Source organism: Catharus ustulatus, chromosome 1 (genome assembly GCF_009819885.2).
Source record: "Catharus ustulatus isolate bCatUst1 chromosome 1, bCatUst1.pri.v2, whole genome shotgun sequence".
In the NCBI taxonomy this organism is placed as follows: Eukaryota; Metazoa; Chordata; class Aves; order Passeriformes; family Turdidae; genus Catharus; species Catharus ustulatus.
Window position 1 is genome coordinate 82,831,884 of NC_046221.1, and position 136,529 is coordinate 82,968,412.

At 41.1% G+C, this 136,529-nt stretch overlaps 2 protein-coding genes across 5 annotated transcripts; both read left to right on the forward strand.

Annotated features, from left to right (window-relative positions):
* Nucleotides 1-10,513: 10,513 nt before the first annotated feature.
* LOC116997134 (reticulophagy regulator 1-like) lies at nt 10,514-85,203 on the forward strand. 3 transcript variants are annotated; one of them, XM_033061409.1, is made up of 9 exons: nt 10,514-10,743; nt 31,439-31,545; nt 33,268-33,298; nt 70,756-70,882; nt 72,649-72,733; nt 73,953-74,090; nt 76,766-76,830; nt 77,989-78,115; nt 81,025-85,203. In XM_033061409.1, the coding sequence occupies exons 1-9, from the start codon at nt 10,514-10,516 to the stop codon at nt 81,534-81,536; spliced, it is 1,422 nt and encodes a 473-aa protein (XP_032917300.1). In that variant the 3' UTR covers nt 81,537-85,203. The 3 variants fall into 3 exon arrangements, with proteins under 3 accessions (XP_032917300.1, XP_032917309.1, XP_032917318.1); XM_033061418.2 differs by lacking the exons at nt 10,514-10,743; nt 31,439-31,545; nt 33,268-33,298 and adding an exon at nt 35,224-35,351; XM_033061427.2 differs by lacking the exons at nt 10,514-10,743; nt 31,439-31,545; nt 33,268-33,298 and adding an exon at nt 60,933-61,108.
* A 514-nt stretch (nt 85,204-85,717) lies between these two features.
* On the forward strand, nt 85,718-93,951 carry ZNF622 (zinc finger protein 622). Of its 2 annotated transcripts, XM_033062428.2 has the most exons (8): nt 85,718-85,804; nt 86,048-86,255; nt 87,863-88,471; nt 89,914-90,183; nt 90,883-91,045; nt 91,850-91,962; nt 92,811-92,954; nt 93,611-93,951. In XM_033062428.2, the coding sequence occupies exons 3-8, from the start codon at nt 87,865-87,867 to the stop codon at nt 93,736-93,738; spliced, it is 1,425 nt and encodes a 474-aa protein (XP_032918319.1). In that variant the 5' UTR covers nt 85,718-85,804; nt 86,048-86,255; nt 87,863-87,864; the 3' UTR covers nt 93,739-93,951. The 2 variants fall into 2 exon arrangements, with proteins under 2 accessions (XP_032918319.1, XP_032918329.1); XM_033062438.2 differs by lacking the exon at nt 86,048-86,255 and having other exon boundaries at nt 85,780-85,804.
* Nucleotides 93,952-136,529: the final 42,578 nt, after the last annotated feature.

A 136,529-nucleotide genomic window follows, 5' to 3' on the forward strand; every position in this document is an offset into this window, starting at 1 on the left:
TACAAAAGGGTACCAACCACATATGACAGCACTGTCTGAATAAAAGTAATTCTTTGTGGAGCCCAGCCCTATAACGTCACTGCATTTCATTCCACAAGCTCCCGTAACTTCAGAACAGACACAAGGCCTTTGGTGAAATACAAAATCTCCCTGTGCCACAACAGCCGTAGGAAGCCAGCAGAAGAGGGCAGCAGTGATCCAACGAAGTGAACTATACCCTGAGTGGTTCCACTGAAGTATGAATTTACCTGGTCTTTATCAAGAAATTGGGGTTGGAGAAGGAACAGGGAGGGAGTCATCATTCTTGCTCTCCACCTGTCACTAACAACTGTCTCAGGTCGCTCAAAGAATCACCAGCTAAAAGGTACCAGCCAAAACAGGTTTACTGTTAAAGTGAAAGTGTGACAAAATTTGTTTAAAGGTTTGCCCTACTGCTTACTAGATGGTTAAAGTACACAGAGAAAAATTGGACTAAAATCTAAAATCAGTCAATCTAAAATCTAAAACTTTCATGGAGGCTCGTGATGGAAAAAGGGTAAGAATGGGAAAGGATAAGGATAAAAAGAATGAAGGAGACCCAGCTGTAGAGTCACAAGATTCAGAGTGGACCCCTTTGCCAAACTTAGTCCTAGAAGTGACCAGTGGTTTAGTCCTAAAGGTTTAAACCGCACTTAAACTTTACAGCACTTAATTGATAGCCTAATTCAAACAATTTAACAAAAGAGTCTAGGGAATTCACTCCAAGCACAACAGTAGCTCAAAGGCCTAACTTAATAATCCAACATATTGAAGGATCTAAGAGACCAATATTCATATTATTTACCAATATTCATAGTAAATTTTCTATGGCATATTCACACTTGCATGCACACAGACTTAAAGGAGTACGTACCTGGGAAAAATTCCCCTTTAGTTCAGGTGAAGTTAGATGCCTTTGCATCTTTTCAAGGGGCAAAAGGTTGAACCTCAAGCAGTGAGGGGTCTGTCAGTGGCTCCAAGTACAGCAAATTTGAGAGTTCACTGGCCCTGAGAGGCCCCTCTCAGAAGGAGGCTGCTAATTGTAGCCCATTGTGGACCTGGAGAGTTCACAGAGTCTCACTTAGGACTGATGTTTATAGGGTTGCAAGAGACCTGGCTTAAGTTATAGTAGTTTTCCATCCTGGCAGCAATTCAGGTCAGTAATTTCTTTGAAAGTTTGAAAACAAAAACATTGTTCCACTTGGGTTATTCAGGCAAGAAAAATAATTTTCTGAGGTGCTTGTTAAAAAGCAGGGCTCATCAGACAGCTGAAGTTCCTGGGAACAGTATTTCTGATGAGCTCAAGAGGAGTTTAGCCCAGGTGTTCTTTCCTTTTTCTTGCATAAAAGTTCTTGCATAAAAAATTTTCCTTTGCTCCCTGACACCCACACACACATCTCCTTGGGCAGACTGGAATCACACTCCTGATATTTACCAGCTGACCAACAATAAGGGGGATAGAAACAGAGACAGGGCCAGACTTGCCAGAGGTTTAGGAAAGGGGAGAATTATAGTAACCAGTCTAGTAGCAAAAGGAGGCTTAAGAGGGGATACTTACAAGAGTAAGTAAGTACAAGAGTAAGTAAGAAGGTACTTACAAGCAGACAAAACCACAAGCACTAGACAGGACTGTGGGGTATCCCCTCTGCACCCCCACTGGGATATTAAATACTCTGTTAAATGCCTGTACACAAACATGCAGTAGGGGAAACAAGAAGGAGGAGCGAGAGCTCTGTGTGCAGTCAAATGCTTTGACCTCACTGCAGTTACAGAGATAAGGTGGGATAGCTCCCACCATGGAATGTTGCCACGAAGGGCTACACACTGCTTAGGAGAGACAGACCAGGAAGGCACGGTGGTGGAATTGCCCCCTCTGTGAGGCAACACTTGGAACTCTGTCTCAGGGTGGATGATGAGTGAGTCAGGAGCTTATGGGTCAGGATAAAAGGGGAGACAAGTGAGGCTGACACTCTGGGTGTTTGCTCTGGGCTGCCTGATTAGGAGGATGAACTGGGTTAGGCTTTCTACAGGCAGCAGCCTCAAAGTCACAGGTCCTTGTTCATGTCGGGACTTCAACCACCCTGACATCCACTGGAAAGTTACAGCCAAGCGCAAACAGGCCAGGGAGTCCTGGAAAACTCTGATGACAACTTTCTGCCACAGGTAGTGGAGGATCCCACAAGGAATGGTGTACTGCTCAATTCATAAAACAAACAGGAAAGGAAAGCCTTGCTGGAGATGTGAAGGTTGGGTGCAGCCTTGGCTGTAGTGGCCATAAGATTATGGGGTTCAGTAACAGGTGAGGAGGAAGCGGGGCAGCAAGTAAGATTACAACCATGGACTTCAGAAGAGCTAACTTTAGCCACTTGAGGGATCTTCTTAGAAGAACCCCATAGGAACAGGCCTAGCAGGGAAGAGGGGTCCAAGAGAGCTGGTCTCTCAAGGATCTCTCCTCACAGATCACTTCCTCCAGGCTCAAGAACAATGCATCCTGGTAAGCAAGAAATCAGGCAAAGGGAGCAACACACCTGTTGGATGAAAAAAAAACCTGCTATCATTACTTATGCATACATGGGAAATGTACACTAAATGGAAGCAGGGTCAGGTCACTTGGAATATAGGGAGGTTGTCAGAGTAAGCAGAAATGAGGCAAGGAAAGTCAAGGCCCATCTGGAATTAAATCTGGCCAAGGATGTCAAGGAAAAGAAAGGCTTTTTCAAATATATCAATAGAAAAGGAAACCAATGGATAATGTGGGATTGTTACTAAATGGAGGGGGGTCCCTTGCTGAATGCCTTCTTTGTATTGGTCTTCACTGACAAGACCAGCCCTCAGGGATCTCTGATCCTGGAGACAAGGGCAAATGAACATCAGGAGGAAGACCTGCCCTCAGTCAAGGAGGATGTGGTCAGAGAACACCTAGGCAAACTCGGCATCCGCAAGTTCATGAGCCTTGATGAGATGCATCCATGAATCCTGAGAGAGCAGGTGGACATCATACCAAGGCTGCTAACCTTTGAAAGGTTAAGGAGATCAGGAAAGGTGCCTGAGGGCTGAAACAAAGCAAATATCACCCCAGTCTTTAAAAAGGGCAAGAAAGAGGACTCAGGGAACTACTAGCCAGTCAGTCTTACTTGAATCCACAGAAAGGTGATGGCATGCCTAATTCTGAAGTCATAAAACAAACCTGGGAGAAGTGGCCAATACCCCAGAACACCCTGCAGCCCTTCAGAAGAACCTTGACAGACTGTAGAGATGAACAAAAAACTGTCTGAAACTCAACAAGGGCAAATACAGTGCCATGCCCTGGAGAATAACCACCTTATGCACCAGGACAGGCTGGAGCCTGACCTCTTGGGAAGCAGCTCTGTGGAGAAGGACCTGAGAGCCCTGAGGGACAACAAACTGTCCATGAGCCAGCAGTGCATCTTTATGGCCAAGGCCAATGGTATCCTGGGGTGCATTAGAAATAGCATTGCCAGCAGGTCAAGAAAGGTGATCCTGCATTTCTGCTCAGCCCTGATGACGCACATCTGGAGTGCTGTGTCCAGCTCTGGGCTCCTCAGTACGAGAGATGGAGTCCCTGCAGCAGGTCCAGAAGAGGGTGAAAAAGATGATTCAGGACTGGAGCATCTCTGTCAAGAGGAAAGGCTGAGGGAACTGGGCCTCTTCAGCCTTGAGAAGAGAACTGAGGTGCAGTCTTACCACTGTTGATAAGCATCTGAAGGGAGAGTGTCACGAGGATGGAGTCAGGCTCTTCTAAATGCCAAGCAGTAGGGCAAGGGGCAGAAACTGATGCACAGGAAGCTCCTCCTGAACACAAGGAAAGACTTCTTTACTGTGCAGGTACCTGAGAACTGGGGCAGATTGTTCAGAGAGATTGTAGAGTCTCTCTTACAGGAGATATTTAAAAATTGTCTGGACACAGTCCTGTGCCATGTGCCCTAGGGAACATGGATGACCCTGCTTGAGCAGGGAGGTTGGACCAGATGACCCACTGTGGCTCCTTCCAACCTGACCCATTCTGTGGCTCTGTGAAACATCCTCTCATTTAAATGTGTTAGAATTAAAAAACAGTGGGTTCTGATGAAATTCCATCTTTAAGTCCAGTTTTCTCAGTCATAAGGGGAAGGCTCTTGCATGCCCTCTGCACAGTTCCATATAAAGAAAACTAGTCTGCATTCTGAAAGACATCTCCCTTTTTTCTTACACCCTGCCTTCTGAGAGAATATTTCCCTATCCATGATGCAACATTCAGATGTCTAGGTACAGTGCCAGTGTCCAGTTTTCTCCACCTAGGCATTTCTCTCACTAAGAACTTCTCCATTTACTAAACCTAACATTGCACCTAATGTTTTTACTTAGATCACTGTTTCTACAAATAAAGCCAAAATGTCCAAACTTGCTGCTTCACAGCAATTTTGATTCTTCCTCAACAATGACATTTCCTGCATGAGCTTGCCTGTTTCATAAAATCTAAACAAGTACTAGATTCAAAAAGATTGCTGGCCTGCTCTCACGCAAAGTTGACTAAAGAGTGGAGCTAAACCTATAAAGTTATTATCGACTCCTCACCACATATTATCAAACAGGTAATGCCACCTAAGAGATTACAGTAATTAGCTCCAAAATTAGATCCATGAAAATCAATTATTCTTACTGATCTTTTACATGGCATGATTACACAGATAAGAAGATCAGCATAGTTTGGTGATAAACACCTATAAAATGTTGCATAAATATTTTATGAGATTGCTGTGCAATACTATTTGTGGGCTAAAAACACATGTTTTAAGTAGCTTAACTGGCTTTGACCATAGCTGTTGACCCATACATTTTCTTCTGTAAACTTCCTTGTCCCAAGTCCTAAGCAGTTGCATCAGTAATACTATTCCTTCTAAAAATTTAAGACATATAAATGATTAGAATTGCTAAAATAAGTGTATATAACTGCTACAGTAGCTCAATTTTATAAAACCTTGATTCACAAAAAAACAACACTGTATTTGAGCATAGACTATTTACTACTGTCCTCACATCCTTTTACCAAACAAAAAGGAATATCTGATGTGGGAGATATTAGAGCTCCCTGATCATGAGTTCTATTACAGAAATATAAAATTGAAGCTTTATTCTTGCGTACATTGACTCATTGTTGAGTTCTACTCTTAGAGCTTTGAGTTCACAGGCATTAAGAAGCAAAACTGCTAGCAGCGAGGGAAAAAAAAGTCCCAAACACTAGCATTTTTTAATAAGAAGCAGCATCAACACTCATTTATTTTTGTCACTTGTGTTAAATTTTTCCTCTTATGCCCCCTGGTATTACACACCTTGTATTGGGCTTGCATGGCAAGGTTCTGGTAGCAGCAAAGGGAAGGAGGGGAACTACAGGGGTGACTTCTGTGAAGAGCTGCCAGAAGCTTTCCCTATGTCTGCAGAGGCAATACCTGCCAGCTCCAACAGAGATCTGCTGCTGGCCAAGGCCAAGCACATCAGTGATGGCGATAGCACCTCTGGGATAATATATGTAAGAAGGGGGAAAATCTGCTGTGCAACAGCAGGTAGGAGACAGGAATGAGAACGTGGGAGAAACAACACTGCTGACACCAAGGTCAGTGCAGAAGGAAGGGAGGAGGTGCTCCAGTCACTGCAGCAGAGATTCCTCTGCAGCCCATGGTGCAGCCCATGGTAGGGTAGCTAACCCTCTGCAGCCCACGAAGGTCCATTGGGGAGCAGAGTTCCACCTGCAGCCAACTGAGGACCCCACACTGGAGCAGGTGGATACCCAAATGAGGCTGTGACCTTGTGGGAAACCCACACTGGCCCAGCTTTAGTGGCAGGACTTGTGACCCCACAGGGGACCTGCACCAGAGCTGCACTGGTGTGGATAAATAACTGGCTAGAAGATAAGGAACACACAGTAAGAGCAAACAATCCATTCCAAACAAAGGAAGGAGATCATTCCTGAAGTTCAGGTGAGGCTCTGAGATCTTCAACCTATTGAACGGTGAACTGGAGAATGATGAAGAGCAAGCTTGGAGTTTAGTGATGACATCAAGTTATTCAGGAAAGTAAGGATAAGGGCAGACTAAAAAAACCTGCATGACATTACAAAACTGAATAGTTGCCAATGAAATGTAAAATAAATTCCAAGTAGTTAAAGTAGGTGGGTGAGGTGAGAGGAGGGAAGCCCAATACCAGAATGAGCTGTATGGCAGGCTCTCAAGACAACATTAGCACTTAGGGACAAAATGGTGACATTTCATTAGTTACAGAAAAAGAAAGAAAAAAAGGAAAGCAGTCCTCAGAAATTATTACAAAAGCAAACCACAGTGTAGTGTTATGAAACTATTCAAATCTATGATCTGTTCCTACTTCAAACAAATGCAGAGATGGCGTGACTAGAACCATACGAGAAAGTTACTTCTTATTGAGAAATCTTATTTCAGTTACAGAACAGAAAAAAATACAGGAAAAGCAAAGATGGATGTTCAAAGTCATACCTTATTAAGAGTGACTAAGACACAAGTATGCTGCAATAGTAAGAGTGCCTAAGAGACAATTCCTCAGCCTCAAAGCAGAGACAAGTAAGAAAGTGCCATGGGTATGACTGGGCAAAGAGTCAATAATCCTGCACTGATTATAGGTCACTAGTAGGACAAGGGAAGTGATTCTTCCCCTCCTCTACCATTTGTGAAATAACATATAGTATAATTTGTTCAGTTGGGGACAACCCAAGAGAAGACAGATGCTGACTTACTGGAAGGAGTCCAGAGGGCCCCTGGAAGGTCAGTGGCACACAGCTGATGACAGAGAAGGAAAGGCTCGGAGAGTTGGGTTCACTGGAGGACAGAGGTTAAAAGAGCTCATCTTACAGAGTACCTGATGTGTGGTTATAGAAAGGATGGAGACAGAGCCCTTCCCTACAAGGTGCAGAACCAAATTAGAGGAAATGGGTAAAATAAGAAATTTAGAATAGATAATAAGAAAATATTCTTCACAATGAATGTGGCCAGATGTTCAAACAGGTTGTCCAGAATGCATTGCAGAATTTCTAGCTCTCAAAGATGATCAGAGCTAATCTGGGTATGACACAGAGCAACATGTCACAGCCAAGTAACAGAGATGCTGAGTGTGTGTGTGGGGAGAAAGGTCAGACCAAATGTCTTACAGGTGTTCCTTCCAAACTAACCTAGTCTGTGATCCTGTGATGAAATGAAGCTAACGGAAAACAAGCTTAAACAAAAAAAGGAGGGAAGTTAATTCCATTTTGAGTTGGAAACCTCAACTGAATTCAATACTTATTCAATGATGACATCAGCATTTTCAAACATGTTTCAGAAGCATTAGAATGTTTTTATATTTGTGCACTTCTTTGAAACAACCACTTACAAAGCTTTCTCCTTGGTTTTCATCCACCATTTACACCATAATTCCAGACCCACAGTCCCTAATCTAATTCTGTGTGTTACAGCTCACAAGTCCTAGTTTTTCCCATCCCAAACTCAAACTGCACACAAACCTTCTAAACCCTGGCAAAACATCAAAGTACAGGAAGATCAAAGCCAGACAACCTATTTACTACTATTTTTTTTCTGAAAAAGTCATCAAAGCTTTCAATAGCTGGGAATGAAGCATCCATTTCTTCTCTCACACTAATGTTTATACCAGAGTGTTTTCAGTAAAATCATTCTTATAAACTAAGCCCAAGAAAAAACAGCAGTGAAAAAAAGGAGAACTGGTATCCATCAGTCATTCTTTTTTTTCCATTAGCTAAATTACAAAACCTATTCTGGAAGAGCTTTTCAATAATTTCTGTTCATATCCTTCATGGTATATGTCAGGAAAGGAGAGGCCAATAATCTAGAATGGATGCAAGTTTAATTAAAATCCAAAAGAGTTGCCTTATTTGTAGTCTACCCTTCCCACTGAAATCTCACCTCACATCATCGTCCCCCCCCTGCCCCTAGATTCCATCTCTTTTCTGATGAGAGAGGGGAATTTTTGAACACCAGTGATTGAAGGGAGTGTCACAGAGAGTAAAAATTTGGAGCAGGGGGAACATACAATCATCCTCATGTTTAAAAAAAGAAGTGAAATATTGGTAAGGAAGGATTACCTCAAACCTGCCATGGTTATAATCCTTAGGGCACTGGGATTATATTGCCATTATCCGACAGTTGGTTAAACCCAAATTTTAACATTTTAACCCCAGTGTGCTTTCCGAGTCTAATTATCCCATGGTCACTTTAAAAGTGCATGACTCCTTCCCAGGCTTACTTATTAACTGTTTGGAGTTGGCTAGATTTGGATGCTGGATAGAACCGCCCACATTACTGAAATAACTGAATGCTAGCAAGGGAAAGTAAATTGCCGCTGGCTGAGCTGGGGATGGCTTTTGCGAGTTATGGGCAGTGTTCACTAGAGCAGCAGCTTGGCATCCTGCAATGATCTGAAAAAAGGGTGAGTATAGGAAAAACTCTCTCATTTGTCCCCATCTCTCTACCTCATTTTCCTTGCAAAAAGTCTGTTTTCACTCCTGTGGACTGTTAAGATTTCCTGTTAGGATCACCTCTTCTCCCTCTCTCAAAACAACTTCTACTCAGCCTAGGAAAAATGAGATGCCCGAGTGACAGCGGGACGAGTGCTCAGTAGCTGTGTGCTGCTTTCCAGCACACTGAGAACACACTGTTTTGACCAATCTTTTTAGGACGAATTTTTATTCATCAGCACAAAACTGAAGGAAGAGAACAAAGTATTTCTCAAGCCTTGCTGCAACTACTTCCCTTTCTTTTCCATGTGTGTTTCAGGTTATTAGAGGAGCCTGTCTCTTTCCTTTTGCTCTCTCAGACTTTCAGAGACAACACTTAATCACATTTTAGCTGGGCTTATTATTCAGGTAGGTCTGCCCGGCTCTGGTTTCTTAGACATGAGAGCATAGAAGTATAACTAATTAGCATAAAATTAAAATGTTCTTTAGAAAAATATTTATTGGCTACATAGAATAACATTCTGTATGTACCCTCTCAGGTGCTAGAGAGAGCACCTTCCCAAGGTTATTTGGTGAAAACACACAGACTTGCAACTCACAATGCTACAATTTAATGCTGTAATTTTATTTTGTCTTCTTTTACCTCAGAGAAAAAAAAAAGACACACTGACCTTCAAATGAGTGTGACTCCTTTTCCCATTAAAAAAACATTCTAACAGGGTAACTCAAGCTTGAAACAGATTTAAATTTCCAATCCAAAATTATTATTCTTGCTCTTGCAGTAAAAATTATTCTATTTTACACACTTTATCCTGTGAAACACCTTCAATGGTTCTGATTTTTGGCCCTTCTTATTCAGCAACAGATGCTCAAGTGACAATTCTCATGATGCATGCTCCCCAGAATTCAGATTCAGCTATTAAGCACACCACCAGCTTGAACATAGAGCCACACTTGCATCTGGAGCCTGGGGCTGGCCAGACTGGTAGTAGCACAGATGACAGGACAGCACAGATTTTAAGTATTTTTCTTGGATATTTAGGAGACAGATGTAAGCCATCAAACTGCCATAGGCTCCTTTGTGGTCTGACAAGCTCCCAGTCATGACAACAGCAACTTACTTCCATTTGGCTTTTTCAAGATTTTGGCGACTGTTATTACAGAATCATGGAATCACAGAGTGTCAAGGAGTTGGAATACACCTTAAAGACCATCTAATCTCACCTCCCCTGCCATGGGCAGGGATACCTCCCACTAGACCAAGCTACTCAAGGCTTTGGATGCTGCCAGATGGGGAATCCACAACATCCCTGGGCAACTGCTTCCATTGTCTAACCACCCTCACAGTAAAGATTTCTTCTTAATGCTTAACCTGAATTTCTCCTCTTTCAATTTGAACCCATTACCCCTTGCGCTATCACTGCAGTTCTGACAGAATCCCTCTCCAGCTTCCCTGTAGGCTCCCTTCAGATACAGGAAAGCTGCAATGAGGTCTGCACACAATCTCCTCTTATCCAAGCCCAGCATCCCCGGTCTCCTCAGCCTGTCTTCGTAGGGGAGGTGCCCCAGTACTCTTATCAACTTGGTGGCCCTCCTCTGGACGTGCTCCAGCTGTGTTTGGCTGTGGTACATGTACGCGAGGAGGAGATGAAGGATGGACGACTCTCACTGGCAACAGCTTCCGGTGAGCTCCACCTTCCCAAATCTAGAAAGCAACGGTGGTGCCCCACTTTCCCGCATCAGGGAACCGGAACGCCCCTGCTGTCTCCCGCAGACCGGGGAAGCTCCCGGCCGCTCCCGGCTCTCCCCCGCCCGCCATGGCGGCCGCCCCGTCCCCGCCCGCCGGGCACCGCCCCCGCCGCACCTGCGCGGAGGCGGGCGCGGGGTAACGCGGGGGCAGCGCCGCGCTCCGCCCCGGGCCCGCCTCCGCCGCCCCGGCCCGGCCCAGCCCAGCCCAGCCCAGCTCTGCCCGGCCGAGCCGCAGCCCGGCGGCCACACCGAGCCATGGCGAGCGCGGCGGTCCCCGCGCAGCCCCGCGAATCGGAGGCCCCGCAGGAGCGAGGCGCGGCGGCGCCCGGGGAGCCGGAGCCGATGGAGGTGTCAGGCGGGGCCGGGGCGGCGGCGGTGCTGGGAGAGACGGGGCTGGCCGTGGGCTGCTGCATCGCGGCGGCGCTGAGCTGGGAGCGGCCTCTCCGCAGCCTGGGCGGCTTCGTCTGCGCCAACCTGCTCTTCTGGTGAGCCAGCCGAGCCGGGGTGGGCGCCGGGGCCGGGGTCGGGACCGCCCCCCGGGAAAGCCCCCGCCCGGTCCGCACCGCCCCGCCCGAGCCGGGCGTCTCCTTCCCCCGCCCCGCGCTGCCCTCAGCGCCCGGGAGGAGCGTTCGCCCCCTGCCCTGCTCTGCCGATCGCCCCTCGCGGGGGACTGGCCCGCGCCCCAGCCCAGGAGGCTCCTGCTTTTCACTTCACCTGCGCATTCACGGCATCCCCTGCCCTCGCCGCCGCTCCGGCCCTGGCCGTGGCCCTCGCTCTGAGAGCATCTGCCTGGCCGGCTTCTTTCGCCGTCGGTGTCTGCCCCAGCCCGCACGCACACACGGTCTGCCCCCATAGCTCGCAGCAGGATGCGTGATGGTGATGATGAGGAGCAGGCTAGATGGAAGCTGAGCAGGGCGGCTGCAGGACGCCCCGCCGAGAACTCGCATTTGTCACAGCCGAGATGATCCGCGGGCCCGCATTTCTGTGCAGAATTTTGAAACCTGCTGAAATCAGGTCCCGAGCCCCTCGGTAGTGCTGTGCTGATGCCCTGGTCCACTGCTTTAGAGTTCAGTTTGGGTGTATGTGCTTTTCCACATTGGTGGCCTACTTAGTGGAGTCTTTGTGAAGTGGGCACAACCAGAATGCTACTGCAGTGCACCAGTTCTCTTTTTGGACTAGCTTTTTGTAGTTGGAGACACTTTAGTAGAATAAACCCCGGAGATTAACACAGGGATGTGTTTATTGTTGTGTTTGTTATGTCTCTTCTGTTAATTTCTGTAGGAATAAAGTTGTCTTTCTGTGTGAAACTTCTTTAGGGCTTTCTCGTGATCTTAGGTTTTGCCAATGCCTATATGTTTTTGTGATTTCTGATCTAAAATGATGTTTTATGCCTGCTTGATCATGTAGAGTGATGGATAAATTAGTGCACTGTCTAATAATACTGCAGAGGCCCTTATGACTGAATAGTGTTTCCTCTCCTGTGGGTAGAGCTGCCTCCTTTCCTCTTAAGTGAGCAAGAGGTAAACAAGCAGTGCTGTGGATAATAGCAAACTCTTCTTGGTTCTCTGTAACCCTAAGAGTGTGATGTTTAAACATGCAATCCAAGTCAGAGAGAGAAAACTTCCTGGAGCTTTGTGCTGTGCAAGAAAATCTCTGCCAATATTTTCAAAATAATTTTATCCTTTTTTATCCCAGGAGCAGAGTGTGTGTGACATCTAATTTGGGTTGACTTTTATTATCTGTCTTGCTCTTAGGTATCCATGGTAAATCCTTTCATTGGGAAAGTTACATGGTTTTGCTCTCATTTTCTGCATTCTTCAGAGGTCACCTGTTCTTTCAGCCATTTGGAGGAGTCATAATGCTTTATATTTCTTTGCAACGTGGCTCTGATAAAGTTTTCAGCATCTAGCAGAATACATTTCCATGTCTCAAGGGATAGTAGCTGCTGGGCAACCCACTGGCTATTATTTTGTGAGATTTGATCAAAAGCAAGGTATAATTCAATGCCTGGTAGTCTTAGTGGCAAATTGTTATGTGACCAATATTTGAAGTTATTTTATCAAAATTTATAGCTCACTCTACTTTGTTGCTTTCAAGATGAGTTGGAACAGCAAAGGTCAGGACACAGATTGCTCAATTTAATTTGGTGGTCAATTGCTCAATTTAATTTGGTGGTATTTTACCTCAGAAGGAAGCTCACTATCTCAGTGACAGGGAATTTTGAGAAGTGTAAATGGGCTAAGAGATGTGCAGAAGTAGGAATGATAACCAGTAGACTTCTATGGTTTGGGAGCACCAGGAAAGATCTCGTTAACAAACCTATGAAATCTGACGCTTTGAAAATTAAACAGTCATTTAAAACTAAGGTCACATTTCCCTGCTTTGGTATTGGGATACCAAATCCCAATGGTATGGTGAGTGTTTGCAGTACAGTGTGTTTGCTGCTTCTCCTTTTCTTGTTTGACATCCAGCTGGTCAGCCTGGTTTGTGATGACTCAGACAGTCACTACTGCTTCAGGACTGGGAGCAAGTGTCCACCCCTGCTGCCTGGGAAGTCTCTCCTGGCAGGGCTTTGTGCTGGCTGGAGCCTGTAGGTAGAAGGAACATTTCCTAGCTGTTGTTTCATGTGCCTCTTCTTTCTTTGTTGTGTGCCTATAAGTATCCCTGCCCCATAGGAAGACTCCCATTGTATGTGGTCTCTAATCAGGATATCTCGGAGTTGAGAAGTCTGTATTGCTGGATGGGAGACTTCTCCCACTATAGCAGCAACAGCGCTGGTGGAAGAGGGAGAAAGGGGAGGTGAGGTTTAATTTTACAGTATTTTTAATTTTGGATAAGCAACACCAGGTCCTGCCATCAATTTAATTTTTTGGGACTGTTTTTCTCGTGGTCAGTTTAGTTCTTGTATGTATACCCATGAAAATACTTTGTGTGTAAACTGTTGCAGTGGGAGCTTCTGAGAGTGAACTGTTTCTATGGTGTCACAGGATTTATTTTTTTAATATTCCATTGTAGCCTCTTTTATGTTAAAAATCTCTTAGCCATTGTACTGTATATAAGTGCATTTTTGGCGGTTGCTACTCAAATATTGTACTTGTAAGTACAAGAAATTTACTAACTTAATTTCATTCTGATTTCCTTTATTTTTTTTTTTTTATATTCCTGACAAATAATTTTGGACCTTTAACAAGAGAGTAATAAAAGTAGACAAATCTGGCTGCTGAAAAAGCATTTTTTAGTTACCACATCCATTATTTTTTCACCATGAAGAACTTTAAGCTTCTTGCCCCAAATGAACCTGACTGAAAATTCTTAAAATGAACAAGGGAGATATATATATATTTATAATTTTTCACCTGACTCTCTGAAATATGATTTAGGTTCTTGTGCTGTATGTACTTTGAAGACTAAAGTCAAAATAACACAGGAAAAGAAGGTTGGGTTTTTTCCCCTGTTTTACAGCCTTTGTACTGAAATGTGAGTGATTGGCCTGAGAATAGAGAAACTATGCTGGTGCCAGAAGTTCACTCCAGGTGTTCTAAGTGTTAGGCTGTTCACTGATAACTTTCAGTCTTTGGTTTAATCTTAGCCAAATATTAACATTCATTCCTAGATTTTTTAATTAGCATTCTATCCTAATTATTATTATCTCTGTGTGTGGAATAGAGGGTATAGTGTCAGCTTTTTGTTCTCCCAATCTGTAATTTAAAATTTCTACAAGGTCAGAGGGACAGCTTTATTTTCAGTAATTCTGTACTGTTCCATGTGTTTTGTAGTTTGCAGATATCTATTTCAAATATGTCTTCTATCTGCAGATAAATGTTTCAAACCTGAGTACATTCACGTCTGCAAGGTCATCCCTATATGCATCAGTTGCATCTGTTCACCAATTGCCCGATTTCCTAATTTCCCTAGGATTTTTTTCTGAAGAGAGGTAGCAGAAAGACTGACATGTAATAGATCTTTTCTCTTCCTGTCTCTTTCTGGAATGAATTTACTGCATTACCCTGTTTGCTATTCTCTTCACCAGCCCAAACCCACATTTTTCTTTGAGGATTTTAATATACCTTCTGACTCCAGAAGGTATATTTGCATGTTAGTGCAGGTCTGTTCTTAACAATGTTACATTATGTTATTGTACTGGCTCAACAAAGTAACTGACCAACTCTGTAAAATATCAGTCCTTGATTTAGACAGGTGTGCAGGCCTAATTTGCTCTTAAAAATAGTCTTTTGTCACCATCAATACCCATATTTTTTGTTTGCTTGATCGGTCTCAGACTGAGTGAATATTTCCATTGTCTGATAGAAACAATCAAGAGAGAAAACAATTGCTTTTATGTGAATTGTCTGTGTGCATTGCATCAGGTAAAGATTGTGTATTTTCCAGACAGAAAATCTAATTGCTCTTTGAATGTTAGTAACAAAACACACATTCAGAGTTCAGAACCTTGGTGTGTTTTATTTTTAAGTATCCAGTTTGTTTTAGGAGTTGTTACTGAAGTGTTTGTTTTGTTTTAAAGTATCCAGTTCAGTTTAAGATTTGTTCTTGAAGTGTCTCTTACTTGAAATCTCTGCTTGGCAATGACGAAGTATACCATGAAGAGATTTCAAAGTCCTTTTCATTCATTATTTTATTTTTTTCAATGTAAGAAAGCAATACTAAGCTAAGCATTTCTTTCATGTATTTGCACACAAGTTGTAAATTCTACCACTACTATACCTTGATGGACAGCTTGCCTATAAAGCAAGATTTCTGCCCATTTAGAGAGCAGTATGCATGCACAATGTATGCTTGCATTTTTATTCTTTGTTACAAGACGTACAGCAGCCGTGTTTTATATATTTGTGGACTGTACATTTTTGTTCATTATTGGCACTGACTTGGCTATCACTGGAAATATAGTCCAGGGGAACTACTCAGACAGGACATTCATGGTGATAAAATGTCAAATTAAGTGAGAATTGGAATAAAAGAAATCTTTGAAATCAAAACATAAAGAAAAATACATGAAAGTTAAATGAGCTGAAGTAAGGCAGGGTGTTGATATTCTGAGGCCAGTTTGTAGTATGTTGGTCTTCGGATCACTTAATTAAATTTGTAACATCTTCCAAGTCAGGAGAACACATAGGGATTTTTCCTTATAGCACCACATGGTTTTGAATGTGGGAAATTTTGGTCTTTGGCTTTTGTTACAGGAAATCTTAGAGCTACATTCATAGTTGTTTTAGGATTACTTCCCTGAAATCCAAAGTATCAGGAGAGCACACAAGTGAATACTCCTGCCTTAAATTCTAATAAGAGTTTATGTCTCTGATCACTCAAGTAGGAGTGGTAGAGAAGGTTAAGTATTGACATTAGTCTTTTGTTTGTAGTGATAACACATTCATTATCAAAAAAGAGAAGAAAATTCTGGCATGGATAGCTTTAAAATTCACTGTGCATTCTCGTGAATGGGTTTCTTATACGGTTGCTAGTTTGTTTCTTCTAGTCTGATAGTTCTAACTTAATTTGCTGATTTTTGCTAAGACTTTGTAACCTATAGGTATTGAGATTTATTTTATCACACCTAGCTATAGTGTAGCAAATTGCTGATATTTCTTAAAGCTTTAAAAAATGTTTGTGGTTTGTTGTTTTTTGCTTCCTAGAAGGTAGTATTCCAAAAATACTCTTCCTCAAGTAAAGCTAAAATTCCAACCTCAGCACGAGTTGTCATATAGTTTTAAGGTCTACTTGTTTTTACTCAGGAAGTTTTAGGTTTATGTTCACTTTTCCAATACAAATGATGAAAACTTTTGAAGGCTTTGGAGGTAGAAAAGTGGAACAGAAAATTAAATTAATTTGATTTTGTTAGCAAAAATAATTAAAAGCCATTAACAGCTTTTTAGTGACAGTTTGCATACTTTTGGCTGAGAGATTAGTTTACAGGAATGAAAATTGACATTGTTTAAGAGCCAGATGGTGTTACATAAAAACCTGGACAGTTGACAGCATTTTTCAACCAATAAGATGAAATCAGGATCAGCCAGAAAAGAAATCAAGTGGGGTAATTGCAGAAAAGCAAGCATTACTAAACAATTTAGGTTCAAATCTAGGAGAGAAACTTGAAGGAAGATGGAAATCCAGAACAAAGGAGAATAGAAATGAATTGCAGCATGGCTTGTGTTTATTCTGTCTTGATGAAACATACATATGCTGTGGCTAAAGCAGTTGTTTGAAGAGAGAAATTATAGTTTCTTTGTGTATTGCTTAAAAATAATGGAACCTTTCAAATAGTAAGTAGAATTTTGAGAACAATGGACGTTTTAGAGGGATATGCTATGCTCCATGGTAGATGTTACAGGACTAATGAGAGTATTAAAGAAAAGGAGATTTAGGGCAGCACGGTAGAGGTGCTACTGCTCAAACTGCTGCTACTGTATCAGAAAATGGGATTAAGATTTCTTCTGTACTTTGCCTGAGCATAGGTTAATTAAGGTCATCTGGGCATTTGTCTGTAAAAACAAAGCAAGCAAGGTTATTTGATGTTATGTGTTTAAATCAAAATAGTTTTAACTTCCATGGAAATATCATCCCCTGTTTTCACTGACGTACCAGTAGAATTTGATATCACAGTAGACTCAGAAGGTATGTAGTTTAGGTCATTTAAACTTTCTTCCTCTCAATTGTTTTTTATGTGCCTGTCTGAATGCAACAGGTTACAGTAAATCTGATCCAAAAGCACAAATATTGAAACATGATTCTAACTGCTGCATTCCTCAAGAGGTTTCCGTGTAAACAGCATGCGATAATTTTGCAATGTGAAATTATTAACTTAATTCTATTTCCCAGAACCACCGATATACTTCCAAATGTACCTGTTTATAAGCACATTTCTTTTTGGTGATTAAATGCAAAGCATTGGAACTATTTTTATAGTGTTTTTTTCTTAGAGACTTATACTATTTTTGGTTTTATTTAGACTTATTTTTAAGTTTAAGAGCTGGTTTCTTGAGTTGGGGTAGAGAAAATACACTGTTTGACTTCCTATTCTATGTGTTAACTTAAGATAGCATTGTCCAGACATCTTTGCTTTTGCCCTGAAACCTATGCACAGACCTTCCAGAGAAATACCCCTTCTACAGATGGCTGTCAAAGTAACAATAATTTAAATTTCTGGGAGTCTGGTTCTTAGGACAATAGATTTATTTATTATTCAATTCTTTTTTTCCTGCTAAATTCTAGAATGTTTTCAAAAGAAAAACTGATTTGGTCTGTGCTTTCTGGCTGAATAAATATGATCCTAATCTTTTCAATGAAACCTGACAAATAAGCTCTTTGAATAAAAGGTTGATGGCTGAGTTTTTTTGTCTTAACAAAGAAAAGTTTTTAAAAGTGATGCAGGTTTTAGAATAATAAACATACCTTTTCTGCTTGAGGGGTTTTTTTAAATTATTTGTTTATTCTTATGTGCCTAGTGATAGAGTTTTTAGATTTCTGGGTGCTATCCAATGGGACACCCTTTGCTAGCTGGCATATGGGTTACAGATCAGCTGCTTTTCAGTGCTTCATTTCACTCTCTTTGAAATATCTCAAATACCTAAGATTTTGGATGGAACTCTTATTTAAAGAAAGACTTGAAGTGAAAAATGGTGCTTCTTTCTAATTTGTGTCTTTGTGGAAGGTTTTCCTCCACTAAATTAGACATGATCTAAACCATTTTTAATACGCATGTTTTAACAAGCATTCTATAACAGCATTTCACAGGTTTTCAGCTAAACATATATACAGCTTTCTAAGTTCAAGGTACCTAGAGTGCTGGTGTGCATATTTTAAATTTTAATTAACATCAGATGTGGAATAAATGCTTTTGAAATTATTTTATTCAACAAATCATGCTTTTTGGAAGGGTGGGGAGATTTTTTAGACTGAATTTAAGTCTTTGTTGCTTCTAAAATTTTTGACACCAGATGTGCTTTTACATGTTAATTCCTTCTCTTTATCACAGAATCTGTTGTGCCATTTTTTGTGTATTTTTCAGACATCCAGGTTGACAGTTAAATGTAATATAAATATAATAATATTGCACCAAATTCTATTCTATAAAGAGATCCTACCAAAATAAGTATAACTTTTTGTATAACTAAAGTGTAACTGCATAACTTACTCTGCCTTAAGTGAAAATCTACACTTTTTGTGTAGGAATTGGGAAGGGATTTTAGCACTATAGTTCTTGAGCAGTTATCTAAATACTTTGACTCAGATCCTGTATCTTGGTTTCAGCTGGGATGGAATTCTCTTTCTTCCAGGTACAGTGTTGCAGTGCTGTATTTTGGATTCAGTATGAGAACAAAATTGATAACAAACTGGTGTTTCAGTTGTTGCTGAGCAGTATTTACCCTAAGTCAAGGACTTTCCAGTTTTCCAGGCTCTGCCAGTGAACAGGTGTACAAGAAGCCAGGAAGGAGCAGAGCCAGGACAACTGACCCAAGCTGGCCAAAGGGATATTCCAAACCACAATGTGTCATGCCCAGTACACAAGCAGAGAGGAGCCAGCCAGGAGCTGCCCATCACTGATCAGGTTGGGCTGAGCACTGGTCAGCAGATGAACAGTGGTATTGGCATTCACTGGTTTTCCTTGGCTTTTATTCCTCTCTTTTTTTGTTGTATCACATTTCATTTATTATTGTTGTTACTCTTATTAACTTTATTTCAATTATTAAAATATTCTTAAGCCCCAGCTTTTACTTCTTTCCATTCTCCTTCCCATCTCACCAGGGCAGGAGAAAAGTGAGAAATAATAATTGCCAGCTAGTGTTATATCACAACACCAAGATATACTGAAGGAACAATAGGAAAGATACTGGATTATTGAGTTCTGATTTCCAGTGTTTTGAGTCTTGGATTTCCATATTTGTAGATGCAGCATTTTGATATTTACAGAGGCTTAGTATGAAAATCATTTGTATAGAAGAGCCATTCATGTAAAAGATGTAAATTTCGTATACATGAAAACCAGGATTTTCAAAACTGCTTTGGGATTTCTTTTCAGTTAGGAGAGTCTAAGTGTTAAATTACCCGTAAATAAAATAGAGTTGAATATATATTTTTTCTTTTTTATTAACAGGAGGGCAAACAAAATTATTAACCCAGTGATCAGTAAGGGCACAAGCTTTCTGATACTACCTTTACCATGTATTTCAAAAATTGTGTTCCGGCAATGTACAGTAATTTCACGAATACAAGCCGCACCGTTTTGACCAAAATTTTGCTCCCATACTGGAAATGCGGCTAATACTCAGGAGTCGCCAATATGTGAATAATTTTCTGACATTTTCAACCCCGGGAGTGCCAACCAAGTCAGTGCAAACTGCAAAGTCAAGCTCCTGCCAGTAAAACCCTGCATTTATGCGGTTGTTACAAATTGGTTACTCTGTTGTGCGGCAGGTGGAGCTGCTCCGTGCAGGAAACACAGGGGGTGGGGAAGGCGGGGCAGCTCTCTCCTGCTGGCCCCGCAGCTCAGGGGGCTCCTGTCCCCGCGTACCACCGCCGCAGGAGCAGCTAGGCTACATCCCCACCTCCCATCGCCGCCACAGGTGCTGGCGGGCTCTGTGCCCCCCTTGCCGCTACGGGGCAGTGCTGGGCCGGGGTGACCAAGCCCAGTGGTGGTGGCAGCTGGCCCCAAGCGGCCCCGCCGAGTGGCAGCGCCGAGCTGGGCCACCCAGCCCTGTCGGTAGCCCCAAGCCCTCATGGCCTGAGCCAAGCCAGTAAACCCCGCCCTGCCACAATTCTGTTACTATTTGGCAACTTTGTTGCACACAGGTCCTTGCTGCGAACGACAGAGCGGCTTATACTCAGGTGCTGCTTATTTATGGACAGAAAACAAAATGTTTGCCAACACCCGGCGATGCGGCTTATACTCAGTGCGGCTTGTATGCGTTAATTTACTGTACTTCATGCTGTAATTAGAAGAAAACAAGCCCTCTTCCCCTTCCCCAGAACTCTTGCTTGAGACAGTCATCAGCATTTTTTGCAACCAGACAGGTGTTGATTGCTCCAGCAGTAAGTGTGGAAGAATAGTTTACATTCAGCTCCAACCAGGAAATGGTTACCACCAGGAAACAGTTATTACCACAAGTCCTAGTTTGGAGGACAGGTGTCTGCTAAGAAAGGCAGGAGCCTCTCTTTAGAATGGAGAATGTAAACCCCCTCCCTCCAAATTATTAGAATTTTGAAATCAACGTGGTCTCAGTTAAAGATATGGGAATTAGGAATAACAGTTCTTTACTAAGAAAATTAAAATAGAAATACAGTACTACAAAGCACAAACTCCAAAGTCAGAGTACAACCTGACACCCCGTCAGTCAGGGTGTTGGTAGCAGTCCCATTAAATGGTGGTTGTAGTCCTTTTGTAGTGACAGGTGTGATTCAATTGAAGCAGTGCTCCTGTAGAAGGTGCAGTTTCCCTCCAAAGGTCCAGTGGCAATGTGGAGAAGTCCGGTTTTCCTCTGGAGTCCAGATGGAAAAAGGGCTCCCTTAGTTTCCCAAAATCTCATTTTTCATCTTGGTAAGAAAGGCTTGGCTCTTCCCCCTGGCTGAAGCATCTCCCAATGGGATGAAGTAATTTTATCAGTCACACAGTGGGACTCAATGGGCCATTAGCAGAAGATACCTCCTTGGAGGAAGGATGGATTGTGAAAAGATAAAGAACAATGCCCCACCTGGTTTCAATGGGTGGCCCATTAGCAGAATATCTCTCATGGAGATGAGGATCACTGCCCCACCTGGTCTCATCAGATGGTGATAGAATAGATACTTTTGATCACATCCTGTATTGTAAACCAAGACATTATCCACCCCTTATTCTATTACCATCTGCATAATGACACCTTACACACCATTCTCACTTAAGATTAGGTTTCCCTGCGGTACACAATGGGTTTCTCCATCTTTCTGCATTGCCCACCAAGTGTAACCAGGTCCTTGAGCAAAGACAATCCCAGGGATGGGTTTGTCCTTGCCCGAGATGGGACTAATCCAAGCAGTCTTTCCTAAAATACCTTTCATGTGCACCACAGGGACTTTATCTCCATCCACTATGTGCAAGGGTTCAGACTGGGCAGGACCAGCTTGATTGATGGACCCTCGAGTGTTGACCATTGGGGTGGCCTTTGCGAAGTTCGTTTCCCAGTTCTTGAAGGTTTCCCTGCCAAGCGCTTTTAGTGTGGTCTTAAGCGGCCCGTTGCATCATTCAACTTTCCCGGCAGCTGGTGGATGGTAAGGGATATGATATATCCATTCAATGCCATGTTCTTTGGTCCAGGTGTTGATAAGGCAGTTTTTGAAATGGGTCCCATTGTCTGACTCAATTCTTTCAGGGGTACCATACCTCCAAAGAACCTGTTTCTCAAGGCCCAGGATGGTGTTCCAAGCAGTGGCGTGGGGCACAGGGTAGGTCTCCAACCATCCGGTGGTGGCGTCCACCATGGTCAGCACATAGTGCTTGCCTAGGCGGGTCTGAGGCAGTGTGATGTAGTCAACTTGCCAGGCCTCCCCGTACTTATATTTGGACCAATGCCCACTGTACCAGAGGGGTTTCACCCACTTGGCCTGTTTGATGGCAGCGCACATATCACAGTCATGGATAACCTGAGAGATACTGTCCATGGTTAGATCCACTCCTCGGTCTCGTGCCCACTTATACATGGCGTCTCTGCCCTGATGACCTGAGGCATTGTGGGCCCATCGAGCCAGGAACATTTGTCCCTTGTGTTGCCAATCTAAGTCTATCCGTGACACCTCTATCTTTGAGGCCTGATCTACCTGCTCGTTGTGTCGGTGTTCCTCATTAGCCCGACTCTTGGGGACATGGGCATCCAGGTGACGAACTTTCACAGGTAGCTTCTCTACCTGGGTGGCAATGTCTTTCCACTCGTTGGCAGCCCAGACCGGTTTTCCCCTACGTTGCCAGTTTGCCTTTTTCCACCTTTCCAGCCAACCCCACAGGACATTGCTACCATTCATGAATCAGTGTAAAGGTAGAGCTTTGGCCACTTCTCTCTCTCAGCAATGTCCAAGGCCAGCTTTGAGTTCAGCAAGTTGACTTGATCCACCTTCTCCTTCAGTAGCTTGTGCAACCTGTCATGTGGGGCTCCATATGGCTGCTTTCCACTTCCGGTTCATCCCCATGATGCGGCAGGAGCCATTGGTGAAAAGAGCGTAGCATGTTTCATCTGCCGGCAGTTGGTTATACAGTGGGGCTTCCTCAGAGCGGCTCACTTGTTCTTGCTCCTCGTCATTGGCGAGACCAACATTTTCACCTTCTGGCCAGTTCGTAATTATCTCCAAAATCCCAGGGTCATTTGGGTTTCCAGTATGGGCATGTTATGTGATGAGGGCAATCCACTTGCTCCATGTGGCGTTGGTGGCGTGGTGGGTAGAGGGAACCTTTCCTTTGAACATCCACCCCAGCACTGGTAGTCAGGGTGCCAGGAGGAGTTGTGCTTCCGTGCCGATCACTTCTGAGGCAGCTTGGACTCCTTCATAGGCAGCCAAGATCTCCTTCTCTGTAGTAATTGGCTTCAGACCCTCTGTAGCTCCGGCTCCAGAATCCCAGAGGTCGGCCTCGAGTCTCCCCAGCCACCTTCTGCCAAAGGCTCCAGGACAAACCATGGTTCCCGGCTGCAGAATAAAGCACATTCTTCACATCTGGTCCCGTCCTGACTGGGCCAAGGGCTACCGCATGAGCGATCTGCTTGATCTGGGCAAAGGCTTGCTGCTGCTCAGCACCCCAGTGGAAATCGTTCTTCTTACGGGTGACCAGGTAGAGAGGGCTCACAATTTGGCTGTACTCAGGAATGTGCATTCTCCAAAAGCCTATGGCACCTAGGAAAGCTTGTGTTTCCTTCTTGCTGGTTGGTGGAGACATCGCGGTGATCTTATTGATGACCTCAGTGGGGATCTGGTGCCGTCCATCTTGCCACTTTACTCCCAGGAACTGGATCTCTCGGGCAGTTCCTTTGACTTTGCTCTTTTTAATGGCAAAGCCGGCTCACAGCAAAATCTGGATGATCTTCTCTCCTTTCTCAAATACCTCCACTGCCGTGTTCCCCCACACAATGATGTCATCGATGTATTACAGGTGTTCTGGAGCTTCACCCTTTTCCAGTGCAGCCTGGATCAGTCCATGGCAGATGGTGGGGCTGTGTTTCCACCCCCGGGGCAGACGATTCCAGGTGTACTGCATGCCCCTCTAGGTGAAAGCAAACTGAGGCCTGCACTCTGCTACCAGAGGAATGGAGAAAAATGCATTGGCTATGTCAATGGTGGCATACCACCTTCCTGCCTTGGACTCCAGCTCGTACTGGAGTTCCAGCATGTCCGGCACGGCAGCGCTCAGTGGTGGAGTCACTTCATTCAGTGCACGATAGTCCACAATCAATCTCCATTCTCCATCAGACTTGCGCACGGGCCAGATGGGGCTGTTGAAGGGTGAGTGGGTTTTGCTGACCACCCCTTGGCTCTCCAACTCACGGATCATCTTATGGATGGGGATCACGGCATCTCGATTCGTCTGGTACTGCCGGTGGTGCACTGTTGAGGTGGCAATTGGCACTCGTTGCTCTTTCACCTTCAGGAGTCCCACTGCAGATGGGTTTTCTGAAGTCCAGGAAAGGTGTTCAACTGCTTAATGCCCTCTGCCACTACAGCAGCTATTCCAAAAGCCCATCTGTATCCCTTTCGGTCGTTGTAATAGCCACTCCTGAGAAAGTCTATGCCTAGAATGGGCGGTGCCTCTGGACCAGTTACAATCGGATGTTTCTGCCACCCCTCCCCTGTCAGGCTCACCTCAACTTCCAGCAAAGACAATTCCTGTGATCCCCCCGTCACCCCAACAATGGAAACAGTTTCTTCCCCCACATGTCCTGATGGTAACAGGGTACACTGTAAGCCAGTATTAACTAACACCCTGTGTTTTTGTGGCTCTGATGCGCCAGGCCATCGGATCCACACCCTCCAATAGACCCTGTTATCCCTTGCCTCTCCCTGACTAGAGGCAGGGCCCCTCTAGTCCTAGTTATTATTTCCTTCATGGGCATGCATAGTAGAGGTTCCTTCAAGTGGATCTGACAGATTATCCTCCCTTCTGTAATACCCTGCACCTTGATTATGGAAGTTTGAGGCTACCTTCACTTCAGCAGAGCTCCCTACGTTAGTGTTTCCCTCCCTGAGTTGATGCACCCGTGCTGCCAGGACAGAAATGGGTTTCCCATCCCATTTTCCCATGTCTTTCCCATGGTCACATAAAAAGAAGCACAGACCAGCTCGTGGGGTGTACCCTCACTCCCTAGCTGGGGGGCATTGACTTCCGACTTTGGAGTCTGTGACTCGCACTGGTGCTGCATTGATTTTCTTAATCTCCTCTCTCATCCCTCTCATCTCCTCCTTAAACTCCTCTTTGAGTTCTTTAACCACAGCAGAGACATGAGCCTGGATTGGGCCATTGATCATGCTCTCAAAATTTCTGAGCTTGTTAGCAACAGAACCCACTGTCTCTTGGTTGTTGTTGGCATTAATCATTGCAATGAAGGTGGTGTATTGAGATGGTCCCAGGTCTGCCAGATTCCACAGCATGTGCCCTGTGCACCTGACCTTGTCAGGGCCATTGTCATGCTGTCCATCCCTCCTAAAGAGTACCTCCAGTACTGCCACTTCCCTCAGCTGTTGGATCCCTTCCTCGAGTGCATTCTATGGTGGTGCTCCTGCATTCTCTCTCTGTGGACAAATCTCTCTCTTACACTCATTAAAAGCTGCTCCCAGAGGGAAAGGGGATCTGTCTCTCTTACGAATACCTGATCTACACCTGAATCCTGGGTCAAAGGTCCCAAATTCCTTGCCTCAGTACCATCCAGTTGCACACCCGCACCCATAAGGTCCCAGACCCGAAGTAACCAAGTTGTAAAAGCATCACGGCCCCATTGTAGAATGTCTTTTCGCAGATTGTGGAGATTTTCATACGATAGGTACTCAGTGACAATCTCAATCTCTGGTTCCCCTGCTGGTTGTGAGGGCCCTCCTTTATTATCCTTATTGTCTAGGTGCTTTGTTTTTGTCTTAGACTTTGTAGTTTCCGCAGGGGCGACTGCTGCTGGCTGTGAATGTCCCTGTAGTTTAGTTGGAACCTGGACAGACATGACGTTAGTAGGTTCCACTGCAACATCATTGGATTCTCCCTTTTTAGGGCAGGGGGAGGGTCTCTCACCAGCTGGGGAAATGTACTCCTTTAACATCTGGCCTATCTCCTTCACTGGAACCCCCACCCACTCCAGGTGGTTCCTTTCTGAGGTGGGCTCTGGGGCAGGGTCAGGCTCTGGGGCAGCATCCCTAGTTTCTGGGGCAGGGTCAATGTCTGCAGCACCATCTCTGTTTCCTGGAGTGGGTATCAGGGTTGTTATTCATCTTAATCCCCCCTTATCTCTAAATGTTAAATAGAACAAGCCTATCAGTAACACAAGCCACTGTATGATATCATTAGCATTTAGAGGAGGTCTGAACCCTTCAAAATGTGGTGGGGTAGACCCAAAAATCTGGGTGAAGGGTTGAGAGAAAACTTCCCCTGGTGTCATTCCCTCACAGTAAGTACCATTATTAAAGTAACCCCAAAAATATACAGTGAGTGTGTGATAGCCCTGAATCCATGTACCCGCCTTCCAAAGGAAGTTAAAAATCCATGAATTCCTCAACTTATCAACCCATAAAGCAAACTGGGTAACAGCCACAGTAGCTTAGTTATAGGGCCCATGTTTAGATAAGGGCCTACAAATGGGAAAATTACAACCACAACCTCATGCCACCCAAACCAGGGTAAACTAGACAACATATAGCCACCTAATGAGGTTTCTCTATCAGCACACAAAAAATAGGTGACTCAAGAACTGTTATTCCTTTTGTCTCTCGATGCCCCAAAATCTGTCCTAGTTTGGGGGACAGGTGTCTGCTAAGAAAGGCAGGAGCCTCTCTTTGAAATGGAGAATGTAAACCCCCTCCCTCCAAATTATTAGAATTTTGAAATCAAGGGGCTCTCAGGCAAAGATATGGGAATTAGGAATAACAGTTCTTTACTAAGAAAATTAAAATAGAAATACGGTACTACAAAGAAACAAACCCCAAACCCTGACAAAGTCAGAGTACAACCTGACACCCCATCAGGCAGGATGTTTGTAGCAGTCCCATCAAATGGTGGCTGCATCCTCCTGCAGTGACAGATGTGGCTCAGGTGAAGCAGTACTCCCTCTGAAGGTCCAGTGGCGAAGTGGAGAAGTCTGGTTTTCCTCTGGAGTCCAGATGGAAAAAGGGCTCCCTTAGTTTCCCAAAATCTCATTTTTTATCTTGGTAAGAAATGTTGGGCTCTTCCCCTGGCTGGAGCAACTTCTGATGGGATGAAGTAATTTTATCAGTCACCCAGTGGGACTCAATGGGCCATTAGCAGAAGATACCTCCTTGGAGGAAGGATGGGTTTTGAAAAGATAAAGAACAATGTCCCGCCTGGTTTCATTGGGTGGCCCATTAGCAGAATATTTCCCATGGAGATAAGGATCACTGCCCCACTTGGTTTCATCAGATGGTGATAGAATAGATACTTTTGATCACATCCTGTATTGTAACCCAAGACACCACATCTTTTCCTTACCCAAATGCCTTCAGTGTAGATGTTTGTCGAGACAGTGTTAGGTGGTCCCCCTGTAAGAGCAAAATACATACAGCTTTGAAATTGGCAATTCGGTATTGTCAAAATGCACTAGAAATATTTTCTGTCCACAGGGAGGGCCACACTTGCTTATCATTGTCTGATTGGAAGAAGACCAGTTCTATGGAAAGTTCTGGCTGAAAGGTGTCAGTAAATTTTCGCCTAAACATTTTATGAGGAAAAAAGTTATATACCAACCTGTGCTCTTTAGAACTCCACAGAATTACTCTGAAGAGTTTGACCCCTAGTTTTAAGATGTAAATATGAATTTGTGGAACACAGAACTGAAGTCCTGAAGTCACTCATGCTGCCTGCGTGTCATAAAAATTGATGGTAAAGCAAAGATCCATGCTCACATTTGTGTTATTGACAACTTTCATTTATTTATGTGATTATCTCTAGAATTCATCTAAGGATAGATGGTTATTAAAAAAGTATCTGCTAAACCTTTCCAGAAATAACTAGCACTAGTTGCTGATAGTCTAAATAATTTAATTTGTGAATAAAATGTTTTCTTATGTTTACAAAGTGTAACTCATTCATGGTTCTAGAATGTTTTGCAAAACCTTAACAACTGAAATGAAAGAATCAAATTAATGTATTTAACATTTGAAACAATTTGCTACTTCTGTGCCTTCCCTGTATCTCATTATACAATTAAAAATAGCTTTTGTCACTCCCCATAAGTTTTTAATATGTTTATTGACTGCAATATTGTATGATATTGTTTAGCTTAAAAATTTCTTAGCTGGCTCATGACACTTGAATAACTTTGTACAATCCAGTTTGTGCAGTTAATTGTCCCAGGTGCTCTGGGAAAATTCTGGTGCGCTGTTAGATACCTGCTTTTTGATGCAACAAATTGACAGTAATGACATATGACCATCCCATATTCTAAAGAACTGGAGAAAAGAAGGAGAAGGTGCCTTAGGGTACTTTTATATCTTTAGGTTCACCATCATGGAGTTGAAGAATTTCCACTTTTAATTGTGGAAGTTGTCAAGTTTTGATTCTTACTTGAGCAGTTTAGAATCATTTCATCATTATATACAACTTCAGTATAACCAGGCCCAGAAACAGAAACTGTTGTGCCTCTAAGTTCTAATGTCAGCATCTTACCAAAAAATATTTGCCAACCACTTCTACTAGCCTAAAATAGTCACAGAATGAAAGTATCATTCAGGTTGGTAGGAGCTTCATGGGGTCTCTAGTATGACTTGCAGCTCAAAATAAGATCAGTACTAAATTCAGATCAGATTTTTCAGGGTTTTGTCTTCACAGCCATCAAGGCTGGAAATTCCACAACCTTTGTGCTTAATCATCCATTAATATCGCTCCTATTTCATTTTACAAAAATGGGTTCTTGATCTTCCACAGTGGAGTTGAGTGGCAAGCTTGGTCCATCACACTTACATTCTTCCAACATAGAAGAACATAGGTTCTTCATAGGTCAGATACTCTGGCTTGCTCAAATGTGCTCCAGTTGAAACACATTGCTTGGGTTCTTACACAATTAAGCTTTTGAAAGTCCTGCTCCATAGTGGTCTGCCACCTGCTTAGCACATCCAGTAGCTCTTTCACTTGAGTGCCCTGGACCAGAAGACATCCTTCCCAGTGACACCGCTTGCCATCAGGGCAGGGGCTAGACATTTCTTGCAACGTCAAACTAAGGTGGCTATATCCCAGTCCTGGGCACCTCATGACTGGTTTTTTTGCAGCCCTGCACTGTCTACAGCAGAATTTCTTGTCCCTTTGTTGTGCAACTGTCCTGTAAACTGCTGAAGTAGTTATCTAGAATGTGTAATTCTGTACATTGTTTTAATCTTCGCTTTCTTAAACCCCCCGTTCCCCCCAAAAAACATTCAAAAAATACTGCAGAATTCAAGGGGGGAACAAGTCTTGGTTATGTCTCTAGTAATGGTTTTTATTTCCACATCACTTGTAGAAGAAATTAATTTGAACTTCAGTCTGTTTTGTTTATTGCCTAAAAAAGATCATGTTCAGTAAGCTTCTCCTCTTACATAGCCTTCTTCTACAGAACGGAAAGAGTGCAGCATATAAAGATTTAATTCTGGAACCTTTTATTTGTCATATGTGTGTGTTAAAATAGGCTGTACTCTTAAGCTTTTTTTTTTTTTAAAGAAGGGGAAAAATGCCCTAACTTTTATTAATAAGCAGAAGTACCACAGAAACTGTTATTCTGCTTGCTATGCGCAATGTTGATAATTCCTAGAAAAATTCTGAATCCTGACAATGGTAGTGGAATAACAAGTGATTTTCAGATCCCTGCATGTTGAACTAACCATTTGATAGATTTATGATAGATATATGCCAAAATGAGTACAAGGGAACCTTATCAGCTTTTCACCAGAAAGGAACTCAAGGACATAGATCTCTGACATATAGCTCGCAGCTTTTCTAATCTGTGTTGCTCTGGCATCTGAGGGCTGACACAATCTGGATGAGTGAATTCACAAGGGGCAGTCTTTCTTGCAAACATCACAGTCTAGATAAAGAGCTAATAATGTTAAGGCATGGGAAGTTCAGTCAGAACAATTCAAAGCTCTTCAAAAAATTGAAGAGTCCATGTTTGGTGGCTACATTAACTGCTTCAACTAGTTTACAGTTCTTCCCCTCAAACATTGGAGCAGGGAGACTGCAGTATCAAGAAGGTGGAATGACATGACTTAGAAGCATCTTTCAGAGTGGATGCTGCCTTGTTAATCCTTGTTTGCTAATCCTGGTCCGCATTAGTGCAATTGTTTTTAACAGCAGGTGACAGCTGTGATTGCTGTGAAACTAACAGTTTGGTTTAGTTGTAAGCATTAACTAGGTCAAACATGTTCTGTGCATTTTTTGAAAGATACACTAAGCCTTCTTAGTAAGCATCTGATCTTACCTTGAAAAGCTGGTAAGATGTGTGTGTACATGCACACATGCACACAGTTGTGCATCAATTTTGGTATTGATGTGCGTATTTGAGACCAGCAAAGAGTGGCCAATGGTAATTGCTAAGTCAGGGCATTCTATGTGATTCTATGGACATTCATGCACAAGCACCATGAAGACCCTATAGAATGGACATGGTACTAAGCCCAAAAGATTTGAAGGTCTGCATTTGTTATAAACTTCTGCTACCTAGAAGTTGGATGAAGAATTTTTCACTTGATTTTTTTATACAGCATCACATCTTGAACTTAACACTTACACACAGTCAAAGATTTTTAATGCTGAATAAGATTACCAAGAAAAATAGTAGGACAACATGATGCAAAGCTGTTACAAGTTTTAATTTATTGAGCTATGATTGGGCAGTTTATTTAGAAGTTGCCCTGTAATCATTTTTCTCTACATTTCTCTGTTGGTTTTCTTGAGCTGGCTGAATTATAAAAAGGTGCTGATTTTATAAATTTCTTTTATAAAGTAGTCTTATAATTCAAATTCTCTACAGATATAAAAACCCTTTATGCTTGGATAAAATCTTCAGAGTGAGATTTGTGTTTGCATTGGAATTCATATACTGGTCTGCTCAGGGTGATTTGTAAGATGAGTTTGTGTTAAATGTGAAAATTAGTGCCTTGGACAGTGGCTTCTTACTGGTTTTGGCTAACCTCAACATTTAAAATTAATTGCTTTTACTTGGAAAAATTACCTTGTTTACTACTTCTATTCAGATCTTAGATTTACCAAGTGCTCAAAATCAGCTATTAAAATGCTTTAGCTTTTTTATTTAGTTAGTTGAATTTTAATTCTTTTTACTTCACACCCTTTTTTTGTGAGTTAGGGTATTTGCCAGTAAAACAGATAGAAGATCTAATCTCCAAACACACCTGGATAGAAAAGTCAGCAGTGCATGAGATTATAATTCATACTTTCTGAGTCTAGATCTGTTTGACTTGACTAGACATGTTCTAAATATTATGTAATTAAAAACAAAATTCATGAAAGCTTATTATGAAGACAAGTTTTAGTGTTATGCTGTGATATAGATTTACCTCATCTTTGTGTTTGAAGGAATAATTTGTATAAAAATCTTATTTAAACATAGGTTCTGTAGGAAACAAAATTTTAACTTGTTTTGTGCATTGTGCCAAGACAATTAATTTTAATGAAGCCACGGTTAATTTAAAAGCAGTATTTTCTATGCAATAATAAAAATATTTTGTTTTCTTTTTTCTCTGTGCGTAAATAAAAGTATGGACAAAAATCTACTACAAACTCAGTGTTTAATCTTTGTATCTTTGAATGTCATGCTCAGAGCTCTCAATATTTGCTTCTCATGGAAAGTTTGTGGGGAGGAACTGAATTCAATTATTGCAATCTGAGTCTATTTCTTCCTTTTTTTTTAGTAGCATTATTTATTAGTATTATTTATTAGTATTAGAAGCAGCTGTCAGTTTTTGTATGCTTCCAATGAGTTTTAAAGTATTCAACATTTATTCTTGATATTCTAGGTTTGTTGCATTGACCCCTTGGAGAGTGTATCATCTGACTTCCCTTATAATACTTGGAGTGTTAATTTTTCAGATAATGAAGGATTTGGTATTCTCAAAGCTGCAAGGTAAGTGTGCTGCTACAGTTCTGTGCTTGAACACCCACAATTTGGAACATGCTAAATCATTACTGAAGCCTGGTCAATATTATGATTATTGTAGAAGTATCAGCTAATTTTAGAGTGAGATAGTAGATCTTTGATGGTCTATTTCCATTTTCAATTAAGTTTTGCTGTATTTTATAGGGAGGGCATTAGGAGATTTGTTTTAGCACTTAGATGAGTGTTAGGAGTGGACAGTCATTCTTGTTTCACAACTGCTAGGTCTGAAAATGCATTCTTTCTAAAATACAAAGTTTTCCAAAACATTCATACTTCTTCCAAATAAATCATGTAATTTTTAGAAATTTTAGGACGTCCAATATGAATTGGTGAAATTTGTAAATAGATAGAGAAATTACCTATCTTAGCACAGCTGTAATAAGAAGTAAGCAGTATTTTCTTTTTACATTGTATAGCATTTTGTCTCTAGAGTCTTATGTGAATACAACTGATTTTGAAAGGGATTTTGAGTTTCTTGGCTGGTCTGGTGTTTTGGAGGGTTTTTTTGCAATTCCTGTCCTGTCCTTCATTACTATTTTGAAAATTCTTTGACAAAATGCTCATCATAAATTTTTAATTTTCATTGCCATGAAGATTTTTTTTCAATATTCTTATTTTTCCTTTTGTTTATTGTTAAATCCCATGCAAAGTGTTTGAAAAACCATCTTGCAAAAGCAAGAAATAGTGTCAGAGAAGCATGGTATTCCTCTTTGATGTACTAACACTTAATTTCTGACTGCTAAAGTCTTTTGTTCCCTGCTAAATTACAGCAGGTATTTACTACCTTTTCTGAAGGATGATTTACTGGCTTTCCTTTTTCTGAGAGTCTTGGTTACCATTCTGTTTCCTGCCTGAGTATTACAAGCCAAGAGGGCAATTTATAAAGCTGAGCGGAATTTGATATTTTATGCTCTGTGCTGTATAAATCACATTGAATGCCTTACTAGCTGGAAGCCAATGATTTAAGTAAATTCACTTGTACCTGTAAATGATATTTTTGTACTGACCAAATCCAGAATGTATCACTCTCATGTTTATGTGATTATTTAACCATTCATTTTAGAGATGAGGCTAGGAAGACTTCTGTTTCCTAGCTTATAGAATAATTATTTACTGTAGTAAACTCATTTATTTTTTTATTGTCTTTGATGGCATTGTAGACAAAGTTCAAGAAAAGTCAGGCTCTGGAAGTAATACTGTAGGAGTCTTGCGGTAATGAATATAAATCAATGAAGTGCCTCTCCAAAAAGCAGAAAAAATTCCAGTTTAACATATCTGTGTAGCTGCTTCATGCCTCCAGCCAGCCACTAGATGGCAAGACTATTACAGATTCATGAGAAATGTAAAGTGGTTGGCAGTATGTAGAAGTAAAGGATATGTTGATGTAAAAGTTATGTTGATTATCATCTTGATGGCATCCTTCCCTGTGGAAATGTAACTATCAAAGATTTGAATTTTTCCATGTATTATTTTAACTGTATGCTGATTTACAGAAAGCAATTCAAGAATTTGAATTTGGGATATCTTTATCCTACACTGTAAGGTAAAGATAATAAAGCTTCCCTGCTTGACTAATGTGGAGAATTCCTTGGTCATTTTGTCCCAGTTCTGAACATGTTCTATGAATAAAAATTAAAATTCCTTCTGATTTAGTGCATTGTATTTCATCTTACATTTCTACAATTGCAGGTGCGCAGCTTTGGAGGGCCATCACTGGCAAGTAGGTATTTTATTTTTAATGCATGGTTTTTTATTACTTTATTTTTTATAGTTGGTCTAGAACTTTTTTACATGTTTGTTTTCCTTTAATAAATTGCTGAATTATTTTGATCTGAAAATATTTTCTAAGTTTATTACTGCTTGTTCACAGCTTTTAATACATTCTTTCTTCTGATTTGTTATAGGAAAGTATAGAGTAATATATCAGAATAGTTCTAGAAATGCTTTTTCTTACACTAGGATTATCATCACTGTGTTTTCTGAGAATGAGTGCTTTCTTTGAAAAGTGGAATAATACTATGTTGGTCAAGGAGGTAACTTTTAGAAGTTCATTATACCAGTGCTGCTGACTGAAAGTAGGTAAGCTTGCTGGGGTTTCTTTTTAAATCAACACAAGTAATTGATTGTTATAATTGCCAATAAATATTAGTTGATATCCATATGGATAGAAATTAATAATTCTGAAGCTTGTTGTCTTGTCATTCACCTGTCCTAGCCACGTATTTATGTCATGTTAGTGGAGAGTATATAATTTATTTAATTTGTGGCAGTTGTCCTGGTTCCAGCCAGGACAAGGTTAATTTTTGCACTAGCCAGAAGGGATGTGGCCAGGACCCAGAGGTTACTCTCTACCACCTCTCCTGATGTTCCAGGGGTGGGGGCAGGAGTGCCTTCCAGGTCAAGTAGTGTGGCATCAGGGTCAGGCATGGTTGAGGGTTTACGTATGGCATGTGAATCATTCACCTGCCACATAAACTCTGATTTGTTGCTGTTGCTGTTTGTTGTTCTTTCTCATTGCTGTTTCACATAAATTTTTATTTCAATCCATGATCTTTACCTTTTATGTCTCCAGTTCCCCTGACCAGCCCTCCACAGGGGAAGGGGTGATGGGGGTGTGAGCAAACAGTGTATGATTTGGAGTGTTTCAGTGGGAACACTGAATTGGGGAACAGCATTCCTTAAGCACGGCAGCAGTATAAGCAATGTCTAAGGGATTTGCAGACAATCTATTTTCAGAAAAAAAGGTTGCATATTTAAGGCATTACTCTTCTAAACAGACCACCAGGATTTATTATATATCTGACATAACTTGAAAGCATATCCACTGGTACACTATTGTATTATAGCCTGACAGTGAAGAAACAGTAATGCAGAGTTAAAAAAAGGAAGATACCAGGTTTTGTTGTCCTTCTAGAGACAGATACTAGTGTCACAGAAATTACAGAAAGCAGTTCAGATGTGCAGCTCCTGTACAGTTTCATACCTCTAAATTTCCAGAGGTATGAATTCTCTTCAGACTTTCCTGTAAGCATGAAAAGAAGCAATGTGGAATTGATGACAGCTTAGTTCATGAACTGAGCAGAGTAAAATGCTTCTTTTACTGTAGCTGGTGCTACTTTGTGTATCTGTGTAGAGTGGCAGTGATTCAAAAAATTTAATTGAGAAGTTATTGCTGTGGCACAGTAGATTAGCGTGATTTATGTTTCATTTCTTCCACCTGTAAATTTACATAAAGTTTACTGTCTTCCAGGGTTTTGAATCTGTCTGCTTACATTTGAGAAGAAGGCAAAGACAGTCAAATTACTTGTGAAATTGAAGGAAACATAGGTTTTTATCTGCCTTTTGTTTCCATGAAAAATAATTCTGTAGTCTGATACTTTTTTTTCCTCTTACTCCTCAGTTCATCAGGTTTTCAAACCAGAATAGTTGATTTTAATGAAAAGACTATAAATAGTACTTTAAATATCTTGGATTCGGGTTTTCAGTTGTTCAGAATCCTGGACTTTGCTGTTCTGTGGGGAGACAATGCAGAGAGTCGGAAAGAGAATTTGATGAGCTCACCATAGCTCATGCCCTTGGGTAATATAATACAAGCATTGTACGTGTCCATCTAGCCCAAACATCTGCTTTCTGAAGGGACCCAGCCAGGAGAAACACGACCTTGGGTAATGTCCTGCATTAAAGCAGATGAGCTTGCAAGGTTCTCATATTGTACTCTCCCTGCAGCTTCCAGCTGAACCTTACCCCCACCACACACCCTCAAGCTATTCTAGGTGAGTTAGTCTCATTGCTTTTGTTTTTATAAATTGCTGCTGTTGGCAACATCCTGTAGCACAGAGATCCACAGCTGAACCACGTGATTTGTGAACAGTCTTCTGTTTGTTTACTGCTCTATAATAGCTTGTAAGCTCTTCCTACATTTTTTCTTGTTTGAAGAAATACTGAGCAATTACTCTCTATTAGTATTCTCCAGCAAGCTGTGACTTTTATAAACTTCTGTCCTGTCCTGTTTTTTTTAGTTCATGAAAAAAGAGATTCTCTGAGTTTTGGTGTTTTCATTGTGCTTTTCTGCACTTTTCTTCCATATCTGTGCTCCTTTATGTTGGGGGCACAGAATTACAAATAGCATTCAGTATTCAGGGAGATCCTTGGATTATATGTTGTCTCTTCCTTCTTTTCATGATAAATCCCAACACGTGATTCAGGTTTTTTTTTAACCTCTACTGAGCCGTGACATCATGTTTTCATGGATATATAATCACTTCAAGGTAATGTCCTAGTAAAGTAGTAGTAGTAGTAGTAAAGATCAGCTTATAGCCCATGTTAAAAGTTTTTTGGTTTTTTTTCTCTTTGAATTTCTTCACATTTCATCTGCCTTTTTGCAAGAAATCATGTGATACTTGATTAAATTCTGCTGTTCCTTGCAACTGGTCTCTGTCTTTACCAGAATAATTCCTTTCATTTTTCATGGCTTCTCAGGCTCCATAAAAGCATTTAATGAGAGACCTTGTTGAAAGCCTTCTCAGAAATCCAGATGCTTTTTATGCACATCAGTGTTCATCTAAAAGCAGGTTCACTTTTTGAAAGGACAGAAGGTTTGTGATATAATGTCCTTTACAACTTGCATTAGGACAGGCATGCATGTCCTTTGTTAGTTTTCCTGACAGTTTGCACAGAGCAGAGATGAGTGTTTAGTGGTTTGCAATTCTCTGCCTCTTGCGTACTTTCCCTAAAAATAGATATTGCTTTAGACACTTCACAGTCCTCTGCCTAAAGGCAACTTTAGGAGATGCTGTTTAACATAAATGAAATTTCAGCTTTTGCACCCAACCTTTCATTTTTATCTTTTATACATTCACATAAAGACTGCTTTTGTTGTACTGTGGGTGAGTTTTTCTTCTTCCGAATGCTACTCTAAATGTTCCTGTTGATTGTGATGAAATTGAAAGAACTTCTGTAAGATATTGAGGCTAAGTGCATGGTTCCTTTTCATTTTACTCAAAATTGGACAGGAAAAACTGTTTCCATGTTATCATTTATGAGCAAGATATGCCAAGTGTATTCCTATATCCAGCAGAGGATCACCTGCTCTTAAGTAGCTTATAGAGAAAAAATGTGGTAGATCTGTGATACTTTCAGTGAGAGACAACGCTATTCTAATAAATGTCTATTCTAATAAATATGTGCATGATTTTTCTTTGGCATCATGGCCCTACAGCCCTGCATCCGTAGTTTGTAACTGCCTTAAGGACTGTGCAGAATGTCTGTGTGCAGGCAGGAAAGGATTTCTGGTCTGTGCCAACTTTGAAACTCCTTTGGATTGTTTTGGCAAGTGCTAATTGGCGTCTGCCAAAAATGTTCTAAGAGCTATTTTAATGGTTTAACTGCAGAACTGACCAATTCTAGTACCTGACAGAATTGCCACACAGAGTTTGGTTTATCAAAACCAGTGTAGATAGAAAGTACCAAAAATTATCTGAACAGTCTCATTTCCTGCCCTACCTTTTTGTTATGAGATTCTGGTTTTGAAAATTAAATCAGTCAGTCATATCACAGTAGGATATTTCATAAATGGTGGCACCAATTTCTGATGAGTTTTATAGTGAAATGGTAAACTTCTGATAGTTGGAGGGTGAATTACCGACTGTGACTGTTCTGAAACTTGCATTTTTTCAACACTCATGTGCATTGTGTATTTTGTCTGCTGCATGTACATTCCAAGTATCAGAGATTGAAGCGCTTCAATGAAAATGCTGTTAATTTGTGGCACTTGTTTTTGGTACTCCTTCATCTTTACTGAGCACTGCTGACTAGTCAAAGCAAGCATAGCCTCACTTTTTTCATTGCCATAACTTAAATATAGAATGCTTGTTGTCTCACATGTAAAATGTGTCTATGTAAGACCTGTGATTGTATTTTTAATGGAGTAGAGTAATTTCACGAATACAAGCCGCAACAATTTGACCAAAATTTTGGTGGAAACCCGGAAGTGCGGCCAATATTCCGGGGCGGCTAATACATTAACAAAATTCTAAAAGCTGCCAACACAGAAGTGAGAGCCCGCGGCAGCCCCAAGCCAAGCTGGAGCCCGGCCGGCCCCGGCTGAGGTGGGAAAGCCTGGCAGAGGCGGGGCCAGCAGTGCGGGGGGCGGGCGGCAGAGCCTGGGCCAGCAGGGCGGGGCAGGGGGGCGGCAGAGCCGGGTCAGTAGGGCGGGGGAGCCTGGGAGAACTGGGGCTAGCAGTGCAGGGGAGCATGGCAGAAGCAGGAAGGCCGACAGGTGGGGCTGCCTGGCAGCGGGGGAAGCCCAGCAGAATCGGGGCCAGCAGCGTGGGGGAGCCCGGCGGTGTGGGGGCCTGCAGTGCTGGCCAGGGCGAGGAAATGCGGCGGCGGTGCAGACGGGAGGGGGCGGCCGGCGAGCCTGGCGGCGGCGGCGGCAGCCCACCGGCAGGGCTAGGGAACGCGGCGCGGCGCGGCCGGCGAGCCGGGCGGCGGCGGCGGCAGCCCGCCGGCAGGGCTAGGGAACGCGGCGCGGCGCGGCCGGCAAGCCGGGCGGCGGCAGCCCACCGGCAGGGCTAGGGAACACGGCACGGCGCGGCCGGCGAGCCGGGCGGCGGCGGCGGCAGCCCGCCGGCAGGGCTAGGGAACGCGGCGCGGCCGGCGAGCCGGGCGGCGGCGGCGGCAGCCCGCCGGCAGGGCTAGGGAACGCGGCGCGGCCGGCGAGCCGGGCGGCGGCGGCGGCAGCCCGCCGGCAGGGCTAGGGAACGCGGCGCGGCGCGGCCGGCGAGCCGGGCGGCGGCGGCGGCAGCCCGCCGGCAGGGCTAGGGAACGCGGCGCGGCGCGGCCGGCGAGCCGGGCGGCGGCGGCGGCAGCCCGCCGGCAGGGCTAGGGAACGCGGCGCGTTTGGCGAGCCGGGCGGCGGCGGCGGCAGCCCGCCGGCAGGGCTAGGGAACGCGGCGCGGCGCGGCCGGCGAGCCGGGCGGCGGCGGCGGCAGCCCGCCGGCAGGGCTAGGGAACGCGGCGCGGCCGGCGAGCCGGGCGGCGGCAGCCCGCCGGCAGGGCTAGGGAACGCGGCGCGGCGCGGCCGGCGAGCCGGGCGGCGGCGGTGGCAGCCCGCCGGCAGGGCTAGCGAACGCAGCAGCGGGGCGGTGCTGACGGGAGAGGGGGGCCAGCGAGCCCGGCGGCGGCGGCAGCACCACCCGGCCAGCCCCGCCGAGCCGTGGCGCTGAGCTGGGCTACCCGGCCCTGTCAGCAACCATGAGGGGGCCGAGCCTTCCTGGCCCCGCCCCGAGCCAGTAAAGCCCGCTATGCCGCGATCCTGTTACTAATTGGCCAATTTGTGAAAGATGCGCACGGATTCTCGCGACGAACGAAAGTGCGGCTGATATTCGGGGTGCGGCTTATCTATTGACAAAGACAGCAACATTGTCGAGGCACCGGAAGTGCGGCTTATAATCCGTGCGGCTTGTATTCGTGAAACTACTGTAATTTAGTACTATTTTAAGTTAAAAATGTCAAACTGAAGATAAGCTGAACCTTCCTTAGGGAAGGTAGCACTGTAGCACCTTTCTTTTCCTAAATTGGTTCTGTTTCTGAGGAGCAACTGCTGTACTGGTGTCTTGCCTTTTTAAAAAAATGGGTGACAGCTGTTAAAGGAGCAGTGGAAAAGATCTCTTGTTAAATTACTTTTCCTCATTATAAAGCTGTTTTATTTTTTCCTATCCTAGTGAGATTTCTTTAAAATCTGGTGTTTCTCTAGCAAGTAGATATCTTAGCATATAGACAGGAATTGTAGCACACCTTCATTTCTTGAGTGATCAAACTTAAGAACATCAAATTTATATTAACGCAAAATTAATCTTTTATAGCAAGCCTAAAAAACCCTAGTTGCAGCCTGAGAAGGGACTAAGCTGCGGTCCTTTTAAATGGCCATCAGAGAGTTACTGAAGAGAATAATCCAGAAAGAAAGGAGTTAATGCTCTGAAGATCAGCAGCTCTGCATAACTTGTTTTCAGTCCCCTGTTATATTTTATAATTTTCTCAAATCAAAGCTACTGACATCTGGGAGGAGCCTTGCCTGACCAGTCGTGGTTTTAAGTTCCCTGCTGCACTAATGGCTGCTTCAACCTCACAGACTGCAGTAGGTGTGTAGTATTTACTATTGATGCCTTGGGTTTTAGCTTTTATATTTTTCAGAATCTCTGCTGCTTAGTGTGTAACTCTGAAACTTCATATTAGGTGTTAGTATGGTCTCTTCACAAGGTAGTTAGACAAAACAATTCCTTTCTAGCTAGAGAATCAAGGACAACCAGTAACCAAAAAGCAGAAACAATGGCAAGGAAAGGAGGCAAGCCAGGGAGGCTGATACTTCATAGCCTGGGCTGTGGTTGGACAATTGACCCCAATATGTAGATGAACCAAAACTTTTAAAAGTGTAAAAATTCATGACCAGGATCCCACTTGTATTTGATTTGAGTGTAGCCCTGGCTTGACTCTTGCACTGCCTAAAGTGTATCCTTTCAATAAATACCTATTTTATTACTTTTGCTCTGTCTAGTCTGTGTTCCAGTCAACACTATATTATTATACATTGAATGTTTTGGATGTAATCCTTTGGGCTGTGAAAATAAATCCTGAAGGGGTTCTCCTGGCCTTGTAGGTTGAAAGAAAGTTTTTTTTTATTCCCAAAGCACATGTTCTCCTCTGCTCCCAAGAGGAGGGAAAAATAAGCAAGTGCAGCACCATTAACAGCCTGTCTCATCCACTGCCACTTATATGACTATGTCAATGAAGATTTGGAATTCCATAAGAAGAAACAGTAACATTTACTAGAGAAAAAGGACACTTCTTGGTCAAAGCTTTTAGTTACAGCTGTCTTTACTGAAGCACTTCAGGACTTGATGCTGAAAACCATGGGTTAATATTGAAGCACTCTTGAAGCTTGGTAGTTAGCTGGCTGGGATATTTCTGAAATAATAGCCTTCCCTTATAGAAGGTTACAAACAGACACACAGAGGTTATTTTCTAAGCCCAGGACATTCCTCTTCCTCACCACCTCTCTCCTCCAGTCCCTTCTTTGTGGACTCTTTTTATGAGCGTTAGCTGTGATGATACTTGTGGACTCTCAGAGCTGCCCACTTCCAGGCGAGCATTACTGTTTGGTAGGTAACAACATCCATTACTGGGTCAGCTGATGTGACAGATCAGCTTCAAATTCAGGTCATAGGTTTTTCAGACCTGAATTCATCTTTTGAGCTACACTGATTTCACACTTGCATCTGCCCAGCCCATAGACATTTGCATGCATTACAATGGTCAGTGTGTTCCAAACAACAATATTCTGTGCTAGCACCATTCAGAGCTTGAAAGACTTCACGAAATGTGTGGCTGTTGGGCTTTTTTCCAAGAAGAAGAAGAAAAAAATCTTTTGAACCTAATCATAATTCCATAATGCACTTGTGAAAAATTATTGCTAGTATGTCACTGAGAGCAATGAAAAAAACTCTTCTCATGTTGTCCCTAAATATTAATGAGACAGTTGCCCCATTCATCTAATTAGCATGCTTTGTTTATTATATCAGAGGCTTTAAATACCTCTGATTTGCATATGTTTTGCCTGCTGGGTTTAAGACAATCTGCAATATTTCTGACGGTGTCAGCAATAGTCTGCTTAGTCTAATTTCATGATCAATGGAGAAAGATTTGAAATACTTCATGAGATGTATGTCTTGATTTATCTCTTCCCAAACAAATGTCTCTAGGCTGGTCAGGTATACTGTGTCTTAATGGTGACTGTTTGTTTCCCTTGATTGCATAAAGGAAGCTTAGGGTGGTGAGACAATGAGGACATTTACAGCCTTATGTCATTGCTTGCTGTTGATCTGAAGGCCTGTGTGTTTTGGCTGCTGCTTGTGGCTACAATAAGGAGCTGACACTTGCCACAACAGACAGGAATACCAATCCACAGCAGTAACAACGACAGGGCATGGGTAACTTGATTTATTTACCTCTTGTTTCTCTGGCAGTATGATTGTGTATTCAGATCACTCTTGAGATGCCAAGGATATGCTGCTTCCCTGTATCTCAAAATAAAAGTCCTGTCCTTCAGGGTGTTGCAAAGAGATTGCTTTGCAGACAAGTGGATTAGGAAATAAGAGGTCTTCTTCAATTAGGAACTCCAACAAGATCAAGACTGTAGCAGAAGTCTTCCTGTTTTACACTTGTTAATCCATTTCCTTGATGTTATAGATAGGAACAAATGTGATATAAGCCAAGGGTAGTCATGTGGGCCAGTCAGCACCAAAACACGGTTCCATCAGTTCCAGTTTCTGTTGCACAGTCTCTTTGTCTTGTTTTGGTCATCCAGACAGGATCCATTCCTCACATGGCCCTACACAGTCTGGCTACAGACTGAAGAAAATACTTCCTGTGGACCTACAGCAAGGCCGAGGGCAGAATATAGTCTAACAGTTAAATAGATGCAAATTGGCTCCGGAAAGAAAATATTTGCTTCTTCAGTTATTTCAATGTAATCTGAAGGCATCTGGAGTACTCAAAGACTTCCAGCCTTGGTATTTCATAGTGGTTGCTGTTCTGTTCATTTCAGCTCATATATTCGTATGAGTTTGTGTTAGAAGATATGTATGGCAAGATAATATACCTGAAACAATTCTGCTTCAACTAAGGTTCCCCCAAATGTTCTTAGTATATGAAAACTGTTACAGTCCTTCAGGAAGTGGATGCATACTTATGGAAAGCAAATGGAAATTGAGTTTTATTTGCAGCTTAAACCTGTACTTTTTCAGTAGCCACTTTACTGCTCAAATACCAGATTGTAATTGTCCTTTGTTTAATATAATGTGTTCCCACAACTCAGATAGGCAGCAATATGTGTGGTGGGACATTTTCTTAAGGCACTTTACACATAAAGATCAAACCTAATGCAGATTGCAGAAAGATTTGTCTACATTGCAAAAACCTCTTGATGCTTCAATTTTAATTTTTTTTTAAATATTGTGTGACCTTATTCCTGCTTCCTGGCTAGTTATTTCCAAATTGTTAGCTACTTTTCCAAGTAATGTATTCTGCTGAGTTTGTTTGTTTTATATTGATACATGATAAAACCAACATGCTGGTGAAGTTTTTTTCTTTCAGGAGGAAAATGCAATACTTCAGTAGAAATGCTGTAACTTTGGCAAATGTGTCACACTTAGTCTGAAAAAGGTTAAATACTTTTTTCTATACTATTTTACTATATTCTGTAAGGTTGGTTGGGTTGGTTTTTTTTTGTTTAAGGGGAGGGGAAATAAGGGATGTTGCAGAGCATTTGTAGGTGTCATGTATCTCACTGGTAGAAATACTTGGCTTGTTTAACTTGCTATTTTTCTTATCTTTGTCAAAACCAATATGTAGTGCTTGTTACCAATTTCTTCTCACACATAGTGGTTTGCAAACTTTTGGAGTCAGCCCTACTCTCTGTGGTTCTCTAGTAATTTGGTTATATCTCAATTCCTTCTTAGCCATCACAAGGCATTTTCCTCTCTTCCTTCTCCTCAGAAGTTCAACTCACCTTTCATTATGGAGGATACACAAAAGAGATGAGGAGAAAATGTTGGAATCATCCTGTTTCTTTACAATTACCAAACAAATATTGCATTCCTCTTTCTGTAAGCCTTACTTGTCTTCTGTCCCTGTTAGTTAAACATAAAGGTTAATCATTATCTTGGCCGCAGAAAGAACAACTTCCGAAGAAGTAAGGGCAGAAGCATAGGACCAGCAGAATTGTACTGGGGCTGCTTTAACTGTTTTTATACAAGGATGTATTCTAACCCAGTTGTGTTTACAGAAACTGTCATTATTTGTGTGTCAGTATCTGTATTGCTCTGAGCATAATGCTCAAACTGAGCAACATCAATAAACACTTATATCTAACACAGTATTATGTAAAAGACATGACTTGTGCTGTATATGGTAAATATCTTGTAAATGCATCTTAGGCATAGATTTTTTTTTCTAAGACTTCTAAATAACTCAAGTAGCAACATGCTCCTTTTCCACTGCACTGCTTTTTTAATAAGTTGTTTCCCATTTTGTGTTTCTACACTTGTCTTGTCAAATACAGTGTGTCCCTGATGAGTTAGGGTAGTTGATTTTGTGCCATTTCCCAGTCTGAGGTCCTATATATTTTGAACCCTGATTCTGTCCTTTCCAGTGTCTGCCACTCCTCCTGGGGTATTGCAACTCACTCATCTGAAGGATTAAGGCAAATACTGAATGAAAATGTTAAGGACATACCAGTCTCATATAACAAGGCACTTGTTATACCCTGTCCTTGCCCTTTGGTATAGCTTTTCAATTAAATGTGAAGTTATGGGAATTGCATATATGTTGTATTTTTGTAGTTTGCTTTTAAGTGTCATATAGCAGAATTTCAAAAGCATTGTAGCAGTTATGTATGCTTTCGTCTTTTCTTCAGGACAAGCTGTGTACTTTTAAAAAAGAAATGTGCCTTCTTTTTACTTTTTTGGATACTGATAATCCTCCTTGACTGTTTAACAGCTTCTTAGCTTTGTTTCTAATTTACTCGGTATCTTTATAATATCCGAGTGAGAGGAATAGATCTAAAATTGCTTGGATAGCCCTTTTTTCCCCTTTTACTTCATAAATGGTAATTCCTAGAGAAATGTATTACTCTTCTTATTTCTCCCACCATCTAGTCCTTTCCTCTACCCCACTGGCTAGTGGAAATCAAAATTATTCAGAATTATTTTAAACTTGTATTCTATTTAGAGAGCGCTGAAAGCATTCCATGTTATTTATTTTGGGGATCTAGTACTGAGATACTAAGGAATCATTCAGAAGACTGCTCTAGTGTTCCTCTGGGAATTCTTTTTCTTCTGTTCTGGTGACAGAAGTGTTCTTATACAAATACTTAATTAAAATTTTGAGATTCAAAAGAACACTCATATAGTCTTATTTGACAGTTGTTTTTCTTTTGGTCTTGCTAATCTCACAAGCACCTGATTTCAGTTATAATTTCTAAGCATATTGTTTGAAAGCTGTGTGTGTGTTCTCTTTGTATCTTCTCAGGTCTAAACAAATATTATTTCTTTATTGAGTCAGAAGGATTAATTTCATGAAAGAACTCAAGGCAATTTCACGTGGTGGTCTCAAAAGATCCTTATACCTAGTAATGTGGTTGGACTGGATGATCTGGAAAGCCTTTGCCAACCTAAATGATTCTGTGATTTTACCAGTTTGACTCCATGCTGGGAAAAAAATTTATCTGGGTACTGTGAGATGTGTATTTTTACTGTACTAAATAAGTTTGAAATACTTCTTTTTTTAATTTTTTAAATTTTGTAATACTTTGTTCAAGTGAAGTCTCTGCATCCATGATTAAATGTATAAAATAAATAGCTGACATAAGTGCAGTCTATGCAAACTGCAGGGTGTGCTGCATCCTGTGCAAAAGTAGCTCAGTAATTAATTTCCTTTGTTACATATTGGTAAAAATAAAATGCTACACTCAGTTGGAAAATGTGGTCGTAGTCTGTGGTGATGGGAGGATGAATATACAGCTTTTGTTCATCATCCTTTGTTTATACATAGTACATTTTTTCTTCAACAATTTTCAACATAGAGTAAAACCAACTCTATTCCATCTTTGATATTTTGAAGTATGGAGCTGCAGTCATTGTTCAGTTATTTGTGAGAGCTTTTGTTCTGGATCCACTTTGTTTAAAATGAAGTTCTGTTAAAGGCATCTGTGAGTGCAGCCAGGTGTATTTGCCTGTTGTGAACAACCTAAGAGCTGCTAATTCTGAGCTGTCATGTGCCACCCGTGTTGTCATCACTGGGGAAAAAAGTGCAACCTCCCCACTGCTGCCTGCCATCATCTCAACTTTCTCATGTCTTATTTTTCATCACTGTGTTTATTGCAATGGTTGAATGTTTATTTTGCTCACAGCACTAACCAAAAATTAGGTAGAAGATACATAGAATTGAAGGCATTTGGTTTTTGTTTTAGATCAGCCTTTTTCTAGCACTTTGAAAATAAAATAATTTCTTAAAGCTGATGGAGTTTAAAGTCAAGTTATAAAGCAAATACAAAAAATTTCAGTAAGTACTCAGTAAGGAGTGCTTAGATCTACTCTTCTGTCTTAGACAAGAACAAGTATGGCAGATGCTGCATTTGAATTTGCAGTCTTGGACGATGTGGTTGCCTGCTGTTTGGCAAGTTTTCCCAGCTTTCAGCAAGGGAGTTTGGAGGTGTCCTTCATTTTTTAACACTTTCATATTTCTTACTTATACAGTAATATTGACACCAGTATTTTTTACCAATCGAGCTAAAGCTTTAAAAATCTTAATTAGAGGGAAAACAAACCATACTCTTCTGTTTTGAGATGTGGGCCACACTTCGGTCATACAATGAAAGCTACAAGCTTTTCTTAAAATACTTGCCTATCCCATCTTCATGGGTTGACTTAAGTCTGTGAACATCTCTGTAGAGAAAATCTATCTGAAAAACTGCAGAGGAATTGTGCTGATACCATCCATCTCAGATTACTTTTTCTGTTTTCAGGGACCCCTTGTGAAGCAAACAATTAGTCTTGTTGTGGAGTGCAACACCCCCACAGAGAGTATCAAATTAATTAAAAGGGCAATATCTGGTTACCTCCTGACTCTAATGAAATGTTTTCTGGTTGTTCTTGAGCAGGTCAGCTTTTTCATGCTAATCATAGCATCTGTTATTCTTTCCCTATTTTTTTGGTTTTTTAAAGCTGCTTGGAAATTGTCAGTACTGGCAGGCACACTTACATATTGTTGTCGATTCTGAATATTACTGCACTTTCAGTGTAAATACATTGCTTTGGATTTGGTTTTTGTTTGGCTTGGTATTTTTATTTGTTTCTATTTACACATTGTTGTTATAAATAGAGTGCTTCAGCAGCAGGGTGTAGAAGGATACACTCTTAATTTGGCTGCCAGCCTAAAGAGCATTGCAGGAAAACCTGTCCGGGGATGTGATTGTGATTGACGGGTATTTTGCCAATAAGAAAGTGAAACTTTGAATCAAGTGTATGCGGTGGAAAGTGGCAAAGACCCCTCATATCTTAAATAAAGATTCTTCTGTTTGAAGGATCCATGAGGCTTGGACACAATCTTACAAAATGTCAGCCAAAAAGTAATGTCATGTACTTAAACTCATGTGTTGAAGTTACTAGGCTCAAGTTACAAGAGCTGCCTCTTGGAGGGTGGCAACAGCCTTCCCTACCAGCTCAGACAGGGAAAGGAGATGACTTGGATTCTCTCACATCATTTTGAACAGAACAATTGGTCACTGCCTCCATCAGGTTGCATCCCAAATATTTATCCCTAACCATGAAGATTTATGAACAAATATTCCATATTCTGGGATTTTCTAATTTTTGGTGGGAATCCATATGTCTTGCAATTTGTAGTTGTGACTATGCAGAATTAGCTTCATATCAGTACTGTAGAACTGACACTACGTTACTGACTGGAGTGCAATCTTTAATTACAGTAATTTCATGAATACAAGCCACACCATTTTGACTAAAATTTTGCTCCCACACCAGATATGCAACTTATACTCAGGAGCGGCTAATATGTGAATAATTTTCTGACATTTACAACCCCAGAAGTGCCAACCAGGATGCCGAGCCGCGCACCTGCCAGTAAAACCCAGGATTTCGCGATTGTTACAAATTGGTTACTGTGTTGTGCGGCGGGTGGGGCCAGCGGGGAGGGAGGCAGGGGAGTTCCCTCCTTCAGGCAGGAGAAAGGCGGGGGCTCCGTGCTGCCATCCTCGCGGCCGGTGGGGTAAGCAGGGGGCTCCTGTCCCCGCCTACCGTGGCAGGAGCAGGCAGGCTCTGCCCCCGCCCTCCGCCGCCGTGGCAGGAGCGGGGGGTGCTCCATCCCTGCCCGCTGCGGCGGGAGTGGGGGTGCTCCGTCCCCGCCTGCCACTGCGGGGCAGTGCCAGGCTGGGGCGAGTGAGCCCAGAGGCGGCAGCCAGCCCCGAGCAGCCCCGCCGAGCATCCCCACCGAGCTGGGCCACCTGGCCCCGTCAGCAGCCCCAAGCGGGCCGAGCCTGCACAGCCTTAGTTGAGCCAGTAAACCCCGCCATGCCGTGCTTCTGTTACTATTTGGCAACTTTGTTGCACGCGGGTCCTCGCTGCAAACGACAGAGTGGCTTATACTCAGGTGCGGCTTATTTATGGACAAAGAACTAAATGTTTGCCAGCACCTGGCGATGCGGCTTGTAGTCCGTGCAGCTTGTATTCGTGAATTTACTGTACTTATTTTCAAGTGGAGATACTGTATTCCAAGGCTTTGCAGACAGCACAAACTGAAAAAGTCAATTCCTTGTAAAGGACATCTGTTTTCTAGGACAATTCTCTGAGTTAGCAGGGCTATCTCTTCTAGTTCAAAGACTTCCAAGAGCTTAGGCAGATGTAGTAAGATGTCTAGACAGTCAGACCTTAGCTGCACATTGTTGTAGGTTTGAATTGGTTAATAGACCATAAAACTTTTTTTGGAGTACCAAGGTATCAAGCCTTGCTAAAGAGAACAGAACTCTAACATACAGTTGAAACATCCTTCTTGTAACTCTCTGTAGGTTTACACCATAAAATAAATAAAACGATTGCCTAGTTTTGAAGCAGCTTGTCTGATTGCCACAGAGCTGCTGGATAGGTTTGCCTGCCTCAGAGATTTGTTTTGCCTGCAAATTTAATGTTGCTATTTTTCACATTTTTAATGTATTTTAACATTTACATTATTCTAGAATTAGGTGGGTTACATGAGATTAGTGCCTAAACTAGCAGAATACTGTTGCAACAAGTACCAGATAGATCATTAGTAAAGGATGACTGCATTTTTGATGAAATGTAAGAGTGTGAATGGAATGACAGACCTCAAATTGCTCTTCAGGAGAGAAGTTCACAAAGCTGACCTTTTCTAAGGGTAGAGAGTAAATTTAAACAAAAAGAATAATGTTAAAATGGTCATGTCCTGTGTCCTATGTTTGTTCCATTGCACATGTAATATTTTTGCCATCGGTGTTTTTATTCTATTCTTACCACTTTCCATTTTAACAGTTGAACAACTGTGAGAGATAACTTGCAATCCTGAAGTCATTTGACTTGTCATCTTAAAGGGTATTTATAAACTATAGCATTCAGGGAGCCCCCAGTGTTACCTTAAATAGAGAGACTCTTTTTAGCATTATGAAGAAAATTGGACTATTTCATTTTGGAATGGCTTTTCTTAAATGTAAGTCTAATGATGTTTGATTGAAAACTCCATTGAAATGGGTAATATTCTGTATTTTTATATTATCACTAAAACTGCATGAAAAGCAAATGGAATGGCATATGCTAAACATGTGAAAAATATGTTTTTCTCCTGCAAATACAAGTAGCTTTTATCCTCTCTTAACATTGGCCTATATTAACTGTTTCCTGTAGGCAGAAATGGTGCTTTTGCTATTTTATTTTTTTGAGAAGAGTAGGGTTTGTTCTGCACAAACAACCAAAAAAAAAGTACTGGTCTCCCAATAGCCTATTGAGTTAATTTCTGTCAAATTTTCAAATTCTAAACAATTTTTTAAAGAATAATGGAAATCTGAGGGTAATAAGAAAGAAAAAGAAGCAAGCAACTTTGATTAATTTGAGAACTTGATAAAAGAAGCAAGGAACATTTGTGATCAATGAACCCCAAGGTTTTTAGAAATATATATTAGTTACTGACATGGAGAGAAGAGGACGTCTTTGCTTAGAATATTTAGAATGGTGATAGTCAAGAGAAAGATCAGAAGAAGTAGATTAGTCAGGTACTTTCTATAGTAGTCAGGTTTTGACCTTTAATTGCAACTGGTTTGCCAAATGCAAGCATTAGATTACAAAACGCATGATGGAAATTATTTATAGGGGATACAAGAACATATAGTTGTAGTCGGGGTTTTTTGTTGTTGTTTTTTTAATGCTGCAGACGTCTGGGTGGTTGTAACGTGAGGGTGTGCTTCTCAGCCCAGCATCTGATTAGTCACTAATTTAGAAAGGAATGTCCTGGCACAGTTTTATTCAAGCATGTGAGCCTATCAGCAGTATAACATATTATATTCTTTGAGGTGTTTCAACATACAGTTGAGTAAAACAACTTAGCTGTTTTGAAACAAACTTCATGGTATTCCTTCCAAGTCTCATTTTCTTCTTTTATTTCTTATTGACAGAAGAGATGTTGCATATTTACTTATTAAAATATATTTCATGCTTTAAACATTTTTAATTAACATTCAAAATGTTTTAGATTCTAAATAGCACCAAAGATAAATTCTAGACAGCTGTAAGTATTTTATTTTTACACTAAGGGAAACAGAGAGTAACATGACATATGCTCATATTCTGCATGTTCTGCCATTTTCCACACTCAATGAATACAGATGATCAGACGTTAAGCTGGCCAGTTTAATTAAAATTTTCAGAAATACACTTTTGCTGCAGCGCAAAACCACTCATTCTCCCAAGTCAACCTGTATGTTATGGCCACAGCACCATATGACACACATTTCATTTCCCTAGCTTAGATTTTCCCTAGCTCCTCTTTCATAAGTTCAGCCTTTTTTTACCAAGTGCTTGGATTAGTAGTATGATTAATAGGTCACTGATGCAGTTGTGGCCATTGAGGTTACTGTAGGTCAGTTCATAGCAAGAGGTAATGCTTAAGAGAATTTCACAGTGAATAAAAAAAAATCTGCTAGCTGTGCTGGAACTATTCTGACAAATATTCTCATGAGGGACTTGAAAAGACAGTGAACAGTGGGATGGCCAGGTACCAAATCATTCAAGAAAATTAGAAAAAGGATCAACAATGAAGAATTTCAGAAGATCCTTACAGGATTCTTTCTCAGTAAAATAGCTTCTGAAATTCAGTGTAGATAATTGTAAAGTTATGCAGAAATGCCAGTACTAAATTCACATATAAAATAATAGTGTCTGAAGGTGACTGTAACCACTCATAAATAAGGTGTGGTTTCACAAAACCAGCATTACCAGACTATATCTACTGTTAATTATCAGTAAAAAGGACATGCAGGGAAAAAGCAATAGCAGTCTCATGCTGCTCTCGTAAATCTGTTTTATGTCCAAATCCTGAATACTCTGTGTGGGACTGATCTGCTACCTTCCAGAAAACAGTACATGAGAAAAAATAATCCAGAGCGCAGCAACAAGGTAAATCAAATACACAGAACTATTTCTTTTTGAAGAACAAGTAAATGAGGTAGGACTTTTTTGAAAAGAGAAAATTAATAATTAAAGAGACATACAGTAGAACTCTCTCAAAATACCACATGAAACATGCCTTCTCTCATACACTTTTGGAATGAGGAGGCATCAAAATAGCAGACAGAAAGCTGTCCTTTTCTTTCCTTTTCCAAAATGTTTCCTTTTTGCTAAAGGAAAAATAAAAATATGTAAGTTTCGGAAATCCTTGACACATGGTGGTTGTGAATATTAGAACTATAGATGGATTTTAAATATAAATTACAGGACAGGTTTTTTTAAAGAAAATTAATTGAAAGCTTTTAAATAAAAAATCACCACATCTGGCTTTGGAAGTCCCCAAGCTGCAGATTGTTGGAAACTCTGCTGTATTTTGTGGAGCTATCATTATGCATTATCCCATATTTTTATTCTGTTGCTTAGGTATCCCCAGGTATTCAGTTTTGGCAAGCATTAAAGACAGGGCACAGGGCTAGATGGGTCTTTAGCAGACCCAGTCTAGCTGGTCTTGGTAACACAAGCATTAACTCCTTATTCAGTTAAGTGACACAGTAAGACTGAGATAAATGTAGCTATTTATATCTGCATTTGTATATAAATTGTATATAAATGTTAAACTCTGAGAAATCCGAGAAGGGCACGTGAGATAGCTGTTGCTCAATTTTAGAAGGAGTGTGTGTTGCTACCAGCACATTCCAAGGAAGTTGCAAGGTCAGTGTGTACCTTAACATTGTGCTTTTATGCATTTAGGCATGAGATCAGAGTAATATAATTAATCAGTGCAACAATATCTGAGGTTTGCATGTCTGATCTTTAAAAAAATGCTGCTCTAAACACTTGCCTTAGAATACAAACTGAGATGTGTCTGAACAATTACTGTATGAAGTTCTGTTGTACTACGGGAACAAGCTATTTCCATTGTGTTCACCATAAGTAGACAATTTTCTTAGAATGTGTACCTTGACAACTTCTGTCCTAACTGGTAAGCTGAAGCAGAAATTCTTTTATTATAATTGAAGTCTCAAAGTATAGGAATTCAGCTAGAAACTCAATATGATGATAAACAGAAATTTCTGAAAATGACACATAAGTAGAACTTTTTTGTTAAAGTTTAAATACTTTGCTCAAAATCTTTGTAGATGTACCTTGAAAAATACTTATTTCTTCAATCAGTAATCAAACTCAAAACATACTGAAGAGGCTTTTCTTTGTAATAAATAATTTTAGCGGATGGAAATTAGTCTTTTGGGGCTTTCTTAGTTACTGAAAGGAAGTGCAAAACTCTGCAGGTTACCTGAAAAGCAGTTGAAAAATTACGTATTTAAAGTGCTCTGAATGTTTCCCAAATAAATTATTTTTGGGGTTGGGGTTTTTTTGTAGATTTGCTTTGTTTTGGATTTAGGTTGTTTGGGGGTGTTTTTGTGTGTATGGTTTGTTTGTTGGGTTTTTTAATATGAAAAAACCACCTCACTGAATTATAGTAAAAGTCTGAGTAGAGAGGGTTTTTGCTTCCCTACTACTTCCCTTCTTTATAGGAACATCTATATGAATATCCAGGCAGATGGGTTCAATGATCTTTATTCAAGATTCTAAAGGAAACAGCAAAAGCTGTGATAAAATATTGTGTGTTTTACAGATTTATATAGATATGTACAACTTTATATGTAAGTAACTTCTAAATTGACAGCTTAATTTTTCAGTCTTCTAGCAGTGAATTGTACTTTTAAAATCGATTTCATACAGCTTAATAAAATTATTTTTTTAATAATCTTTTGATGTCCATTTAAAAATGAGGGAAAAGGAAGTTTTAGCGGTGACAGGAGCAGCTGTCGTGCTGTTCAATACAAATGGTCTATACCTGTGCTCTAGACCACCTTATGAAATGCACTGAATTTAAATACAAATTAACAGTAAAGGAGTAAGGAATGGCAAATCTGTCTTTGGGACAAAAGCCTAGCTAGCTGAAGTTAGTTTTGTCTTCCCAGCATTTCTGTCAGCCCCTCAGCAGAATGTCATCCTCTGCTGAGGGTGAAGGTTATCGGGTGCTCTGCCCTTCTGGCTGAGTGCTCTGGCAGCTCTCGCCTGGCCAGCTCGGGGGATTCCTCTCAGTCACAACTCAGCAGGTGCCCTTGCTGACAAACGGGTTAAGCTGCAGGCCCTCATTGATCATCATCCCTCCTCTGAACCCTTCTTCACTTCTACTAGCTCAGGCGCCATTTGACTGTAGTTTTTGGGGGTAGGTGTTGTTGCAGGAGAGCACTGAGGTCTGTCTTGCAGTCTCAACTGCCTCTTCGCCTTTTCCATGGAGCTGTGTGGTGTTGCATTGGCCTCCTACTGCTTTAAATTTGCAGATGTTTCACAGAGGGCTGGACATTAAAAGAGTAGAATAGTTGGATTTGACAAATACTTACTTTAGAGAAACTCTGTGAATAAATTGGTTTACTCAGTCACTTCAGGATAAAGTTAGCTTTGTTTTAATCAGTGCATTCAGAATTAACCATCTTACCCAGCTTCTAATTGTGTATGTGTATGAGTTGCCGTCATGTGAAACGTACTGTTGCTTTGTGTACTGTATTTATTGCTACTGCTTCTCATTATTTCCTGACTTACCCTTCTATTTTGTCACTCTATAGAACTATTTCTTTAAGTTTTGATGTTAGCATTTAAGAAGTTGATGTCTGCTTTCTCCCTTCAGCTAGTAGAGCCTATAATGTGAGGTCAAAATGGAATATGAACTGTGGTGACATGTTCTTATTTTTTTTTTAAACCAACTGGTTGATCAGCGTACACAAATATGTGCCTTCTAAAGTGGTATGCATGCTGACACTTTCTCCCTGATTTTAATTTGTAGATACTTTAAACTTTGCTTATATAAATGTACATGTTACTGTTTTTCTTATAGTATATCAGAATTGCTAAGTTGCTGTTACAAGTGTTGGAGTTGGAAAGTAGCATACAGATCTAACATACAGATTACCATCATGTGAAAATATGCCCCTCAAACTGCATCATGTTAGTGACAATTTAGTTATCTTTTCTTTTGCTGCAGCTGCACAGTTTTATAAACTACCACACTGAGACTGAAGAAAGACAATTCTAATCAAAAAAAGCTCTTTTTAAAGGGAAAGAATATGATTGTAATTTTACTATGAGACGTGAACACTGGAGAGTTCATCTCTTGTCACATAGTAAGCAAACAATAGATAGTAAGTCAATAAATTTGCAGTCATGTAGTCATCTGTCTCACTTCCACTATACAGGCATTGAAAAAGGCTATGGATCTTAAGGAATCAAAATTAATCATACCTACTATGAAAACATTTGGCTAGAAATTCGGAATATTAATCAAAACTTTGGCTCTTTGTGCTGGGACAGAAGAGCAGGGTTGTCAGTAGGGTGTCAGTGAAAATTATGAATGATACATAATTGTGTGCTGTGTTTACATTATAAGGTACTTGAAGTCCTGCAGTTATTCATCCTTAAGCTTCTAAGGTCTAATTCAGAACTGATGACCTGGACTTGAATCTAGTTATGGCTTGCAATTGCACTAATCCCTCTCTGGAGAGATTTTTCTTATGCCACACCAAAGAAATTATATGATTAGGTGGAAAACTGGCTCCTATCCTCATGTTCGTAGTATGATTGCAGCATTGAAGTAATGGTGGGTCATCTAAGCAAACTGTGAGCATACCAGCAACATCTTTTAGACATAGATGCTCTCAGTATGTGGTCTGAGTATCTTGCTATATTGTCTGCTTTTCATATAGTTCATCTTTTTGTTAGTAGGAAAAGAAAACATCTGCTGAGAAGAAACAGATTCAGAGTGCTACAAACCAAGAGACAGGTTTCTCTTGAAACCTTGAGTAGCATGTATGCCTAGGGGAAAAAATTGCATTTTAATGTGACTTGACTGAATTACAGATCATGAGATGAACTAGCACCTTGGTAGAAATGTAGAAAAATAAATAAAATAATTTCTTGAAACAATATGTAAAAGGTTTCTTGAAAATTTTGAGAAAATATTCAGTTATCTTTAGAAATGGTTGACATCATTGCTAGGTGGGTTTGGGGTTTTTGTTTAGTCTTTTTTTTTTTGCCTCCAAATATTTGTTTCTTTTATAGCTGTTTAACAAGATTCCATGGCCAAAAAGTCACAGAGCAATTGAGATTTTCACCCTTAGTGGTAAGATCTACCTTTCTGTCTCCAGATCCTTTGTTTGTTACACAAATCCAGCATGATCTGTCATATTTGTAAAGAGCAAGATTTGCTATCTTCATGTGACTAAAATGTAATAATCTGCTTTTAAAACTACCGTTGAAGTGTCTCTTACTTCCTTTAACTCCTCTTTCTGCTTGTGTTTGAAACTTGGAAATACTGTCATGCCCCAGGGAGCATTTTTATGCATTCTTTGTGAGAAACATTAAAACCTCATAGTGACAATTCATTGTTGCTGATACAAGTCAGGTTTTGGTGTCTGTTGATAGTCAATTTGCTTTCATGCTCAATTTTTAATGATTCTCTAAAAATACATATTCATGTGCTTTGTTCTGCCCAGTGAATATTTCTTGCATGTGGTATCTTGTTTAGCTTTTTGAATGTCACACTACTTTTTTTTTGTCAAATGGAATGCTGTTTGTTTGGGGTGTTCTTTTCTGACAATGCAGCTTGTGATCTTAAAAATGTTTAACAATTAATTATTTCATCCAGGTACAAATAAGAATCCTGCATAATATGCAGAATTCCATGAAGAAAGAAAAATTTTCTTGAGCACTTCTTTCCTTTGCTTTTATTGGTCTTCGACTGTTGAAAGATTTCATTTTTTTCATTTTTTTCCAATCCTGAACCAGGTACCGCTAAATACCAGACTATGTTTTGTTTGTAATAGATGTCTTCATCCTTTTTAGCACACTGCTTACTGCTGTAGTTACACTTGGTATAATAGCCCAGCAAAGAACTGAGCCATGTTCACCAGGTCCAGTTTGAGGATTTTTCATTCACGCTTGTATGAAAGATTTCCTCTCTTTTAAAACCAACCTCCTTTGTACATCTCACAGTGAGACCGCAAAGTTAAGTAGACGTAATAAGTATTTGCAGTTTGAAGTCAGCTTTACATAGAAAGAATTGGGGCAGGAAACGTCTAGCAGATTTTGGTTGAAAATACAAGAAAATTGGGCATGCCTTTCAAATTGATGAAATATGGTAAAACATATGCTTTCATATGTATGTGCTTATAAATATATAAATGCACACGTGCCTGCACATACACAAAAATGTGATCATTTAATTCAGTTTCCCATATTGAAAAAGAGAGGAAATAGTCCATTATGGGGGACTTCATGTAAGTTAATAATATGATTTTTTTCAACAGCATTAAAAGTCCTTTCACGTTAATTTTTATCCTAAACATGATGGTAATTTTTAAACCCATGCTTTTGCTGAAGATAATATCAGTACAAACCATCTAACTAAAGTATAATACTTTCGTTCTGGAAATGCAAACTGAATTAGATGTTCTTTTGGGAGTGGGATATTTTATACATGTACATATACATATACATATACATATACATATACATAAACACATACACATATACACATGTAATTTTTTTTTAATTTGACCATTTTGACAATTTTTTTTTTTTTTAATAAAACCAGTTGAGGGTTTTTGGGTGTCTTTAAGTGTACAGTAGGGAGTTCATTATTTTTTCATTCACATTATTGGAAGTGAGACTCATTCATAACTGAGTAATTAGAATAGGGTTATACATTGAAAGCACTGTGTTTCCTTTTAGATGAGGAGAGTCACCTAAAAGGCAGCAGTGGTTGTGAGTAGTTCTAGAGCTGGTTGTCCAACTAAAGTATAAAACAGGCTGATTAATTACTCTTTGAAAGCTTGCAGTCTGGGTTGGACATACCACCTACCTCTTAAAACCCTTGAGCATTGTCAGTATCTATCTGAGTGTGTAAAACAGTGTATGTGACACTATTTCCAATCATTTTAGCTTTCCAATGAGGGTGTTTCCTTGTCTCTGGGAAGAACATTGCTTTTATTTCCCTTCTTTTGCTGAAGACTTCTGCAGTCTTTGGTGCCTGCTTGTAAAAGAAAAATTTTGTATACATGTCCATACTCTTTGGGGAAAAGGCCATTTACCTGATTATTATGATACATGTTCAGTCCAAGTCTGTATTCAGCAAGAGCAGAACTGGTAAGATTCCCTGATCAAGCAATATGCCAGGCAATGTGTCAATCAGATCTGCATGCCAGCACATCTTCTGGGGTGTCTTCATACCTGACAGGGAAGAGCTCTTACTCACCAGCTCTCAAGGAAGTCTTCAGAAAGGTCTAGAAGAGGTTAGCTTAGTTGAAAACAGGATAATGGAGAGAAGCACAAGCAAGAAAAATTTATTCTTAAAGTTATCTAAATAACATAAAGAAGATCAGGTACTCTGGAAACCTCTGTGTAAAAATGTGGTAATGACAGCCAACAGGGCATGAGGAACAACTTAGAAAAGAGTTCAAAATGTGTAAATAATAGTATGCTCTCACTGGGAATAATTACATTTCTGGTCTATCCTACCTCAAATTGGTTATGGTAAACACAGGAAGAATTCACAAAAGAATAGTGAGGATGTTTGAGGGCATGCAAGAGCTTACATGCGTGAAACAGGTGAATGCACTGACCAAAAGGAGGGCATTGTAGATATAATTTTTTTCCTCTTGGTTACAAAACCAAGGGCTTCCTTTCAGAAGCAGTAGCACAGGGGGAGGAGTTCACTCTAAAGTGGAAGGGGTGGAAGGGGTTGTTCTTTTTGTTGAAGAACAAAAAGAGCAGAGCCAAAGAGAGAGGAAAATTTCAGAAAACACTGCAAGAAGTGAGAGAGACACAGCAAGGCTAGAATGTAGCAACTCAGACAAAGAAGTTGCTCAGAGAAGCACAGTCATGTGAGTTGAGGCCTCAAAGGTGGCAAGAAGGAAGTTAGGATGAAGAGTCCAGTGCAGTTAATGCAGTGCTTAGCTGCAGCTAAGCAAGGAAATAAGAATCTTCTTGAAAAATAACATGAGTAGGAAAAGACTTTCCTTCCTCATTCTGTCATTTCTAGTCAATTTGAGTTTTCCATATTGGAAAAGTTTAAAACTGATTTTTAGCAATGATAAAAAATGGTAAACTCTTTTCTAAAGAGCTTTGTCTTTCAATTTTGCAATCCCATCAACAAAAAACCCCAACTATGATGATCTATAAATACAACAAATTGCTGTGAAAAGATAAAGAGAGTTAACAGCCATCTTCTTGTTCCAGTGTAAGACTTCTTCAAAACCAGCTGAAGTGGCTAGACCAGGCAAACAATATTGGGTGAGGGCTGGCTGTTTATTTGTTTCCAAACAGTATGCAGTTAAGCTGCAGATGCCCTTGCCACAAGATGTTACAGGTGTTATCATAGGATGGAAATCCACTCAGAGCTAAAAAATAAGCACCACAGCTGGCTCAAATCTCCACAAGCTGTAGACTGTGAGACTATATGTAGAAGGCAGCAATGTATTTTTTCTTTGGCTGATCCTTTTGGACACAGTAGAAGATGCCAAAGTCCTTTGGCCTGATTCAGTACAGTACTTCTGTTCACCTGCTGCTGTTCCACCCAAGTGTTCTTGGTGAGGTCATTCCATCTCATGCCACTGTGAAATAATCTGGAACCTGATCTGCAGGAAGCCTCCAGATGGGCCAATACAAATTCTAATTCCCTTGGGTGCAGAAGAATTTGGAATGATCAAAAAAAGAATTATTTTTCTTGATTGTCTTCATTGTGATACCAAGCAAAACACTTCAGTGTGATTGCAGTTCCACTAATTACGCACTCATGCTGTTCTCAAGTATGATTTTCAAAACTGATGAGCAGTGATACAAGTAGAAACTAGCCTTTGAATGTTGAAGTGTTCTATAAATGCTCTAATTCCAAGCTAACAGGTCCTTGACATTTTAGATAGGTACTCATTTAGTAGACAGTTTTGAACCTAATCTTTCCAGGTCTTCCTTATGAATAAGTAAATAAGGTGATATTGTCCTCCCTGACTGAGTGAGGGCTTGGAAGAGTTGTAAGGAATTGTAAAAGTTAGCAGTTTTTCTGCTGTAGCAATAATCTCTGTGTACAGAGTGTGACCAAGAAATTAACAGTCCAAAGCTTCACTTGCAGGCTTTGGAGTACATCAATTTCCAAGGCTGAAATACAGAGATAGACATGATACTGAAAGCTTTTCAGCTTCTGAGTGTGATCATCAAATGCATTAAAATGAAATTTTTGTAAAAGGGCATTTGACATAGTAAATGTATGTGGTTGTGTAAGAGTATAGTGGAGTGCATGGAAAGTAAAGCAGACCAAGTTGCATAAGGGGTTCAGTTTTGTTTGCTTTCATTTTTGATGCGGCATTTAAATTTTGAATTATGCTCCTACGTGTTTGCAAATTTCAATTATTTCTTTCGCTTCATTTCCTAATTAGAAGACATCACAACTTTGATCTGAAGATGAAACTGTTACAAAGAATTGTTTCATTAATTAAGATTTTTTAATTTAGCAGGTCTGTTGTTTCAGGGTAAACTTGAAGAAATCCACCTCTTAATTACTTCATCTATAACTATCAGAAGTAAGAGAAGAAAAAAGAAAAAGAAAAAATTATTACATTGGAATATACAGGTATCGGTGACCATGGAGACTCTCAGTTGTAGGCAGGACATTTATTAATGCTTATTTATATATTGCATTGCATAATTTGTCAGAGGACTTTACTCCCATTTTTCTAGATCTTACTAGTCCTTTTGAAGAAATTTATATCAAAAAAAGAAGAAAGGTTAGAATCTTTCATTACTCTAAAAGTTAAGCAGCTTTCCAGAAATTATGTATTACTCACAGTGCACCATATATAGCTTAGCAAATCAAAGATACATGGCATACCTTTTTTCTAGCTTTACTTATTTTTTTAAAAATTTATCTTTAATATGTGGTATCCCCAGGACAATTCTTACTGTCTCATGCAGGACAGGCAAGTGTAAATCTTGCTAGGTTCCTTCATAGAAAAAGAAATTTCTTGCATGAAGATCTCTGGATGCAATGTGGATTTGAAAATATATTAACAGGTCAAACTGTTCAATGGAGGAAGGAACTGTGAAGGAGCAGTGCTGAGTCATGTGCTGAATGACAGACGTACGGGATCCTTGGAGTCCTGGACTGTGTAACAAAGCTTCACCAGCACAGATAAGGTTGCAGGGGTGTTGAAAATTAATAGAGACATAGCGGGTGTAGCTGGAGTGACAGAATCCTTGTCATGCATGCAGCAATAGGAGGAAAAGCCATAGGAGGAAACCCATATTCAATTCACCTTCACAGAAGCAACCAAAATATTTTGTCAGAAAGCTTCCTCCCACCAGCATACTTTAGTTTTGGAGGACTCCATCAGCACAGTGCTCTGGTATTCCTATCTAAGATTACTTGTGGCAGATGAGCTTGGAATCAGAACTTAAAAGCAATGCATTTAATCATTATTGAAAACTTGTCTTCCTATTGCTTATTTAAAAGAATTACTAAGTTTTTGTGGATTTTTTTTATCTGTGAATTTAGTAATTGGAGAATAATTTGGCTTTTCTGACAGCTTGTGACAGCTGACAATTTTCAGGGAGGGAAAAAAGGATTTTTTATAGTTAATAGTTTTAAGAGGAAACTCTTTACTCTCATATTTTCAAGCCTTTCACTTTGTTAAAGTTTGAGTGATTTAGCTTCTCATTTGGGTTGCTGCTTACAGCTGAGAAAAATGGGACACATTGAGGAAGATTTCTAGTAGAAGTAGAAAAATAAAAGTACTAAATGGGTGGTGATTCTCCCTCACATGACCAGGAGGAAAACAAACTGTTTGGCTTTTGACTGTGCTTGCTACTAAACACCCTGTCATAGTGTGTGAGGTGAGTCACGACTTGTTTATTTATAGCCACGGCCAATCAAAGCCGACCGCTCTGAACTTCATTCAAGACCAGCAGCACTTAGGATGTCTTGTAAACATCTGCCCTCTGAGCAAGGAGCATTCTTCCTGGAGCAAGCAGCACAGGTGCCTGGCTGGTGGCTCCTAAAACACAAAACAGACTAGAAGATCGTTGCCTGGATTATCTAGATTGGTAGAGAGAGACTGAGAATTCCCTTTTACATCTGAAATGCCAGACAGTGAGGATCTGGGACAGGATGACAGGTACTGTACTTTGCTTGTCTGGCCCTCCCATGCAGCGCAGCAAGGACTAAGCTTCATGTAATTAATCTGTGTGTGCTCCTGAGTGCTCAGGCTGAGATCAGTTTTCTCTGCGTTGTAACCAATCTTCTGCTTCTTGAGGGCTTTGCCTCTAATGCTAACCTTCTCAGGAGGGAAGTGTGAGTCTTAATGTCTGATAGACAATGTAAATGGAACAGCTCTGAGGTGCTTCTTAAACTGAAGCTGAAGGGAAAAATTACTGTGTGGTTTCTACCTGGTCACTTTTTCCTTCAAAGCCTCAATATGTCAGGCATGGAAATAGTTTAGCTGGAGCCATGCTACTGACAGAACACTAACTCATTTCTGTGAGATAGGACACTGTGTCCCTTTGAGGTATGCCTGTCTTTCTGAAGTTCATCTTTTGTTTTAATTAGCTGATAAAACCAACATTCAGGACAAAAACAAAGTAATTGGATCCAAAAATTGATAACAATTTAAAAAATACTGTTTTCTCAAATGTGATCCAGCACATTCCTATGAAATAAATGCCCTAATTAAATTTATTCAAATAGTTTTTTAAAAAGGTATTTGAAAAGTAGATGTTATTGATGTCTGGCTATGACAGTCTAGATTTCGTAAAGTCCACACAGTTTTTCCCTAGTCTTGATGCTAATCAAAATGTTGGCTCTAAAATGGTGTTAATTAAATATTTGATGTTGTAAAAAGAGTATTTGTCATGTATGTAGAAGTAGATGCTTTTTTTTTAGAAGTTAGTGAACAAAATGTCAGCATACAGAGGCAAATCTAAGAAACTAAGCAACTACAGGGATCAGAATTGGGCATTTCATTATGGCTTTGGGTTTGATTTCTTCTATTTAAATTTAAATCTGAACATTTATGTGGATGCTTTAGCAGCATGTTTGTCAGTGTGTTGTGAGATGAAATACAGGAGATGGTTCTGGTTGTCTATTGTAGAGCAGCACATTCAAGGACAGCCCCCTAACTGGATGAGCATGAGTGAATGGATCCCCAGGGGCAATTGGGTCTCTGCAGGGGTGGGGTCACCTACACATTTCCGTTTGCAGGGATATCTGGGTTATGCCCTACATATATGTGACATAGATTACAAATTGTAGTTGCAGGTGGCATTTTTTTCTTCTCTTAAGGAAATGTTGACTCATTACTGATAATCACCAAAGTGTTAATTGCTGTTCTTCTTCAAAAATGTTTGGTGAGATCTCCACTGTTTCATTTGTTTATTTTTCAGTAAAGAAAAATGGAAATAAGTGTGACCCCTTAAAAAAAGCTTTCAGCTTTGTAATAATATCTTATTTTGTTCACAATTCTTTCTCTATAAAGGCTTGCAGCAAGCTTTGGCAGCTAAACAGAAGGCCTAAGACTGTAAGACCTCTTTTTCTATGAAAGTTGGGAGTTTTTGTTTTGGAAGAAAAAAGATGAGCTTTTCTAAAGCAGTAACCTGGAAAAACATAACAGAGCCTGCTTTTCCCATTTATCATTTTTGAAGCTACCATTAAATTAACTGACCCTGATGCTCATCCCTCATCCTTTTGTGTCTTTGCTATTGAGCAAAAAGGTTTGAGAAAGTAGTTTAATCAAAAGGTTCCAATTTCCTTTTCTGAAATTAATTTGCCTTTTTGTCTTGGTCATTACAAATAGGGTATAACTGGAGAAGTGCTAATGAGGTTTGGTGGAGGTCAGAATATTTCAGTCCAAGTTAAACAAGAGGGAATAGAAGGAGGAGCTATGGGAGCTGTACAGGAGCAATTAATCTTAGAATTGCAAAGAAAGAAATTGTAATGTAAATGTACAGATAATGGTGTAATTTTAAGGGTACACTGAATCAAAGCTTCAGCTTGTATGCATTTAAAAAAGGAGAGCAGTACTATTTTTGTGGAAGGTGCAGAATGAGCTTTGATCCCTGACTGTTTTCAGTGCACTACCCTCCTTGTAGGGCCTTCTCAGATGCAAATTCTTCCTACATCCTCTCTCCTCTCAAGTTCATGTCCTGCTTCAGAAAGTATGCAATACTGTGTCACAAGTGTATTTCATGAACATTGTTACATCATAGTTAAATATGTGGCATTGGTCAATACTCTGTTAGTCATACTGCAAATTAAAATGAAAAATAAGCAAAGGAACAGATGTACAAACACTTCTTAGTAAGGCTAGCCAAAAAGCAAAGGGTTGTGAAGAGCAGGTGCCCACTCATATCTTCTGTTCTGTTTTGGCACATGGTCATGGGTTGTAACAAATGAAGAACAGTGAGGAAATACATGGCCACAGGTAGAGGATTGAAAACAGTTTAGCATAAGGAGATATTTTCCCTCAACAGTTCTTTACCAATGTGTCCACTACAGTTTTGGTGTAAGACAGTATAATTTTTTTTTTAATTGACACTTTGTGAGGAATCTAATGATAGTCAAGAATGTATAAAAGACACTGTGAATATCGGTCCTGAAGTGGTGGAAACGTAAGGCTTTAGGAACACTCAGTAATCCATCAGAGTAGTAAGTGATAACCTACTTGTACAAAATACATTAAAACCCATGGAAAAGAGTCAAAATGAAGCTGTACACAGAAAAAGTTACTGTCATCTTGTTTGGTAACACAGAAAATAATTAAAAATATCCTTGGCACTTGAAAATACAGTTTTCCTTTTTTTTTTTTTTTTTTCCTTTTGTGCAGCTGTTCTACTCTTCAGGGAATACTAATCTCATCTTTCCTAGCTGTTTGACTTTGAAAGGCCTTGAGCTAGGAATATCCCAGCTGAAGAATGTGGAGGCTGTGAAGGAGGAAAATTAATTGATTTTGTGGAAAAGCACTAAAAGAGTTGTCTGCAAGAGAAAAATAATTCCAAAATAATTGTTTCCCACAACTGGATAGATCTGTTTAAAGTTCTGCAAATGGAACTTTATGGTCTTGTTGCTTAGTAAGGACTTTCCTTGCTTTTCTGAACAAAAGCATCTCTTTTGTGTTTGCAGCAGTTACAAATGGGAACCTGACCTGAAAGATCCCAGCTCTTGGATCATCTTGGTAAAAGGACAACAGCACATAGTAACTAGCATTACAGTCTTTACTAAAAAGAAAGCAAGTCAATAATAGTATTTACATGGCACTGAAACACTCAGTTTTTGTGCAAAGAGACGTTTTAAAAAATCTTAATGACTAGGTCATGAATTTGGACTAATGGCACTTGGCTGTCAGATGATGCTTTGAATGACTTCAAACTGCAGTAGTAGCTGCTGTTCTCCTCAGGGGAGCTGGGAGGGAGTAGTACAGGTCACAGGAAGGGTTTCCTGTGAGAGCTGACCTACCAGTCTGCTCACCAGGGTCTGCCCAGAGGAGCTCAACAATGAAATATCCCAATTTAGCTGGAGTACATTTTGTTTGTCTTAGCAGGACATTCAGCAAAAAGTGACATTTAATACTGTCTGCTGTATTGAGGAACTTGTATACTGGAATCACATTCAAAAAAGAGTGGAATTAACCAGATCGTGTTTGGTCAGCTGAAGAAATACAATGCAGCTCCTTATTAAGACTTAGTAAGATGACTGATGTATTATACCTGAATAGAAGAGATCAACACATGCCCTCCAAAATAAAATCTTGCTATAATGGGTCATTTTTTTCATTTAAGCTATTTGTTGGACAAGATGAATTGCCCTATCTCTTTGCAGAACACTTCAATGTATTTTTATAAGAGTGAGGTTGCCTTCATTTTCAGAAAATTTTGTTCTTGGCTAGTAATACAAGCAAAAACTACCTTAATTTATTGGCTTGGTATTGTTTAGCAGGACACCAGTGGTAAAATGTTCCCGTGTGATTTGAAGAGAAGAAAATATAATTATAGCTTTAGTTTAACATTCTATGCAAGGAGTATATAGAGCCAGGGATGAAAGATTGCTTATCTGTCACATGGCCCCACCAGTCTGCAATGCAGTCCATTGAGAAAGGCACATCCAACCTCATTAAATGCTGATGATTTAAACATATTTCTTGTACAGTAATGCTACAAAAAAATCATCTTGTTCAGGAGAGGAAAGGGGGAAAGCTGTGAAATAGGATATTTTTTCAGCTTTTTATTCCACACCTTCCTTTGAAAAAAAAACCAAAACAGGAACAGCAAACTGGACCAATCCACTCTGAATAAAAAACACAAAATTGAAGTGTCAGATAGTAATAGACGAGCCTGGGAAGAAAATACTTTTAAGAGTTTGAGAAGCAATGTTACACAGTATCAATACTTCATTTAGTTCTTTTAAACAATGTGTTCGAACTACTGGAGGTATAATAATTAGAGGGGATTTTTTGGATTGGGAAATGTTAGCTACTCTTTAAGACTGATAACTACATTCTCTAGCTTCCATTTAAAAACAAGATCTGTCTCTATATCTTAGAGATTCCAAGGGTGCCAAAGCCTCAACTCTGAAGGGTTGGTCAAATGTGATCAGTTAAACAATGTTAGCCACAGTACTACATGTTAGTGAGCCTAAATCTGTGCAGCACCTGTGGGTTAGCAATGGGAAATAGGGTGCATACGGATATGCAAGTTGAAGAGATTTCTGTTAGAAAAGCTTTGAAATATTTGGAGCAAAAAGGTTGTAGATGAAAATTATCCCTGAAGTCTAAGAATGGAGTATATTTGTAGATGCTTCCTGTTTTTGCTTTTTCTTTTGTAGAAGTCTTTCCACAATGTGCAAGGTGCTAGGACAATTTTCCGTGGTATCCCAGTGATTCATTTAAATTGCAGGCCTTGGTGACTTGGTAATGGCCACATGACACAATTACAATTATTTTAGTATACTTAACGATTGCATAGCATCCAAAAGTGGCACAGGATGGAGCCCAGTTCTTCATAGTCACCTTTAAAATTAGCCACATAGGTCATTGGGATGCTGTGCTCTGAGTTTAGTACCGCTGAGCATTCTGTCTTTCCACATAGTGCACATAACATTCACAAATGTGCTACACTGTGTGTCTATAAGGCTAATCAATAGTGCATTGTGTTCCATCACAGTTCAATAGTAGCTTTTAGAGGTTTTCCCATTGGTACTTTAATATACTTAGCTGCAAAATTTCCTTTTAACACTATTTTATATTTTGGAAAGATAAAGAGTTGATTATTTTCATTTTCAGTATATGTACTTCTGATATTTCTATGTTTAAAAAAAATTACACAAAATTTTTTAGTCTAAATGCTATTTTAAATCCCTTATCTCTGTACCTTAATAATTTAGAAGAAAAATTTCAAAACCTACTTTTTTTGTAGGTCTTCAGGTACAAAATTTTTGCTTCAGAGAAAAACTGTATCATTATAATAATTCTCTTATGCATTGTGGTGACTTCTTTCTTACAGCAGAAGCCTGTGAAAGCTCTGAAAAGGTAGACCTGCTTGACTGGGGTTTGCTAACCGTTTACACTCTGGATTTCATTTGATGAAGTTTCATGATAAACTCCTGGTTGCCTGCTTGTCCTTTGATATCCAGATCCCTTACAGTTGCACCATTCTATAAGTTCCATATATTTTCTTTATAAAAACTACCAAATAGTCATATTAGCTATAGTTTGATTTACATATCTTTGGGAATGTATCTTTCGATTCTTCCACCTTGACTCTAAGTTGACATTCTAAGTTACCCTGAAAATTACAGAGTGCACAGGCTTCAAATGTATGTGGTTACAGCTGGGAAATCAAAAGGGTTCAGAAGCTCTATAATTGCTAACTCTATGTTTATGTGGGTGCAGTCCTTCCGATCCACCACATCATGGTGTTCTCTTGTCACTGCTGCAGTTCTCAGTAGCGTATCTGCATGAAGATACACAGAAAACTGTGTATGCATAATTTAAGAAAATCCAGCACATCACGAAGAGATCTTTAAACCAGTAACATGAGATCTGCTGACCTTTCTGAGAGAAATGTGATGGGGCTTTGCTTGAACAGATGTCTAGCTACGAAATGGGAGCATGACACATCAGTCATTTTTAGCGAATGTAATGCCACTGGGTCTTCTGGCCAGGGTTTGTGACTGTGATCAGTGGAAGCGTCTGGTTGGCAGAGTGTTTTGGGTAGGTTTTTTTTACAATTACTAGGCAACAGTTTATATATTTGCTTAGTTATTGAAATGATGCAATACGCAGTCAGAAGGATGTGAGTAATTTATTTTTTCTGAACACCCTCAAGCTTATTGATGGTAGTTTTAGGATGAAAGTGTGTATCAAACTAAGCATAAGTGATGGGAGCATAAAATTTTCTTCTTTCTAAATGATCCACAAAGGCCTTTGAAAACATTCAGAGTTGGCTGCTTATCCCCAAAGGAGAACTCAGACAGCAGTCCCCAAAGCTGTTTGGCAGAAGTACAGAGTTCACATTTAAGTAATGTATTAAGGTACTGTGAGTACCTCAATTAACTCCACTAATATTATGCTGAAATAGATTTATGTTCTTGGTTGACTTATGTCATAGTCAGGCACTCCACATTCATCATCTACATCACTCACATGTCTTCTTTTTCCCTTTTTGTCTTTAAATGTGACCACTGGAAAATTAATTTCTCTGGAGTATGCATCATTGTGTGTCTGTTTCCTTTTGATCCAATACAGGCCTAACAGTTATCTCTGTTTTTACAGGGCCATGACATAATGTCTCTCTCTTTGTGTACATACATTATATGTTGTACTTACAACTATATGATGTGCCTCCTTTCTTTCTCACTCCCCCTTCACCAGGATCTGTTGCTTCCCCCTTGTTCCAACACTCTGGACCGTGGGTAACCCTGCTATTTAAGTTGTCTCAGGGCAAAAAGGCAGGAAAGATAGGTATCTTCAAGGCTGGTAGTTGTTGGGAGGTGTGAACAAGAAGAGGTAGAATGTGCATCTGGTGGTCACGCTGAAGATCAGCAAGCTGACTTTCTTACACCTCTAATTGCGTTAGATCAGAATAAGGCTTCAAAATAGTCCCTCGTGTTCCTTGTAAAATAGAAAACTGTAACTATTGTGGAACCAACAAAGGTGTCTTATGATTTCTTGTGACCTAGAAGCAACTGCCAAGTACTCTTTTGTGGAGCTCAGTAGTGGGTTTGCAAAGTATAGAAGCAAGTTTCACCTGTACCATCCACTCCTCTTGCTTGTCTTCTTGTCCATGCACCATATGTGGACCACAGGGCCAAAGCATATAGCAATATATTTTATCTGCACTGCAGCTCATGCTTTCAACAACTTGGCTAAAGAAAGCATCACTGTCACCAAGCAAAGCAACTGCAGAGAACTTTCTCTGCAAGTATGCACTTTTTCTTCATAATTTGCGTTTTTTAAAATTGTTACTAGTTCTCCCATTGTACCTTGTTATAGCTCCTTCTCTTTTATCTATATTGTCTTTTTATTAGTGGTTAGCATATGTGAAAATAATTTGCATTTTTATTGTATTTTATGCTTTTGTTTTCCCCCCCTCTGTTTTTGCTATTAGCTTAAAATTATTAAAGTGAGTATCTACAGTTATACTAGGTATTTCAAAGCTCTAATTTGATAGCAGGCATCAGGCCTGTTCATTTTTGCTTTGTGCTTCCATAACGTTCTACTTTGATTGTCAACAATTTAAAATAAAGGGTAGGAGTAAAAGTCTGTAAAAGGATTTTTTTATTCAGAGTACTGTCATAATAGTAGTTTTCAGTACTGGAATAAATGGGCAGCTCTTAAAATACTTACTAGTAATGCTGTAAAATAGTTTACATAAGCTGGAAGCAGTGTTTCTTTAGGGAAGTAGCCTATCCATAAAAATGGCAGTTCCCATAGGCCAAGACTCTTGTATAATACTTTTCTGAAGCTGCTAATTATCAGAGATGGTGGAAATTGAAATCTCTACTGTGCGTGGGATGTAGACAGAAAGTTCTGTGTAACATTGCTCATCTCTCCAGCTGGGTTCCTGCAGTGATTTCTGTGAGTTATGGTTTTATTTGCATCCTCTGTCATGGGCAAACATCTGCATTCAGTGCCTTACATGGCAGGGAAATTGCGAAAGTCACCTAGTCCAAGACACAGGGCTCTTATCCTATGCGTTTCAGGTGCGCTCTTTTAAACAGTTCACTGGGATTTTTTCTCAAAGGGGAGGAAAAAACCCTCACTCTGACTATTTTGTAATGTAGGAGAAAATCACACCACTGCAACACCATAAATACTATAATGCAGTCAGGAATAGGGCACCAGTTTGGGGGTGAAAAAGCCGTGGCTGAGACCGCTGTTTCATGCAGGTCGCGGTGCCGCGGGCAGTGGGGCTGTGTCCCCGCCGTGTCCCCGCTGTGTCCATGTCCCTGGCTGGTCCACGCGCGGCGGTGCCACCACCTTGTGGCGAACGAGGAGAGCCGGGAGGCACGCAGTCTCCGCGGAGCATTTTTACCGAAATTGTGCCTTTTCACAAAAACGAGGCTGCGGAGACCGTGTGTAGCTGATCGGAGCCGGGGGTTTCATCTGACCGTCCGTGTGTGCCCTTATGGCTGTGTACTGTGTACAGTCATTTTTTCACAATGCAGATTTTTATTTATCTCATAATTCAGTCTATCTGTGACAAAATGTTTACTGTTAAGGCAGTGATGAGATGTGTAATGGTTTATATATCTCAGCGAAATGGCCAGAGCTACTCATGGCTGGCTTGCATTCGCGGTGATCAAATCTGTGTGTACTCAGCAGTGCATTATGTGAAAATTAACTCAGTAAAGCTGGTGCAGAATTCAGATTCTCAGTGTTCACATGGTGGTTCGTCCATTCTTTGTACCAGTTTGACTTGACATTGATTGGCCTGTGTGTGTCTGTATTATTATTTGTTGTTTCATAAAACAGCTTTGTTGTACATGCTGTATTTACTTCACGAAGGTGTATGATGTGACCATTGAAGCTCAATATTGGATAAACTGATCAGGCCCAAATGTGATAGACACATACGCTATCCCATGGTTTTCTGAAAATTCTTTGGTACAGGTTTTTGGGAAGGGGTTGCAATTTTGTTAAAAGTAGTGAACAGTCGTAAGATAAGCTTTAGAAACAGTCCTTTCAATATAACAGAAAAACTAAAATTCAGTAGGAAAATGAATGTAAACAGCAAGACTTCAAGAGCAGTTTCTTTTTTTCTGGATTGGGTAGCAATTTCATCATCATAATTTGCAGAACAAGATAAAAAATAGAAAAGAGAAAGCACAAAGATTATATGCATAAAATGAAATGTATTAATATGTGTGGCCATCTTGTGGCAATGAAAAGTACTGTGGTATATTTTTAAAAGAAGAAATAATATTTTAAAATAAGTTTGGGGTCAGTTGCTTGATTTAGATGCCAACTGTGCCTTGACCTCAATGTCTCCTTATAACCAGAATGAATAAACAGTAAGTTTTCTTTTGTATGGACTGAACACTGCTACTACTGAACAGATTTTTTATTTATATATATATTTTTTGTTGTTGTTGTTGTTGTTAAAAAGATCAAATTAGCTCAATATAAAATATGAAGAAGCAAGCACAGGTGTCTCTAGCATAGAAACAGCCATTGGATTGCCAGAGGCTGAGGCTTTACATGATGTTTTCAACCAGTTTCAACTTCCAAATGAGCTGTAAACAAAGTCGGGTATTTTTGTTTGTTTTACTCAGCTGGAAAGTCACCGATTCCAGTCAAGACTACAGACTCAGAATAAATCAGTGCATTTCAGAAGCACTGATGAATCTATTTGTATTTCTTCAAGAAATGTCCCACTTTAAGGAACAAAACCCTGGCAAGGTAAGCACTTCCCAGTAAGCTTAACAGTTCTGTATAATTTAGGAAAAAAGCAAGTGCACAAGCTGTGAAGTATAGGTAGTAGGTAGTCAGCGAAAAAAGCTGTTCACAGTGAAGTTTATGGCAATACAGTCCATTCCCTTACAACTTCTGCAACTTCTCCAATTATTCCATGGACTTTTTAAAGGAAATTTAAAATACCACAATTTAATTAAAACTTGAAAAAGCAAAGAAGTAAATAGGCATGCTCCTAAATGTAAACATGGGGTTTTTTAATCAAATAACTGTAGTTTTCAGGAATAGCTGTATGAAGACAGTTCCTTATACTTTATTGTGGCAATTTTTCTCCTATGCACTAATAGTTGGTGATTTTCCTTTTTTTATTGGAAAGACTGAGCAGGAGAACTTGGTTCATTAAGAGGGAAGCAAGAATAAGGCTTTTTTTTCCTCCAAGTTGGAAAAATATAATTATTTAGTTCTAGACAAAAGTGAAGCAGGTTTGTTTTTGTTTGTTTTTTCGCAAAGTGAAATATAAATAATGTAAATGTATACTATGATTATAGTAGATTGCATTTTTATATTTGTATTGCTAAATACATGTTAAAATACAAGTTGAAAGAAGACTACAAGGCTTTTTCTCCTCTTTTATTCTCTCTTAATTTTGCCAGAAAATCTTTCCCAAAAACAGGCCATTCAGAATTAACAAATACAAAGTATGTAGTACCACAATCAAATATTAGCAGTTTAGACTGAAAATACAGATGAGCAACTGGATGAAAAAAATTAAAATTATAGAAGAATGAAAATTATCTAGAAAATAATAAATTATATGAAGAACAGTTGTGTGTTTGGACAATAAAGTTATATTTAAAAGAAGTAAGTTTATAGTGAAGTAAGGAAATGTAGTATTGATAATGTGGTATCATGACAGTAACTGCATGTTAAGAGATACCTAATACTAGTTTAGAAAAGATAATTCTGATATCCTGTTTTCCTTTCTTTTCCCTGACCTCATTCTGTAAGCCATGCCATTATTTTACTGCTATAATTAGAAGCAAATTAGGCAGTAATGCTGTGTGCAAAATTTTTTTGATTAACCATTTTATTGCAATTCAGCTCCAATAGCAAATGGATCCTTTCTGAAAACTTTCAACAGATCAGCTGAGCACTGTGCAGTTGTGAAAAATATACCGTTATGTCTCGGTCATAACAAAGGCCAAATCTCAAAATTTTATATTGAAAATTCGGCTCAGTCCTGTCATTAACAGGAGTGCTAGAGCAGCCAACAAATATCAAGAGATTGCTTGCCAGCATATGAGAGAAAACAGTTTCACAAAGCAGCACAACAGGGGAGAGAGCTGTAGCTGGAGGAAGGATGTTTTGCTTTTGTAAGCATGCAGCAAGCATGCACTGTAATATTGCAATTAGTGAGTTGGGTTTTTTCCTGCATATAAATTGTCTGATCTATTTTCATGCCACGAGGGTATAATTTCTAGTAATTTTAGCAATAAACATGAGCTTGTTTACAGTAAATGAATAAAAACAGCATGTTTTTATGGTAGAAGAGGGAATGCATCAGATGCATCTTAATTATCCAAAATGGACTGTTTGATGCCTATTTTCACAAGAAGTGCTAAAAGGAATTCCCAGTTTTAAAAAACAAACTTCAATTTTACACTGTTTTCTAGACTTCATTAGCATTTTCTTCTGCAAAATGATCTAATCATTTAAGTGAAAGTGTTAATGGTGAATTTTAATGTTTTTGCCAGTTTTGCCTACTAGTCTGCAGCATATGTACATTTTTCACTGTCTTGGGAAGTTACATTCCTGGAGTTGTCCTCTCCTATGTCTTGTGTAAGTATGGTCTCTTTTCCAGTCATGATTTCTTTATGTGTGTACTGTTCATTATTTGGTCTCTGCATAGGGAGTATTTAGTTGTTTATTTATTTATTTATATACCTGTTTACACACTTGTGCAAGTTTGCAGAAGACACCAATCTCTGTGGTACAGTTGACCAGTCTGAGGAACAGGATAGCATCCAGAGGGACCTGGACAAGCTCGAGAAGTGGGTGCGTGGGAATCTCATGAGATTTAACGAGATCAAGTGCAAAGTGCTGCTCCTGGGTTTAGATAAACCCTGGTATGAGCATAGGCTGGGGATGAACAGATCAGAGCAGCCCTGCCCAGAAGAACTTGGGGATGTTGGAATGGCTGGACATGACCCAGCCATGGGCACTCACAGCCCAGAAACCAAACATGTCCTGGGATGCATCCAAAGCAGTTTGGGTAGCAGGGGAGGGAGGGGATTCGGCCCCTCTGCTCTGCTCTGCTCTGCTCTGCTCTGCTCTGCTCTGGTGAGACCCCACCTGCAGTCCTGGGCATCCTGAGCACAGGAATGACATGGACCTGTTGAGTTCAGAGGAGACACATGGAGATGATCAGAGGGCCCTAGCACCTCTCCTATGAAGACAGGCTGAGCAAGTTGGGGATGTTCAGCCTGGAGAAGAGAACACCCTGGGGAGAGGCCTTTCAGTTCATAGAGAGGGCTTATAAGAAAGCTGGGGACAAACATTTGAGCAGTGTCTGTTGCAATAGCACAAGAGATAATGGTTTTAAACTGAAGGAGGGTCAATTTAAGTTAGATATACAGAAAAATTTTTTACAATTTTTTGTCATACGGAAGTCAGCTTGCAAGTTTTTTGAGTGTTTTGATTCCGGCACAATGTTGCATAGTCAGGTTTGTCAAGTTGAGGTATCAAAATCAGGCTAAGTCAAGGTAATGATAAATATTATAATGACCATAAATCGTGTCTTATTGATAGTAAAAAGTATGTCAATTGACATGGTCATAATGGTACTTTCTATGATGAGTAGGAATGACTCCTGAAAACTGGATTTTACCTTAGAAGTGTCTGACATGGGCATTTCACAGTACATTTTCATGTAAAACTAACTGCATTATGTAAAATTAGTAGTTATCTTCTGCAAAGGCATTGTTTAAGCTTTATGAGTAACTTCTTGTACAGCAATATTTAAATACGATTTTTTTCTCTGTCTTCATTTTTATCACAGTATTGTGTGCCTTTTTATGTCCCTTCCTTAAGTGCAATGAATTTGGACAGAAACTGTGCAGTAAAATAAAGGCTTTTCTGATGAAACTAGATTTTGGAATAGTGGAATATATCAACCAGAAGAAAAAAGAGAGATCTGGTAAGTAGTTAATTATAGTCCCATATATTATTAGATAATATTATTATATTTCTGTATGCAGAGCATTTTATTCACCTTGCAGAAAATTTGGTTTGTCCTGAGAAGCCAACTGTAGAGATATTTCTTGCTTTGAACCTGGCTACTGTTATTAGCTTTATAAGGAGTGACAATGTATGTCAAATGTCTGAGTATGATAATAAAGAAATTATTACTTCATGGAAAAAAACAAAGCAAGCTCTTTGTATATGATTAGATATACTGCTTGTAAGTTTTCAGAAAAAAACTACTTGCTGTAAGCTTGCAATGATTATTTCTCTTTAGATAAGGCAAACTTGCCCAGCAGAGACTCACTCAAGCGTCTCAAAATAAGTACAGTAATTTCACGATTATAAGCTGCACTTCCAGGTGTCGGCAAATTTTCGTTCTTCATCCATATATAAGCTGCACAGGATTATAAGCCGCACTTTCGTTCGCAGCGAGGATGCTCACGGGGTCTCAGGGTGTACTGGCTCAGCTCGGAGCCATGCAGGCTTGGATCGGCCCCACTGCCCCGCCGCCGGGGCCGGGCGGGCTCCGGCTCAGCTCAGGGCTGCTGCAGGCTTGCACTTCCGGGTTGGCTAAATTCTTAACTTCGTCCATATATTGGCCACTCCTGAGTGTAAGCCACACTTCTGGGTTGGGACCAAAATTTTAGTCAAAAGGGTGTGGCTTATAATCGTGTATAATTACTGCACATAACAGAATTTTCAGTAAGAGACCAAACTCTGTTCCTGTGTTTAAATCTGCCATGCACTCCCTCCAGCAAAAAATACAGTAATTTCATGACTATAAGGCGCACCTTTTTGACTAAAATTTTGCTCGAAACCCAGAAGTGTGCCTTATAATCCGGTGTGCCTTATATATGGACAAAGTTCAGAAATTTGCCAACCTGGAAGTGCGAGCTGTGAGCCCAGCCACGAGCCGCGAGAGCCATGCCAGCCGGCGCCGGGGGCGGGCGGGAGTGTCGGGACCTGCGGCACAGGGAGGGCGCCTGGGGCTGCGTTTAAAGGCTATGCCAATCCGTGGAAAATGTTTGCAAATTGAGCACCTGCCAGTAAATCCCGCAATCACACGATTCCATTACTAATTCATTACTTTGTTGTGCATGGATCCTCGCTGCAAAAAAAAGTGCGCCTTATAGTCCAATGTGCCTTATATATGGACAAAGTTTGGAAATTTGCTGACGCCCAGAAGTGCACCTTATAATCCGATGTGCCTTATACTCGTGAAATTACTGTAATTTGTTTTCTTCTCCAAATACTCCAAAAGCATATAAGAATTGCCACAGGACAGCAGCTACAAATTAATCCAAGTTTCTACGTGGAAATGGGAGAAATCAATTTAAAACAAATTCTTGCCTATCTCACTCAAAATCTTTCTAATATGTGAAACTTTTAGATTTTAAGCAATAAAGCTATTTCAAGGAAAATCTGTATATGAACAGCATAGTTTGTTTTTTGTGCATGCTCTAGTTTTGGGAATTAAACCTTTGTTGTGTAGTCACACTACTTGCAGGTAGCCTACCCTTTTTAATTAGTGCTACATCAGTCAAGTTAATATCTGCTGTAAAACATCCATTTCTTGTAACCATTATACAATTTACATTTTACCATTATACAATTTACTATTATACAATTATACAATGTGCTGTTCCTAGACCCAAGGAGAACCACCATGTGTCTTTTCCCCTTCTCTTAGATGTAATGTGACAGTAGTTGGAAATAAGGAATAATGCACTGGAAATTTTCTTTCATGCATTATTCTACTTGTTCAGTTTTTTAAGTGAAACTGGCAGAGAAAAAGATCAGACTATAGTTTAATAAACTTCATAAGTCAGCACTGGGAAAATGGTTGAGGTTAGATACATTTCCTGCATCTCATCCTCCAGTTTAATTTAATCCAGACAAGTTATCTACCTTGCTTTGCCCCTTGGATTCACCACGTGGGCTCACAAAACTTGTGTTGGCACAAGAGAGGAAAGAATAAGTTGCAGGATGAAGCAACCAAGAACATTATGACTGTGTTTTTCATTTCCCATTGGTTTAAGAGATTCTCAGATAGAGGAGGCAAAATTTCTATCTCTGCTCATCTGTAAGAAGCAACATTCTACCACACTTCAGAGTATGCTTTATATGCATATTTGCATATGTGAATGCAGGGTAGCTGGGTGTTGGTAGAAGAAGGGGTTTGTGAGTAAAGATTACATGCAATTATCAAGAAAATTGCACGTTCTCATGTAAAAGTAATGTGGTGGGATAACTACACAGCCTGTTCTAACAGCATGTGCATTTTACACCAGTGCATTTTACCAGCAGTGTAGTCTGAAAGAGAGATACCTATTGCCAGGGCAGATGACATTCTAGTGAGCAACAGAGACTCCTGAAGGAAGTACAATGCAGGTAAACAGATCTACTGGAATGTATTCAGAATAACATTCTTTCTCCCACTTTCGTTGCTGTATTTTGATAAGCAGCCAGCCTCTCAGTCAGGCTTCTTTCCCTGGTAGCACAGCACATAAACGATGCACTGTGTCAGCAGGTGGAAGGTTAGTGTGCTACATAAGCTGTGTGACATAGAAAACACACTGAAAATCTGTTGTCATGAGTAGGATAAAAAATATATCTTTTTTCTTTCAGAAACAGCAAAAACAAAACCCACAGAAGATGACAGTGAATTAGACATATCAGCTCTGTGTCCTAAGGTGACTTTTTTTCAGTCAGCCCTGTCTTGCTTTTAAAATCTATATAGATAATGAGAGACTATCTAGATTGCTGTCTAGATTGTTCTTCTGTGGAAGACTTTAACCTCTCCAGGAGGCTGTGTTCCTGAACTAAGCAGTATGCTTTAGAAGTGATTCATAGTCTCCACCTTTAGCCTTATACTAATCAACCTACTGCATTTGTGACTTCTGGCCTTCAAGGTAATGGTTTCATTGGCCTACTGAGCTAAGAATGTGTTTATTTTGTATTGGCTTTAGAATAAGTACATTAATATTTAAAAGCAAAGGTGGTTACTTTTATTTCCAACAGTGAAATTGCAGTTGATTTTTATCAAATTAAAAACAAAAGGGAAACATTAATAGAAACCCTATGTAATTTTTCAGATATTTTTGTAATCACTTGTCTAATAATTTTCAGTCATGGTGCAAATAGGTACACTATCTATAAAATCTTTCTAGATATGTATGAGAACACTCAAATTTCTCATTTTTTCTCCTAGTATTCTAAATGACTGTATGGCAAAGGTTTTTCTGTTATAATCAGAATACCAGTTGATATTAAAAAAATCATCTTAATAGGAATTATTATGCAGTATTTGATCAGTAGTGTATAAAGACTGAATTCAACAGTGATTGCTTCAGAGGTGGTTTTGTGCTGGGGGGGAAAAAAACCCCAAAAATATATCCCACGAGATAAAAATTTGTAGCTGATATAACTAAATATTGTTCAATAAATTGGTAAAGGATAATGATTTTTTTTATCACCTGATTTTTGATGGTCTTATAAATACTTGACTGCTTTTTCTGGTCTAAGTTTATTCATTTTGTTACATTATGCATACTTCATATTTGCAGCCTTATTTTGCTTTCATTACAGTAAGATTGCTTTCAGAATGAATAACTGGAATTTTCTATGCTTCTTTAGTATAATACAGCCTTTAGTAATTGCAAAGAGGGATGCTTCACTTCTAAGCATTGTATAGTATTTTCATGTTTCTTCAATTAAGGCTTAAATAGGAAGTGATTTATGTTGCTATGACATACAAAAGGGATTTTTTTCAGTCTCTAAGCATTGGCTTTCTGTAGTGTGACTTTTTTTTTAACGTGAGAATACCATTTATGGGACTGTTTTCTGTGTAGGTTAGTCCTGCAATTGTTGCCAAAGAGCTGTCAGTGTCTGACACAGATGTCTCAGAAGTATCCTGGACCGATAATGGGACCTTTAACTTATCTGAGGGGTATTCTCCACAGACTGACACATCTGACGGTATGTAACAGCTTCATCTATATCATCAGTGGATTCCCCACATGCAAGTTACCTCAAGATTATTAGACAATTTGAGGACAGAAGGTTTTGGGGTTGTTACTTTTCTCTTAAAACAAAATTTAAGGTTAATTTTAGAGTGTTGTTAGTTTGGGATACATCTTGTGTAAGAACTGTCCTCATCTTAAAAATGTTAAAGTACATCAGCAAGGGACTAAATTAATAAATAGCGCTGGGTAAAACCAGCACATTCAATATATGCCAGATGCAGCACTCTCTTCTACCAAACCTTTTAAGCAAGTAAACCTTTTTAAATTACTACCGGTGTTTTTGTGGGTAAGATATGCATATAAAAGCTGAGGAAGAAACTGTGAATACACTGACTTGTAAAACAGCCAATTAAATTATCAGGTTTTACTACTAGAAATTAAGACAGCCAGCAATGAGCCTATGGAAACTTAGATCAGGAAAAAATTCTCAAGCACTTGGCTTGATCTTGACCAGAAAAAAGTTATTACTTTTTACAGACCAAGCTATCAGTAAACACTTTGCTGAAATAAAGATTAAGGACAACAGTACTTTGGTGTAATCTCACCTGTGGATCTGTCGCTCTGCTCATTTTGCATTTCTCCTAGGAAAAGTTCCCTGTATATAACAAGCAGGATGATACTACAGGCCAAATCAATAATTTCAGTTATTTTCCTAATATTTCAAGTTGTAAATAGACAGCATTGTATGATCACAGAAACATAAGTTGTAAAAAGCAATTGTCATTTATGTCATCTATCTTCCTATCCAAAGCAGTTTAAAGCTCTTCATTAAAGCTTTATGAAATTTCTCAGGGCTGTGACCACTGGATTCTGAACACTTCTAGTGGTAAAAATTCAGCAACTTCCCTGGAAAGCCTTTTTCAATATTTGCTTACCCTCATGATGAAAAGGTTTTTTTTCTTACAGTGAGTCAAAATTTCCCATGCTCCAGTTTGTGTCAGTTTACTCTGATCCTTTCACTGTGTACTTTCTGGAAGAGTCAGGCCCATCTTCTTTCTGCCTTCCCATTCAGTAGTTAAACTGATTCCCCCTTTACCACCTTCTCTTGGGGCCAAATGAGGCCCATTCTCTCAGCATCTACATACATCCTGTTCTCTAGCTCCCTAAATAATCATGCTGGCCCTCCAGAGGATTCAGTCCTGTATGCCATTGTCTGTCTAGAACAGGAAAGGTCAAAACTGGCCAAAGTACTTCAATGTGTACTCTCAGTTGCTAAATAGTGGAGGAAAATCCCTTCCATTGACTTTCTGCTTTCAATTTTGCTACTACAGTTCAGTGTGTGGTCGGCATTCCTTTCTGCAAGGGCACACCACTGACTTGCTGCCCACAGATCTTTCTCTGGAAAGCTGCTTTCTGTCTTGTTGCCCCCAGCCTGTACTGCTGCACAGGTTATTCCATCCCAGATGCAAGACTTCACATTTTCTTTTGTTGAATGTCATGCTGTTCCTTTTCAGCCTGTTCCTTTCTCCAGCCTGTTGAGGTCCCTCTGAAGGCATCCTGACCTCCAGAATATCAAATACACCTGCCCCACAGCAATTCCTTTCTGCCCATGAACTTGCAGAGTGCCAGCCTGTCATCCAAGTCATTAATAAGAACCTTGAAAGGTGCTGGTTTCATTCCCTGTGACAGATACCAATAACCAGCCTCCAGCTGCATCTTGTGTTGCTGATGAAGCCTTGTGTCACTGCCTTGGCCCTGCAGTCCTGCCACTTTTCCACCCACCTTACAGTTCCCTTACCCTGTTCGCTCACCAGCTTGGCTGTAAGGACCATCTGGGAAACTCTGTTCAAAGTCTGCTAAGTGAAAAATAGCAGCATACACTCTTCTTCCCCATGGAGCATTCCAGCAAATGGAACATACACAAAAGTGCAAGACCAAATGGGATGCACCTGAGGACTGGCACATCTCCTGTCAGAGCTCTGTGCATTCGAGGCACCACTCCGCATGCAGCATAACCCTTCCTCCTCACCTTCCCAGCCTGTCCTTCCCAAACAAAATGGAGAAAATGACATTATGAGTCAATTTAGGATTTATTTCCTAAACCCTTATGAATGCTCCTACAGCAGGCTCCTATTGCTAGTTTTCATAGAAAGTAAGTTCAAACTGATTACTTTTTACCTTCTCGTTCAAACACTTGATCAAAGTATTCTCTCTCTTGTGCTTATTTAGGCCTCTTCCACAGGCCATGTACTCCACAGTATGTTTTACACATTTCTAATAACAAATATTGTGTCATTCATTAATGCAGTCATTAAAATTAAATGTTTGATTACATCATGCTTTTTATCCTCTCAAAAACATGAAACAATTCTGATCATCTGTAGAGTTTCCATTTTCTGTTTCCTTTTTAATACAAGCATTGGCCAAGAAACAAAAAGGAAATTAGTCCTTACATTGGTTTTATATCTTTATTTAAACAGATAAACATTCTTTTTATTATTCCATATGCATATTAAAAGCTTGTCGTACATGTTTACATATTTGTAGTTTACATATAGTAAAGAAAAATAAATTTTAGGACTTCATGTGGTTGGGATATTTAGAAATAGTTGTGTTGAAGATTTGCATGGGTTGTTTCATTACAGATAGATACATTAAAAAGTTGGCTTTAAAAAGTTCTTTTATTCAAATAGGTTAATGCCAGTTGATTTGGGGCGCTAGATTTATGACTTCAAAACCATTTTGTTTTAGCTGTCACAAAAAGCTCCTTCTATTAGAGGACTACTAGAGTAGGGATTAGTAAATGTATTCAGAAGAACACTTGTTACTTGCATTTTTACATATGGCTGCTTTTTGTGAAAAAGGAGAAAGGAAACCTTTTGTGAGTGCTAACACTGTTTTCTTCTGTTAACCCTGTAATAGATTTTGACCGACCTAGTGATCATGAAGAAGCTTTTGCTAGAGATCTTTTAGAGTTTCCCTCTTTAGAAAATGGTGCTGGCACAAATGATGACGATGACTCAAGCATCGGTTTGCCCGTCCAGCAAAAGCGAAGGAAAGAGCAAACTGATGTCAAGGCGGATCACACCTCCAGACAGAGTAAAGAGAGACCATCCACTGCAGGGTTGTCCTTGCCTTTGACCAGTGACCAAACCTTTAATTTAATGAGTGGAATTGCTGGCAATGTCATCACAGCTGCGGTGTCTGCTGCCATCAAAGACCAACTGCAGTCCCTACAGCAAGCTCCCTCACAAGCAGCACCCAGTTTGAGCGAGGAGACAGACACAGAGGAAGGTGATGATTTTGAACTGCTTGACCAGTCTGAGCTAGAGCAGATTGAGAAAGAATTGGGACTTTCACAAGGTCAAGAAGCAGAATCCCAGGAAAAGAAAAAGTCTTCAGGCTTCCTTTCAAATCTGCTTGGAAGTCATTAACCTGGAAGTTGCAGCTGGTACAACTGAAGAAATTAAACATAAAACACACACAAAAAAAATCATCAAATGCAAAAAAAAAAAAAAAAAAAAAGAAAAGAAAAAGTGAGAGAAGAAAATTCTGAGCTGTAAGCTTTAACTGTCCCTTTAGATGTGTTGTAATAATTTCCCTTATGCAGAGTGAATTAACTGGATAAATATCAGCTAATACTGATAGTTTAATATTTCTGGTAGTTATACCTCAATGTAATAGCATGGAAATGAATTATCTATCCACTGTTTGGTTGCAGATGTGTGGTGGAAGTCAGTTCAAAACAGCTGAGAGAGAGGTTTCTTTTACCTTTTTGCCAACCATCTATTTTGGGGTCCTGAGCCAAATTTTCAATATCGGCAGTTTATTTACTCTAATTCTCCAATCATGCAATACAATTAATATTGTGAGAGCAAATTACCAGAGGGCTGCAGTGAGATTAACTGCATATCACCTCCTTCAATCCTATCAGAAAGTATGGATCCCTGCAGTTAGCATTATCTGTAGCGCATCTACTATATATAAAACACATTACCTGGCACAACTCGAGTTTAAATATGTGTGCAACACTGTAAAACCCCCTAGATTTCATACTTAAAACCTTTGAATTATTTTGGATATGGTGATGCATTTCCAAATTTTTTGCTGTTATAGGCTTGTAGAGTTGTAAAGTGGCATGCTATATGACTGACCACCTGCTGTGTTCCTTGATGGAGTCTGGTCCTTGGCAGTATTGCCCATGTGAAGTCAGCCAATGAATCTTTATGTTTAAAAGTTAGTATTGTGTAAACTGAACAACCTTTTTGGGAGCAGGTGAGGGTAGTTATTGTTTGGAGTAGAGGTTAGAGATGTAAAAAAAAAAGCATAACAGCTTTTTAGTTGCCACTTCCTTAATTCAAGATTCTGTAGGTTTTGGTTTGGCTTTTTTTTCCATGATAGCTGCTTCCACTTGCAACAAAATTTGTGTTGCAAGCTGATTATTTTAAGATATTTAGAAGCATTTGGTGAGGTCAGTGGCTAGAGAAGACACTCAGAATATTCTTCTTGGCATGTAATTTAAATATGGTTAAAAAAAAACTTGTTTAAATTATTTGCCAGTTTAAAGTCCACACATGCTGAGTGAGTGGCATGGGATCTCAAGCAGATAACTTATTTTTCTAGGGCTTTTTTGTTCACCTGTGACAAAAGTGCATTGCAATACCAAGTGATAGTAATCCAAGAAATAGGAAGAAATAAAGCTAGTTTTCTTAATGTGATGTAAACCATTAGCAAAGTTGAGGGACCATGTCAGCTGCTACTACTACTCAAGTAAATTTCCATTTGCTGGCATTTGAAGAGGTAAATACTGTTATCTAGGACCCTCAAAAAGTACAGCAACAGATAATAAAAATCTTGCACTAACATATATGTGTAGGTAAACCTGTGTTTGAAACTAACTTCATTTTGTATATCTTTTTCCTTTGGAGGTGGAAAAATAGGCGGATGGCCAAAAAGAGTATAGCAAAAGGAAAGATGCTCAGATTTTTTGACACTAGCTTTATTGTTGCTTGTGCTTTTTGTGTCAGTAATGCATATTGACTGTGTTTGCTGTCCTTTACCAATAAAAGGGTAAGCCTGTGCCTTCATTATCAAATACATTATGAAATAAGTGGATGCTGGATAAAGATCCCACAAGATGCAGCTTTCAAAATTACAATATCTCAACACCCGAGTTTCTGGAAATCATTAGAGAACATGGTCAACATCACTTCCATAGCCTTAGTTGCTAAGTTTCTTTAGTTTTCACCAGCCCGTTCTTCTCATTTGGAAAAAACAAATAAACAAAAAACTAAAATACCCAACCAAAATTTTAAAAAGTTTTTGTTGAAAAATCTGTGAGTTTTAAAAGTTCTCAGATGACTTAAAAGCCTCATTTCCTTGCCGCATATTCAGGACAATCTGTTCAGTTAAAAGAATACAAATCCAAGTTGCTGATGAAGCTTTGTAGGATCCCCTAACAACTGCGTGCTTCCTTGTCCAGGAGTACTGGTGCCAGAAGGGGAAACAGGCTGCAGGACAGTGAGAGGCGGGAGGAAGGGAGCAGTCCTTCACAGGCTTTTCTGGAGCAGATTGGCAGGACAGACTAGCTGGCTGTCAATGGTGGCATTGTAACAGCGTGCACTTTATTGTTGTTTTATGAAAAATACTTGTGGTTATAAAAGTATGTAACACAGGGGCACTCTTCTAGGATAATAGATTAGATCAGAAAGAAAAGCAGTTGGAGGAGTTTCTCAGACTTTTTGTAAATTACCCATTTTCTGGTTTCAAGATAAGTAAATAGATTGATTTTTCTCCAGTGCAACTCTCATTTTTTTTTTTCAGAAAGAAAAAAACAATCAGAACTTGAACAAGAAAATCATTAAAGTTAGGCACATAGTTGTTTATCTAAGTGTCTTCAGAATTTTTTTCTGCTATCATGGTAGCCAAGTCCATTCAAGCCCCTAAATACTGTGTAATGGGAAAGATGTAATTCTGTAACATTTAATATTCTTCCTCAGGTAGTAAAAATATGTCTAATTATCTCTTCCCTTCCACACAACCACATGTAAGAAACACTTCGCTTGGACACAATACATTCCACTGCCAGCAGTTCACCAGCAAAACACAAGAAAATGTTTCTGTCCTTTGTGGATCCCTTTCACACTGCCCTCAGTTGGAAATCCCTTGAGAAAACTTTATTTTGCTGTATTATAGCAGCAGCCACAAAATAGCAGTTCCTTAAAAATTCCTGTCACAATGTCCATAGTATCTTTCCTACCAAGCACTGTCATCACCTTCCCATCCTTCAAACTGAATGCATGGGCAGGAAGACAGGCAAGGGAGTAGAAGGCAGTACATAGCTTTGAAACCTGCAGTTTTTCCATGGGAAGCCTGCTTGCGTGTGATCTCCAGCCAAAAGGCACACAGGCAGCACAGAGCCGATGCCATGGGGTAACAGTGTGTGATCCTGCCCTGGGATCCGTGCTGCTTGTGCTGTGTGTGTGCTCGCCCCTGGCAGCAAAGGGCTCACCCTCCTGTGCCTTGCAGTGCCTTCTTCACACATCCTGCAGAAGAAAAGGACGTGTGTCAGGGCAGGGATGCAGGTCACTCTTTCATACTCAGAAAATTTCCCTTTGTGTCTGCACACGTAAGTGACAGGATCACCATCAGATTGGTGGCCTTGAACGTGTCAAATCCAGTGCAAAACCACCCATTTCCAGCACACTGGTTTTCCATGTGTACGTAGCACACACTTGCTGACCATTCTTCTGTTTGTTAGTGGAAAAAAATACCATTCTATGCAGAGGAAGTTAAATAATTGTAACCCAAAGTAACAGATCTGAAGAGATACTCGTTCTACTTGTTCTGTGTTCGTTCTGCACTTTTTCCAGGCTGACCCAGCCTTCTGAACAAATCCCTGTAGTCTCCACGTCTGTTCTCAGCACATGAGCGGCGTCGCAGTCTGTGAGTAACCCCCACCCGGGCAACCAGAAACTGGAGAATTACAAAATGTCCGTATTTAAGTATTCTGCAGCACTTTACCTGCCTGATCACTGTTTTGTAAACATGGAACTATTATATTGATTGTTTTAATAAATATGTGTTAGTTTTTATCTTTCATCATCTCGTTGTGTGTTTGCTTCCGGAAATGGAAAACCCCTGTAACAACAAACGAGGTGACCTTATCAGCCTCTACAGCTGCCTGCAAGGAGGTGCGAGCCAGGGGGGGTTCGGCCTCTTCCCCAGGGAACCAGTGACAGGACAAGAAGACAGGCATAAGCTGCAACAAGGAAGGCTTAGCTCGAACATCAGGAAGAATTTCTTCACGGAAAGGGCGATCAGATACTGGAAGGGGCTGCCCGGGGAGGTGGTGGAGTCACGGTCCCTGGAGGCGTTTCAGGAAGACTGGATGTACCATGGTCTAGTTAACACCAAGGCGGTGTTGGGCCATAGGTTGGACTCGATGATCTAAGACATATTTTCCTGCCTAACTGATTCTGTGAAAACAATCAAACAAACAAAACAAAAAGAAAAAACGGACCCCAAACCAACCCCAGCCCGCAGTGCGGCAGGGCGGCGTGGGCGCCGCTCCGGTGCCCTCCGGCCGCCAGGGGGCGGGCGCGGGCCGCTCCCGCCGGAAGCCGCGCGGCCGCTTCCTGCCCGCACTTCCTGCCCGCGCGCCCCGCCCCGCGCCCGGCACCGCCAGCTTCGCCGGCAGTAGGTGCGTGTCCTGGGCCTGGGGGGCGGGATGGGACGGGACGGGACGGGACCGCACTGCATGGCATGGCATGGCTCGGCGAGGGTGGGGAACAGGCGGCGTGGCCCGGCCGAGCCGGCTGCGCTCCCTGGGGATGCAGGCTCCTGTGAGCCCGGCCTGATCCACGCCTGGCCTGGTGGCTCCCGGGTGCCGCCTACGCCCCATCTTATCTCTTTTTAAATTTTATTTGTATTAATTTATCTATAGGTTTTGCCCGGATTTTTGTTGTCCGTGTGGTAAACACCTGCCTTGTACCAGGATTTGGGACACGGGCTCGGTTTAAATCCAACCGAAGGCAGCTAAAAGTCAGCCGTAGTAAAGAGCCTCAGGGGAAGTCGCGATTTATCTGGAAGGGCTTGGCTGTGCTGCGGGCTTGTGAGCGCCTGGGGTGTCGTTTTGCTGGGCCCCACACCAGGTAGGACTCGGGGCTTCGGTCCTGTGGCCTAAAACGGGAGGGGAAAATGCAGGCGGCCGGTAGGAAGTTGTCGTGTAATTATAGGGGATTCCTCTGGTTTATGCAGTTTGAGCTGTAAACATGACTCCAGTCAGAGGTGAAGATTTATGGCTTTATTTTGTCTTAGTTACAAACTTCTTCTTCTGAGCCGCTTTGTTTTGGGTGGGGCGAGCGGGAGGAGATGGAGTGTTTTTAAATGCCCCGGTGGCAGTGTTGCATGTAGTTTCTGTCTGTCGTCATGGACCAGAACAGTGTTCTGTCTCAGAGTCCTGCAAGGAGTTTGTCACTAACAGCCAGCGTGGTGCTGGATCACCGGTTTATGGCAAAGGTTGGTGCTTGGGCGGGGAGAGGGGCAGGGAGCCAACACTCAGATCTCTCAGAGGGCGGAGAGTACAAAACGCATCTGTTACACTGAGTAGATGCTTATAAAATAAGATAAAATAATATGACCTTTATTTTCTGCATCTCCCCCTGTCACTGTCACACTGTAGATAGCACAAACAATGATAAGTAAGGAGCCCAGTGGTTCCAGGGAATGAGCATTTCGTAATGTGTGTTTTGACTCTACGTGTTTATGACTTCTGCCACTGCTTCTCCCTGTTAGTAGCTTCAGGGAGGGGCTGCTTTTCCTCTCCCTGCTTTCAGACCCCCTCATCCTCTTTTTCTCCAGATTAAGCCATAGTTTTTCTAAATCAATTAAGGGATGAGGATGTTTTCTGTGATCTCCAGATCGCAATTTCTTTGATCTTTGCTTTTGGACCATTTAAGAAATTCCTTCAACTTCTTTAAGAAAGAAAAAAAGCTGAGTTTCATGTGTGGATTTGTAAAGGACAGCATCAGTGGCAGGTCACTGCTCTGCAGCTGTCCTGTACTCGCCCCGGTAACACGGCTCAGCTGGATGGTGGGAAGGGGAGGGAGACCGGGGTTAGCAGTGACTAGACCTAGGCATGACGGACTGCATCTCCAGATGAACAGCTCTGCAGGGTAAAGTGTTGTCAACACTACATGCACTGCTCCAAAGTAGCTAAGAAGGCTTTATTTTTAAATGCAGTACCTCTTTTTTTAGCCATTTAATAAGGCTGTGGGAAGTAGGAAATAGGCCTGTAAGCAGGTTTTCCCTTTTTACCCTTATTTCTGAGGAATCACTGGTCTCCTCAAAGTCTTACAGTTGGCAGAACATGAGCTTGTTAAGAACCTTTATCACTGATCTCCAGTGTAGAAAGAAAAGCGTAGAGCTACTGAGATACTGTTCAGAAGTATGTGACTAGGGGCCATCTCCTGCATCCCAATCCCAACAGGCACAGCCTTCTGCATCCAGAGCTGGGATGCTCAGCTGCTACTGTGGTACAAGTAAGCTCAAAGTCTTTTATTTATAAATTTCCTCTCTTGCTCCTGCTCATGAATACCGCACTCATTGTTGATGCTGGTGTTAAATAAATTTAATTCTGTGCAAGAGCTGTGTGTCTAATACTGCCTTGAAAGAAAGTTGTTGGGATGTTGTGTTGGTGGATTTTTTGTGTCTGTTACTTAATTTTTCTTGCATGATTTTATTTTTTGCCACTTTCTAGTAATGGCCACCTACACTTGCATCACTTGCCGTGTGGCTTTCAAGGATGGTGACATTCAGCGTGCCCACTACAAAACCGACTGGCACAGGTACAACCTGAAGCGTAAAGTTGCTGACATGCCTCCTGTCACTGCTGAGAATTTCCAAGAGAGAGTCCTGGCACAGAGAGCAGTAGCAGAGGAGCAGAACAAGATCACTGCCACTTACTGCACAGTGTGTAGCAAGAGGTTCTCCACCTTCAATGCCTATGAGAATCACCTGAAGTCCAAGAAGCACCTGGAGCTGGAGAAGAAAGCTGTTCAAGCTGTCAGCAAGAAGGTGAAAATATTAAATGAGAAGAATCTGGAAAAGGGACTGGCCCCAGAGAGTGTAAATAAAGATGAAATGAACACAGCTATTCAGCAAGCCATCAGAGCCCAGCCATCTTCATCTCCAAAGAAGACACCTCTGCCTCCTAGTGATGCAAGTAGCTCTCCAGTTTCCAGGGAAAGCGCCAGCTTGTCCCAGAGCAGAGAACGACCAGAAATACCTCCACGGCTGCAGTGGTTTGAACAGCAAGCAAGGAAGCTGGCTAAGCAACAAGCAGAGGAAGAAGAGGATAATGAAGAAGGTAAGGCAGTAAACACACTGATAGAAGACAGTTTGGGGTAAGCTATGGTTTGAGCAAAAGCTTCCTCCTATTTCTGTAGCAGTGCAGCATTTTCCATCACAAAAGATCTTGCTGTTGGTTAAATTTTCAGTTTAGCAAAGGAGTTAAGGTTGGCCCATGTTTGCAGTCAACGACTCTGTATTAATGTCTGAACTGCCAGCAGTTCAGTTTACAGACAGACATTAATGCATGTAAAGATTGAAATAAATAGTCATTAGTATGAGCAGTATTTCCCACAGAAAATGTCAAAGGCAGTTTCCTTTAAAGAAGGCTAATCTAACAGGTTACCCTAAAACTACTTCTGAAAAATAAATGAACAAAACTCAGGTTATGATCATTTGCTACTGTCCCAACTCATTTCCTATCTGTTGAAGGGAGGTGGGACTGCGGCTGGTTTTGTTTCCCTCTGCCCAGCAAGACCAGAGGAGAAAGTTTGTTCTTTAAACTGTTACTTCTTATCCTGGCATCACTTCTCAGCATGTTGATGTCTGTGTTAAAATGGGTTTAAGAGTTGCCTCCCCAGTGGCCTTTTCCTGTGAATACAGCTCTGTGTTGGAGGTCAACCTGGAAAGCAGACAGCTGAAAAGATCAGAGCTTCAGAACTTCCAGAAAAGGGTTATTTTTAACGTGGGTGCTTTCAGTGCTGTAGTTGACAGTGCAGCTCCAAACGCATCTATTGGAGCAGATGAATGGGGTGATTGAGCAAGGGGGATAGGTATGAATGAGGGGGAGCTTCATTCCAGCTTCTGAAACCCATGTCACGTTACTGCATCTGTTACAGCAGTTTTGTGCTCTTGAAGTTTCAGTTGCAGTTCAGTGAATCTATTCTACACAAGAAGAAACATTTGCCTCTGAACATACATCATAACACCTAGAGAAGAAGCCAGCTTGCTTGGCTAGTCTAGTATTCATGTGTTAATCGTAAATTGTATTGTGAAAATCTTAGGTTTTTGAATACTAATTGTTCTTTTAAGTGTGTTAACAGGAGTGTGTTTTCCCTCACTGCTAGAAATGAGTATTTTCCTGGTGTTACCAGAGTTTTCTTGCTTTCAGTGAGACATGCTTGTGTTCTTGCACTGAGGTGAATGAAATTTGAGGCCTAGAAACAGCAGTAAAGTGCTAATAGTTGAGAAAATGGAAGAGGAAAAGTATCGGATCTGCCAGTGGTTTTTATGAGCAACTTTGTGCTTTGCTGTGCATCTTAAAAAGAAATATCTTTTACTGGCAGTCCTAAATTCTTGCACCTGGACTGTATGGTGCTTAGCTGTAAGAACTGTAAGAACAAAGAATGCAATATATTCTAGGATGTTTTTAAGTGTATAAGTTTTCCTAACTTATTTGGAACTTATTTAACTTGGGAAAAGTATAAAATAAATATATTTTTTTAAAACTTCCTTTAAAAGACTGGGAAGATATGGATTCTGATGAAGACAGTGTCTCTGATGAAGACATTGGGTCTGACGAAGAGATGGAAAGTGTGGAAGAGGAGGAACAACAGGCAGAGTCTGAAAGCGTTCCTGCTGTTGGAGCCATACCAGTCACAGACTGCTTGTTCTGTTCCCATCACTCAAGATCTCTCACAAAAAATGTGGCACATATGACAAAAATCCACAGCTTCTTTATTCCAGACATAGAGTACCTTGTGGATCTCAGAGGACTAATCAAGTATCTTGGTATGACTGAATGTTCTCTAATTTTTTTGTCAGGATAATTATATTCTGATAGTGCTTATTTTCATATGGGTATTTCACCAAAAGTTCTGGTTTGGGTTTGTTTTTTTTGTTGTTGTTGTCTGAGTGCTGTCAGTATTTTGATCATGAGCAGGATCAAAGGTTTTTCAAGGAGAATGAGAAAAAACTTGGATGAGCAAATATGGTCATGTGCCCTGTAGATCTCACATAATTTACTGATGTTGAGAAAGTTGTTCAGATAACATGAAATGTGGGACAAAATTCTGTTGCTAAAGCTTGCATATGAACTGTGTTGCCCTACCAGTGAGTCACAAGTATTTTGTCTCTTTGGTTTACAATGCTCATAAGAGAGCTAAAAGCTAGGAAAAAAACGTATCATCCTTCAAGTCTAAAAATAATGATGGAGTATTGGATAGAAAAACACATTGGAAGTGTGAAATTTGTTATTGAAAATACTGAATGGCCCATATTTGTCACAAGAAATCTTTAAAGAACCAGACTTGTCCCTGATGGGGCCATATGGTCAAGGCATGGAAACAGCAGGGCTGTCCTGGAAATTAAGGGCTCAAGGCTCCTCTTAAGTCTTTCTGCTGCAAGCTGGGAAGGCTTTGTCACAGAAGTGTTAATTACTGTCTAGGATGATTTTGTTCAGACCAAAAGAAGTGCCAATGTTTTCTGCAGGAGAGAAAGTTGGCGTTGGGAAAATCTGCATCTGGTGCAATGAAAAGGGGAAATCCTTCTACTCTACGGAAGCAGTCCAGGCTCATATGAATGACAAAAGCCACTGCAAACTCTTCACAGATGGAGATGCTGCCCTGGAATTTGCAGATTTCTATGATTTTAGGTGAGGTAATTTCTCTTTGAGGGGGACACAAGTGGGGACAGACAAAAGAACAATTAAATATCATATTAGAAACTATTATTCATTCTTAAAATTAAGTGGTGTTTCAAGTTCCAGTACTTATTTTGCATTGCTGGTTTCCCACTCTTAGGTAATGGTAACAACAAGGTTGGTTGTCTTCTTTTGTGGCCGTTATTACCAGGCCTGTGTCAAAGTACATTTTGAATTCTGTTTTGTATGTTTGCTGTTAGTGAATTGAGATTTCAGTGCACTGGCAAAGGCCATAAAAGGTCATAACTGTCTTTCCCATTACCTTTTAAACAGATTATGGACTTAACACCTACTGCGGGTTTCTTACATAAGTTTTATTGTGTAGCTGGAGTTGAACAGGACTGCTGTGATTTAGAGGACTCTTGTTGAACTTCTTGCAACTTATCCTAAGCTGTGTTCATGTTGGTCAGAAATACCTCGTATCATGGTGACAGGTGGAGCTTTTGGGAGCACTCGTTCAGTAGCTGTGCAGAGCTGGTGACCTGCACTGTGGTGGCTTTTCACCGTAAGTCACTGTTAAGTGCGCAGCAGCAGAAGTGTGCTGAGTTGCAGAACAGGGTGGAGGAAAGAGGTTCCTTGTCTTCAGGCTCTGTTCAGGGCAAGGTTCTGCTGTTAGGAACTCTCAGACCAAGGCAGGTGAAACATAGCAATGCTTGTGCCTTGCTGTAGCAGTTCATGGTGGTTCTTTTGTAGAGTGGGTCTGGATAGCTGTGGTTGCTCACCATGTTTAAACCATATATTGCTGCTCTTCCACAGGAGCAGTTACCCTGATCATGAGGATGGGAATGATGTGGAGGGTCCTGGAAAGCGCCTGACAGAGAAAGAGTTGGATTATGATGATGACACCATGGAGCTGATCCTTCCGTCAGGTGGGGACCGAGTTTCTGTTTTAACTTACTGTCTCTGTACTTCCCATATCTGCCTCCAGTACCTGCAGTACAGACAACTGTTGTGTTTTCCTCTGGGAAGGAAGAAGGTAGTTTTGCATTTAAGTGTCTTTGGGGTTATGTCCTCACCTTCCGTTATTTTCACTGCCAAGTAGTTCCACTTCTTCAGCACTGATGGATATGTGGACTGTGGCAATGGGGTGCTTTGCCCATTTTACATCTTCATCATCATGTGACTCTCATGGTATGCTCCAACAAGAGTTTCCATATTTGTTTGAGTACAACTTGGAGAGGCTATAACTTAAAGGTATATAGTGCAGGGTTTTTTTTTTTTAGAGAGCCAGCTCCTACCTAATTCAGTAAATTAAATTATTAAATAGCCTTTCTCTAGTTCAGCATTTGGCACTCTTGCTTGCTTTTTTTTGTTTGGTGATTTTGTATGAGGGGACCTCAGCCCTTTCATTCTGAAAAGTGCTGCCAACTCTGCAGTTACACAAGTTTTCCTGAATGTCAGCAAGTGGCATCACTGTCACTTCAAACAACATTGCCTCTGCTCATTCCAGTAATTAAATTTTTTTTTTTCTGATAACTGCTTGTTTGTTATCTGAGCTAAGACCCTCTTGAACAGCAGCACATTTTGTGCTTTTTCTTCAAGCAGCTCTTACAACAATTACATTGAGTTCCTAGTAATCCTAAAATTTTTAAGTTTCTGGACCCTTTAAAGACATTTTTCAGCAGAGGAGTTTTCCATGTTTTTCACAATGTGATTGAGTACTCCATTTCAGAAGCTGTTTCATGATGGATAATAAGATGTCTCCTCCTGTGAACAGGTGCCAGAGTGGGTCACCGTTCCCTGATGAGGTACTACAAGCAGCGTTTTGGTGTGACAAGAGCCGTGGCTGTTGCGAAGAACAAGAAAGCCGTGGGTCGGGTACTGCAACAGTACCGAGCCTTGGGCTGGACAGGGCAGGCAGGTGAGTGACAATGGGAGGGCTTTATAGAGGAGGAGGCTCTGGGATGTCAGCACCCTACAATTCCAGAGGTCGACTTTACTTTACACATGGGGTTTATACAGTAGTTTGCCTTCTATTTGGTTCATTTTAATTCCTGACATCCAAGGAGATATAGGAAGTTTGTTTTTAAAATCCAGTGTAGCTGCTGTGCAGATTTTTCATTCCGTTGTTCGTGATACTTGGTGACTTCCTGAGATTTCTTGGTTTCTGTCTGTTCAAGCCACTACTCTTGCAATTTAATAATATAACATAAGTCATGCTTTGACAGAATACTTTTCCAGTTGGGGAACATTGTTGTGGTCTATATCCACTTTTGAAATATAAGAACAGTGTTGTGGTCTATATCCACTTTTGAAATATAAGAACAGTTTGTGGTCTATATCCACTTTTGAAATATAAGAATCATGCTTACAATGCAAAACAACCTTTTACCTTAATCACAGTCATGGGTATTTGTAGAGGGAACTGGGCTTTGCCCGGAGAAAAGTGAAGAGTGCCAGTATGGGAAGGAAAACCTACAGGTAACTGCTGAAGTACATGGACAGATCAGCTGGTTTCCATATAGGTTGTAACAAAGGTGACAAACATTGATCCATCACCCTTCCCTCTCCCTGCAGGGGCCGTCTCTGCTCAGCAGCGTGACATGCAGTACCTGCAGAGGATGAAGTCAAAGTGGATGCTCAAGACGGGAATGAGTAACAATGCTACAAAGCAGATGCATTTCCGGATGCAAGTCAGATTCTGAGTTCCAAAGAGAGCTGCCTACAGCTGGTTATGGGAAGGGGGATTTAATGACTTTGGGGTTGCGGATTCTCTTATTAAAATGGACTTGGTACCTGTCAAATACTGATGTGTTTGCTGGTGTGCCTTCCTCTGCAAAAAGAAGAATGGCAGGAAACTTGTCTCTGCTGAAATAATGGTGGGTCTAACTGAAAAATAAAGTATCTTTGGTGAAACATGTGGCAGAGTAGTCATGGCTGTGGCTGAACATACATGCATAGTCCTGCTGCCCATCTTTGTGCAGCCCATTTATGGGGGGCAGTTGACATTGTCATTTGTCTGAAAATCTTCTGTTTCCAATTCTACTAACTGGTTGAAGCCAAGAGGAGGTCCTAGATCTAAACGTTTGAGATGGAGTGTATTGAATGTTTTCAGTTGTGGTGCCAGACATATTAGCTGGGTGTTTTGGAGTTCTAGCTGGCACTGTTGAGGTGAAAATTTGAGAGTAGGCTTTCATGGAAGGTTAAGTAATAATTGTTTGAAGAAATGCACTGATGGAGAACGTAACTCCAGAATTAATACTGTCCTCAGAGGCTGACTGTGCTTACATAATGCTCCAGCTCAGGGCTGGATTAATAATCTGCAGTATAGTTGTTTGACATTGAATGTGATGAATTTTCATTTCCTGAAAACTGATCAAAATTATCCTATCATGTAGATGAATGTCAAGCAAAATTTTGCATTTCCTGCTTGTGGGAGGGAGGCACAGACTTCTGAACACCAAATCAATGTGATTATGCAGAAGAAGATTTATTGTTTACAATTAGTCCTAATTATACGCACTAGAACTACCCCCCACGTCGTCACATGTTAGTTGATTGGAAAATTCCCTTGTCCACACGTCTTGCTCAAGGCCCCCCAGGTATGCTGACTGGTCGATGTCCAGGTCTTGGCGGCCCACCTTTATCTCAGGTCTCCCATCCTGTTTTTCACTCTCTTCTCTCCTGATTTAGAACAGTTTATGTTTCAGCAACCTTGAAGGGCCTCGAAAACAAGTTTCAGGAAAATCCCCAAAGTTTCTCGCCTTTGCACCTGTTATAAACATAGTTCTAAGCTAGAAATGTGCAAAAAAACCAGCCAAGGATGGGAAAGTACAGCAAAGTACAGAGAAAAGCATCTAAACAGCAAAATATGAACAGCAATAACTAATTTTAGTCCAGCTGGTGAACACATCCCGAGCCATGGCCTGGGCTTGTTCAGGCATGTCTAGGGCCCAGACTTGTCCAATATTACCACACCTGCTTAAAACTCTGAAGATATTATGGATGACATTGCTTGTTGTTCCCACTCAGTACTGGTGTTTGGTTATCATCATGCAGTGACCCAAGACATGTATTGGCTAGAACAGGCAGGCTCTCCCACTTAAGCAGGTGAACTCTTGCAGGCTGGTGCAGAGAAATCCTACCTGTGTGTTAAAGACCTGAGGTAGCAGCACTGAGTTGGTTCTGCTGGTGTAAATGTTAAACGTTTTATCAGTTCTGACCTTCCTGTAAGGAGGTGGGCACCTTCAGAGACCTGGGCTGGCTCCTGACACCCTAAGTTGTCACGTGGAAATTGATAATTTTATAGTGGAGGTGCATGCTGTGTGGGGGTTTTGATTTTGTGCATTTTTCTGTGATACTTTGCTCATTAGTGGATATTTGTTTCTTTAGTGAAAGTTTTACTGCCTTGGAAGTGTTTTTTTGCTCTTCCTGCATTTACTGAGAACAAAGACCTTGAGCAGTAATGGAGGCCACAGGTTTGGTACAGCATTTAGTGAGTAAACTGGCTAATACATTTTTAAAAGATGCAGATTTAAGTGAAGGGAAAACTGAAGCAGAGAGAATTTTCAAGAAAGGCTGTGTTCACATCCAAAACCTTAAACTAACGTTGGATTGACTAATGAGTACCTCCTTTTTCCCGACAAGGTAGAGTTACTGCCATTGTATATCCCTAGCTGGATCTGGTGCACATTTGATTTTATTGTAGAGAGTTTACTCTGCATTATTCACTCTTGGAGCTAAGACACCTGGTCTCAGGTGTTTCAAGCTATGTGAATTTTCAGATGCCATATCCCTTATTACAGTCGTGACCTGGCCTAGCCTGTGATTACGGTATGGATTTCTAGCAGTGAGGGTATACCCTGATTGTATTTGACAAGTCTCACCATCTGCCTGTTGGGAAGTGCTCGTGTCTTTTTCTTTGGAGAATTACTGTCAAAGGGTCTTTATGTTGATAGGTAAGTTAGATTGTCTTTACAAATAGGGCAAAATGCCACAGAAATACAGAAATAGAACTAATCTGAATATTGAAACCTGCAGAACTAGCTCTGAATACCAGAATAAGTCACCAGTGAGAATCAGAGCAGTATGCAGTCTTGAGCTTTTGGAAAACTCTCATGGAATATACAGAACTTACATTAAAGACTAAAGAATTATTCTGAAAGAATCTTGGGAATAACCTAGTACAGTTGCTTAAAACTTAGTGGTTAAGTGTTTAAGGAGTCTTGGCAGTGAAGGCAGAAATAAAAGGAGATAATTGATCACTGATAAATTACTTTGCAGCCATAAGGTTCAGGCTGAAGGTGCATGGAGTTTGCCACTCTCCTCATCGTGAAAGGGAACCAAAAGCAACTCCTCTGTGCAGACTTGCTCGAAGGAGCCTGCTGTTTAAGAAGAGATGGGGATTGCCTGAATTTCATGAATGGTCTAGTTCAGAAAAAAGGCTGGTAAGTAAACATGAAAATTGGTAGTAATTTTGTAGGTCACAGGGAAGCAGAAGGAAGTAATCGGTATAATTTGCACCTATGATTCTGTCCTATATATCTGCGGTTTATTCAGAAGAAAATGGAAGAGAGGTATGGGAACATACTGGTATTTTACAGGAAGAGTTGTAATATCAGGGGAAAACCAGCAGAGGGCGTAGGAAAGCTTTTTCCCAGCATTGTGTTTACTATGAAAATAAATTAAACCTAGTAAGAGCTCATTCATGCGGAACAGAGTTAGGGTGAGACTGCAAAGCTCACCACTACCATGAGTCAAGATTAGCAGCAGGCTTCTGTGAGATGAATTGCTATTTATGTCTTTATGTAGGTCCTGGAAGAGCATTGCTGGCACAGGACGGCTGGAGCAAGTATATGGGGATTGTCAGCAGGTTTCAGCGATAGTGCTACTGTCTGCACAGCTTGTAGGTAATTCTGACTATGTCAAAACATTTCACAGAATCACACAGATTTTACCTCCCTGTACAAAGGATAGCTGAGGGCAGTTTTTTGTTTCCTAAGAGAATTACATTACATTTGTTCCTGTCAGGGAGGTGTGTTTCCAGCTGTGAGCCAGCCTTGCACTTGTGCTCCCCTGCTCTGACTTTGCATTTTCTGGCTCTTACAATGAGGAGATTTGAAACTGTCTCTGGGTACAGTGGGTACTGTGGAGCGAGAATTTCTGGTATGATTGTAATTCACACAGGATGAGCAGGTCATCCATTCTCAAGTGCTGCATTCATTGTAGGAAAGGGTGGTAAGAAGCACAGTAAAGATACCTTGTTTTGGACAAGGTTGGGCTTCCGTCTGCCTGTCCGTCCATTAACAGGTGGGTATTGAAGTGATCCTAGTGCTGCATCAGGCACTGCATAATAAAGCAGCAGAATGAAAGAACTGGTTAAGCTGGTGGAGCACATCTGTACATCTGACATCTCCTTTTCAAAGTAGTTGTTCTGTTTTGTACACTTTAGTTACATAAATAACCCAAAATGCTACTGGAGGGAAAAGCATGTACCTGTCATCTGGAAGGAGCAGGCTAGGAAAGAGAGAGAAGCAAATGGATGTAGTGTGGAAGAGACACAGGAGACTCAGAAATGTAAAACAAATTAACAGCTAATTATGCTGAAGCTGCAAGTCAACAAGTAAAGTAATCGGCCCCTTTAAGAGTTCACTGTTGATCCCTGATTGTTTCTTCAAGGCAAGAGTCCTGACTGTTGGACTGTTGGTGTTGGACTGTTGCCTAGCCAACAACTGATGCTGGAGGGGCATCTCAGGGAGATTCTAGAGTTACTATTGATCTATTAAAACTGAGGCCATCCTGTGATGATGGGCTTCATCTGATCAGGGCTTTGGACATCTTACTTCACACTCAGCTCAGTGCTGCTGGTGGGACACTGCACTGCAGGGACTCAAGTGGGTTCATACTGTCATGACCTACAATGGATGGAAGGTTATAAATAAGCTTTAGGACACACCTGACTGAAAAGTAAAAATGCATATTAAACTCTCATAGTCTTAATGTTTAATTGCTTTAATCCTACAGTCCATCATGCTGCAGTTGCAGAATAACAGTCACCAGACTATCATCAAATCCTCAGCAGGTGGCAGAGCCTGGATATTTAAAATCACCACCTGAAGGCACTTCTGACCCGGAGGAAATTTCTTTTGTCTCCCACTGCATCCCAAACTCTGTAAGATGCAGAAACCAGGCACTTCAGGAGCCATAGAAGTGGTGACAGGACACCTATAACTGGTTTTGTGTTAAGGATTTCTGCACATGTAGGGTACCAGACTAAAAGGTAGAGTGATAAATCCTAGGTGAGCCAGGAAGGGAATCAGAATCACTCTGAAAGTGCTTCCCAGTGTAAAGTTACCTGACTCTTCTCAAAAGCAAAAAGTGATCTGTTAGCAGGATTTTTTTAAATAATGACATTACCAAGCATGTATGTCTTCATACAGTTCTCTCATGCAAGGAAAAGGGTCATCTAACATTGAGACATATTTCCTGTCATTCTTTACACTTCTTGTCTTGGAATCTTATTTGTTTTTTACTTTATTTATGTATTCAACTTCATATTTGCCAGCAGTTTACAGTGATAAATTCCATAACCTTCATGTGAAAGTAAGAGGCTTGCTCCTCCTGCATTGTGTTAATAGGCAAAAGGGAATGTGTAGCAGGACTCAGAAAAACTGCAGGTTCACATCATTAGATAACCTCATATCGTAATATTTCTTTCCTGAAGGACCTTTAGGGAACAGGTCTGGGTAGGAATGAGTGGCAATCAATAACCTGAATAACAGACTTAGCAGCACCAAATGTTATTGATTACAGAAGGGGAAAAGGAAAATCTTTACATTTTGCCTGAGTTCCAGAGCCCACAAAGAATAACCTGATGTTTTACAAAAATGAAATTTGTAGCAGGATACACATCTCCTTGGAACACTTCTTTATTTATTCTGCCAGCTCAATGAGAACTTTAATATTAAAAACATGCCAGGAAGACCCAGCAAGTTTGCAAAACTGAGTGGCTCAGTAAACAGTCACAAGACCAACAGAAGTTGCATTTCTGCAACAAATGGGTAGACCAGGGACTTCAAATGTGTAAGAGCAGTGCAGCAGGATAACGTGTTACTCAGTTCTGGTGACATTTTCCAGCAAGGTGGGGTGGAAGGAGTCTTCCTGAGCATTCTCTGTGTCACATGGGCTGCAGTGCTCCAGATCTTTTGGCCTCTGCAGCACATGTAGGTGCAACCCTCACCACCAGCTGAAACCTGAGTGTGCTGTCCGTGCCTCAGCTTCCTCTGTTATTTGTGGTTCTTTTAAGCTAGAAAAGAGGGCACGCTTGTAAACCTCAGGGACAATTTGCCTTGCATTGCTCCACCTCAACCAAATCTCCCTGTGCAAAAACAATTTTGCATTTCCTACCCCTGCCAATGCAATGGTTTGCAAGGTTTATATAGTCACCTGCAGATATGATGGTTTCTCTTTTTCTGGCTTGAGTAGCTTTCCACCCTTAAATTCCTGCATTTTACAGACATGAAAGCTGGCTTTCCTAGGCAAGAGCTGCATTTGGTCTTTCACTGTTCTGCTGCACTAACACTAATGCCTTAACAGGTAGAGCAGCTGTGTGTTTGCTCATGATATATGCACTGAAAATCTTGATAAAATATTCACTGAAGTGTTCCAAAATGCAGATATTTTCTGACATCTTTCATAGGAACAGTCATACCTAGTTTACTTAACTCCTTGCAATCACAGTGTTTCAGTAGATCCTGCCATTCAAGTTGCCATATTTTAAATAAACTATACTGTGCAGGCTTTCAAAATACGGCATTTCAAAATGAAGAATTATTTCAAGGGGTTTTTCCCACTAAGTGCTAAGCATTACCAACTGATATTACAGTAATTTCACGAATACAAGCCGCACCAATTTGACTAAGATTTTGCTCCTAAACCGGAAATGCGGCTAATAATCAGGAGCGGCTAATACAACCTCAGAAGTGCCTGCCAGGGTGCTGAGCCGAGCAGCTGCAAAGTCGGCATTTTGTGATTGTTACAAATCGCTACTTTGTTGCACTGCGAGTGGAGCCTGGCTCCCTGTAGGAAGCACGGGGGGCGGGGAGAGAGGCGGGAGAGCTCTCTTTCCTCCTCTGCCACAGCCCAGGGGAGAGACGGGGGGGACCCGGGCCACCCCTACCGCGGCCCGGGGAGGGGGGGCGGGACCCGGGCCATCCCTACCTCGGCCCGGGGAGAGGGGGGGAAGCCCGCGCCGCCATTGCTGCGGCCCGGGGAGGGGGGGGGAAGCCCGCGCCGCCATTGCTGCGGCCCGGGGAGGGGGGGGAAGCGCGCGCCGCCATTGCTGTGGCCCGGGGAGCCGACGGGAGCCCCGCGCAGCCATTGCCGCAGCTCGGGGAGCCGACGGGGTGCTTTGTCCCCGCCCGCCGCCGCCGCGGCAGGAGCGGGGAAACTCCGTCCCTGCCCGCCGCCGGTGCCACGGGTGCGGGAAAGCTCCGTCCCCGCCCGCCGCCGCTGCCGTAGGAGCGGGGGAAGCTCCGTCCCTGCCTGCCACTGCGGGGCAGCGCCGACCCGGGGTGACCGAGCCCAGGGGCAGCGGCGGCCGGCCCCGAGCTGCAGCACCGTGCTGGACCACCTGGCCCCGTCAGCGGCCCCTAGTGGGCCGAGCCTGCACAGCCTTAGCTCAGCCAGTAAACCCCGCCCTGCCGCGGTTCTGTTACTAATTGCACGCGGGTCCTCGCTGCGAACGACAAAACAGCTTATATTCGTGTGCGGCTTATCTATGGACAAAAACCGAAATATTTGCCAACACCCAGAGATGCGGCTTATAGTCAGTGCGGCTTGTATTCGTGAATTTACTGTACCTTAAAATGGCCATAGGGCAATGATAAACCCAGACTGTTACTTTTACTCTAATAACGTGTTACATTGATCTCACATCGAAGTAAATGACCGGTAAATGGCATTGTCTTTCTTCACCTTCAGTACAGGATGTGGCAGTTGCCTCTGTATTCCTGCCAGTGGAAGATTCCTTGTCCCACAGAGAAGGGAAGAGTGTGAGGTGCAGAGCTGTGTCCATCACCCTTGGATAATTGAGAGTTTTGTCAACAGGTGTCAGTAGAAGCCACATAATTCATCGTAGAGTCTATCTTGGTTTCCTTCCTTGTCTGCTGAACTCAACCATGCCTGACATAGCTGCATGAGCGAACACATTGTGCTTAGGTTTGTCCTTGACTCGTTGCCGCCTAAAACCATCATGGTTCTTCCTGTAACACAGTTCCTGACAGAAAAATGGCCTTTTATGGAAGAGGGGAGGAGCAGTACAATCATGGCACAGTCATTTACAGAGCACAGAGAGGCTTACGTGGCTCTGCTGTGCCCACACAGTTCTCCAGCAAGGAGTTATCAGGAATTAATCAGTGGATCTAATGCAACGTCTTGCCTTCCCTCATTTGTCTTGAGTTGTAATCTGAAGCAGAGAGTCCTCTCCTGAGGGCAGATGCTTTTCAAATAGCTGACCAGAACTGACTTGAAGGTTTAAGTGCTTGCAGGAGGGTGCCCTCTTCTTAATGAATAGGCCAGCTCTTCAAATTCTTGTTACTAGGCAGCTAAATATAGAAATCAGCAAGATGCCTTTGAAGTTTTATTTTAAATGACTTGGTCTTTTGGCCCCATGAATCATCCATTTTTTTCTGCACTGTGGCATGGCTCCAAGAAACGATCCCAGCACAGCCATTAAGAAGAGCTGGAGGTACTTTGGGCAGGATTACAGCCATAGCTGTACGTGCGTTCCAGAGTTACTCAGGGTCAGGAAACAGTGCCAGAAACTGCAGTCAGTCCACCTTGAACATTTATCATTTCCCAACGGCCAGATCACCCAGACTCAGAAGGTCATGAAGCATTGAATCATTTGGAAATCCACCTGTTCTTTCCACGGTTAGATACCCCTGCACGGTGTCCTTGTTTTACTGCTGTTCCTCTTGTTCCTGGGTCATCTCAAGCTGGGTAGGAGCTCACAGGGCTCTGTAGAGTAGTCCCAAATACGTGCTTTGTTCCTTGACACCAGCCCTCAATCAGGAATTGGAGCTCTGAGTAAAGCAAAAGAAGCCACTTGGTAACTCTAACAAACTACCAAAGAAACTCTGATAGCAAAATAACTTTTTACATTTTTTTTCTTCGTGCAGTTTGTGTCAGCAGGAGCAGATCTCAGCTCCCATGCTCATCTAAGTAAGGCATTGGCAGCGTGAAGGCTCCTGAACTCCCAAGCCCATTTATATGCCTATCTGTGACAGCAGCAGATGTTAAGAGCAAATCAGTCAAGCACAGAGAATAAATAAATCCTCTGTTATTCTGGATAATGTTTTACTGGCTCACTGACTGTGGGGAAATAACCCCCTTCTGACTGACTAGGGGATAGTTTGATGTCCAGTGGCAAATGCAAGAAGTAGCCGTGCCTAGGACTGAAGGTCATAGTTGATGAAGGCATTAAGGCATGTGTCGGAAGCATCCAGGTAAACTGTGCCTGCCCTCATGGTCAGGAGTTCTTATGAGCAGTCTTACCACAGGCCTTTCAAACCTTTACACACACACAAAACACATTGTAACTGGTTGCCTTGATGTTCTTAATCAGATCCCTCTCAGTGTTTTTGTGTAAAAACATTATGAGAGCAGTTTATGGGCTTGCTTCCCTCCTTAGCATTCCATTCCTGCTAAGACCTTTCACCTTTAATAAATCTTTGCTTCTCACAGTTTTACTGTTTACCAGTTACATCTTAAGTGCTTGTGGGCTCTTCTTCTATGACCAAGGCATGCATTCCTATTAGATATTATCTCTGAGGGAAACTCTTGAGAATTCTGAATACATGCACCTTGGTCTTCCCTGTTTTAATTCATTAGTCACCTAACAGCACCTCTCAAGGTTATCAGAGCAAAAAAATGGAATCTGCAGCACAGCTTAAAGCGTTTGGAGGAAAAGAATAAAGTAGTAGGATAAGGGGAAAAGGTTTTGTGCAGTCCAAGACCTCTGCATACTCAATGTGTAAAACTTTGCAGCCTGCAATAAAGGAATCTCAATGAACTTTGAGAGGACATTTACAGAGTAGTTACTTAATGTTTTTAAAGTCCAGTGAAGAAGTAGGTGAACTATTCTTATAAACTAACCAAATGCTTCAGATAAATACGAAATATAGCCACTTCAGCATTTTCCAGATATGGAATTGGTGATTGTTTCTCAGATAGATGTAATGTATTTGATTTAGTTCCATTTTAACCTTTTTGCTTCTCCTTTTTTTTTTTTTGTCACACAGGGCTTTTGCTTTTTTCTCTGTACTGTGCTAGAATTAATGACTTTTTTGAACCATTGAAGACTAAACTGGAATTCCTTCAATTATGCAGCAGCATCAATTTATGAATGAGTACCCAGCAGGTTTTGAAATGCCATCTTCCTCCTTGGCCAAGGTGTTGATATTGCAAAAAGCCTCAGCCTTCCCACACATCTGTTCATTTTCCTCTCTGACGTGCCCTATCTGGAGTTCAAATGCAGATCAAGGTTACAGCAAGGAAGGAGTGAATGTATCCAGACAGAAGGAAAAGGAAATCTTGCAGTAGGCACCAAGGTCTCTTTTACAGTACAGAGAGTCACACAACATTGGGGATGTTCTCCTGAAAAACAACTTTTGTAAGGGTTCTGATTCCAGCTGATGTTTTGGCATAATTTGCATTATTTACAAACACAATTTTAGTTGTTCAGTTTCTTTGGCTAACATGGGATATGTTAGCCTGATTGCTTTTCTCTTCCTTCTGTCTGATGTCTGCATGCCCTGAATTTTGATTCTAAAATACAGAGAAATGCTGCTGATTCTGCCATCAGATTAGCCCCCCCAGGCAGTGGTATCTAAGCTTCCTTCCTGTAATGTCTCCTATCCAGTCACTTGTGGAAGACACTCATCTTTGCAAGGACCCAGCACATTCAGAATGACTTCAGATAGGACAAACCATTGGATGAGGTTTTTCCTGTCTTTGGAGACAGAACTTGCTGTCTTACACCAGAAGTTTGTTACAGTCTTGATCAGAGGTGTTGAACTTTAAGGTAGTACACCAGCCTGATTGGAAATGCAAACTGTTGTGCACATCCGATACACACAAATTGCCTTGGAGTCAAATATGGCCTGCACTAGCCACAGGACAGGGCAGGCCATTACTGCTTGTGATACAGTTGCTATAGTACATCCATTAAAAAGAAAAACTATTTCTGATGCAGGGATAAGTTGCCTCCAGAAGGAAACCACCACAATGTGAACCTCAGCCAGCTGACTGGAAGCAACTCACTCCAGCTACCAGGAGTGTAAGAGCTCCTGTGCTATACCTTGACAGCTTTCACCACAGTCCAGCTTTTATCCCAGCCCATTACATTTCAGTGTCTGCCTGAGACGAGAAATGCTGACTCCTGCAGCCCTGGGGAAAACCTGATCCATCCTGTGGAGTTCAGGGGCTTGCACAGGAGATCCCACTTCTGCTTCCCACCTGGCATGTGCATTGAGAGTCCAGTGGACTCGATCTGTTTGGTCTGGTTTTTGTGCTGAAAGGAGAAAAGAACAGAACTGACTTCTCTGAACCTGTGCTTGGAGACAGCACTGAGTCATGAGCAAATGTTTCGAGAAGGGAAATTTTTCCCTCAGAGTCCTGAGGTAAGCTGGTTAAAAAAATAATAAAATAAAAAGAGAATGGGGCAAAAGATGCAAAGAAACAATCACAGCTGGAAAATAACAAGTCTCTGCACTGCAGTAAGGGTCACTTCACCTTGTTCATCCAAGACAATTGCATTTCTGCCTAGCAGAGACACAGCCAAGATTTCTGTCAATTTACACTGCCTGTTGTAGCTCCACTTACAGACCAAACTATTTGCCACCATAACAGACAATCTTTGATAAATAGTGTCACTATGGGTGTTTCAGAAAACATGGACACCATGGCAAACAATGCTGGCAGGATTCCTGAAGACAGAGCGTGCCCTCTGTTCCCTCTGCTTTCTCTAGGCTATTCGTGCCGGAACTTCTTCCAGCTTTCCCTTGCTTGGGTGATGAACTGGGCAGATGGCATGTGGGGGCATGTGGATGAAAAGTTTCACACTTGTTAGGAGCAGCCTTGTTGCCTTTCCCTGAGCTGGTACTTCACTCAAGCTGAATGCTTCTAATGTTAGCTCCAGCACCATATGGGTGGGAAGCATGGAGTCTTCCTGCCAGAACCTGGGGGAACATACCTTAGGTGGCTCATGTGTTCCCTCTGGCACCTGCTCTGTGGGGCCCTCCACAGCCATGAAGCTCTCTCCCCATTGCTGCCCCCACACTCTCCTGCTCTCATGCAGTGTATCTCCATCTGCCCCATTCCATTTCTGCTCCTATGGCCTATCCACAGCCACGCTTCAGCTCCAGCTCAGTGGTAAGCCCCCAGGATTTTCAGCCAAGAGAAAACAAAGGTTAACCTTTGCATTCCCAGCAGAGCTGTGTGCAGGGTCAGAGAAATAATAAACCAGACCTTGTGATTCAAGTTCAATAGTCATAAATTTTGTGTAATATTAAAGGGAACGGCAGCCTCTGTTCAGCACACCTTTCCAGCCTCCCAACTGAAATGCAACAGCTTCTAAATCTGATGCCAGCTCATAGCTTCCCTTTTCACTTTTTTATCTTCTTTAATAGTCATCTTCGCTGATTATATAGTAGTCCATAGCATCACTGCATGAGATGTAGTTAGTTCAGTAGTACAGCATAGGCCTGCATTTTATTTGGTTCCTAATGGCAGGAACCCAACTCATCAGCATACAGAGCTCTATTTACAGTATTCATGACCTGGATTTTTATCTCACTTGGAGCCACATTCTGTAAGTCAAGAAGAACCTTAAAATTGTCTGTATTGAGAAGATAGCACTGTAAATCAAAATATTTTTTGTATATTATTAGCTTGGTTAAACAACCTTAAAGAAGTTATAATGGGCGAGCAGTATGTAGAACATCAGTAATGATGCTGATCTGGTTGATAAGCACGAATTATTTGTGAATGGGAACTGTGCTAAGTACCTGATAAGAATTGTGGACTGAGTGCTCAGGTGTTCCCTTTTGCCAGTGCCGTTTCATTTGTAGAGCACTTGCTGTTGGTGGTGGTGTCTTCCATTACCTGGGCACATAAGAAGGCTCCATACTCAGCTGTAGAGCTCTGTCCACTACCTAATCTTTGCATCATTTCTAGAGATGTAGGACAGTATGGAGACTTTTCTGGGGGAGCAAAAACCAAGAAGTACTGGAGAAATTACTCCATCCAGCGTAGGACTTGGTTGTCCTTAAGATCTACAGGAAGTCCTGGAAAGTTTCCTCCTCTGTGGTCTGGGCTGAAGTCAAGAACAAAAGCCCAAGAGATTTTGCAGCATTTCAGCAGTATTTTGCTTACTGATGGGTGCTTTGGCAGGTAAACATGCCTGGGAGAGTGACAGATAACTGAGGAGTGACAAAAGAGATGATCATTGATCAATGGGGCTAAATTAAACGGAGGAATCAGCCTTACATAGTGAATTACATATGATGTGCATTTATGTGCAAAGTCTGGTTTTTACAAATCCACCAGCTTAATACGCAATTGGATATGTGCCACAGCAAGGGAGAGGAATATTATTTTTCTTTTTATAGTCTACTTTAAAGTGCATTGGTAATGCATCTTAAATGATGAGTCCAAACTTTAGGTTTTGTTTTCCTTTTTAATGGGAAGAACTCCATGCTCTTATCTTAATGTACTAATTAATTAATCCTGTTGAACTTTGTATGTTTTGAAAAACATCACTGCAGTACTGGAAGAGATTCAATCCTTTCAAAAGAGACACTACAAAAAATTGCTTTCATCTTCCTCACATCACTGTAGAGACTAATAGGCATTGATATAGCACAGACCGAAAGTGCACCTGATGCAGTTCCCTGTCTTGTTGGTGCTAGGCTCAAGGTGTGTACTGGCAACAGCAGCTCTGTAGCACCTTCTCCACCCCACAAATGATATTTTTTAAATTAGGAGAAACTTGCAAGAACCCTTTAAAATATTTTTATACATAGTTGGATTGACTTTCCTTTTACAGGACACTGATAAAAAGCCATGAAGAACAGAAGAGGCTCCAGTGCCACAGGAGCAGGTTTTCATAGGAATTATGAGTCTTATCTCAGTCCCTGCTGTATGGAATAACCAACATTTCCCTACAGCAAAAAGTGGGAAGCCCAACCCTCATATGCTTCCTCCAGTAGGGACTTCTAGGGTGCATATTAATTGAATTTTTAAGCTTCTCTGCAGAGAAGCAAGAGCTTTTATTAACTGTCCCTCACTCCCTGTTTTCCCAAAGATAATAATTTTCTTACCACAGTCTACTTGAAAATACTTTGGTATTGCAGCTTGAATGATGCATCCAAAATTCAGGTTTTAATTGTTTTTAGTGGGAAGGACTCCATGCTTGCGTCTTAATGGACTAATCTGTCTGCACACATAACTGCAGAGCGGGATTTGCAGATTACTCGAGCAACCTCTGTTGATGTGGGTTAAGTGGTGGATATTATCTAACTGGACTTTTCCAAGGTTTTCAGTACAGTTTCCCACAGCTACTTCCTGTGGCGGGCCATGTGGTGGGTGGGGAACCCTCTGATGGGCTGCACACAGACGGGGGGTGGGAAAGAGCTTCTTTTCAGACTGGCAGTCTGCCACACATGGGGTCACCCAGGGATCAATATTGGGCCCCAGAGTGTTTAATATCTTCAAAAGTGATCTGGAAGATGGGATCAAGTATGTTCTGATGAAGTCTGACAATGAAATCAAACTGAGAGGGGAAGTGGATACTTCCAGAGAGCCACACTGCAGGAAGACCTGGATGGGCTGAAAGAGTGACCTGGTAAGAACCTTATGAAGTTCCACAAGGACAAGAGTAAGATCTTGTACCTGGCAGAACATAATCCAGGAGTGCAGCACAGGCTGGGCTCTACCTGGCTAGGGAGCAGCTCAGTGCAAATGGACCTGGGGGTCCTGGTGAACAAGTCCAACATGAGTGCGCAGTGTGCTGCTGAAGCAAAGCAAGCCCATGGGATGCTGAGTTGCATCAACAAGGACACTACCATCAGAGATAAAGAAGTCATTGTCCTACTGTACTCAGCACTTGACAGGCCACACTTGGAATACTGTGTTTGGTTTTGGTCGTCATTATGCAATAAGCTGTGGACAGGATGGAGAGGGTCCAGAGAAGGGCCATGTGAGGAGAGGCTGAGAGTTGGGTTTGTTCAGCCTTGAGGAAAGAAGGCTCAAGAGAGACTTTATCACCGTGTTCCAACATTTACAGGGTGCCTACAAAGAAGACAGAGACAATCTTTTTTCAAGTAGTCACATGGAAAACAAAGAGATAAAGGGTAAAAGTCACTCCTAGTGAGATTCCAATTGAACACGAACATTTTTCATTATGAGAACAAGCAACCATTGGAATAATCCCCCCCCAGAAAAGCAGTGGATTCCCCAGCACTGGACACATTTAAGATCCAGCTGGACAGGGTGCTGGCCTGTCTTGTCTAGACTGTGCTTTTGCCGAGAAAGTTTGGACTAGATGATCCTTGAGGTCCCTTCCAACTTGGCATTTTATGATTCTGTGAAGATACTGATGTTTTCCTGGAGCTGACACAGTTCATGAATCTTCTGTTTTAAGGAGTAACTTTAAGGAACAGCCCCCTTTCTCTTCTCTCCCTACCCCTATGCCTTCCCAAAGCTCTAACAGCTGACTATATCAATTTTGCCAGCTTTCCTCTTCAGTCCAAAATTTTGTAACTGGAAACAGCACCATCTCCAAGGTAAGGACAGACTCCACAAGACGTTGAAGGAAAGAGCAGAATTAATGAAAACCTTTTAAAAGCCTCAAGGTTTTAAACTATGGCAGCACTGCTCCATGGGTACCACAAAAAAGCTGAGCAGTTGTTTGTATAAACAACATGCAATCTTTGTATGTGACTTTGACTCTTTTTTCCTTATCCAGCTCCCAAATTAGCATTGCCAGATTCTCACTAGCCTTCCTTCCCTAGTGTCCCACAAACCTTGAACATCACTAGACTGGTTGTCTTTGACTTCAGCTTCTTAATTGTGCTTCATACACTTCTCTTGTTTTGTTTTCAAAAAGTGTGCTCTCCACAGATTTCCCTTCCCTCAGCCCAATAGTTTGGGCTGTATCCTGTAAGCAGGTCGCATCTCCTAGGACAATTTTTTGGAGGTTTCTAAGGCTAGTTTTCTAAGGCCAGGTTCTTGTGCTAGACTACAGCACCTATATTGCTTCCTCCTGTGTCCTGTTCTAGATTCCTGTAACTAAGGCAAAGACAGTTGTTTAATTCACGCTCTGTAATGCAGACCAGACCTGTGAGTCTGGTTCCTCCTTCCCTTCCTCAGCACCTTACCTCAGTGTCCAAAGTTTGTATTAGAAGCAGCTGAATAATGATGATGGCCTTAGGCAGAGGACTCAGGTGTAACATCCTCCCTTGTCTGACTGTGGCTGAGTTTGACTCTCTGCAGGCTCCTTCATAAATCTGGGACAATTGTTTTCATGCACTACTCTGCTTTTTGAGACTGCCCTCTAATCTGGCTTTATGCAATGAGGTTGGCTGTAGAATTAGTGTCTCACAAACAAACTACACATTCTCCTCTGCTGGGCTTTTCTTCTGCTCCCCATCTCCCCAGAGCAGTAAATCAAAGCATTTCTTTCTGGGAGTCCTCAGCAAGAAACGACTGGATTTGTTCAGATGTGCCTTACCTGGACAAGGACTTTTACATGTATTTTCTTGATTTTCCAGCTCTCTAGGACCATGAGAATATCTGTACTGGGTCTTATGAAAAGGCACTTAGTCTAATATCCTGTTTCCAATAACAGCTGCAATGCTGTGGAAAATCCACTTGAACAAATGGCCCATAGAGCCAGCAAAGGCAAAAGAAGAAACTATCCGGAGTCTGTGAACCTGACCATTTTCAATTATCCCTCTTCATTTGTCCTCTGCAATCATACCTCTTGGCAGGAGTTTTGGGGATTTTTTTAATGCAGCTATAGATTTTAGAGACGTTAATCTGACAAATAAAACAAGGAATAATAGAAAATCTGATTCATAATCAGACCATGCCATGAAAAGGTGTTCTTGCACTTTTATAAGTATTTTAATAGTATGGAACCTTTTATTTTCCTTTCTTTAAAGAATTATGATTTCTCATCTTATAACAAAGCAATGTTTGATCCTCTCTGTGCATTCATCACCATGGTACCAAAGTGCCTTACAGAGAAATAAGGCAGGTGGTTGGCAGTCTTTTCCTTGAGACTTTCAACAGAAGTGGCCCTTGAAGGATTTTGGCAGCCTGCCTGTGTCAACCTATTAGTATTATTAGTATTACATTGGCAAATATGCACCAATGAAACAAACCCAAGGATTTCTAAGCTGCCTGGATGCCATTGTAACAGATGACTGAGGATAGGAAAATAGCCCAGAAAGCATTTCTGCATGCAGTAGTGCTGCTAGTTGAAACAAACCTGAAAGAGTTTGTTCACCCTGAAGACATTATCAGATGCTTTAGTGGATGGAACTATCACGGATAATGTGGCCAGGTTAGTGAAGCACTAAATTATTGGCAGTTTCAGAGATAGATTTCAAATGTCTTGAGTTGAGCTTGTTACTGAAGAGATTAGCATAGGCCTATTGCAGTCTCCCTGAGACTGCCCATCATCCCTGAGGGAGCAAGTTCCTTTGGACTGACAGGAAACTCAGCAACATGTGAAAGCACACATTTATATTCATGAAATTCAGTAACCACAGGCCAGAAATTGAGCCTCCAACAACAGATAGGAACACTTCTTAATAAAAAATAACTTTCCTAGTTCTCTTTCTCCTTCACCACATCTCTCCACCCTCCACCCACACTCCCTGCCAGCTTTTCCATCCCAGTGGCTTCTGAGGTGCTGTGCAATCAGTAAACAAAATTTATATAACTCTTCCCATTCTTCTAATTCCAGTTGATGGCAGATACATGTAACAACTGCATTCAAAGAGAGGATTCTGTAATTTATTTTCTGAAACAACTCTTTCTGCTTGGTGCTCCTCTGGCTGAAGGTGGACCTTGAGCTTATAAATATTTTTATTTATCATTGTCCTCCCCTTTCCATCCTTCAGCTGTTTCTTTCCTCCCAAAAGCCACAGTGCGGATTAAATGCTGCAAGATTAAATCTAATGACAGTTCAGTTTCCAGAAGGTGGAGACAGTTCATTTTCCAGAGGAAGGTGGATATACTGCTCTGGTGAAAACAACAGTTAGAGAAGAAATATGCGTGTGTTCATCTGCAAGGTACCTTTTTTTTTGTTGAGCAACATCAACACAGAGGTAAGCAGATGCAAGGGAGCAAATACTGTGAATAAAGTTAAGCAACTGATTTGCTATGAAACCTGATCTGCTGGGAAACACGGTGAGAAAATAATTAGGAAAACAGAAAATAATCACCTTAAATTTTCCGAGGACTCTTTAAAATGTTGACACCATATCAGGCAGTGTGTGGTATATATTACAGATATCAGTAGCATCTCACAAATGTGTCCTAAGGTTTCATTTTTCCACATGACATTTTGCAACAGCTGGAATGCTGGATTTTTTAAATTTTTTTTTCCCTTACTAATACTAAAATTCTTGAGTGGGTTGGCTGTGAATTCCCATCTTTCTAAGCAGAAAACATCTAACCAGAAAGCATTCTGGTTTTTTTCCCCACATTTTGAAGAGCTGGACATGAGACACAATGGGGAACTGAGCTAAGTAATTTCTGCATCTGATAGGGATCTGAGTTACAGTGAATCTGGGTGGTCCTGTGCGGAAATGAACGTCTTCAATATCCCTTCATTAAATGCTGCTTCTCCTTTTGTGAAGGAAAACCCTAGATTCATGGACACAGAATTTACTCTGGATCTCAGGACACTGAGAATCAGACATTTTCATTCCCTCATGCCTACCACAAAGAGGTTGGCACAGGAGCTGGGCAGAACAACAGTGAGAAATTAGACAGGTTTCTAGCAGAATTCCTAACAAATTCAAGTGAAATAATCAGTGGAAATTATTTCTATCTGAAAGAATAGACAAATACAATAAAATCATGTCTGAGCACACCTAGCTGGACTTGTTTATGGTCTAGCAGCTCTTAATTGTCTGCCATCCCTGTCACTATCTTGCACATAGCAGCGTATTTCCTCCTTTTAATGATTTGTCAATAATTTTGGTTTTTTTGTTTCGGCTCTGTGGGCACTGTGCAAATGATGGAAATCAGACTGGATATCTCAGCCTTAGCTGAATAAGGACTTACGGGGGAAAAGTGAAGATGGTCAATTGGCTTCAGTGGGGACATGGAAGTTTGGCACCACTTCAGGTAGAGCAATTGTAAAAACCAGCATTCCAGAACACGAGGAAGAAGTTACAAATACATTAACTGATCCAAAATACTAAAGAATGAAACCAATACTTAGAAAGGGTGGGATGGGGAGAAGAAGGGAGCCTGCTCCAATACCCAAGCTAGATTCACTTTGAAAAATGCTAATCTGGTGAATAGTAAACACAATCATATTTCCAAAGAAGAATTTTAAAAGGTCAATGAACATCACAAAACCTTAAGCTTCTTGGTTACTTAGAAACTGAGCTCAATGATTCAGAGCCATTTCTTAAACCAATCTTTGCTTTATACATTCCCTCCAATGGAGGTAATAGAACAGTGATTCAGTCTGTCTGACACAGACTATCAAGGTCTGTACTTACCCCCATTCCTCCCCATCTCCTTCATTTCCTTCTCTGAAGCAATGATATTTGTGAATCCTCGATTAGATCCCAGCCAGGAATACCTGAAAATGCAGTCTCATATTGCCTAAATCCATAAAGAGGAAACTATTCAGACAACTGATGCACCTTCAGGGCAGAACATTAAATTGATCCTTTGGCAAGGAACACCATGTGTAACTTTACACAGCAGTTCCCATAAATACTACTAAGACTATCAGCCAAAGCATAGATTATCTTGAACTGTGGTTGTCTTTTAGGAGCAGCTATGAGAACAGTTTGTACTGTGTGCAGGTACTTGTCCAGCCTGTGTGTTTCCCCCTGCCCACCTTGAGGAGAGCTGGTGACAATGCCTCATCATGTATAGCCAAGGTGACTGCTTCACCAGAGCATGGCAAAACACCCAGTGGAAATGGCACTATTGGGTAGTCAGAAGGGAATGGCTCAAATATTCTTCTGCCATAACTGAAGGGAAGTAGCTCTTGCTTACTGTGGCTCCCATGATTTTCTTCAAAGTGTTAAAAATTTCAGGGTAAATTGTGTGAGGTCTTTCTGGGGCAGACAGAGCCGTGATGTCCTTTTTGAATTTTCTCAGCTGAGAGAGAGGCCTCCACTAGAACACTGTATATTCCAGCTCCCCCTTTTCAGTCTCTAAAGGTTTTCAGTCAGCTTGCATCCTTGGGACAGCCTACATGCAGCTGTGTGCACATGTAGAGTTGCATATGTATTCCCACACACATTCCAGGTCTGAGTTACAGTTTGAACTGCAGACCAAACTAGGCCATTTTCTGAGTTGTCTCCATCATTCTGCAGAAAGTTATTGCTCCCAAACCATTTTGCTTGGAATTTAAATGTAAGTGTATACAAGCTTTGAAAAGAACGTTTTCCATATTTTTTTAAAGAAGGTATTAAAAAAAAGCATATATTATTAGAACCTTTTCCTGAAGACCCTTCTGGCTGCCACTATGCATGATTTCATGACATGGGAGTTTTCCTCTCCAGGAAGCATAAACAAGACTCTTCAGGTTTTTCAACATAATACTTCTGACCCTCTATTCTGATGCACATTTTTACCCCTTGGCCCCTCTTTGGTAACTGGTTACATGTTAAGCTACAGAGTAGCCTTAAGAAATTCACTCTGACGAAATTCTTTGTGATCAGGATGAGTTAAGTGTTTGTTTTAACTCTGGATGCAAGGTACATTTTTGTATATGCTTGGCTATTTTTTTTCACTTGTTTTGAAGTTATTTGCTGGGCAACAAAGACACTCAATGTCATCACCCACAACAACATCCGCTGGTATTGAAACACTCCTCTCAGCAGATGCCTCCAAACTGGTATATGGTGGCATAGTTTCAGTGAAATTTTTAAGATTCAGTGACTTGAGAAGGCAGTTAAATGGATTTCCTCAGTTCATGTGGATCTCTCTCATGTGCATTGCTCTACCCCAAAAGATGTAGAGATTTGGATCAACTGATGTTCTCATGATCAGGAATCTAGCTGGCTCATCACAAATCTTTCATTACAGGCTTTCAGTTTTGAGTGGGCTGGTGATATCTGCATTTTCAAATTCCTGCTAGCATTTGAAATCAGGAATAACATCGCTCTGAAATTCCACCTCCAGAGAGCTACCAGATTTCTCCACAAGTACAGCGTGAAGGATGAGGATGCCTCTCCTACTTAGACTGATTCATCCTTCCTTAACACAAGGCTCTGAAGGAGTTAAATCCTCAGTCTAATAAAGATTGTGATCTTGCCAATCTTTTCTTTTTTTCTTTTTTTTAAGGTGCCAGACATAAAAATAAAGAAGATGTATCAGCACACTTCCTTAGAAGCTGAGCTTCCTGATTAAGAATAAATGCAGGATATACAGTGTATTTCATGCTGAAATGCATTCCCTTCTAGAATTTCATGAGTACAATTAGCCATTAGCAAGATGTCCACACACACAGGACTCAGATCAGGAAATAATAGAAACAGCCACATACTGCTAAAATGTGGAGAGAGAGAAACCCACAAAATAAGAGCAAACTGTTGTGTTAGTATTGTCCTGATACTGCTCCGTGTCTGTCTCTAGTCAGGCTGAGAAAAGGAAATGTGTGATCATGTTGTAGCAGGAGCTGAAGTGTGTTTGTACTCTTTATCACTGTTCAGTGGTGATGGCTGGTTCTGGAATGCTTCATTTCACCAGTTCAGTCCAGGGTACCTGTATGTCACTGCTTTTTAGGAGTACCTCAAACATAATGAATTAGAATTATTTCAGGGACAGGAAATTCTTTAATCCTTTTGAATCCAAGTACTAACATACCCAGTCACAAACCTGAGCACTCAAGTGTGAAAATGAATTTGAAAGTTCCCTACATTTGGTGCTGCTTGGAGCCATCTCTGTGTAAAGGAACTTGGTCTGTTTTTTCTTTTGTGGTATCTTTTCCCCTGCAACTTTTTTGTTATTGGGTGTGGGAAGGAGTTGGATTGATAAGTGCAGCACGTACATGACTACCTGATTCTACTCTCTCCATCTTTACACCTGTGATGTATAGAGAACCTGGCTGCTATGAGGTTTAAGACATTCTTCAGTGCTTGGGGTTATCTGAATCTGGTGCTTTGAGGAAAGTCTTCTCTATGTGCTTTTTACATTCTATTGATTGAATTGCAATGTTTTCCATTTTAATGTGTTATACAAATTATTGTATCTCCTAGCAGTACTTGCTGACATTTCTGACACTCTAATGAGAAGATAGGTTCTATGGTGTCAGGGCTAAAATGGGTAGGTACATGTTGGACTTGTGACTCTGGAGGTAAAGTCATACCTTGGACTGAATATTGCAAAAGGAAAGATACAGACTGATGTCCAGAACATCATGTGAAGCAGGATAGTTTCAGAGGAGTTCCTGGTATACAAATAAATACGTACAACTGTCCCTTCCTGATCCACACATACACCAGGGTATTTTTTAAATCAGGATTTAATTTTATTGTCTGTGTTTTAGTACTACAGCTGGTTCTTATGCCTGATGCTTTTTTTTTCCTCCCACTGAGTCTAATTTCCTCAAAACTGAAATAAATCATGTAAGTCTCTCCACGATCATGCTGCAATGATGTTGTCATAATTATTTCTATCTTCTCTTCTACAAGCCATATTAAATACTGGCTATTATAAGACTTTTCAATTTAGATTTAATTGGCAATCTGAACCCTACCAGTTTTTTTTGCCATTCATCATAATGACTTTAAAGTGTACTCTGCCTAAATTCTGGAACCAGTAAATCAGGAACAGAGTATAGCTCTAGGAAAAGAAAGAAGTCTAAGGAGGAAAGTAAAACATCTAGGTAGAACCTGCTTGAAATCCAGCTATGTTCCTATGTTGAGGCAAGGACGGGAAGTTTGTTCCCCGGTAATGAATTGCAATGCTCCGTTCTAAAAAAATCTCTTGGTGGACAGATGAGCTGAAGTCATACAGTAAATGTTTGGGAGAGTTTGTGGCGTGTATTGAGTGTGGACACAGAAGCACATTTCTGAGCAGGACCTAGAGTAACCATACATTTTCAATGTGTCCTTTCTGCTTGCCTTGGTGAAGGGGATTATCTGTTTTCACATCCTAGTTACATTCAAGAGAGAGTATTTGTATGAGCTGAGCTCGAAGGTCTGTGTACAGGCTAGTAGTGCCGTGCCAATACTCACTAGAAAAAAAGCATCAAACAGGATACTAATTCCTCTCTGAACTATCTTTTTCTGAGCTGGGCTTGAGCCTTTTTTTTGCTCCAGAAATGCCCCTTCGTTGCTCTCCTGCCTCCTTCCAGAAATGCTATGCTTCCCATGATAGTTCCTACTTGGATCACAAGCCTCTGTTTGTTGCTTTTCATTCTGATGCTCTCTCCATAAAATTAAATGCAGACCTCAAGGCCACTGTGTAAAGCAATAATGTTTGCATCTTGAATGGGCACATTTTTTTTAAATGTTCATGATATCATATAAACGTGCATAGCACTAAAATTGCCTGCCTCTGCCCTACCTCCCAAGATCAATACATACCAGACTAGAGAAAGATACAGTTTTTCTAAAATTTATAGTTACAACTGAAGTTTACTTCAATATCTTAGTTGTCTTGATCTCTGCTTGGCTTATTTAATAGATCCTAACATCAGCTCTCTTTGAGGATTTCTGAAATATATGTATTAAAAAATATGTATTTTTTAATGTTTCATGGTATGACCTCAAGGCTCAGATCCTTCTTTACAGACACTTTATTACCTTTTTTTCAGCAAGAAGATTTTGCATTAGTTGGCTCAAAATTTGAAAGCAGCATCAAGGATTAGAGAAATCTAAAATTCATCATCTACAGCTCCTCAAGTGTGAATTTAATATGTGAGAAAGCTGACAGTATTATTGCTGCCAGGGTATATGGCTCTGAAACCATTCAGCAGGGCCAGAATGAATTTGGTTTATATCTGAAAAGGATGTCTATTGACAAAAATGCATCACCCATTTCTCAAGGGAAAATCAAAACCATTCTTTTCCAGAATTCACATTAAGAGCTTTGGAAAGCATTTCTTTTACAAACAAAACCAGGCATATTGCTTCCTCTCTGTGCTGCACTCACCAACACAGTATTCTAATAGATTTAAAAAGAGGCACCAGTAAAACCATGGTTTGACCAGAGCAAATTATTTATAATGAATGCTTACAAATAGATTAATTTAGTCTCATTCCTCTCAAAATGACTGGTTTCCCTCTGGGGGTGTTTCACCCATTGCTAACCATGAAAAAACCACCTTTGAGGACAACTTGAGTGACCAACTTCATCAGAGGTCATATCCAGAAAGGGTTGTACATTACACTGCTTCCTACTTCCTCCTATTGCTCTTGGAATAGTTGCAGAAAAGTACTTGAGATTTTATTATCTGAACTATGGGATCAGTTATAATTAATGTGAAATTGTTTGTTTCCTGGCAGGATGATGCCACGTCTCGGGATGTGGGTAAACTGATCATGATGATGGTCTCTCCCTTTGGGTGAGGAAAACTTGGAAGAAAAGCTAAGGAAGCCACACATGCTTTTATTTCTTCAGTAAATTGTGGCCATTTAGAGCCAGGTCGCAGAGAGAGCTACAGATCTTAAACTAATCATATTGATTTTCCATTCTGGAACACACAGCCCCTCTACAAAACATTGCTCTGCAAAAAATATTAGACATCTACTAAGCTGTGCTTAACGAAAATATTTATGTTGCTCTTAGACTGAATTAAGCAGAGTGACATATAGGAAATACATAGGAATAGTCATATGTACTAATTTTCACCATCACTACAGTTATTCTTCTAACCTTACATACTGAAATTGAAGTGCTTTAGCAGAGGCCCATTGTCTCTTAAGCTTTTAGAAGTTACTCTGATATGTTTCAGAGAGCACGTTTACATACTGAGTTTTTAGACAGATACAGAGATGTAGATTTCTGTCTGTACTTCCATAGATAAAAGTCTTTTTTACATTTTAAAGAAACTGGATAGGGAAAAAAAAATGTAATAATAGAGGACCCAATTTCTTTCTCCATTTGAAGAATCATGGTCAGGATCTAATGAGATGTAATATGAGGAAGGATAACTACTGATCAAAGCAGCTGCAAAATTACATGTAAACCAGGGAATGCAGTTTCAAGGACTGATATCTTTCATCTTCTTTTATCATCTCTGGATGAGGTGAGGAGTATCCAGAAGGGCACACTCTCAAGAGCGTACTCTGAGCCAGTTTGCTGATGATGCAAACTGGGAAGAGTGGCTGACTCGCCCAGAGGGCTGTGTTGCCATCCAGAGGCATCTGGGCAGGCTGGAGAAATGGGCTGATGGGAACATCATGATGTTCAACAAGGGGAATTATAAAGTCCTGCACCTGGGTAGGAGCAGCCCCAGCACCAAGATATGCTGAAGGATGCCCTCAATATATGCTGAGGGATGTCCAGATGAAAAGATGCTTTGCAGAACAGGACCTGGGTCAAACACAAGCCAGCAGTGTGTCCTTGCCACTGGGGCAGCTAATGGTATCCTGAGGTGCATCAGGAAAAATGCTGCCAGCAGGTCCAGGGAAGTGATTGTCCCCTCTGCTTAGCACTGGGAAGGCCTCACCTAGTGTGCTCTGTCCAGGGCTGGGGATCCTCAGTACAAGAGGCCCTAATGCATAATGGGGACAATCTAATGAAGGGTCACAAATATGACAGAGGGACTGGACCATCTCCCTCTAAGGAAAAGATGCGAGAGCTATGGACGTTCAGCCTGGGAAAGAGAAGGCTCAGGGGAATATTATCAATGTGGTAAGTATCCAAAGGCAGGTTGCAAAGAGGAGAGAGCCAGGCTCTCTTCAGTCATTCCCAGTGAGAGAGCCAGAGGCATTGGGCATATACTAAAATACAGGAGGTTCTCTCTGAACATCAAGAAACATTTTTTTCACTGTGAAGGGGACCAAGCACTGTGAATCACAGGCCAGGCTGACATAGGATTCCAAAACAGTTCCTTGTTTTCCATCTCATTTGAGCAAGTGAATTCTGCTTGAGGGCCCATTGAGGGAGGCAGAAGGGGAAGGAGGAAGAGATCTAAGACTGCAGGAAGATCTATGTGTTCTAGACACTAAGTCACCTGGTTCTTGGAGTGAGAATGAAAGGTGTAGGAGCCTATGAGAGGTCAAAATTACTGCCAGCAGCACTAAAGGGAGATAAAAATGACTGGATAGAGCCTGTCCACAAGGAATACTGAGAAATATTTTCTCATGTGTTTGGTTTCATGAGATCAGATGCCACTTCTCTACACCTTACCAATCAGCACGGTCTGAATACTTGAGTGGTCTCCTGGGGCTCTCTGCTTTCAGACTGGCCATTTCTTCACTATACTGACTACAAAAGCACATTGAAGGAAGCAGCAAGTGCCAGAAAAAATTCTTGTGGGTCATTTGTAGAAGCAGCACTAGAGAAGGTGGCAGCAGGTCATACTTAAACACAAGATGAGGGAGATACAAGATTTTTTTTTTTATTAAAAAACCCCCAGTGTTTGCCCAGGCAAATCCTTCATACTCATCTGAAACCATATGAAACAACAACAGATTTCAAAGGGTCAGTGGTACAACCGTTTAAAGAAAAAGATCCTGCAAACATGTGAGAAGACCTGTTTCAGTGAGATGATTGAGAGGACAAAATTTTGAGGAGAAAAATATGTTTCCTAGTTTTGCTACAGATTTTCAGTGCTCTGCCCCTTGTTCTGCTCAGGCTGGGCGTAGATACCTGATTTGATCTTCATTACCATACTAATTTCCAGTTATCCTACAACTGGGAGAAAACTTCCCAGGTGAAAGTCTTATGAATTCAGAGTACAGACCAAGCATACCTCAGTCCTTGCTGCCTGTGGAAAATACTGCCAGGGCAAAATGGTAACTTTTGATCCAAGTCTTTTGATACAAATATGTCAAGTAGGAAGAGTGCACCCTTGCACTTTGACATACCAACATCTACAGTTCAATTAGGACAAAAATTGACAGTAGAACATTATTCTAGCATTAGTAACTGTTGTAGCTTGCTGTAACGTGAGATGATATTGCTAGTCATAACACGAAAGTTCCACGAGTCTAACTGGCAGAAGAGAAAGCATGCCAGGTTTTTCAGCCCATGAATTTTGGGAGAAGAACGAAGAGAATCAGAGAAGGTCTATGAACTGCCTTTGGCAATTACAAGATTAAATGGAGACACATGTCTTAGTTCTATATAGATTTTTATCAGTGTGCATAATAGCCCATCAGACTGCATTTTCTACATTTTCATCAACTTTACACATCTTTTTGCTATTAACACATGGTTCAAAGACTGAAATAAAAAATCTTTGATACTTTATGTTGATGTCATCTGGCATTCACCCATAATTTCTCCCTGAATTATTCCATATTGTCTGGGAACAGCATTTGACAACAGCAGTCTTCAAAGAGTTAGTCCTGCAGGAGCTGTGTAAAGCAGATCCTGCAGACTCTTACATGGGTAGTCCTGGTTTAGTCAAATTATGATTAACAAGGAGAACTGATCCAAAACAATTGAAGTAATGTAATGCCTTTTTAATGATTTCATGCTGCTAGGCTGAAATACCTGATTTTGTAGCATAATGCCTAAGAGTTGGGTGTCCATCCAACACCACAGGGTCTTCAGCACTCCACCCAGCCATGTTGCACATGTGCAGGAAAACCTCTTCTACTTATAAGGGACCTTTCCACAAAACTAGTGTCTAAGGATGCAGGAACAATGAAAGATGCAATTTTTCTTACTGTCAGTAACATTGAGATTTTCAGCACATATTAGCTTGGAGAAATTCTATATTGATACCAAATCTTGATTACAGTTTTTCTGATAAATTTAGATTTATTACCAATTATAGCGATCCAGGTGATCTTGCCTTCCTAAGACTGTTGAGTCATATTTTTTCTGTCAGTGTTAACAGAAAATCAGAAAATGAAGCTGAAGAGGACCATTGTTAGAAAAGTATCTACTCATTTAAGTAGTGGCAAAATTAACTTTTAAAAATAAAAATTATTTATGCATTATTGAATATTGTTATAATTATTATAACACTATATTCCTACAAGCAGGAAAGAATTTCTGGAATGTAAAATTTTGATATTATGATGGTGGTTTTTTAGTATTTAGCTAAAAGTTATGGTAAATATAAACAGGACCAGTCCTACATCTGCCACGTATTGTCATAATTCAAGGTTTATGAAATTACAGTAATTTCACGAATACAAGCCGCACCAATTTGACCAAAATTTTGGTGGAAACCCGGAAGTGCGGCCAATATTCCGGGGCGGCTAATACATTAACAAAATTCTAAAAGCTGCCAACACGGAAGTGAGAGCCCGCGGCAGCCCCAAGCCAAGCTGGAGCCCGGCCGGCCCCGGCTGAGGTGGGAAAGCCTGGCAGAGGCGGGGCCAGCAGTGTTGGGGCAGGCGGCAGAGCCTGAGCCAGCAGGGCGGGGCAGGGGGGCGGCAGAGCCGGGTCAGTAGGGCGGGGGAGCCTGGGAGAACTGGGGCTAGCAGTGCAGGGGAGCATGGCAGAAGCAGGAAGGCCGGCGGGTGGGGCTGCCTGGCAGCGGGGGAAGCCCAGCAGAATCGGGGCCAGCAGCGTGGGGGAGCCCGGCGGTGCGGGGGCCTGCAGTGCCGGCCAGGGCGAGGAAACGCAGCGGCGGTGCAGACGGGAGGGGGCGGCCGGCGAGCCGGGCGGCGGCAGCCCGCCGGCAGGGCTAGGGAACGCGGCGCGGAGCGGCCGGCGAGCTGGGCGGCGGCGGCGGCAGCCCACCGGCAGGGCTAGGGAACGCGGCAGCAGGGCGGTGCTGACAGGAGAGGGGGGCCAGCGAGCCTGGCGGCGGCGGCAGCAGCTGGCCCGCTGGCAGGGCGAGTACGTAAACAACGCAGCGGCGACGCGGCCGGCATGCCTGCCAGCGGCGGCAGTGGCTGGTCCGCCGGCAGGGCGAGTACGTAAACAACGCAGCGGCGAGGCGGCCGGCATGCCTGCCAGCGGCGGCAGTGGCTGGTCCGCCGGCAGGGCGAGTACGTAAACAACGCAGCGGCGAGGCGGCCGGCATGCCTGCCAGCGGCGGCAGTGGCTGGCCCGCCGGCAGGGCGAGTACGTAAACAACGCAGTGGCGGGGCGGTGCTGACGGGAGAGGGGGGCCAGTGAGCCCGGCGGCGGCTGCAGCACCACCCGGCCGGCCCCGTCAGCAACCATGAGCGGGCCGAGCCTTCCTGGCCCCGCCCCGAGCCAGTAAAGCCCGCTATGCCGCGATCCTGTTACTAATTGGCCAATTTGTGAAAGCTGCGCACGGATTCTCGCGACGAACGAAAGTGCGGCTAATATTCGGGGTGCGGCTTATCTATTGACAAAGACAGCAACATTGTCAAGGCACCGGGGGTGCGGCTTATAATCCGTGCGGCTTGTATTCGTGAAACTACTGTACTTTGAGTGATATCAGCCTCTGGCTAAGCATTACTGATGTGAATGTCTGCCTCACATAGTCTGGCACAGCAGCAAAACACTGGGCTGAGGCTCAGCTCAAAGTCCATTGTACAACTCTGCTGAAATTACTTGCAAGAAATGATAATGTGCAGCTGCACAGCCACTCTTTTGTACACCAGCTTAGCATTGTGAAACAGGGCATTTCCAGGGGATGTACAGAAGTATTTGTGCCGTTGTGAGACGCATTGCTTAGGCATAATCCAGATGTACAATGAAGCCAAGGTACAAAACATGCAAAGAGATCCTCCACAGAGCAGATGTGGCAAACCTGTGTGTTGTGAGCAAAAGCTATGGTTCTGGCTACACTGCAGGTACTGCTCTCTGTAGCTGATGGAAGGCTTCCAGCCATACAGACCGTGCTGTTTTATGTGGCAAGCAGTGATTACATCACCTCACAAAGACTGGTGCTGACAAGGTGGGGCAGGTATACAAGGTGAACTCCTCAGGAGTAACCCCATTCCCTACCAGGATGAGCCATGGGTGTTATCTTTCCTGACCTGTATGTCTGGTTTCCTTTGCAAACACCCAGGAGTGCAGGCAGGAAGGCAGCTGCTGCACAGAACAGTAACATCTCAATCTGAACAAACACTGGACCAAGAACTGTGAGGCACAAAAGTAAGAAATGCAAACAGTGAGACTGAAAAATTAGGGCTAATTTTAGCTGATAATAAGACATTTGCCATCAGGTGTGCATTTAGGTTTCTTGAAAGGCTGAACAAAAACAAAATAAAGGATGTTTTCTCCTTGCCATCTGGGGTAAGTAACAGAACAGTAACTCCAGCACCTCTGCCTGAGGTAAGTCATGCCTCTATTACTCACAGTGTATGATAAGGTTTAAATTACTTCAGTCAAAGTATTGGGCAGAAGCTTTAAAATTAAATAAAAAGAAATTTTAAATATTTTTTACCCACGACTACACTGTAGATTTCCATAATGCTGCTTGGTGTCAGCTTAAGACTACAAGTGGATTGATGAGAGCCTTGGAAAATCCATGAGAGCATTAGAAGCTGTCAGCTCTAAAAATCTTTTAAGAGACTTTAAACAGCTCATAAAAAATGGGAAACTGCAACAGAGGCATATACAGGGTCTTTGCATTAGCTTATATTTGTCTTGTTTTTATGGTTAGAGCATTAAGTTAATGAACCTTTAAGAGTGTCTGAGATGTATTTGTTCACATCTGTGACTATCAAAGCAGACACTTAAAATGGATGTTGAGAGGTTACCATAGTCAGTGTCTTACCTGTATACTTTCAGCATACTTTTCTCCTAGTTTGTTATTCAGAAACTTAGTTAAGGAGAATGCCACTTGCCTGAGAGGCATTTAGAATCTGTATTCTCAACCTTACCAGGAAATATTTCCCAGAGAACTGATTTACTGCGAGTATCACTTGAATACTGCTGGACCTTCACAGAACCCATTCAAAACAAACACCCACAGTGACTGTGCACCTCAGAAGTCTCTTTATCTCTCTCTCTTTCCAATGTGGGATGTGACTGTTCTCTTCTAGACTCATCTACATCATGTGTTCTAGTTTGCTAAGATGAATGTCATGACCACCACTAGCAAAAGCCTTTCTAAAGTAAAATCATACAATAGCAATTGCTTTTCCTTTGTCTGCAGCATCTGTTACCCATTATAGAATAAAAGTGGATTATTCTGATATAATCTATTTTCAAACACTCACACACAAAATTATATTTTTTTTTACTCTCTGTGTGTTATCCTCCAGGTAGTCTGAGTTACTTGTTCCATTACTTCTGCTTCCAGAAACAGAAGCTTTGCTGATTGGTTGCATTTTCTTCCTGTCTTTTTAAAGCTCTCAATGTGTTTACTCTTCCCATTGGATTAAATGCCACCTATTATCTACAAATTCTCAAAAGTGATTTTTAATAGTACTGAAATTTCATCAGCCAGTTGAAGATGTGTCCTAGGATATAAAGGTGCCATGCTTGCCTTGGCACTGACCACTCCACTAACCAAGCTGATTAGCAAGTAGGAAGTCAATCAGCTGTCTGGTGATGGAGAAGGTCTGTGGAGCCACACTGAGTTTCATATTTTCATGGACTGATGCATTACCAAACAGAGGGTACTTTGGAAACGCCACCATTGCACCTTTAACTTTCAAAATGTGTACTCTGCTGTTCAGATCATCTGTGCTCTGTGCAACATCTGTAGCTCTAAGTGATTCTTTCCATATGGTGAAAGTTCTGGAAATTGACAGGCTAATTTGTACAACCAGAATGCACTCATATAAATAAGATTACACTAGGATCGGGGGCAAGGGGAATTTGCAATGCCATATGTGTTAATTTCTGTGCCAGATACAATGATTTTAATCCACTGCAATTGTGTGTGCTTTGCCCAAGAAAATTATACTCTTGATCTCTTGTCCTCTCTGCTGCATTTCTGAACTTCTCAGACAATGAGAATGCTCATTTGTACTTGAATAAAATCTCATCTATTGTGTTAGTTTCCATCCTTGCTTGATTACTTAGCATGCCACAAATACAGGCTCTTGTAGTGTTTGCTGCTGACCAAGATTTGCCAAAGAGGATAATGCCAATTTCAAAATTGGGGTGATTGTTGCTATTTTTTTTTTTTTGGTGGAAGACAATCATAGTTTTCTGTCTTTTAAATAATTTCCATAAGGAAAGGAAAAGCACAAGACAGACCCATCAGCTGGCTGCAAACAGTATTTGAGTTATAATAATGAATTGTGAAAGTGCAAGCTAGAGATTGTGAGACTGATTGGACTAAGCATGTTACCTATAGGGGGACTATCCTTTGATTCAAGTTCTCACTGTAAGCCCCCTCCTGATAGCTGAGCAGATGCATGCAGATATTTGACTATTAGGTTTGACAGGAAAGAAAATCGAAACTGACTACTGAACTCTACAAGTACTGAACATAACATAATTTTGAACACTGTCAGTGTCCCTATTAAAAATGTGAAAGTATCGTTGAAGTCAATGTAGGATTTGTGATTTATTTTCCATCAAACACACAGGTGAAGAAGTCTTCACAAAGTCAGTTTTGACAGTGAGTGTAAAAGTATCTGAAGTGAAGACTGTCAAGATGACTGAAACCCCCTGTAAATCATTGCTTTGGACACCTTTCTCTCCAGCTGACACCTTCAGAAACTCCTCAGCTTGAAATAATTATTTGGTCAACTTGTTTCCAAACCTTATTTCTTTTTTTCAGTCTAGCTGCAAATACAACAAACTCAAACAGAGTGAAATGAACTGGCACTTCAGATTAATGTCAACATCTGTGTGAAAATACTTCCCATCATTGGATAGCACTATTAGCTCTATCTAGTTTATTTGGGTAGCTGCACTTAGTACTGCAGACTTCTCTTCATTGCAGCTGCAGGCTATTAACCTAGAACATGACCTCTTTTACTTATTACTTAAGTCAGTAATAGTAGTGATACAGATTACAATGAAGATCCCTTGAGAAAAAGCACAGAAATTAAGCTCTATGTCACTAGAATTTTTCATGTCCTATAGTAAAGCCAGAGTATTAATGAAAAAAAAAAATATGGGGAAATAATGTGGAAATACTTAGCTAAACAAATCTCATTTTTGGGATTGACTTCTCTCCTAAGTATCAAAGATGAAATTAAAGCAGCAGTGTGTGGGGGCAATAAGAAGAGCAAACAACAGAATGATTTAGGAATGCAAATCAAATGCTTTCAGGCTCAAGCTGCGACTAGGATTTGAAAATAAATTTCAGGTAGCCTTGACTCAGTATGGAAATAGGCATGTGAACTTTCTTTGAAAGTTAATTACAGACCATTGCAGGGGGCAGGACATTTCATCATTTAGACTCTTGATCTTTTCTGGCTTGTTGATACTTATGTTCGTATGAACACCTGAAGTTACCACAGGCTTCTGTTCATTATGAACACCTGAAGTTACCACAGGCTTCTGTTCATTTTCTTGCCTCTGGATTCCCTAGGGATTTTTATGCTGCAGTTTCATGTTTATTCAGAACACAGTATCAAATTTGATAAAAATTCAATAATGGCATTCAATTAAACAAGAATGTATGCTTTTTTTTTTTTTTGGTCTGACATCAAAGTTACTAGTGAATGTATATGGGCATGAGTAGATAAAGTACATAAATTGGCAGAAAGATCAGTTAGTTGGACTGCTGAACTTTGTTCCCAGGACCTACAGCTTTAAAGTGCTAATTAAGGTTAGCTGGTAACTTCTCATATGTGCATCAGCTGTGTAACATTGCAAATTTGGTATGCTTTGCAAGGGAACATTTCTTATTAAAGATGGCAAAACTCCTTTTCCCGGTGATTCAGAGGAACATGATCCAGACATAAAAAGATAAAAATCACTGAATATTACTTTATACTTCGGATGAAATCATCTAACTCACCCCACTCTCTGAATGATTCATTGCAATATTATCAAGAGAGAGCTGGGAATGCGTATAAAGGACAGACCAATTTCAAAAGAGGTGGTGCTATCAGGAGAAGCATCTATGAGAAGAAAATAGATTCAGGGATGAAATTTAAGGTAATATATTCAAATATCTTACTTCAGATTTTAATTAAACACCCAGGTTTATTTTTCAAGTAGCGCTATGCTTCCAGAACTTGGCTAAAAAGAGCTAGGAGTCTCTGAGACATGCAGAATTTGAAAAGTTCACAGCCAGCCATGGAAACTTTATAAAGGCTGCCTATTTTACCTGAAGACAGACACAGCCACCCATGCATATTCATGCATTTTAATTCAATAAAAGGTAGCAATTAGTGTATACTATGAGTAATTTCAGGATGCTCCCCTTCCTCTCTTGAGTGTAAAAAGGCACATGCTTACTGTAAATGATAAAAAAAAACCTTATAGTTAATTCTGAGGCATCCTACAGATTGACTGCTTTGTAAGTATCCCTCACCTACTACAGCAGATGAAAAAAACAAACAGACATCTATGGTATAATACTTTCCTCCTGCGCCATGCTTCCATAAATATATAACGCAGCCAGAGCAGCCTGTGGCAGCTTTTCCAACTGGTGACAAAGAGTACCCATTTCTTTACTGTATGCTGGCCAAAAGCCACTTTCTTTCCTGCAATGGAGAAGGTTGGAAAAAGAACACTTTTCTAGTTAATTCTGCATTGTCCACACCACAACATGATCTGCAATTTTTCAAATAGCTAAGATGGCTTCTTGAGAAGAGATGCCTTGCAGGGTCCTTTTACCCTTGGCAGCACAGCTCTTCAAGATGCCATACTGCTATTTGTGGCTTCCTACCACAGCTGCACATCAAATATACAAAGCAGCAGCCAGGCACACTTTGGCAGCAGGAGTAAAATTATAATGTGAGGACTGGAAAAAAAGTTACTTGTTTTTTATTGTTCTGGTAAGAAATTAGTAATCAAATGTACAGAAGAGAATAATTGCTTGCTGTTCTAAGCAATTGTTTCAGAAAGAAGAGTTTGTTACCAGGAGAACAAGAGTAAAGTTCACTTGTATATTGTGATTGTATATTCACAATTAGCAATAGGCTTAATCTGGGAAAATTTTGAAGTATCCAGTATCTGTCCATCCAATTTAACATTTTCCATGTATCTGTTTCTCCACCATCACCACCCTAAATAACAGAGGCAGAAGAGGAACTGTGACAAAACAGTGGGACTGGTAATGCTTTAGTTCTTGAGAAGTCTAGAGAAAAAGTGAGAGGCTGAGATGCACTTTAAATGCAGTCTGACTTTGCCCCACCCCTATTTCTGAGGTGATTGATTAAGGTTTTATGTAGTTGCATGCACATTGGTGCCTTTAGGTATCCTGCCTGATCTCCAGATGCTACCCTAGAAAGGCATGGATTTCCTTCAGGTCCTGTGGTATATCTGCAAGCTCAGTGTAAATGCAATCATAGCTTGCATCCAGAGGACACAGATTTCAGATGAGCATGCTTTAAGTTTTCCCTGAAGTGTCTGCCACTGAGGCTGAAGCCACTCCAGCTCCAGTGCCTCCACACTATCCAGTATAACTCAGGCAAGTAATATTTCGCAGTTTTAACAGCTGGGGACTATTCAAACTGGTTGCAGCACAATCCAGCAATCCATCCTTTTCCTGCAGCCGTTTTTCAAAAGGGTCACATGTCAACAGCATATGCCTTCATCTCTGCAGGAGATTTTATTCAGCTGAGTGTTCAGGTTCAAGTTTGCAGTAAGCTCAGTGGCCTTGCAAACTTAAATATGAAGCTACCTCTGGTAGTGAGAGCACTCATCCCTAGCGTGCCTTGCTGTAGAGAACACAATGTGCAGTGAAGGAAGCAGGTATCCCACAGATTTGTGCTCAACCCTTTGTGTACTTGGTGTCTTGGGATGTCATGTCAATGAAAGACAGTCATCCTTGCCACAGGCCAGCCTGGGTTTTACTGCACTGTAGGCATTTCCATGGCTCCCCTCCTATCCCTCCCCTGTCCTACCTTGCTTGCTAAGTATCACAGAACCATAAATACAGAAGCTTTTCTAAAAACTATCCTTCAGTTTGCATAAACCCCTACTCAACACCCACATCCAGGAATCACTTCCCAGCAAGGTACAGAAAATCCTACAAAATTTCCTTTATTATAGATTTCAGACCTTGATTAAATACTCATGAGCTTCCACCAATCATTTTCTTTTCCTTTCACACAGCAGATAACATGGTTCTGCATTACCTTGCATTTTTTGCAATGGTCTTCAGAGAAAGAAGATGAACTAAAAAATCCGTAAATAACCAGCTTCTTCAACATCTCAGTCATCTGGCAGGAATCTGGGATCAGTGAGAATGGAGTTTTTACTGTTTCCCCTATAAGAAGCACAAAAGATGTCACTTCTGGTTTATATAACTTTCCAAAACAAGTCTTTCTGAATTAAGAATACTCAATTAGCAAATACAGCAGATTTTGTAAGAACTAGTCATGTAACACCTTCCCAATCAAATCCAATGTGGCGTGTGGTGACTATTATATATTTTCCTACAAATTTATCACAAAAAGGAGAACTTTGGCTCCCAGTACACATGGGAAATCTCATTAAATAGCATTTTCTTTTTGTTTTATAATAATTTTTGGAGAAGGGCTGGGAGGAACACAAATAAAGAGGACAAGAGATTTTTCCACAGAAAAGCACACTCAAGCTGCAACTTTGAAATAATAAAGTCTATCTCCTGCTCTTCTATTGAATCTCACTAATCTTATGGAACTTTTAGGAAGGAAAGTCTCATATCTGCAGGAGCTGTTCTCTTTTTTAGGAGTTAAATAACAGAAAACTGACGACTTCCACAGGTCTCTTCTGGCAGAGCTGAAAAACTCTCAGTCCAACCAGAGGAAAATCTGTCAGTTTGCATTTTTTCTGCTACAGTTTCTCAGAAAACGCTAGATTAGGTAATTCTGTAAGTTACACTGATTCATCTTAGCTGTGACATGTTCTATGACTGAGACCACACTGGCTGCAACAACTGCTACTGCATCAAGGGTGAAGGACTTGGTATTTTGTTCAAATAACAGGGCTTGTATTTTTTAATTTTTAATTGAGACTAATCCCTTGAAGACAAAACAGACCTACCTGTGGTGTGAGAAATAACCAGAGCAGTGCTTCTTCAGCCAGAAATGAACATCCCAGACCTGAGTGGATGCCCTTTTCCTTTCACCACGTAAATAGAAGTAAAGTATGTCAGCAAAATATGTGAAAAATTTTCATTCTCACTTAATAGGTATCTTGACCTGAGTTTTGACATCATGGTGTAAGTATGACAAGCTGCAGTACCCACCATCACAAAGTCTCTGTTGTGAAGTTCTCATCCTTCCCTGTGTGTACTGAGGAGCTGACCACACCAGGGTCAGCTCATGGTGGGATCCCACAGATGGTGTTTCCATAGAAGAAGACACATTTCACTGTGTTGCTGCAAACATTGGACAGTTTGCAGTTTTTCAAGTTTTCAGACACAGGCTGGAGGCATATTGAATGGACTAAATAAACTATAAGGATTTGGGAAGCTGTTGCATTATTTTTGATGTCTCACCACTACTTCTCAAGGTTTGATGTTGCCTGTACTGCGTATTACAGTCATTCTGATGCTTATAGACATGGAAATACAAAAAAAAAATTTAAAAAACCAAAAAAGGTGCTTTTTTCCCCCCTGTAAATATATAAAAAAGGATCTGTACATCTGATACTACAAAAAATTCACTTTGGCCTTGTACAGTAGCTTTTGATCATATAATGCCTAATGGAAAAGCTAATTGACATTGTGTCATTTCTGTTTCAATTAACTGAACTCACTGATGCCACCCTCTAGAATTCGTGACAGCTGATCTATTTCCAAAATAAACCAAGTAACTAAATTTATTTGCAAACAAAGATTACCTCATTCTGGAATCCACGCTAAGCCTTTTTTCCATCCTTCTCAACTGGTACAAGAGAAAATGTTAAGAAAATGCTTTCAAACAGTTAAAAATCAAAAGGGAAACTATATATCATAGGAAGATCGTGGTTGAGAAAAATTAATTATAGGTAGTTTCAAATGTTTTAAAAATAAATCAGGACCTTTGCTAAAAACTATCATACTGGCAATTAAGACAGGAATTCCAGCAGAAAAACAAGGCAATTGTGGATGGTATGATAGCATTTCAAGAAGAAAAATGTATTATAATCAAAATTCAGAGATTTTATATCATCATCCAAATAAGCATCTGAAAGCATGCTGAAATAATTAAAGGAAAGGAAAAGAATGCCAACCACCATTTCTTGGACAATGTAAACAAAAAACCCTACAGAGATTTGTCAGGGCACCACATACCTCTGTTCCAGGAGTGCTGAGAGGTGTCCAGGTACCTGATGGTAGGATCTGGCAGTCAGATTATCCCTCAGGCACTGGGGCAGCCACAGCCTCAGGGTGAGCCTGGCACTGGCCAGGCATGCTGGGAGATGTGGGTCAGGTCAGGGCCAAACAGCAGTGGCTCAGTTTAAAAGCAGCTCCCACAAAAAGGGGCTGTGGCTTCCCCAGCATCCCCAGCCACAGAGGGAAGAGGATGTTTTCATATTTCCAAAAATTTCCATGTTTCCTTCATGATGGGGAAATGCACTCAGAGCCCTAACATGTATGGAAGTTTGAGGAAGGCCTCAGTCTTCTGCTGAGACTGGATGCTTCTGACTGTATAGGGATCTATCAGTGTTGAGCAATACTGGGCTGGATAGGAAACTAGGTATGCATTTCTGAAAATGCAAGAGAGCAGTGTGAAAATAAAGATTTTCATTGGACAAGAGGTTTCTGCCTGCATGAGATTTGAATTGATATAACTGTAAAATCTTCCAGCGCAGGATGAGTGTGTGTATTCATAACAAAAATCTGGCACGCTCAGTGAACCAGCAAATAATCCACTGTCACTAGCACGGCTATTAACCATCTGCAGGGATCTTTCAGTCTAATAAAGCTGGACATGGAAATGTGGCAAATGACCTTATTATGCAGGAGGGCATTTTATGTTGCATTAAACATGGAAAATGTATTCAGAATTAAACATCTGCTTACCACCAAAATTCCTTATTTTTGTTTACAGGTGATCTCCACCAACATGAGTTTCATTGTGAAAGGGGTATACACGAGGTATTCAGCAAATAGAACTATGTGCCTGTATTATTATTTAAGTAGATTGAATTTTCTACTATGTCATAAGTATTTTGTTTTGAATGTAATACACCGGCAATTACTGCCTTTGCTCCCTGATTAATATTTTAGGACTATATTATCTTGTTTTCCTCAGAGGTACAGGAAGCCGCAAAAAGGAAGTAACTCATCATTGAGCTGTTTTGTTCCTCTATTTATGGCACAGGTCAATGTGTTACGGAAATTTTTTGACAAAAAAAAAAAAAGGGTGGTGTTCGGCTTTTCAATGTGCAGTAACACAATGCTTCCATTCCTATAACCCCCGAGTAGTTTGTTACCTGCACACCTTATTCCTGTGCAACCTCTTCTGTACATAAAGATTTACATGAGGTGTTTATCTTGATATATATTTAAAAAAAAAAAAAAAAACAACCAAACAATACCCCCTATTCTGTTTGTTCCCTGAACGTTGCTCCTCCATTAATTCAAACACCTTCCTCATATTTTTTTTTTTGTTCCTGAATGTTCTACCTACAGCTGATTGTCCTCAAGTAAAATAATTGGTATGAGTTTCCATTCTTTTATTTGGAGGAAAATATTGCACAGTGCAGAGCTGATGTAGTGGAGAAGAGATTGTACCTGGAGCAGAGCAGAGGAAAATAGAGGAGCAGCAAGTTCTGTTCCCCCAGGGGTTGTACTTCTCCTGCCTCTTCCATTGCCTGATGGAAATGCAATTCATTTCACTGTCCCACAGTCTTACTACTTTGGTGTTATTTTTATCCGTATCACTGTTCCTCATTATTTGTCTTGTTATAATGCCTAGATACTTCTGCCAAGATCAAGACTGTACAAATATGGCCTGAATCTGCCAGTAAAATGTCGCATATGATAATGGAAGAGGTAGGAACAAGAACAGAGAAAGCAAACATCATTGTTTCAGTTTTACGTAGAGAATAAGCCAAACTAAGAGAGATGTCCAATCTGGGAGTGTAGTGCTAGTTTAAATGTCCCACTGTTCCCAAAGAGATGGCAGATGTTACAGCCGCAGTCCTCTGAAGGCTGTTGGACACATGTCTGGGAGAGTGAAGAGCTGCCTGTGTTTAGGCAACCAGATACCTCTGTTCAGCCCACTTGAGGTCACTTGCTCAAGGTTCTGCAGGAAATGCATAGCAAAGCAGTGCTTCAGTATATATCCTATAAGCTCCACTTCACTGTCTTAATCATAAATAAATTCTTTCTGGTTTCAGCTTCTCTTCTTTTTTTCTTTCTCCCAACCACCTACACTACTGCTGTTATGAAGTGAATTATCCTTTCTTGCTTTACATTTTTCTTCTTTCTGTTTCGATCTTTGATTTTGGCTCCAGTCCTCCTCTCTCGCTCAGCAGAAGGCTGAACGCTGCTTCAGTTGGAGGCTGTGTTACAGAATGTTCTCCACCCCTTCTGCTCTTTTGTTGGCATCTCCTCCCAAACAACTCCAATGCTCTCTGAAGCACAGGCATCTATAGCCTTTGTAATTCTGTTTTAGCCAGCATGCCAGTAGCTGTTGGTAGACAGGGAAACAGGTGATGTATTAAAAAACTCACGGCTGTGAAATACCCACTCACAATCAGCTCTCCAAGATAATTACATATGTGTGAAAAAAAAAAGATTCTGATTCATGTCAGATGTGTTTCCTTTTAAGAGTCATGTTATACATTTATTTTGGGCAAGATTAGGTAGAAAAGATTGACCTTCTTAAATCACTCTATTATTCTGTACAGTCGCATCTTTCTTTCTTTTTCTGTTACTAAGAAGTAATTCAATTTCTATGTTGACATTTTTATCTTCTTTTTATAGCCTTTCCAAAAGCCATATCACTTACTGAACTTTCCCTGACAAACAAAAGGAAGAGAAAAAATGGCATAAACCTCCACATACAGCAAATGGCAAGGGCATGCTGTATTACTCAGATATGGTTGAGTAACTTTTTAGCATTCATTTTTCACTCCACTCCTTTAGTTCCACTGTCTTTTCCTTCTGGTTTTGCTTTAGCTCTCTTCTACCCAGTATTTTCAACTCATCTGTTTGTTCTGACACTTCCTTTTTTCCCTGTCATTTTTTGAAATTACAGTAATTTCACGACTATAAGGCGCACCATTTTGACTAAAATTTCCCCCCAAACCCGGAAGTGTGCCTTATAGTCCGGTGCGCCTTATATGATGTACAAAGTTGCGACATTTGCCAACCCAGAAGTGCGAGCCACAATGGGGGGGCAGTGCCGCGGGAGCACCGAGTCGCAAGGGGAGGCGTCACTGGCCAGCTCCCGCTGTGTGGGCTGGGCGTCACCAGCCAGCCCCCTCCACGCGGGCTGGGCGGTGCCAGGCAGCCCCCTCCACACAGGCTGGGTGTCACCGGCCAGCCCCCTGCTAGCCCCCGCCACACAGGCTGGGTGGCGCCAGCCAGCCTTAGGCCAGCAGCAGCGGCACAGGGAGAGAGGGAGCATGCATCACCGCGCCGCCCCAAGCCGTGAATGGCCCTGAGCCGTGGCGGCCCCGAGCCATCCTGAACTGCAGCAACCCCAAGGTGAGAGCCGTGGCCACCCCGAGCTGCGGCCGCCCCGAGCCCCACCTCGCCAGCCGGGGGCGGACGGGATTGCAGGGCCCCGCGCACGGGGAGGGCGCTTGGGGCTGCGTTTAAAGGCTACACCAGTCAGTGAAAAATGTTTGCAAATTGAGCACATGCCAGTAAACTCCACGATCGCAGGATTCCATTACTAATTCGTTACTTTGTTGCGCACGGCATGGATCTTCACGGCAAAAAAAAAGTGCGCCTTATAGTCCGGTGCGCCTTATATGATCTACAAAATTGCAAAATTTGCCAACTCCCAGGGGGTGCGCCTTATAGTCCAGAGCACCTTATGGTCGTGAAATTACTGTACTTCTTCTTTCTTTAGAATTAATCTATTTGATTAGTTCTGTCTTCACTTTTGTTCAGCCTCTCTGGCAACCCCTTGAGGTATTACATTGCTATGAAAAAAATTATATGTAGAGAATTTCCTAACTCCACAGCATCTGCTGTTCATCAAAATGTCTCCGTCAATGTGCCATTTTTTTTTTCTTTACATTATCGAAACTGGATGAATCCATGCTATTTACCTACTTAACAACCACCTTGTGAATAAATGTAATTTTAGGATTGGAGCATCTTGTTCTAACGCCAAGCTAAATGACCACCATGGACTTAGCTAATGTAGAGCTCCCAGAAAAGTAGATTTTAATGAGAACCAGAATTAGTGGCTGATGAGAAAAGTTATAATGATACTTCTTGTTCCACCATGAGAAGTCAACCTCCGAACAAACATTTTTTTAGAGCAATACTGTAAATAGCACTGGTGTTCTTTGTCCTTAATGTATCTGCTGCACGGCCTCTATAATAGATAGAGACTATAGGGGGACTGAAATTGCTTTAACAGCACCTTGCCCCAACTGGTTTGAATGTCACTCTCCTGCGATATGGGTCCGATGCTTTTCTGCCAACAGCACATTGCTGAGCTGGTCTCCAGCCAGGACAAAAGGTTGGACCAGTTGTTTGGAATATACTCTCCAAGTCCCTCTGAAGAGCTTGAGAGCCACACGATGCCATGAGATCATGGGCTGAGGAGTGCTGCTATGGTTCTGTGGGCTGCTTTGGTCTTCTGATAAAATATCCACACCAAGAAAGCCACTACTATCACAACACAGCCAGTAAAAGCACTGCATGAGCTCATCAGGCACTCCCTCATCCTGAGACTACATACAAGCAGCCAATGAGGAAGGCGTGTGATTTCATCACACTTTGGATCTAAATGTGTCCATGGAAAAGCATTTGGCTTCGCAATTGTTTTTGGTATGGTTTGTGATCGTTAGGGTTTTCTGGATTTGTGGTTCTTTTTTTTTTTCAGGTTTTATTTCTCTCTCCTTCCCTGAACAGACTGTTGCTGTCATCTTCACGAGATCAAATGTGCACTAGTGTCATGCTTGATGCTGAAATTCACACCTACTTTCC

Coding starts and splice junctions, on each gene's coding strand:
- LOC116997134 (XM_033061409.1), top strand. CDS start 10,514: ATGGCGAGCGCGGCGGTCCCCGCGCAGCCCCGCGAATCGGAGGCCCCG. Junction 76,831..77,988: donor TATCAGCTCTGTGTCCTAAG/GTGACTTTTTTT, acceptor TTTTCTGTGTAG/GTTAGTCCTGCAATTGTTGC. Junction 78,116..81,024: donor ACAGACTGACACATCTGACG/GTATGTAACAGC, acceptor ACCCTGTAATAG/ATTTTGACCGACCTAGTGAT.
- ZNF622 (XM_033062428.2), top strand. CDS start 87,865: ATGGCCACCTACACTTGCATCACTTGCCGTGTGGCTTTCAAGGATGGT. Junction 90,184..90,882: donor AGGACTAATCAAGTATCTTG/GTATGACTGAAT, acceptor TGTTTTCTGCAG/GAGAGAAAGTTGGCGTTGGG. Junction 92,955..93,610: donor GGGCTGGACAGGGCAGGCAG/GTGAGTGACAAT, acceptor CTCTCCCTGCAG/GGGCCGTCTCTGCTCAGCAG.